Genomic DNA, 144,179 nt, shown 5'->3' with positions numbered 1-144,179 from the left:
TACAAATCGTATATTATCAACAAAGGTTGAAGAGGTGATTTATACTTTACCTATACCAACGATGTGACCTTGGCTATTATCTCCAAAGGTCACTGTACCTCCCTTTTTAGGCTCTAGGGTGAAGAATTACTCCTTGTCATCCGTCATGTGTCTTGAGCAGCCACTATCCAAGTACCAACAGTTTTTGTCGACCTTGGCTGCAAGACACTCCTACACAAGAAAATCATACAATTTTAGGTACCCAAGTTTTCTTAGGTCCTTCATGGTTAGTAAAGTTGGTTCCTTTTGGAACACAAATCTTTTTAATATTTCTCTTATCTTTTGTCTTTCTATGGTCACACACATTAACTTTATGTCCTACTTTTCCACAGCAAAAATAAGTTATATTTTTATTTTTATTTTTCTCAGCTTTTACAAAAAAGTTTTTAAGAAACTTTTGCTTATTCTTAGGCTTATATCCTAAACCAGCTCTATTAAACACAGCTCTTTGACTATTAAGAATCATCTCCAATTTTTCTGAACTATACGTAAACTTTTCTACAATAGGTTTGTATTTGTCAAGTGAAAGAGTAGATGCCCTACAAGCCAATCGCAATATGTATTGCGAAGGGTTTTTCTTTTGATTTGTCCAAATCATGTACATGATATTTAAATATGAATAAAGGCGTTATGTTTTATCATATGCTGTTGATTATATTTATGATAAACTCCTTAGATTAGGGCAATGGTTTTAAGACTATGATGAGATCATACTAGTGAGACTTAAAATCCTAAAATCCTAATCTTAAATATTCCCAGTCATTGGTACATTGAGTCGGGAATCAATGATTACCGGAAAGACTGGCATGTCTTATGTATGCTCGATGCAGAGGATGATTGATCTCACAATCATTTGTGTGGAGACACTAATACAAAGATATGGGTGCTCATTAGAAGAATGAGTTCACTGAATTGACCTACAAAGAGAAATCTTATGAAGTCTTACTTACATGTCAAAAGATGATTCTCTTAGTGGGAGTTGTACAACTGATCCTTTGACCTGAGATCACCATGGTATCTTGTGCACATGAACCTATATTTTGGTTTACACTCATTCATGACAATAAGTTATGTACGAGGTCTTCTGGATATGGTGGATTGTGTACGAAGATTATGAGTAGATCAACAAGGAATTAATCACTTCTAGTAAGAGAAGATAGCATCCTATTTATTCTAATCATATGATAATTCAGGAAGCCTTTGATCAAAGCAGAATGAAAATTAGAAAGAGTTTCTAATGTTTCATTATTTGAATTATCATTAAAAGATTGAAAAAAATATGAATATGAAATTGAGTTTGACATTTATTCATACTCATATACATATTTGGGATGCAGTTTGATTAAAGGATTGAATTGCATGGTAACTTGCCACTGAAGGGTATTTTTGGTATTTCCACCAAATTCCATATTTTTCGGGTAGACATGACACGTTGCTAGACGTCAATCTTGTCTTATAGGTTTGATCGAATTAAAGAGTTTAATTCGATCACCAATTAGAAAGGATTCTAATTGTTAAGTTCGGGTTCGCGCAGTTTGGACTTAAATCGATTAGAAGAGTTCTAATCAAGTTGGGTCAACTCGCACTCACACCTATTGCTGGCTAAGTATGGAACCCAATGGGTCACACACAAGAAAACTTATCAAGGGTCTAATTGGATTAGATCATGTTTGCAAGATAAACATCCTAGCAGGTGTTGCAAACCTTAGCTCCTGATTCGAACTGGATTCGAATCTGATTCGAACTGGATTCGAATCTGATTCGAATTGAATTCGAATCTGATTCTTAATTGATCTAATTTGATTAGATCATATTCTAATATGGGTTAGCCAAGAGTTGGCTCCTAATTGGCTTGGTTTGAGTCTAATTGGATTAGATTTGATAAATCATTCATTTTTGACCGTTGGATCAACATTTGGATGAAGAGATGGATCAAATGGATGGCACCATGAATTGGAGCCATTGGATTTTCATCATAGGATGATGGGAGATCATGATGACGTGATGGATATCATTGGGAGGCGTGGAGATGAAAAATAGGTGAAGGAAAGAGAGAGAATACGTGAAGATTAAATGGATAAGGATGAACCATTTATTTGATCTTATCCATTCTCTCTCTTCTCTCTTCATCACGCCTAAGGGATATATGGCGCCTTCTTTCATGGCCTTTGGATCATCATCAACCCTTGATGAATGGATAAGGTTGGTTCCTATTTTTCTTGCGTGAGAAGAAGTGAAAAAAGGGAAGAGTACGGCGCATTTTCATGAAGAGGTGTTTAGGGAATCAAGCGCCACATCATAAGCGCTTGATCTTATCATAACCACTTTTGATACGCCTCTCCCTATTTTTGTGGCGCCTTCTCTCCTCTTATCACGCCCCATCTGAAGGATGTGTGGATGGGATGCATCCTTTGGTGATGCATCCCCACGCCATCTATAAATAGGAATGCTCCCGGTGTTTTCTAGTCATCGAAAATCAATCCAACTCTCTCTCTCATATCCCTTCTTTCTTACATTAGTTTCTTTCTTTCTAACATTGCTTCTAGTGTGTCCTAAGCCAAGACAAGGTGGTCTTCCTTAGGACAAAAGGATTAGAAGTGATTTTAGAAGGCTAAAGAAAAATAGAAAGGAAGGAAAGCAAGCCATTAGAGTTCTTTAGAAGAATTCTGCATTAAGGATCAAAAGTCTTTGGAGCTAAAGTCTTGATCAAGTTTTCGTGTGGATCACCATTGGAGGGCGGACACTTGGACGCCTCGTGGAGATTGTACACTTTGGATTAGCGTTTGAGGTATTCTACTAATTCTGTATTTATTTTATATTATTTGATTGTAATCATTAAGGTGATCTAGGCTTAAAAGGGTTTCATGCATAGGGACTTTATTAAGAAAATTTTAAAATCCCTAGCTTCCGCTGCCCATTATGACATGCTAGAACCCTACAGTGGTATCAGAGCAAAGGTCCAAGAGTTGTGACTGATCTCCGGAAACTCTCACGCGTGATCGTGTGACGAAGCGTGGCTCTCCGTCCGGAGGCGTATAGAGATGCGTGCTCTGATAGGTATACATGGGTGTCACCCTATTTTTAATAGGACCGAACCCATGTAGGAGTGGAGACTCCCCCTAACAGTGGTATCAGAGCCATCCTTAATTGGTTCAATCAAATAATAATGCATGATGTATGATTATTAATTTACTATGAGATAGTAATGTCATATGCTTAATGAAATGCTAAAATATATGATTCATATATGATATGATATGTAATAAAATGTCATGATATGATATTTTCCATATGAAAATATGTTGAAGCATGTTAATTAGTTGCTTATGATTTATACATGCTATGAGATAGCTATGATGCATGATAGCTTATTTTAGATATGTTAAATATATGTTACAATTAAAGAATGTGCTAGAGACTAGTAAGCCCTCAATAAAAATTATATTAAGTCATAGTGTTAAAAAATTTTGAGCTAACCCATTCTAGAACAATTAATCTAATTGGTGTCTAAGGAAAGCACTAAAGGTGGTTACTTAATTAGGACCTTACTCTTTGAGTAAGGGGAGCCTCCCACCTGCTTACCTGGCCAATTGTTTGATTGTCTATTATGGAGAAGCTTAATATTGATATAACACTATTGATAGCCTTCCTTCATGCCTCGATATTATTATGTCAAGATCCATGCTAGTTTGTTGTGCTAACACAAAACTTGCAATGGGGACTGATGTTATACTGTCTTGGTGCATTAAGATGCTTATGGCATATTTTAATATATTGCCTTGTTGTGTAACCACAAGGGCAATATTATTCGAATATGACTATATGGAAATGAAGGGTTTGACTTAACTAAAATATTATTGTTTGTTGTGCTAACACAAGGCAATAAGTATTTTAAGAGGACAAGATAAAGTTGAGAATTGCATGAGATGCAATTGGAAAGAGTTTCCTACCTTTGAACTCATAAGAGTTTGTTGTGTAAACACAAGGCTTTTTATGATGAATTAGGATCTCAACCCTACTAAGAAAAATTATATTTTCACGTTTATCATAGGAGAGGGCTATGATATTCGATAAAAATAGTAGGAGACAAATTAGATTAAAGTCCTTATCTAGTTGCAAACATGACATCATGATTGGTCTGCTTATATTAGTTATGTTCTTGCATATGTAGAATTATTAAATGGCTTCACTTTCACTAAGAGGCATCTTAGATGCCAACAAGTTGACCGGACCAAATTATGTGGACTGGTTGAGGAATTTAAAGATAGTACTCACTCAGGAGAAAATTTCCTATATACTTGAAACCCCTGATCTTGGAGATCTAGGGGATGATGCTACAGAAGAGGAGGTTGCCACACATAAGATGTGGAAAAATGACAGTTTGACTGTCAAATGTATCATACTTGCCTCTATGAGTAATGAATTACAGAGGCAACATGAAGGCATGGACACTCAATCCATACTTCTCAATCTAAAAGAGTTGTATGGAGAACAAAGCAGGACTGCTAGGTATGAGATATCTAAGCAGTTGTTCCGTGCTAGAATGAATAAAGGAACTCCAGTGCAAAACCATGTTCTTATGGTTATAGACTTAATCACTAGATTAAGTCAATTAGGTTTTGCTATGGATAGTGAGCTCAGTCAGGATTTGATCCTGCAATCACTGCCTGATTCATTCTCTCAGTTTGTTGTGAACTTTCACATGAACAAGCTGAACACCTCCCTGCCCGAGCTGTTAAATATGCTCAAAACAGCTGAAGGCCATATTAAGAAGGATAAAGGTCCACTCCTTCTTATAGATGGCACCTCTAAGAGAAAATCGGGCAATAAGGGTTCTAAGAAACGATTGAACCCTAAGAGTAGCATCAAAAAGAAAAAAAGGAAAGAAAAACTCCGGATCAAGTACCTGTTTTCATTGCGGCAAAGCTGGCCACTGGAAAAGGAATTGCAAGAGTTTTCTTGCAAGTATGAAGACCGATGCAAGAGTTGCATCAAAAGGTATGTTTATGTTACATGCCAACTTGTCATTAAGTTCTTCAAATTCAAATTCATGGGTATTGGATACCGGCTGTGGTTTTCACATTTGCAAATCTTTGCATGGACTACAGAAAATTAAAATTTTGAAGAAAGGTGACTTCGAGCTGTATGGCGCTGGAGGAGAGTCCATCCAGGCTGAAGCTGTTGGAACCTACAACTTGGAGTTACCTTCGGGAGAGCTCCTACAATTAGAAGATTGTTATTATATGCCCAAAATTATTAGAAATGTAATTTTCATTCCTTTGTTGTTAAAGAAAGGATTTGAAATTAATGGAAAGGGCAATGGTTGCTCTATTTATTTTTCTAATAAGCATCTTTGCAATGGCATTATGGAAAATGGTCTTCTTGTTTTATTACTTAATGACAATGTCTTTCATATTAATAAAAGCAATAAAAGAAAGAGAGAGGAAGTAAATAACACCCTTCTTTGGCATTGCCGACTTGGTCACATAAGTGAATCAAGAATCAACAAGTTATACAAAGAAGAGTTCTTTGATCCTTATGATTATGAATCATTAGGAACTTGTGAATCTTGTCTTATGGGTAAAATGACTAAGTCTCCATTCACTGGACATGGAGAAAGGGCAAGTGAGTTATTAGGACTTATACACACAGATGTATGTGGTCCTATGACAACTCCAGCTAGAGGTGGATACTCTTACTTCATCACATTCACTGATGATTTATCAAGGTTCGGATATGTGTATCTTATGAAACATAAATCCGAAGCTTTTGATAAGTTTAAAGAGTATCAAAGTATGGTTGAAAAACAAACCGGAAAGTGTATTAAAATCCTTCGATCTGATCGAGGAGGTGAATACCTTTCTAGTGAGTTTTTAAATCATCTTAAAGAAAAGGGCATTCTCTCTGAATGGACACCTCCGTATACGCCACAATTAAATGGTGTAGCTGAACGGAGGAATCGTACTTTATTAGATATGGTACGGTCCATGATGTGCTTTACTGATCTTCCTATTTCCTTCTGGGGTTTTGCCCTAGAGACTGCTACACTAATATTAAACAGGGTACCTTCTAAGTCTGTACCTAGCACTCCATATGAGATATGGAGAGGAAAGAAGCCTAATCTTAAGTATCTTAAGATATGGGGTTGTCAAGCTTATGTCAAAAGAAATTTTGGACACAAGCTAAGTGCTAGATCAGATAAATGTATTTTTGTAGGTTATCCTAAAGATAGTATAGGATACATCTTCTATCATCCTACCGAACAAAAAGTTTTTGTAGGTAGGCATGCCATTTTCTTAGAAAAAGAGTTTATCTTAGAAAAGGGCAAGGATAGAAAAATTGAACTTGAAGAAGTTCAAAACCTACAAATAGAAACACAAGAAATTCTTCAACCAGATGTACCCATTGATGAGGAACAACCACAACACACATCTCCTCTCCGAAGGTCAGATAGAGTGCGAAGAGCACTTGAGAGGTATGGGTTCATCATTGAGAATGATGAAGCCCACATTGTTCAGAATAATGATCCTCTGACCTATTCGGAAGCTGTCATGAGTAGTGACTCTGACAAATGGCTAGAAGCCATGAAATCCGAAATAGATTCTATGTATACCAACCAAGTATGGACTTTGGTTGATGCACCAGAGGGTGTAAGCCCTATAGGTTGCAAATGGGTCTATAAGAAAAAGATTAGAGCAGATGGCCAAGTAGAAACCTACAAGGCTAGATTGGTGGCAAAAGGTTTCAGGCAAAAGCAAGGAATTGACTATGATGAAACTTTTTCGCCAGTAGCTATGCTCAAATCTATTCGGATTTTGCTTGCAATAGCTGCATACTATGATTATGAAATCTGGCAGATGGATGTCAAAACCGCCTTCCTTAATGGTTATCTTGAGGAAGAGGTTTACATGACACAGCCAGAAGGATTTGTCTCAAGTAAGAGAGCAAATCAAGTATGCAAGCTTAAGAGATCCATTTATGGATTAAAGCAAGCATCGAGGAGTTGGAACATCCGTTTTGATACAACAGTCAAAGAGTTTGGTTTTATCAAAAATGTGGATGAACCATGTGTGTACAAGAAGACTAGTGGGAGTGCCATTGTCTTCTTAATATTGTATGTAGATGACATACTGATCATTGGAAATGATATTCCAATGTTACAATCGGTCAAGACTTGGCTGTCAAAAAGCTTTTCCATGAAAGACTTGGGAGAAGCATCCTATATACTTGGTATAAAGATCTATAGGGATAGATCTAAAAGGATGCTAGGCTTGTCCCAGTCTAGGTACATAGATAATGTGCTGAAAAGATTCAGCATGGAAGAAAGTAAAAGAGGTTATTTGCCTATGAGTCATGGCATACGTCTCTCTAAGAAGATGTCTCCTAAGACATCTGAAGAGAGGAATAGAATGAATTCTATTCCCTATGCTTCGGCAGTAGGATCGATTATGTATGCTATGCTATGTACTAGGCCTGATGTTGCTTATGCCTTAGGCATAACAAGTAGATTTCAGGCTGATCCAGGAGAGGATCATTGGATAGCTGTGAAAAATATTCTTAAGTACTTGAGAAGGACTAAAGATATTTTTCTAGTTTATGGAGGATCTGAGTTGAAACTAGAAGGATTTTCTGATTCTAGTTTTCAATCAGACCCAGATGATAGCAAGTCCACTTCAGGGTATGTCTTTACCCTAAATGGTGGTGCAGTGAGCTGGAAGAGTTCCAAACAGCAAACTGTAGCTGACTCAACTACTGAGGCAGAATACATTGCTGTAAGTGAAGCCGCTAAGGAAGCTGTCTGGATGAAGAAGTTCATCTCTGAGTTAGGAGTAGTTCCCGAGATTGCTGGACCAGTCCCAGTTTATTGTGATAACACTGGAGCTGTTGCTCAAGCGAAGGAACCAAGGTCTCATCACAAATCCAAGCACATTCTAAGACGCTTCCATCTTGTTCGAGAGATTGTCGAGAGACAAGACATAGTCATTGAACGAGTAGACACCAAGAACAACCTAGCAGACCCGTTCACTAAAGCTCTACCACAACAGCAGTTCGATCGCCACCTCGATTGTATGGGGATAAAATATAAGAGCGATTGGCTTTAGTGCAAGTGGGAGATTGAAAGAGTAGATGCCCTACAAGCCAATCGCAATATGTATTGCGAAGGGTTTTTCTTTTGATTTGTCCAAATCATGTACATGATATTTAAATATGAATAAAGGCGTTATGTTTTATCATATGCTGTTGATTATATTTATGATAAACTCCTTAGATTAGGGCAATGGTTTTAAGACTATGATGAGATCATACTAGTGAGACTTAAAATCCTAAAATCCTAATCTTAAATATTCCCAGTCATTGGTACATTGAGTCGGGAATCAATGATTACCGGAAAGACTGGCATGTCTTATGTATGCTCGATGCAGAGGATGATTGATCTCACAATCATTTGTGTGGAGACACTAATACAAAGATATGGGTGCTCATTAGAAGAATGAGTTCACTGAATTGACCTACAAAGAGAAATCTTATGAAGTCTTACTTACATGTCAAAAGATGATTCTCTTAGTGGGAGTTGTACAACTGATCCTTTGACCTGAGATCACCATGGTATCTTGTGCACATGAACCTATATTTTGGTTTACACTCATTCATGACAATAAGTTATGTACGAGGTCTTCTGGATATGGTGGATTGTGTACGAAGATTATGAGTAGATCAACAAGGAATTAATCACTTCTAGTAAGAGAAGATAGCATCCTATTTATTCTAATCATATGATAATTCAGGAAGCCTTTGATCAAAGCAGAATGAAAATTAGAAAGAGTTTCTAATGTTTCATTATTTGAATTATCATTAAAAGATTGAAAAAAATATGAATATGAAATTGAGTTTGACATTTATTCATACTCATATACATATTTGGGATGCAGTTTGATTAAAGGATTGAATTGCATGGTAACTTGCCACTGAAGGGTATTTTTGGTATTTCCACCAAATTCCATATTTTTCGGGTAGACATGACACGTTGCTAGACGTCAATCTTGTCTTATAGGTTTGATCGAATTAAAGAGTTTAATTCGATCACCAATTAGAAAGGATTCTAATTGTTAAGTTCGGGTTCGCGCAGTTTGGACTTAAATCGATTAGAAGAGTTCTAATCAAGTTGGGTCAACTCGCACTCACACCTATTGCTGGCTAAGTATGGAACCCAATGGGTCACACACAAGAAAACTTATCAAGGGTCTAATTGGATTAGATCATGTTTGCAAGATAAACATCCTAGCAGGTGTTGCAAACCTTAGCTCCTGATTCGAACTGGATTCGAATCTGATTCGAACTGGATTCGAATCTGATTCGAATTGAATTCGAATCTGATTCTTAATTGATCTAATTTGATTAGATCATATTCTAATATGGGTTAGCCAAGAGTTGGCTCCTAATTGGCTTGGTTTGAGTCTAATTGGATTAGATTTGATAAATCATTCATTTTTGACCGTTGGATCAACATTTGGATGAAGAGATGGATCAAATGGATGGCACCATGAATTGGAGCCATTGGATTTTCATCATAGGATGATGGGAGATCATGATGACGTGATGGATATCATTGGGAGGCGTGGAGATGAAAAATAGGTGAAGGAAAGAGAGAGAATACGTGAAGATTAAATGGATAAGGATGAACCATTTATTTGATCTTATCCATTCTCTCTCTTCTCTCTTCATCACGCCTAAGGGATATATGGCGCCTTCTTTCATGGCCTTTGGATCATCATCAACCCTTGATGAATGGATAAGGTTGGTTCCTATTTTTCTTGCGTGAGAAGAAGTGAAAAAAGGGAAGAGTACGGCGCATTTTCATGAAGAGGTGTTTAGGGAATCAAGCGCCACATCATAAGCGCTTGATCTTATCATAACCACTTTTGATACGCCTCTCCCTATTTTTGTGGCGCCTTCTCTCCTCTTATCACGCCCCATCTGAAGGATGTGTGGATGGGATGCATCCTTTGGTGATGCATCCCCACGCCATCTATAAATAGGAATGCTCCCGGTGTTTTCTAGTCATCGAAAATCAATCCAACTCTCTCTCTCATATCCCTTCTTTCTTACATTAGTTTCTTTCTTTCTAACATTGCTTCTAGTGTGTCCTAAGCCAAGACAAGGTGGTCTTCCTTAGGACAAAAGGATTAGAAGTGATTTTAGAAGGCTAAAGAAAAATAGAAAGGAAGGAAAGCAAGCCATTAGAGTTCTTTAGAAGAATTCTGCATTAAGGATCAAAAGTCTTTGGAGCTAAAGTCTTGATCAAGTTTTCGTGTGGATCACCATTGGAGGGCGGACACTTGGACGCCTCGTGGAGATTGTACACTTTGGATTAGCGTTTGAGGTATTCTACTAATTCTGTATTTATTTTATATTATTTGATTGTAATCATTAAGGTGATCTAGGCTTAAAAGGGTTTCATGCATAGGGACTTTATTAAGAAAATTTTAAAATCCCTAGCTTCCGCTGCCCATTATGACATGCTAGAACCCTACATCAAGTTCTTTTGTTAAGTTCAATTTTTCTGTTTTTAGTAAGCTTAAGTCTTTTGTAAGATTATCTTTTATAGTTTGATTACTGTTTTTATATTCTGAAATCTCTTTAGTTAACCTTTTTTTGTCTTTAATTAAGGTACAGTTCTTTTGAGTTAATAGATGATTACTTGTTTTAAGTTCTAAGTTTTCTTTAATAATGGAGTCCTTTTCCTTAATTAGACTATCATTTTTATGACTATACGATTTATTAGTCACCCTCAAATCTTTGTTTTTAAGAGTTAAGGATTTATACTCATCCATTAGTTCATTGAAGGCATCATACATTCATCAAAAGTAAACTCTAACTGAGTTTCAGATGTTACCTCATTATCATTTACCATGAAGCAAAAATTAACTTTTTCTTCTTGTTCCTCATCCGATGATGATGATGATGAATCGGAGTCTGTCAAAGTGGAGACGAGGACTTTCTTTTTCTTGTATTTGCTGCCCTTCTTCAGCAAGGGACAGTCAACTCTGAAATGTCTCGGCTTCTTGCATTCATAGCATCTGATTCCCTCATTTTTCCTTTTCTTACCTTTATCCTTGTTGTAGGAACTTGAGGAACCTCTCTTCTGATGAAAGAACTTCTTCCGGTTGATGAATCTTCTGAACTTTCGTACGAGAAGAGCCTCTTCATCATATCTCTCATTATCTTCTTCTTCGCTGCTGCTACTACAAGATAGATCCTTGTTAGAAGAAGTAGATTTGAGGTCTATTACCTTTTTCTTATGAGAGGATTTTTCTTCGCTGTGTTGTTTCATTGTGAGCTCATGTGTCATCAGGAATCCAAGAAGCTCCTCAAGTGGCAGCTTGTTCAAGTCCTTAGCTTCTTGGATCGCTGTTACCTTAGCTTTCCATGACCTTGGCAAAGATTGAAGAATTTTCCTGACAAGGTCACTGTTAGTATAACTTTTGCCAAGGCTTTTTAGGCCATTGACAATATCAGTAAATCTAGTAAACATGCAAGTGATAGTTTCATTAGATTCCATCTTAAATAGTTCATACTTATATACTTGTATGTTTATCTTAGATTTCTTTACTTGATTCGTGCCCTCGTGGGTCACTTCAAGTTTGTCCCATATCTCTTTTGCAGAATTGCAAGTAGAGATTCTATTGAATTCATTATGGTCTAAGGCACAGTAAAGCATATTCATTGCTTTGGCATTTAGTTGTGCCTTCTATCATTGTCATCCCAATCTTTTTCAAGCTTAGGTATAGCAATGTTATCTACATAAATAGAAAAAATGTATGGTCCATTAACTATGATGCTCCAAACATCATAGTCTTGGGCTTGGATGAATATCCTCATCCTAGCCTTCCAATAGGTGTAGTTGGTTCCATTAAAGAATGGAGGCCTATTGGTGGATTGCCCCTCACTAAAAGAAGATCCAAAAGGGGTTGTCATTTTGATCTTTTACTCTTTTAATATAAGAGCTTCGGCTCTGATACCACTTATTGCCCAAGAAGAAAACCCAAGAGGGGGGGGTGAATTGGGTTTTAAGTAATAATTGCAAATTAAAACTTAATGAGTAACTAATTAAGATTATTGCAGGCAGATTAATTAGATTATTAGTTGTAGTGAGTGGAGAGGATGGAAGAGACAATGAACCAATTACAAACACAAGAGGTTTTATAGTGGTTCGGAGCTAACCCTTGCTCCTACGTCCACTCCCCAAGCTTCACTTGGGAGTTCACTATAATCCCTAGGATTACAGCTGGTTGTTTTACAAGTTCACAACCCAACTTGTTGTTTTCATGAGATCACAACGAACTCGGTCGGTTTTCACAGGCTCACCGACTAGAACCATCCGATTATTTTTCCGGGATCACAATCGAACCCTTACACCGTTGGTTTTAACTTCGGCTCACCAACAAACCTTACAACCCTTGATTCAATCCCCTGATTAAATCAAGTAAGAAAATAGTTTCGGAAAAGTTACAAGGAAAGTTTCTTAATAAGCAAATATTAAACAATATGAAAAGAGAAGAGTTAGAAGCTGATGCGATCCGATAGAATTTGATCCGTATCTTAAGATTCTTGAGTCTTCTTGATTTCTGAAAGGGTGGTTCTGACCTGATTGCAGACATAATTTTTGAAGATCCGTCCGTCAGATCGATCTCAATTTTGGATATGTTGTAGATCTCCGCGTTAGCTTTCCAGCGGTAGGTCGTGGGTCTAGAGATGATTTTGGGGTCTTGAGATATCAGCCTCCGACTGATGACTGCGTAGGGAAGGACGGGCTGAAAATCCGACGGGATGGAGTTTTTTGTAGAGGCTGGAAGGGATCAAGGAGGAGAGGAAGAAGAGGGAGAAGGTGGCTGGCCTCTCAGGACAGAGGTGGTGCAGCCGGATGAAGGAGGGGGCGGCGGCCTTGGACGGCGGCCTAGGGAGAGGGGGAAGGCGTCGCAAGAAGAGAAGAGAGAAGGGAAGAGAGCTAGGGCAAAAGCCTTTCAATTAATTTTTGCATACTGAAATAGGTGCTCACCACATCTATTTATAGGTGGCTACCTGACCCCTTAACTTGACTTGATCTAATTGAATTCAAGAAACAACTAAACCCAAAGCGACTCTAATAAAGGCCAAGTCGGCTAACCCGAGCAAGGCTATGCTGAAATAAAATTAACATCAAGGACTCAAAAGCAAAAATAACCAAATGATTAAGTCCGAGGCGGTCTAGTGGATCCAACCGCATCACTCCACCACGCTTCCCTTAACCTTGTCCTCAAGGTCGGAAGTCAGGGAAACGATCAAGTATCTCAGTCTCAAACTCCCATGTGGCCTGGTCTGATGCTCTCCCCAGCCACTCCACTAGTATCTGGGTTTCCAGTCGTCCTTTTACTCGTATTCTGCGTTTCGCCAGCACTCGAACTGGCTCCACTACCTCGTCCTCCGGTGGCTCATGTATGATTGGGCCGACAGATGTCTTGGGTCCAAGCCGGGCCCTCAGAAGCGACACGTGGAATACCGGATGAACTCTCGATGTAGTCGGCAAGTCCAAGTGATACGCCACGGGTCCAATGCGCTCCATTATCTGAAAGGGCCCATAGAAGCGATGAGAGAGCTTCTGGTTCGCCATGGGCCGCAGTGTCAACTGTCGATAAGGCTGCACCTTGACGTATACCCAGTCGCCCACCTCGTATACTGGATCTCTGTGCTTCCGATCATGCAGCTGCTTCATCCTGTTCTGCGCAGTCGTTATGTGGAACTTTAACCACCGTAAGGTAGCATCGCGGTCTAAGAGCTCAAAATCTGCCTCTGTCCGGTCCGCATGTGACAGTGGATCATAAACTCGCAGAGTCGGTGGTACTCGTCCATACACCGCCTCAAAGGGTGTCATCCCTATGGCTGAGTGGAAAGCGGTGTTGTACGAATACTCGGCCCAAGGTAAATAAGAAAGCCACTCTCGGGGCCGATCACCAATCATACAGCGCAAGTACTGCTCGATGCAGCGGTTTACCACCTCCATCTGCCCATCGGTCTGAGGGTGGTAAGCCGAGCTCATGGCAAGCTTCGTCCCTTGCTGTTTGAAGTAAGCCTGCCAGAATGCGCTAACAAAAATGCGGTCACGATCAGAAACAATAGTCCGAGGCATACCATGTAATCGAGCAATGTCCCGTATGTGGACCTCTGCCACCCGTCGAGCAGAAAATGGATGTGCGAGCGCCGAAAAGTGGGCATACTTGCTGAGGCGATCCAGAACGACCATGATCACTGAGTACCCTCGAACTAATGGCAGCCCCTCAATGAAGTCCATCGACACATCCTCCCAAACCTGATCAGGAATCGGTAAAGGCTGAAGTAGACCCGCAGGTCGCAGTGAATCCGCCTTCGCCCTTTGGCACACATCGCATTGCTGTACATAAGCTCTGACCGCTGCCTTCATGCCTACCCACGTACAGCTCTGGCTCAGCCACTTGTAAGTCCTGAAAAATCCCTCGTGTCCAGCAAAAGGAGTATCATGGAAGTGCTGGATCAATACCTGCCGCATGACTGAATCGGCGGGCACGCGGATCAACCCATGGTCCAGAATCAACCCATCTCGGTCCTCCATCTCGGGATGACTGCTCAGATCTGCTGCCAGCTCCCTCTGGATCTGTACTAGGTCCGGATCCCGGCATGTGGCGGTCCTCAAGTCAGAAATAAAAGGAAAAACCGGCGTAGTCAAAGCCGCCAACTCGCCGGGCTCGGGATGGCGCGATAGTGCATCCGCCACTCGATTTTCTACGCCCTTTTTGTACACCATCTCATAGTCGTAGCCGAGAAGCTTCGACACCCACCTCTGCTGGGCTGGAGTATGTATGCGCTGCTCAAGAAAAAATGGAAGGCTCTGCTGATCAGTCCGAACGATGAATCGGCGGCCGATAAGGTACGGCCTCCACTTTGTGACTGCATGGATGACTGCCATCATCTTCCTCTCATATGTGGACAGCGAGCGGGTCCTAGGGGACAACGCCTTGCTCATGAAAGCAATTGGCCGTCCCTCCTACATCAAAACAGCACCAATGCCGGCACCGGAAGCATCGCACTCGACTACAAATGGTTTGGCGAAATCGGGTAGTGCCAAAATCGGGGCCGTCGTCATGGCTTCCTTGAGCTTCTCGAATGCTTCCGTCGCTACCTCGGTCCATCTAAACTCGCCCTTTCGCAGCAACAGGGTCAGTGGCGCGGCGATCTTTCCATATTCCTCCACAAACTGGCGGTAATAACCGGTTAGGCCCAAAAATTCTCGCAGCTCCTTTTGGTTCTTGGGTAGCGGCCACTCGGTCATGCAATGTATCTTTGCTTGGTCCGGCTCCACACCTGCAGCAGAGATGACATGGCCTAGGTACTCGACCTTCGGCACGGCCCATAGGCACTTGGATCGCTTAACCTTCAATTGATTTCTGCGCAGAATTTTCAGCACTTCCTCTAAGTGCTCTAGGTGCTCCTGCCATGAACGACTGTAAACCAGTATGTCATCGAAGAATACAAGGACATACCGTCGTAGTAATGGTCTGAATATGTCATTCATGAGCCCCTGGAATGTCGCTGGTGCATTGGTGAGGCCGAACGGCATCACCCAGAACTCATAATGGCCATCGTGTGTCCGAAACGCCGTCTTGTGCACATCTTCGGGCCTGACACGGATCTGGTGGTATCCGGCACGAAGATCAAGTTTGCTGAAGTATTCCACACCAGCAAGCTCATCCAACAGCTCCTCGATGACTGGAATCGGATACCGGTCCTTAACGGTGATCGCGTTAAGTGCCTGGTAGTCAACGTAGAATCGCCACGTCCCGTCCTTCTTATGTACCAGCAGCACCGGCGATGAATATGAGCTTCTACTGGGCTGAATGATGCCGCTCTCCAACATCTCTCGTACCATCTTTGAGATCTCCTCCTTCTGAACGTGCGGGTAGCGGTAAGGCCTCACATTCGCCGGTTCTGCTCCCGGTACAATCTCTATGTGATGATCGTGCTCCCTTTCGGGTGGAAGACCATGAGGATCCTCAAATAAATCTGCGAACCCCTATAAGAGAGCAGCCAAATTAGTAGGTATACCTGCCTCCGTCGTGGTCTCCGTCGACAGAGGTAAGAGCTGCATCAAGTAGCTGTGCGCGTCGGGTCCGGGCAAGCCGACTAGGGGCTGAAGTGCAGCCCTTGGGCTAGGCCGAATGCCATCCAATCTAACTCGCCGTCCGCTCCGTCTGAAAGTCACCCACATCTCGGCAAAATCGAATGTAACCGGGCCAAGACTCTGCAGCCACTGCGTACCAAGGACCAAATCAGCTCCTCGTAATGCCAACGGATAGAGATCGAGCTTGAATTGGCTGCCCTGGATCGTCAAAGTGATGCCTCGGCATATCCCCTCCGCCCTCAACGTGGCTCCATCACCCAATGCCACGTCGAAGCCCAATATCGGCTCTGCTATGAGACCGATCTGTTTGACGAGCCTCTCATCCAAAAAATTGTGGGTGCTGCCCGTATCTATGAGGATACGCACCACACGTCTTTTGATCATGCCGTCCACGCGTAGCGTTTTCGGTGTCGCCGATCCAGAGTAGGCATGCAATGAAATCTGAGGTGGCACGTCCTCTTCCTTGGCCTCTAAATCTTGGGGCTCATCCTCAGCAACCTCATCACCATCTTCAGCCACGGCCTCGTCCTCCAATCCGTCGATCAACATCACCGCTCCGACGGGCCGCGCACACCGGTGTCCCGGTGTAAATTTCTCGTCGTAGCAAAAACATAGGCCTTTTGCTCGACGTTCCTCCACTTGTGCTGGTGTCAAGGTCCTCCCGGATGGACGCTCAACCCTCTTGACGTCACCTGACAAGCGAAGAGGGGTCCTCGACCCTGTGTTGGCTGCTGCAACCGTCGGCGCTCTCGGCTGGCCGATGGAGCCCCCTGCGGTTTGGCCGGCCCGGGGGTTGGTCCAGCTGCCCCGTGCCGCTGATCGAGTGGTCTTGATCTTCTCTTCCACCATTAGGGCCAAGGCAAAGGCATCCTCCAGAGATTGTGGCCGCAAAGTCCTCACCTCGGCTTGAATGTCGACACGAAGTCCTCCGAGGTATACGCTTTTCAGCGCAGAGTCGCTCCACCCCACCACTCAGTTGCTGATCCTCTCAAACTCCTCTTGAAAGGCTCTAACAGTAGTCTTTTGGGTGACCCTTGATAGCATAGACTGGAAGTCATCGTACTCGGTAGCGCCAAAACGCCGACAAATTGCTGCAGAAAAATCCTCCCAACCGTTGAAAGGTCGGGCTCGGTCGGCGGTTTGAAACCATCGCAGGGCGGTCTCTTCTAGGTGAAAAGATGAGATCAATACCTTTTGGTCCTCCGTTGTGCCACGGTAGTGAAAGAATCGCTCAGCTCGATACACCCAATCGAGAGGATCGCCGTATTTAAACTTGGGAAATTTCACCCTAAGAGTCAGTCCACGATTTCCTCCCTCTCGATCTCCATTACGGTCCCGATCTCGTTCATATCCTCAGCGTAGGTACTCTCCCACACGCTGGTTCCTCATCTGAAAATTCTGGATGGGATCATCCTCCATATCCGACCCGTCGTCGATGCCAATCGGGCTCATCCCCCGAGCCCTAGCGCGTGCGCCAATCGGTATGAGCTCGGGTCGAGGTCTAGGTCGATCTTCTCCTTGGTCCAGCCGCATCTCCTCCGGTGGGTTGGGAAGGAGAGGCTCACGAGGAGGGGGTCCCCTCCATCCTGGTCGTCCATGGGTAGGGGCCGGAGATTCCACCCGGGTCCGACACGGAGCTCCCCCCGGTGGAGTTTCTTGCCGCTGATTTAGCAATAGTTGCAACATCATCTCGATATGGCGTTGCGTGGTATCCATCTTCTCCATCAATTGTTGTTGGCTTTGCTGCATAGTTGTTTGATTCCCACGCAAGAACTCCAAGAGACGGTCGGTGGAATCAAGATCGGGTCTCAGATCCGCCGAGGCCGCGGGTGATCGCGAGCCTTCTTGATGTGGGTCGATGCCCTTTGAAGATGCCGCTTCTTGCTGCTTCGAGGTTGTAGAACGGGTGTTCACCATCTTCCAAGGCCAAGGATTGAACTGCTCTGATACCAAATTGATGCGATCCGATAGAATTTGATCCGTATCTCAAGATTCTTGACTCTTCTTGATTTCTGAAAGGGTGGTTCCAACCTGATTGCAGACATAATTTTCGAAGATCCGTCCGTCAGATCGATCTCAATTTTGGATATGTTGTAGACCTCCGCGTTAGCTTTCCAGTGGTAGGTCGTGGGTCTAGAGATGATATCGGGATCTTGAGATATCATCCTCCGACTGATGACTGCGTAGGGAAGGACGGGCTGAAAATCCGACGGGATGGAGTTGTTTGTAGAGGCTGGAAGGGATCAAGGAGGAGAGGAAGAAGAGGGAGAAGGTGGCTGGTCTCTCGGGACAGAGGTGGTGCAGCCGAATGAAGGAGGGGGCGGCGGCCTTGGACGGCGGCCTAGGGAGAGGGGGAAGGCGTCGCAAGAAGAGAAGAGAGAAGGAAAGAGAGCTAGGGCAAAAGCCTTTCAATTAATTTTTGCATACTGAAATAGGTGCTCACCACATCTATTTATAGGTGGCTACCTGACCCCTTAACTTGACTTGATCTAATTGAATTCAAGAAACAACTAAACCCAAAGCGACTCTAATAAAGGCCAAGTCGGCTAACCCGAGCAAGGCTATGCTGAAATAAAATTAACATCAAGGACTCAAAAGCAAAAATAACCAAATGATTAAGTCCGAGGCGGTCTAGTAGATCCAACCGCATCAGAAGCCCTCAAACAGATTTTGGAAGAGGAAGAAGGGGCTTCTCGAACTCTGAGTCTCCTCTTTGAATGCGCTAAAGATTTGATGTCAGAAGGAGAGCCTTGAATGCGAAGGAAAGAGTTTGTTGGATGGAGTTCAATGCGCTTCTTCCTTGTTTCTCTTGTATTTACTCTTGAGAGCCTTTGGTAGGTGGAAATCTCTTTTTGTTTGAATGGAATAGCTCTATTTTTGTCTACTACTGTTCAATCTGACTATTTAAGCAGTCTCCATTGAAAACTAGCCGTTAGACACTAATTTGTGGCCGTTCTGCACAATCTGCAACTCCTGACAATGTATCCGTTGGGGTCGGAGTCGATTCGCTCGATCTGGAGTCGATTCGGCTGTTGCTGGAGTCGACTCATGCTTTACTGGAGACGACTCGTCCACTGTTCAGGATTTGAATTAAAGTGCTATCCCGTTCTGGAGTCGACTCGGCGCCAATACCCGGAGATGACTCGGCCCTTTGGAGACGACTCGTTCTTAGGGTTCCAGAGATCTATTTTTCTGCATTTCTTTTTCGAGTCGACTCGGATCATCTTGGAGTTGACTCGACTCTCAGAGCCCAAAAACTGATCCTCTGTCTTTGGAGTTGAACTGCCTCGGAGTCGACTCGGATCGTCATGGAGTCGACTCGGCTCTCAGAGCCCGAAAACTGATCCTCTGTCTTTGGAGTTGAACTGCCTCGGAGTCGACTCAGATCGTCTTGGAGTCGACTCGGCTGACTTGGGAGTCGACTCTAGAGCGCTTGGAGTCGACTCGGCTCTCAGAGTCCCCAAAGTTGGTTCTCTACCTTTTAGTCTTGCTTTCCTCTGAGAGTCGACTCGCACGTAACTAGGAGTCGACTCGCCAAACTTCGGAGTCGACTCGTAACCTTCTGGAGTCGACTCGGTTGCAGGGTCTGAAATACATCGTTCTGTCTTTCTTCTGTTACCCTTAGGAGTCGACTCGGAAACGTCGGAAGGCGACTCGGCAACCATCGGAGTCGACTCGAACTCTTCTGGAGTCGACTCGCTGACAGGGTCTGAAAATCAACTTTCTGTCCTTCTGTCAGTTCTCAGTCGGAGTCGACTCGAGCATGTGCCAGAACTTCTGAAACACTTGGAGTCGACTCGTAATCTTCCAAAGTCGACTCGAGCTTCAGACTTTGGTTTAAACTGAGTTCCATACTTAGCCAAAATATATTGAACCAAAGCTAGAGATACTTAAACATAAATTCACAAATATTTGCCTGATATACTAGATTGAATTCATTAGTATAATATAAGATATAATCAAATGCTTTGAGCTCATCAAAATCAAATAGGGTTATAATCAATCACTCCACAACCCTAGAACAATCTTAGAAGATAGTTAGAGAATAGAGAAAATATGTGCTTTCACGAGTTGACCCCTGGATCGATCCCACGAGTCAACTCCAGAGCAATCTCAAACAAAAGATAGAGAGCAGTCCAAAATCTACATGTTGGTGAGTCCACCCATTAAGATTATGAGTTGACTCATGTTGAACAAGAATTGACCCCAGAATGGCCACAAGCAGAAGATAGAAAGCAACCACATTTAGCATGTTAATGAGTCAACCCTAAAGGATAATGAGTCAACCTTTATCAATGGACAAGTCAACCCCAAAATATAGAAGAGTTGACCGCACAATAACTACATGCTAAAGATAGAGCGCAGCAAAAATAAGTGCAATCACGAGTTGACCAGTCTATGCCAAACAATAGTAACGACTTTTTTTTCTGTAAATCAAAATGGTCGTTTTTATTTTACAATGGCTCTTTCAGCCTATCTAACAGCTATAAATGTCTTCCAACCACTCCTTGATGATATAAACATATGGCAACACCAAAAAGGAAGACAAGAGGTTCAATAACAAAAAGAGGATTGAGGATAAAGAAAGGAGATAAGAAAAGGAAGAATATATTCAAGTGCATTCATTGATAGCTTAATGATCACATCTTTCATTGTTAAGAGAGAGTTGGTGAAGAGCATTCAAGATCATTCAAAGCCAACCAACTACTTCCAAAGCTCCATTAATTCTTTATTTATTTGTCTTTAAGGAACTGTAATTTTTTTTTGTTACATATCGTTCTAATACTCTATTGTAACAAGTTTTAGGAATTGAAACTTTGTAAAAGGTTCATCCAAACCTAGAATTGGACTGTATGAAGCCTAGGAAAGGCTTGGTGGTGGTTTTGGTTGATTTCCAATGAAAATCAACTAATTTGGTTGAGATTATAGTAGAAATTTTCAATAAGGATGTCCTGAAGAGTGGATGTAGGTATAGGGGTTGGCATTGAACCATTATAAATTTTTTTATTTGTGGTGATTGATTCGTGTGCTTTATTCTCTTGCATTCTTGCTTGCTTATAGCTCATATTGTCAATCATGCTCATTAAATATTCATTCTATTACACTTTAGTTTAAATTTTTGAAAAACTTAATTTACCACCCCTCTTGGTATGCATAGTTTGGCAACAAGTGATATCAGAGCTTCAGTACTCTAGCCCCTTTTGATCTAATAGTCAAGAGTTAAAGATATATAGCTGCCCTAATTGGAAACTCTCTTGCCAAGGGATAGTGTACTAATAGACCTCCTCTTTGTAATGGCACAAACTACAAATATTGGAAAGCACACATGCACATTTTCATACAATTATTAGATTATGATATGTGGAGTGTCATAACTAATGGTCCTCACACACCCACTAAAGTCATCGATGGTGTGTCTCTACCCAAGCCTGAAAGAAAATCAGATGATTTTGATAAAAAAATGACTCAGCTAAAAGCTAAAGCCATGAATATTTCATATTGCTCTTTCAATGCTAGTAAGATCAATCGTATTTCAACTTGTAATTCTACTAAAGAGTTTTGGAATAGGCTGAAGATAACTCATGAAGGTACTATCCTAGTTAAGAAATCTAAAATTAATATGCTAGGACATAAATAAGAACTGTTTAAAATAAAATAAAATAAATCTATTATTGATATGTTTACTCGCTTTACTAATATTATAAATAGTCTCAAAAGTCTTGGTAAATTTATACTAATAGAATTTGGTAAGAAAAGTTCCCAGGTCACTACTAAGATCATGAGAGGACAAGGTGACAACAATTCAGGAAGTAAAAGACCTCAACAACCTTCCTCTAGAAGAGCTACTGGGATCTCTGATGAATTATAAGCTTACCATGAAGCACAACAATGATGAAGAAGAGGAAAATTGCCCTTAAATCTATAGCTTAGGAGGAAAAGGAGAGTGAGAATACAGAAGATGCTGAGGATGATAAGGAGATGGCATTAATCACCAATAAGTTCAGGTAAGGAGAAAAAGACAAGGAACAAGAAAGAGGCCAATGGCTAAGAGAGATCCAAGCAAAGAAAGAGAAAAGGAGTAGCTGCTGATATGATATGAGTGTAAGAAATCAGGTTATTTCAGAGCAGGTTGCCCACTACTTAAGAAAGCCTCTAAGAAGCCAAGGAAGAAGGCCATGGTTGCGACTTGGAGTGAAACAACGAGTCGAATTCAGTGGAGGAAGATCAAGAAACAACAAATCTTTGCCTCATGGTGCATGAGGATGACATAAACTCTGAACACAAAGATGAGTTTACTTTTGATGAGCTTCAAGAAGCCTTTTATGAGTTGATAGATGAATTAAAGAAACTCGAATTAAAGAATAAAGAACTAAACCTGAAAAATCAACTTCTGATTGATGAAAGGTATAAAATTTTAAAAGAAAAACTATCATTAGTAGAAGAAAATCATAACTTAAGAAAAGAAGTAGAAAAACTAAACCCAATTGTAGAAAAATTCACCCTAAGTCTTGAAAAGTTAAAAATGATCTTAGATAGCCAATGTGTTGTTTATAATAAGGTAGGACTTGGCTATAATCCCTTAAAAATAGAAACTTCTAAAAAATATGTTTGTTAAACCATCAAGTAATCACTCTAGTAATACAACATATTACAACTATAGAAAAACAGGTCACAAATCCTTCAATTGTAATTCTAGGTTAAGTGGCAACATAAGTAAAGTTACATATAAACAGATATGGGTTCCTAAAGGAGCCATATTTTTTAACCATCATGGATCCAAAGAAAGCTTAGGTACATAAATCAAAAACTAGATTTTTTTTTATTATAGGTATGTCTAGTAGCCCGTGGCTCAAATAGAAGATGGTACTTGGATAGTGGCTGCTTAAGATACATAATAGGAGATGAATTGTAATTTATTTCTCTTACATCAAAAGATGGAGGGGTGGTCACCTTTGGCAATAACGGCAAAGGGAACATCATCAATTTGTCATTAATATATCATATTTTAGTGATTACATAATATATCATCACTATAGACATAAACTTTTAATGATCACTCTATAAGCTCGTCATTAACAATATATACCTATAGTGAATATTTTAATATATGGTCCCTAAAGATATATGTTTTAGTGATGAATCATAAAATTATTATTAGTGTATTGACCAACATCAGCTTTGGTGTCAAAAATTATGACAACATATTTTATTGTCACTAAAGATATAGACTTTTGATGACCACTCTATCAGCACGTTATTAAAAGGTATATACCTATAGTGACCATTTTGAAATAATATCATTAAAGATATAAGCTTTAGTGATGAATCATGAAATTGTCAACATTGAGCTGACCAACATCAATTTAGGCATCAAAATTGTGACAACATTATGTAAGTTAGAGACTTTAAGGACCACTCTATAAGCTTGTCATTAAAGGTATATACCTACAATAACTATTTTAAAATATCATCATTAAAGTCATAAGTTCTAGTGATGAAACATAACATCGTCATTAGTGAGTTGACCAAAATCAATTTTGGCACCAAAATAATTTTTTAGCCTAAAAAAAATCTATGTAGTGACGACTTTTGTGTGACAAAATGACAAATAGTTACAAAAGAGCTATTGTTTCTAACATTATTGCTTTTCATCATTAAAACATTTGATGAAAAGGTTTGTTGTGATCACTTTTAAGTTTCGTTGCTAAATTCTTATAGTGTTATTGTCCACCTCAATAGCCATACTGGTGTGATGCCCAACGTCATCCATTGTGGTGAACAAATTTTAAGTACCTAGATAAATCCAATCTTACGGAAACTACTCCATCAACATGCATAAACCCTTTAGAATACTAATAGACTTTTTTCCAGCTTTGTGGTCTATGTGTGGCATCCTTATATTCGCATAAGTATAAGAAAGGAAAAATCCATGCATTAATCCATTCAACATTTACAATTTTCATGCAAATTGCTGTTAAAGCATACAATAATCTAACAATTACAACTTCTTGCTAGCCTTCCTAGATGTGGCCATGGTTCATTGCATTTTTAAAATAACATGCTTATACAAACATAACCAACAAATCACTATGTTTATTTAGTTTTATGAATCTTTTGATGGATGTAATTTTATCTTAGAGAGCTTATTGTTAATAGTTCTAGAATTCAACCGACTGAATAAAGAAAACACTACATGGAAATCATGGCATGCCATGGTGACATATAAATTTCCCAAAAAACGTTTGAGGATGATAGTGTTATTTCGATGATTAACACAACAATTAAGAAAATATTAAATTAATAGTATGACTTAACTTGATACACCACTAATTAACACCACATTCTTTGATACGTTGAAAGAATGAGATCAAGACGACTCCCAGTGATTAACAACGAGATAAGAATATGAAAGAGAGTCTTTAAATCTAATTCAGCAAAGTTTCAAGTGAAATATACACTTAAGGGTAAAATAGTAATTTTCATTATTAAGATTATACACTCAAAATTACTTGAAATATGTCTCATTGATTATATGAATTAGTCTAACCTTAAGATGCAGAAAAGTATGAATTGAGTCGACCCCAGAGGAAGTGGAGTCGACTCTAGCACACCTTGGAACCATCTGGCACAGATGAACAGTGAGTGGAGCCGACCTTATATATCTTTGAGCCGACCCCAAAGAACCTTGAGCCAACCCCAGTTTGAAGCATCAAGAAAACAACTCTCTGAAATTTACTGAGAGGGCCGACTCCAAGTTTTCTTGAGCCGACCCTAGGAACACTTGAGCCGACCCCAACTGAACATGAGCCGACCCCAAGAATATGTGTTCAAAATCATGTCTCTGGAATCCCTGAGAGGGTCGACCCCAATAGAGCTTGAGTCGATCCCACTGTAGCATGGGTCGACCCCAAGAAAGGTTGAGTCGACCCCAGTGAAAACAACCGAAAATACAAGATTCTGTGGTTCCTGAGAAGGCCGACCCCACTGTAGCAGGGGTCGACCCCAGTGAAGTTTGAGTCGACCCCAGAGTAAGTTAAGTCGACCCCAAGTCTAATGAATAGTAAGTTGAGTCGACCACAGGAAAGTTTGGGTCGATCCCAGCACGGGCAAGGGCATAACGGCTAGTTTTGCAGGAGTACTTTTCGGCTAGTAACGGCTAGTTTTTCAAATCTAACGAATGAAAAGTAACCAATAGAGGTTGAAAAGTATTTAAGAGATACTATTCATCAGTGGATTAATACTTGGGCAAGAAATCAAAGAGTATTCAAGATTAAAGCAAGCCTTAGCTTTCTTCATCAAGTTGCTTCATTCAAATCTCAAAAGAAGGTGGTTGAGCAAATCTGAAAGTGCATTCAACAGCTCCACCAACTCATTGTGAAGTGAAGTAACCTGAGCAAAGAAGAGAAGAGCATCCTCAAAGCGATAACTACTTCTCATCTCTTTCCTTAGTTCATATTTGTTATATTTGCTCATTTAGGAGCTTTAAATTTCTTTCTTTTCAAACCTCTTGTAAGGTTAGTTGGTGAGCCCATAAAATCAACGGTGTAGGTTGTTGGTGAGCTCGCAAAACCAATGTAGGTTGTTGGTGAGCCCGCAAAACCAACGTAGGTTTTTGATGATCCCGAAAAACCAAAGTGTAAAAATTTTTGGATTGTGAGTCCGAAAAACAATCCAAATATAATCCGTAGGATTATAGTGAATTTCCAAAGGGATGCTTGGAAAGTGGACGTAGGTACTTAGGAGAGCACCGAACCACTATACTTCTTGTGTGTTTGCCTTGTGTGTTTTTCTATTTTCACTACACGCACTTAACTAGTATTAACTAAGCGATTCATTCATCCATCAATTTCATTAAGGAACTAAAAATTTAGAAAAACTAATTCACCCCCCCTTGGCTTGTCACTTCGGGCAACAAGTGGTATCAGAGCAAGATGCTCTCATAGTATTTGCTAATCTCACGATCAAGAGTTAAAGATCATGGCAACCCAAGTGGAATGTTCTATAAAAGAGGGGCAATCCTTAAATAGACCTCCCTTGTTTAATGGCACTAATTATACATATTGGAAAGCTAGGATGAGGGTATTCATTCAAGCTCTAGATTATAACTTGTGGAGTATCATAACTAGAGGACCACACACACCCACAATTAGTATAGAGGGCACAATCATTCCTAAACCTGAAATGGATTGGAATGATAGTGATAGAAGACTAGCACAACTAAATGCTAAAGCAATTAATGTACTTTACTGCTCACTAGATGTAAATGAATTCAACAGAATATCTACATGCTCCTCTGATGAGAGTACAAAAGTACGATCTACATACTACTTAAATTAGTATTATTGCCAATGGATAACGATATTATCGCTAATTTAATATTATATTTTTGATTGGGTGCAGGTGATCATAAATCAAAGTTATAATGTGCATTTAGTATAAATTGGGCCTAGACAAATGCATAACAGACCACGTTTGCTCAACCTCGTCATCGTCTGATCGAACCTACCATTCATCAAGCCAAAAAGAATCCCCCAGCTTCCTCTGTCATCCTAGCCATCCATAATCACAGCATGGTGGTCTCCTTCCTTCCGGATTCACGATCGTCCCATCAGCTATTCCATCTCCGCATCAACATTCTTCTTCAATTGATTCACCTATGATCATCTCCTTCCATTTGTGCGTCCCAGTTCCCATGCACAATCCCAGGATCCCACGCATCTAGCTCCCAGATCCTGTGATCAACCTTTCTTTCAAGCTTCCACTCAGCATCGTCGCGGCATCCCAGCCACCCGCCTATGGCGCAAGAGATCCATGGTGTCCGCGATCGTTTCCCGATCCATCCATGAGCCTCCCAGATTCTGCAGCGTTTGTGTCTCACGGCATCCCAGCATCCACGAGCCTCCTATATTCTGCCTCGTCCGCAATCAGCTTCCGCATCCATCCGCTTCTCCTGCACCATCCCATCATCTGTGAAGCATGCCAAGCCGTCCGCGATCATCCCCATTCCACGCGCCCAATTTCCTCCGTAATCCCATACTTCAACCCGTTATCACCCCCCAGCATCAGCGATCTTCCGGAGTCTCAGATCCACGCCGTTTGAGCATCCTCTCCCGCGAGCAATCTTCTGTGATCATCTCGTGATCATCTCCCGGCCGTCTGCCTCCTCTATCGCGTCCGTTCTCAGCGTCGGATTCGGCTGTGATCAGCTCCCGCAGGTCCTGCGTCCACTTTCCTCCTCCACTCCAACGTGATTTGCTTGGAAGATTATTCAATATTTAGGGAGGTTTTCATTGTACAAAAAGGGAAACAGGGCTCATTCGGGGGGAGCTCTCAGATTCAAAAGAAAAAGAAAAAAATAGAGGAGGGAGGAGAAGAGAGAAACAGGGCATCCCCTGTTTCCGAAAAGAAAAAAAAAAGAAAAGGAAAAATGAAAGAGGGACTAATGTATGAAATGAGTGGCTAACTCCTTTGGCAAAAGGTGATGGATGAACCCTTGTCATGTTGCTTTCATCAAGTACATTCTAAACTTGTATTCTAATTGTTTAATATCCATTGGTATGGTATGATTCTCGCATATTTATTTATTAGATAAATTAATTATGTTTTATATTTATTGATGCATGTATCGCTCTGATATTTGATTTGTCGTAGACATAACTAGCATGATGAATGCTTAGACATTGAGTTCATGTAATCAATCCATATAGTCCATGATTAAAACTATTTTATCTATTCGATCCTTAATCGAGAATTGTCGAGTTTATTTGTTGAAAGTAATATTGTCAAGGGGGGATTCCGGATCCCTAGCCATCTCCATATTATTGAACTTAATTTATTAATTAGTTTCTCTAAACTACTGAAATTAAATTTGAAATTAAACTGATACTTCATAGACCGTTTTCTGAGAAATCGACCTCGGACTTTCGAGTATACTACTGTGCGATTCTCCTGCACTTGGGAGAGCATTTTTGCGAGCGCACCAAGTTTTTGGCGCCGTTGCCGGAGAACGGCTGAGTTATTAGTATAATTTTAGATTTAATTAGTACCTTAATAGTTAGTCTTTTTCTTTCAAAAAAAAAATTAAATCTTTACTACTATTTTTATTCCCTGCACAGTCTGCAGCAAACTCTGATATTAGAGAATTCACCGTCTGATTGGACTCAAATTTGGTCAGCTGGTGCAAGACACATTTTTCAATAATCTGCACGGTCTGATTGACATTCGGAGACTTTTAAGACCATTAGATTAATATGAAACCTTACTGCTTTCTGTTTTGAATTTTTTGCATTTAATTTTTTTTTAGAATCAGAATTTTATTGTTATCATATCTCATTAACCCTTGTTGCTAATTGAAAATTGATAAAAAAAACTTAAGAAAAGATAAAGGGTGATCATTCAAAACAAAAAAAAAGAGGAAACAACTCAAAATTTCAAATTTTAAATTTCAAATTTTAGAATTCAAATTTCAAATTTAAACTAATAAAAAAATAAATAAATAATTTGCTTGATCAACTATTCAATATAATTTAATGTCATGTCATAAAACATTAAAAAAATCTTTTGATTGTTGCATATAGTATAAGGCATCAGCATAAAATATTCTAAGGGCTGAACCCATTAAAAAAGATAAGGTTGGGATTTCATCACTCGTCCTTAGCCCAAAAATCACCCCAGTACATAAATATCCTAAGCTTAACTAAAATCAATTAGACATTGGCCCCTAAGGATATTCGAGCTCAATAGGACGAAGACCACCGAAAGTTGCACCAATTTCGCTCTATGGCCCAGTCGATGTCTAGGCAAGCTTTGTCCCTTTAAGGGAGACAGTCTCTGTTCGAGGAAAGTGGATTTTAAGTAGGACCCTTGCTAAATGCATTGTGACCCCTCCACTTATTTGGAAGCTTACCTGGTCGACTAGGTTACTAGACCGGATTGGAGGCTTAGTTGTCCTCTTCAAACCAGTTAGGAGCTGTCTAGAAATTTAAGAAAAATATTAGGAATTGAGGTGTAATGTTTTGTTGCATGTTTGATTGTGAATAGATTTTCGTATTAGGGTATCTTTAGGTGGTACTTATACTTAAAAAAAAAAAGAAGAAAAATTTTGCATGCTAAAGTGGAATAGGGACGACACCGGTCGATTAAGTCGTACAACCTTAGATCATCCCTTAGGACACATCCCTAAAATTCCTTCGCAGTATCTCACACCTTGTGAGATGGCTGATTGAAATGAAGATGCGGGGAGTCACCACAATCGAGAACGAGAACCCCATGTTATGACTCTAAGACAATACCTACAACCGGCTAGGACTAGTCAGCCTTCATGCATATTTTTTCTGATAATGTAAGACATTTTGATATCAAACCAGGGATAATTCAATTGCTGCCCAAGTTTCACGGGTTAGAGTCTGAGAGTCCGTATCTTCATTTAAAGAATTTTGAAGAATTGAGCATTACATTTAGAGTGCGGAACATCACCGAGGATGTCCTCAAGCTGACATTGTTTCCTTTCTCTCTAAAAGATAAGGCCAAAACATGGCCAAACTCGTTGCGACCTAGATCAATAAGAACTTGGCAAGATATGCAGAGAGAATTTTTGAAGAAGTTCTTTTCCACACAAAGGACCAACTTTTTAAAAAGACATATTAGCAATTTCCAACAAAAAGATAATGAATATTTTATGAATGTCGAAAAAGATTTAAAGACCTTCTTCTCTTATGCCCTCATCACGGGTTCGAAACTTGGAGAACTATTAGCTTCTTTTATGAAGGTCTATCTCCACAGTTGAAACAGTTTGTAGAGACCATGTGCAATGGTAGATTTTAGAAAAACAACCTGATGAGGCATGGGAGTATTTGGATTTTCTTGCTGAGACTGCCCAACTTTGGGATAACGGGGATAGAAACAATAAGTCTTTGCCTAAGCCTACTTGCTCTATACAGGGAGGCCTTTACAACCTCAGAATTGAGGATGATCTTCATGCTAAAATGGCAGCCCTTACTAGGAAGGTAGAAGAAATTGAGCTTAGGAAGGTTGAGCCTCTCAAGACTATAGAGCTTAGAAACGAGTGTTGTGGTATCTGTGATATGTCGGGTCATACCACTACAAATTGCCCCACCATACTGGCATTCAAAGAAGTCTTGTACGATCAAGCAAATACTATGAACTCCTACCAAAAGCCTTATAGCGATCCATACTCGAATACCTATAACCCTGGTTGGAAGAATCATCCAAATTTTAGGTGGAGAAACGATCATCCTCAACAGTCACACCATTCAGCTCCTCCACCTATACATTCAGCTTATGCACCACCACCTCCTCAAAAGCCAACTATTGAGGGTACCATGCAATTTATACAATCTTTTCTGCAGAGTCAAGCTGATATCAATGCCCAAAATACTCGAAATTTTGAAGATATAAGGAACCAATTGTCAATGTTGACTACCGTCCTAAGTACTTAGGAGAAGGGTAAGCTTCCAGCTCAACCCCAACCTAACCCACAAGTGCACGGTAGTAATAATACGGCTCCTTCTAGTTCGCATACAGATCATGCAAAGAGCATCATGACTTTGCGTAATGGGAAAGTCATTAATCAGACCATCCCATTGAGACCGCAGGTCACTTCTAATTCTGATGCTCCCAAAGCCGATGAAAGGGACAAAGAAGAAGTTGAGGTCCCAACTTCTACCGAGAAAGTTGAATGTGCTTTTCCTCCACCTTTTCCACAACGGTTAAAGCCGTTGCAAAAGCTCGAACCTAATTATGAAATTCTTGAGCTTTTTAAGCAAGTAAAGATCAACATACCTCTTCTTGATGCAATCAAACAAGTACCCTCATATGCTAAATTTTTGAAGGACTTGTGTACTGTCAAGCGCAAATTAAATGTTAAGAAGAAGGCATTTTTAACTGAAAATATGAGTGTTATTTTGCAACACAATATTCTCCCTAAATATAAGGATCCAGGTTGCCCAACCATCTCATGCATCATAGGCGACTTTAGGATAGAGCGAGCATTGTTAGATATAGGGGCGAGTGTGAATTTGTTGCCATATTCTGTATATGAGCATGTGGAGTGATTGATTATACCCCTATTTGATTTTGATGAGCTCAAAGCATTTGAGTATATTTCATGTGGTACTAATGAATTCAATCTAGTGTTTCAGACGAATATATGTAAATTTATGTTTAAGTGCCTCGAGCTTTAGTTCAAAGTATTTTGGCTAAGTGTTGAACTCAGTTTGAACCAAAGTCTGAAGCTCGAGTCAACTCTGGAAGATTACGAGTCGACTCCAAGTGTTTCAGAGGTTCTGACACAAGCTCGAGTCGACTCCGGTACACTGCGAGTCGACTCCGACTGAGAACAGACAGAAGGACAGAAAGATGAATTTCAGACCCTGTCACCGAGTCGACTCCGAAGATTTCGAGTCGACTCTGATGCTTGTCGAGAGTCGACTCCCGACGGTTCCAAGTCGACTCCAAAGGGTAACAGACAGAAAAACAGAGAAGTGTTTTCTAGACCCTGTTACAGAGTCGACTCCAGAAGGATGTGAGTCAACTCTAACATTTGGCGAGTCGACTTCTAAACATGCCAGAGTCGACTCTCAGAGGAAAGCGGACTGAAAGGCAGAAAACCAAACTCAGTGACCCTGTGAACGAGTCGACTCCAAGAGTTCCAGAGTCAACCCCCCCAAGTCAGCCGAGTCGACTCCAACATGGTGCGAGTCGACTCCGAGGCAGTTCAACTCTAAATACAGAAGATCAGCTTTCGGTCTCTGAGAGCCGAGTCGACTCTAAGAGGATCCGAGTTGACTCGAGAGAGAAAAGTAGAGAAATGGATTTCTGGAACCCTGAGAACGAGCCGTCTCCAAAAGTGCCAAGTCATCTCCGGATATTGGCGAGTCGACTCCAGGACGGGACAGCACTTTAATTCAAATTCTGAACGGTGGGCGAGTCGTCTCCAGTAAAGCATGAGTCGACTCCAGCAACAGCCGAGTCGACTCCAGATCGCGTGAGTCGACTCCGACCCCAACGGATACATTATCAGGATGTGCAGACTGTACAGAACAGCTACAAATCAGTGTCTAACGGCTATTTTTCAAAAGGGACTGTTTAAATAGCCAGAGTAAACAATAGTAAAAGAGAAGAGAGTTACTCCATCTGTGTATGAAGTGTTTTTCCAACTACCAAGAGTACATTGTGAGAAAAGACAAGCAAAAGAAGGAAGAAACGTATTCAATTCATTTCCAAAAGTTTTTCCTTCGTATTCAAGGCTCTTCTTCTGACATCAAATCTTTACTGCACTCAAAGAGAAGACTCGGAGTTCGAGAAGCCCCTTCTTCCACTTCCGAAATCTGTTTGAGGGCTTCTAACTTTACTCTATTCATATTGATTTATATTTGCTTTTTAAGAAGCTTTTCTTGTATCTTTTCCCAAACTGTTTATCTTACTTGATTCAATCAGGGGATTGAATCAAGGGTTGTAAGATTTGTTGGTGAGCCAAGTATAAAACCAACGGTGTAAGGTTGTGGTTGGTGAACCGGAAAAAACCAACTTGGTTTGATTGTGAATCCGGAAAAATAATTGGGTGGTTCAAGTTGGTGAGCCTGTGAAAACCGACCGAGTTCGTTGTGATCTCGCGAAAACAACAAGTTGGGTTATGAATTTGTAAAACAATCGGCTGTAATCCTAAGAATTATAGTGAACTCCCAAGTGCGGCTTGGGGAGTGGACGTAGGAGCAAGAGTTGGCTCCGAACCACTATAAACTCTCTTGTGTTTGTATTGATTAATTGTCTCTTCGACCTCTCCATTCACTACAACTAGTAATCTAATTAATCTGCTTGCAATAATCTTAATTAATTACTCATTAAGTTTTTATTTGCCAATAATTACTTAAAACCCAATTCACCCCCCCTCTTGGGTTGTCTCCTTGGGCAACAAGTGGTATCAGAGCATGTGCTCTTATATTTAAAAGAGTAAAAGACAAAAAAAATGACAACCCCTTTTGGATCTTCTCTAAGTGAGGGGCAATCCACCAATAGGCCTCCATTCTTCAATGGAACCAACTATACCTATTGGAAGGCTAGGATGAGGATATTTATCCAAGCCCAAGACTATGATGTTTGGAGCATCATAGTTAATGGACCATACATTCCTTCTATTTATGTAGATAACATTACTATACCCAAGCTTGAAAAAGATTGGGATGACAATGATAGAAGGAAGGCCCAACTAAATGCCAAAGCAATGAATGTACTTTATTGTGCCTTAGACCATAATGAATTCAATAGAATCTATACTTGCAATTCTGCAAAAGAGATATGGGACAGACTTGAAGTGACCCACGAGGGCACGAATCAAGTCAAGAAATCCAAAATAAACATGCTAGTTCACAAGTATGGACTATTTAAAATGGAATCTAATGAAACTATCACTTGCATGTTTACTAGATTTACTGATATTGTCAATGGCCTAAAAAGCCTTGGCAAAAGTTATACTAACAGTGATCTTGTCAGGAAAGTTCTTCGATCTTTACCAAGGTCATGGGAAGCCAAGGTAACGGTGATCCAAGAAGCCAAAGACTTGAACAAGCTGGCACTTGAGGAGCTCCTTGGATCTTTGATGACACATGAGCTCACAATGAAGCAACACAGTGAAGAAGAGTCTTCCCACAAGAAAAAGGTAATTGCCCTTAAATCTACTTCTTCTAACAAGGATCTCTCTTACAGTAGCAACAGTGAAGAAGAAGACAATGAGAAAGATGATGAAGAAGCCCTTCTTGTGAGGAAATTCAGAAGATTCATCAACCGAAAGAAGTTCTTTCATCAGAAGAGAGGTTCCTCAAGTTCCTACAACAAGGATAATGGTAAGAAAAGGGAAAGTGAGGGAATCGGATGCTATGAGTGCAAGAAGCCGGGACATTTCAGAGTCGACTGTCCATTGCTGAAGAAGGGCAACAAATACAAAAAGAAGAAAGCTCTTGTCTCCACCTTGACAGACTCCGATCAATCATCATCATCATCGGATGAAGAACAAGAGGAAAAAGCAAATTTTTGCTTCATGGCAAATGATAATGAGGTAACATCTGAAACTCAGTTAGAGTTTACTTTTGATGAATTGCATGATGCCTTTAATGAACTAATGGATGAGTATAAATCCTTAACTCTCAAAAACAAAGAATTGAGGTTGACTAATAAATCTTATAGTCATAAAAATGATAGTCTGATTAAGGAAAAGGACTCCATTATTAAAGAAAATTTAGAACTTAAAACAAGCAACCTTTTATTAACTCAAAAGAATTGTACCTTGATTAATGACAAAGAAAGATTAACTAAAAAGATTTCAGGATATAAAAACAGTAATCAAACTATAAAAGATAATCTTACAAAAGACTTAAGCTTACTAAAAACAGAAAAACTAAACTTAATAAAAGAACTTGAAAAATACAAACCTAGTGTAGAAAAGTTTACTTATAGTTCTGAAAAATTGAAGATGATTCTCAATAGTCAACGAGCTGTGTTTAATAGAGCTGGTTTAGGGTATAAGCTTCAGAATAAGCAAAAGTTTCTTAAAAATGTTTTTGTAAAAGCTGGGGAAAGTAAAACTAATAATATAACCTGTTTTTGCTGTGGAAAAGTAGGACATAAAGCTAATGTGTGTGACCATAGAAAAATAGAAGCTAAAAAAAAAATTAAAAAGATTTGGGTTCCAAAAGGAACCAACATAGCTAACCTTGAAGGATCGAAGAAAACTTGGGTACCTAAAATTGTATGATTTCCTTGTGTAGGAGTGTCTTGCAGCCAAGGTCGACAAAAACTGTTGGTACTTGGATAGTGGCTGCTCAAGACACATGACGGGTGACAAGGAGCAATTATTCATCCTAGAGCCTAAAAAGGGAGGTGCTGTGACTTTTAGAGACGATAACCAAGGTCACATCGTTGGTATAGGTAAAGTACAAATTACCTATTCAACCTACGTTTGAGGATGATAGTGGTATTTTGATGATTAATACAATGATTAAGAGTATGTTACAAGTTAATTCGATACATCATTAATAAGTCTGTCACTCTCGATACATTAGTATAATGAGATTAAGATGTATTTCAATAATTATTAATGAGATAAAATTTGCGATAGGAAAGGGATAGTGAATTCTAAATTTTAATTCGGCAAAGTTTCAAGTGAAACATACTCTTAAGTGGACAATAGTAATTTTCATTGTTTGGAGTATGTAGCACTACCATGACATATATTTAAAATTGTTTAAAGTTTATTTCATTGATTATATGGATGAATCTAACCTTAAGTTGCAGCAAAGTGTGGATTGAGTCGACCCCAAGATTGATTGAGTCGACCCCGGCACATCAAGAAACCATCTGGCACACTTCTGCAAAAATGGCACGGATGAACAGTACTTGGGTCGACCCAAGCAAAGGATGAGTCGACCCAATCCTCAAACCTCAAGAAAACAGTTCTCTGGAAACCCTGAGAGGGTCGACCCAAATGAAACTTGAGTCGACCCAAACTTGAGTCGACCCCGAGTTAACATGAGTCGACCCAAAGGCAATGACATTCAAAAATAGGTTCTCTGTAAACCCTGAGAGGGTCAACCCAAATGAAACTTGAGTCGACCCAACTGAACCTTGAGTTGACCCAAAAAGTGTTGAGTCGACCCAAGTGAAGGAAGGCTGAAATACAAGGTTCTGTGGTTTCTAAGAGGGTCGACCCCAATGTTGCTTGAGTCGAGCCAAGTGAAAGTTGGGTCGACCCCAGTAAAAGCTGAGTCAACCCAAGCACGGGCAGAAGCACAATGGCTAGTTCTGCAGAAGTACTTTTTGTCCTTCCAACAGCAAGCAACGACTAGTTTTTGAATTCTAACCATTGGGGGTTGTCCAATGGGTGAGGAAAACTATTTAAAAGGACACTATTTATCAGAGAAAGACATCCTTTTGCAAAATATCAAAGCTTACACAAGAAAGACAAGTGCCCTAATCTTCTTCATCCAAGTGCTTCATTCAAGAGTCAAAAGGAAGTGGTTGAGCAGATTCTAAGAGATATTAAGAGCTCCATCCACCCTTGAAGAGTGAAGCATTCCTGACAAAGAAGAGAGAAGTTTCATCAAGCGATAACTATTCTCTAAACTCTTCTTTGTAGCTTATAAATGTTATATTTGCTCATCTAGGAGTTTCAACATTCTTCTTTCTTTTTAATCACCTTGTAAAGGTTTGTTGGTGAGCCCGTAAAACCAACGGTGTAGGTTTATTGGTGAACCCGTAAAACCAATTGTGAAGGTTCGTTGGTGAGCCCGTAAAACCAACATAGGTTCTTGGTGATCCCGAAAAACCAAAGTGTAAAGATTTTTGGATTGTGAGCCCGGAAAACAATCCAACTGTAATCCGCGGAATTATAGTGAATTCCTAAGGGGTCGCTTGGGGAGTGGACGTAGGTGCTTAGGAGAGCACCGAACCACTATACTTCTTGTGTGTTTGTATTGTGCATTGTTCTAATTTCACTCACTCATCAATTGACTAAAGTAAGATAGTAAAAATTAAGAGAAACCAATTCACCCCCCCCTCTTGGCTTGTCACCTTGGGCAACATCAAATGTTGTGATCAGTTGCCGAAATGGGATAATGAACTTAACATTTGGAAACTTAACCGTCCAACTCATTGTCTTTCATGGTAGTAATCAACCATCTGAGATGGACGATTTAGAAGAAATTCACATGATTGAAAACATAATCAGCAAGTCCTTCGAGGAATCAAGTTATTCTGATCCACTAGAAAGATGTTTGGCCCAATTCAGTCAAGATTGTGAGGAAGGAGAGTCGAATCAGGAAGTTAATGCATTGCTAGATTCCATTACTTTAATGGATACTAGCAGATGGGCTACTAAATTTGAATCATTACCTATATCTGAATCCCAGCTAGTACCTTCAAGTGTCAAACCTCCCCAGCTTGAACTTAAAGATCTGCCTGAAAACCTAAAATATGCATTTCTAGGGGACAACAACACCTTACCTGTTATTATTGCATCAAATTTAACTGAAGAATAGGAAGAGAAGTTGTTAAATATCCTTCAGAAAAATCAAGAAGTGATCGGCTGGTCTATAGCTGATATTAAAGGGATTAGCCCTTCTGTGGTCCAACATAAAATTCATCTAGAAGAGGATGGAAAAACCTCTAGGGAACCACAAAGGTGACTTAACCCAGTCATGAAGGATGTGGTTCTAGCTGAAATCATTAAACTCTTAGATTCAGGGATTATATATCCTCTTTCTGATAGCCAGTGGGTGAGCCCAGTTTAAGTCGTACCCAAGAAATTTGGAATTACTGTGATCAAGAATGACCAAAATGAGTTAGTCCCAACTCGAATCTAAACTGGATGGCGAGTGTGCATCGACTACAGAAAGCTGAACGCCATGACTAGAAAAGACCACTTCCCACTACCCTTCATTGACCAAATGTTAGAACGTCTAGCTGGCCACTCTCATTACTATTTCCTTGATGGTTATTCTGGATAAAACCAAGTTCCAATTGCACGTGAGGATCAAGAGAAAACCACATTCACCTATCCTTATGGCACTTTTGCCTATCGTCGCATGTCTTTTGGGTTATGCAATGCACCGGCTACAATCCAGCGGTGTATGATGAGCATTTTCTCCGACATGGTGGAGAAATTTTTAGAAGTTTTTATGGATGACTTTTCTGTATTCGGATCTAATTTTAATGAATGTCTCCATCACTTGACCCTTGTTGTAGAACAATGTAAAGAGAAAAATTTAGTTCTTAACTGGAAAAAATGTCATTTTTGTTGGATTGCCCCACAGCGGCGCGACGTTTGCGACGGAATCCGCATGCCGGGCCCGGTGCATCGCATACGCCGGAACAGGATCGGGTAGATTTCAAAATTTTTCTGAATCAAAACGATTCAGAACCCTTTTGAATTAAGATGGGGACTAAACTAAGATCTAATAATTAATTATGAATTGTTAAACTACTAGAAAATCAGAAATATAAAATTTCAAATGAAGATCTCATCTTCACCTTTGTGCGGGTAGAAGAACACCGCAACCGATGATCGTGGTTTGGTTTCTTGTAGCCGCACAAACGTCCGGCCTCTACAAGTATCCACACGAGGTTGCTGAAGATCAGAGATGGGGCTTCACCGGGGTGCTAGCTCCTTGCAAAAGCCTCTCTTGGATGTCGAAGAAGAAGGAAGAAGAAATCACAAGGATCCCACCTTGTGCAGCCTTCAAAAGGAAGAAGAAAACCCTTCACCTTTTTTATTCTTTTCTCTCCCTATTTGCTGATTTAAAAATCCCCAAAAATCCTTCTTGCTGCCCCACGGCTGGGAGAAGTTCTTATCATCAAAGCAGGGGACGTGGGGCTCCCATTTATAGGGTTCAAAACCCTAGGCGCCAAGGGTCCTAGTCCTACTAGGATTCCTTGGCGCCTCCTCTTTTTTTTGGCATTGGCGGGCCCCTTGATTCCTTGAATCAAGGGGCGCTGGCTCCCAGCAAAGAAGGAGAGGGGTCCACGCTCCTTCTTGCCCTCTTGGCTGCCCCTTGACTCCTCAAAATAGGGCATTAAAAGGGAGGCTCCATATAAAGAAAAAGGCTGAATTTAGGTAGGATTTTTGGGACTCGATCTAGCCAACTCTTGACTAGGATTTGAGTCAAATTTCTTTTGGATCAGACCCATCATAATTTGACTTAATTAATCAGCAATAAAAAACTTAATTATAATCTAATTATAATTATTTAATTCTTCCATTTAACTCACTAACTCTTAGTGGGTTATTTTGTACATCAATCTTATTGACAATTGACATTGTGATTCCAAATCACAAATCGACAATCCTAATAATCAGAACCTCTAATGTGTGTGACCTCATAGGTTCTAATCTGACTGGTAATGAGACATATTGAGATCTCCATCTCAGTATCATTGAAAACTCCTTTAAATGGGTTGGAACGATTCCAACTCAACTCATTAGGGTTTATCGATCATCAAGATAATCCCTATGAGTCCCACCATCCACCAGTGACACCTAGCAGCATGTAGTGGCTACCCAGCAGAATAGAATGATGAACCTCTAGGTGCAGTTGTCATGTGTTACAGTCCTTCTATCGTGGATCCCTACAAGACGGAGGTCATGGATAACTCGTCAAACCCCTTCGTCTGTCATATGTCAAAATTTATTCGACTTAAGTTCGAGAGTGGAAAACTCTTTCTCCACTGTGCATACTGCCCCGGCCGAGGTCTTACGAACTCAGTCTTATAAATCACATAGGATCTCTCCTTATCTATCAAGGTCGATAGATTCCATAAAGGTGCATACCCTACTCCTACAGTGAACTTACTGCAGCCAATCTACACTGCATGGACCCATATGACTAGAGACCATGTATGTGTGCAGTCAAACTACAATAACCTCACTGTGAGTAGCCGAAGCACCGCAGGTCAAAGGACCAGTCACACTACTGCAACATCAAATAAGTCACTGACGAGTGGATAGACATCCAAGTGACTTCTTGTCTTGGTCACGCTCAGTACCCTTGTTCTCTAACAAGCACCTGCACTATCACTTCAGTGTCCCTACACTGTGGACTCAAGTCTCGTCCATCCAGAAGGAAAGTGATCTGTGCACTGATCGGATCGATCACCGTCCTCGTGATGATCCATTGATCAGGAGCATTTAGAAACTGTTGCCCAGATAGACAACCCAAGAGGGGGGGGTGAATTGGGTTTTTAAATTAACTTAGCTAATTAAAACTTTGTGGATGATTAACGAAATACTATAGCCAGTTATTTAATTAAAGCTAAGTGCTGTGAGTAATGTGTGGGGAAGAAGATGAGAGACAATGCACTACAAACACAAAGTTTTATAGTGGTTCGGAGCTAACCCTTGCTCCTACGTCCACTCCCCAAGTCTCACTTGGGAATTTCACTATAACCCCCTTGGATTACAGCCGGTTGTTTTGCAAGCTCACAACCGAACTTGTTGTTTTACGAGCTCACAACGAACTCGGTCGGTTTTCCCAGGCTCACCGACTAGAACCAACCCCGATTGTTTTCCCGGGCTCACAATCAAACCCTTACACTCGTTGGTTTTAAACCGGCTCACCAACCAACCTTAATCCCCTTGATTCAATCCCCCGATTGAATCAAGTAAATACACGAGATAGAAGAAAACAGAAAATAGCTTCTCAAAAAGCAGATTTAAAACAATATAATCGTAAAGGAGTTAGAAGCCCTCAAACGCTTTTAAGATGGTGAAGAGGTGTGGCTTCCGGAACTCCGGTCTTCTCTTGAAAGAGTGATCGACTTGAAAGCAGGAGGAGGAAGCTTTGAATGCTGGGAAGATGTTGGTGGAGCAGTAAATGCAGATCTTCCCTTTTTCTCGTTGAAGAGCACTTAGAGAGCTTGAAGACTTGAATGCTAGGAGTGGAATATGTGTTCTCTACCTTGCTACAGTCTTCTGTGGCTATTTAAGTCAACCCCCACGGAAACTAGCCGTTACTCTGCTTTTTCTGGCCGTTCTGCACACTCTGCGCAGCCTGACAATGTGACCGTTGGTGGGTTGGAGTCGACTCGCGCGATCAGGAGTCGACTCGGCTGTAGCAGGAGTCGACTCGAGCTTTTCCGGAGTCGACTCGGCAACTGTTCCCAGTTTGAATTAAAGTTGCTGTCTTGACTGGGAGTCGACTCGTCTTGACCCGGAGTCGACTCGCCAACTTCTGGCGCTGACCTGGCAATTTTGGAGTCGGCTCATCCTCTGTAGTCCGTGGATCCAAATTTGAATTTTGTCCACTCGAGTCGACTCGACTGTCCTGGGAGTCGACTCGAATCTCAGAGCCCGAACTCCCGATTCTCTGTCTTTTGGCTCATCCAGTCTTGGAGTCGACTCGAACTTCCTTGGAGTCGACTCGGCTCTCAGTTTCCGAAAGTTGGTCTTCTGCCTTTTGACGTGAAGCTTGTCTTGGAGTCGACTCGAGCTGTCTGGGAGTCGACTCGAATCTCAGAGGCAGTAACATGGTCTTCTGTCTGTCGATGGTCGCACAGTCTCGGAGTCGACTCGCGTACTGCGGGAGTCGACTCGAATCTCAGAGTCCATAAAACGCTCTCTGACTTTTTCTGTGTGTACCGCTGGGAGTCGACTCGCATTCCACTGGAGTCGACTCGAATCTCAGACCTGAAAAACTGCTCTTCTATCCTTCTGTCTGTTTTCAGTCGGAGTCGACTCGTACTGATCAGGAGTCGACTCGAGCTCGTGCCAGTGACCTTGATACGCTTGGAGTCGACTCGTGAAACTCGGGAGTCGACTCGTATCTCAGACATTGGTTCATGCAGACTTCTTAACTTATCCAAAATGCTATGAACCAAGTCTAGAGACACTTGGACAGGATTTTCACTGAAACACTCAATTGAATTCATTAGTAATCACAAGATATACTCAAATGCTTTGAGCTCATCAAAATCAAGCGGGGTTTTAATCGATCACTCCACAATCTCCCCCTTTTTGATGATGACAAAACTTTGAGTATATGTAAAATGAGTTGCTCAGTAAATAATGAATTAAACTCCATAAATGAATTCAAATGTCTTGATAATTTAATTTATCCAAGTTTGAAAGGAGTGAAACATTAAATTTCGGAGTTAAAGTTTCCCCTTTCATTTGGAATTATATAAGCCTTCATATTCTGCAATCAATTGTTTGGCTTATATGACATTAATGATTTAGCTTGATTAAAATTCAGATTCTCCCCCTCAATATATGCATTCAACTATGTTTTGATTTTCTGAATTTCCTTTTAATGCTTTGAAATTTTTGAACTAAAAATTTTGTTTTTAGAGGGAAAATCTGTCAATTTGTTCTTGAGTAGGATTCAGCTAATCTCCGAATATCCCTTGAATAGATTCTGGAGATTACTCCATTAGGAGCCCCAAAAGAGAGATAATGAGCCTCGAGGTGCCGAATCCACTTAGAACAAATTTATGTGTGTTTTTAAGAGTTTATCGTTTTATTTATTTCTTTTTAATATTTCTCCCTTTTTACATATTTTACACATTTCTCCCCCTTTTTGTCATCATACCAAAAAGGAGGTAATCACACACAATCAATGGCACAAATGGCACAGTCAATCATCAAATGGCACAGAAATGAAGATAAGATGTCTACTCATTGTATTGATATGAAGGTGAATACATTTGAGCATACAATAGGTAAAGCAAGAACAATACAAAAGAAGACAAAACACAACTCAAAATTATCTATGACCTCCTCGAGGATGTGCCTCCCCCTCTCGAGGATACATCTCCTCCTCTGGAGGATGTAGCTCCCCCTCTCGAGGATACATCTCCTCCTCTGGAGGATGTAGCTCCTCCTCTCGAGGATGTGACTCCTCCTCTCAATCGGCTCTGCTCCATGAGGAGGGCGACTGCCTCTGTAACATAGCCCAGCTGCGTGATAATAGACGTGGTGGCTCTGCTATGTGTAGTGGAGAGCTCAGTCACCGACGTCTGAAGCCCAGTCACCGAGGTCTGAAGTGCGTCCAGCTTGTCGATGAGCACATTCGACAAGCGCTCGGCCCCCTCGGTGGTGGTGTGCATGTCACGGCGGATGTCATCCCGCATCCTCCTCGTGGTGCTCGTGACCTCGCTCATGCTGTGGAACTGGGCCTGCACCAGGGTCCTAATGTTGTAGATCTCCTGCCGCACCTCAGCCGTCATGTCTGTCACGGCTGTCAAGGATGGGACCAGTGCTGAGGATGGAGTGGGTGCAGGAGTGGGAGCTGGCACGGAACCTCGGAGCTCCCGGAGTAGCTCGTCCCTCAAATCTCGGACGATCTCCTGCCGCAGCTCCCGGAGCTGCTCTGGATCAATACGGACCTCCATAGATGGTGGAGCTGAGGAGGAAGGTCCGGCAGAGGTGGTAGGAGCAGGAGGAGTGGATGGAAGGCCTGGATGGTCTGGGGACTCTGGGTAGTCAGAATCTGGCTCAGGACTGGGTGATGGTCTGGTGGTCTGAGCGGTGAGAGTGGACTTCCTAACCCAGATCCCTTCTCTCTTCCGAAATCCCATCCTGTGCATGGTCCCCGTACCCAAGCGATCAGTCCATCGCAAGGCACGAGAGGGTTCCTTCTCAGGAATGGAAATTTCGTACTGCCTAAAGAGAAGAGTGAATAACATTCCGTATGGGAGGGAGAGCCAAGGTCTATCCAGGGGCTCACACATATACCTATAAATGAGCTTGGGGAAGTTGACCGGGGTGTCCTGAAGAATGTAAGACATAATAGCTAGGTCCCTCTCATTCACAAAATCAAATCTCCCTGTCTTAGGGAAGACGGACCTGGACAAAATGCTCAAAAGGATTCTCACTTCAATAGGAAGTGAGCTAGCAGATACCTCATCTAGGGGAGACTGAGGTGGATGCCCTAAGACGATCGTAAGGGCCTCAAATCTATCCTCAGGATGTGCAGGAGCCACCCCTACTAATGGAAGGTGGAGGATATGGGCAATGAGGTCCTCTGTGACACGCAATGGGACACCTAATACCGTGCCCTCAATACCTCCATCTCCCCGATGGACGGTACTGTAGAACTCTTGAACTAGGCCAGGATAGGTGGGAAGGTCCAAGGTGAGGAAGTACTCTAGACCCTGGGCTCTAAGCCTATCCCCTATGGTGAATCCTTCCCGGGAGAGATAGTCGAAAGTGACATACCTCCCGGAGGTGACGGCCTTCCCGGCCAACGGCCTAACAAGAACCACCCTAGGCGGGGAACGATCCGGAGGAGGTTGCCTTGCGGGATCGTGCCGCGCCTTGGAGCGCCGCTCGGGACCGGCCACGGGACGGGACCTCTTTCTAACAACTCCCTTGCGAGGCATCTTGACCTAAACGAGATGAAAACCTAGAGAACGAAGAAGGATCGATAGAGGAAGCTCGGGACTGACCTGAAAAGACCTAGGAACGGACGGAAACTCAATGTCCGGCGAAGAATCGACGGGAAAAAGGGCTTGGAGACGATCGAGGATGACCTAGGAGTCGGCTCTAGGGCTTTGTGAACAGTGGCGGCTTGAGAAAAAGTGTTTGCAAAACGACAAACCTAGGGTTAAAAAGTCGGATCCCGACTGCGAGTCGACTCCCTTGAGTCGCGAGTCGACTCGACCTCGAGTCGACTCCAGAAAATGCGCGAGTCGACTCTCCTTATGCGCCTGTAGACTTCGAGTCGACTCCCGACAATGTGCGAGTCGACTCCCCCTCAGCTGCCAACTTTGCGAGTCGACTCCCCCAAATGCGCGAGTCGACTCCTCCTTAGGAGCCGGCTCTGAAACTTACTCGAGTCGTCTCTAACCTTGGCACGCACTTAAAAATCATGCTATAACCGTGCCAAATGAGGGAAAATCACCTAGTTGGGATCTGATTTGATGATCATTGAATAGAAACTCTATTTTAACCTCATTTTAACCATCAAAATCAATTAATCTAGTGGAAACTCCCACTAGGATGGGTCAATCACTCCTAATCCCCTCCTAAGTACACTGAACCTCTCTTCACTTAGGGGTTTTGTGAAAATATCTGCTAATTGATTATCAGTACAAACAAATTGGAGAGTCACATCACCATTCAATACATGATCTCTTATGAAGTGATATCTTATCTCAATGTGTTTAGTTCTTGAGTGTTGAATTGGATTTTTAGTTAGGTTTATGGCACTTGTATTATCACAATTAATGGGGATTTTATCTTGTTTAATGCCATAATCTTCTAATTGTTGTTTAATCCACAAGATTTGAGCACAACAACTCCCGGCTGCAACATATTCAGCTTCTGCAGTGGATAATGCAACCGAGTTTTGTTTCTTGCTAAACCATGAGATTAGGTTTTCTCCTAGAAATTGACAAGACCCGCTGGTACTTTTTCTATCAAGCTTACATCCAGCGAAGTCTGAATCTGTGTACCCTATTAAGTTTAGGCTAGATTCTTTAGAGTACCACAGCCCTATGTTCTTAGTTCCTATTAAGTATTTAAAGATTCTCTTAACTGCAGCTAGGTGTGATTCTTTAGGATTAGCCTGATATCTAGCACACATGCACACACTAAACATAATATCAGGCCTACTTACAGTAAGATACAGTAAAGAACCTATCATACCTCTATAAAGTTTTTGATCTACAGATTTACCTGATTCATCTTGGTCTAACTTACATGATGAGCTCATGGGGGTGCTGATTGACTTGTTTCCCTCCATATCGAACTTCTTGAGCATCTCCTTGATATATTTGGCTTGATTGATGAAGATGTCTCCTTCAGATTGTTTGATTTGAAGCCCGAGGAAGTAGTTCAGCTCTCCCATCATGCTCATCTCAAACTCACTCTGCATCAAATCAGCAAATTCCTCGCAGAGGCGATTGTTAGTAGCACCGAAAATGATATCATCAACATAAATCTGTACTAATAACATATCCTTATTTTTCTTTTTCAGAAATAATGTTGTATCTACATTTCCCCTAGAGAATTCATGTTCTAATAGGAATTTACTAAGTCTCTCATACCATGCTCTAGGTGCTTGTTTTAGACCATAAAGTGCTTTGTTCAGTTTATACACATGATTGGGGTATTGATGATTTTCAAAACCAGGAGGTTGTTCCACATATACCTCCTCATTAATAAACCCATTTAGAAAAGCACTTTTTACATCCATTTGATATAGCTTGAAGTCCTTAGAGCATGCATATGCTAATAATAGTCTAATAGCCTCAAGTCTAGCTACGGGAGCAAAGGTTTCATCAAAGTCTATACCTTCTTCTTGATTATAACCCTTTGCTACTAGTCTAGCCTTATTCCTTATAACAATTCCATTTTCTTCTAGCTTATTTTTATATATCCATTTTGTACCTATAATTGGATATTCAGAAGGTCTCTCTACTAGATCCCACACTTTGTTTCTAGTAAATTGGTTTAGTTCTTCTTGCATTGCATTTATCCAATTTACATCATTTTCGGCTTCTTCTATATGTTTGGGCTCAAAGTGTGAAACAAAAGCTAGATGGTTATTCAAATTTCTAAGGGATGCTCTAGTCCTAACGGGTTGGGATGGATCATCTAGAATTAGTTCCTTAGGATGCCCATGAGCATACCTCCAAGCTTTAGTCAGCCCATGATCCACTATAGGCTCTTGGTTTGATGATTCTCCTTCAATCAACTTTTGATTATCATCTTGTAATCCCATCTCATCTATCTTTTCTTCAAGTATTTCAATATCATCATCAAAATTAACCTTCTTACTAGATGAGATGTCACTAGAGTCATCAAAAACAACATGTATAGATTCTTCTATAACTAGGGTTCTTTTATTAAAGATTCTATAGGCTTTACTAGTTGTAGAATAACCTAGGAATATTCCTTCATCAGATTTTGGATCAAATTTTCCTAGATTATCTTTCCCATTATTATGTACAAAACACCTACATCCGAAAACATGAAAATAGTTAACCTTTGGTTTTCTGTTTTTCCACAGTTCATATGGTGTTTTCTTTATGATGGGTCTTAATAGAACTCTATTTAATACATGGCAAGAAGTATTAATGGCTTCTCCCCAAAAGTACTTAGGGAGGTTACTTTCACATAACATCGTTCTAGCCATTTCCTCTAGGGTTCTATTTTTCCTTTCCACAACTCCATTTTGTTGTGGTGTCCTTGGTGCTGAGAAATTATGGGTTATCCCCTTTTTACTACAAAATTCATCAAATAATTGATTTTCGAATTCGGTACCATGGTCACTTCTAATAGCTATAACTGAGGACTCTCTAGCATTTGTTACTTCCTTATGGAACTTCTTAAACATAGAAAATGCTTGATCCTTATGCGCTAGAAATATGACCCATGTGTACCTAGAGTAATCATCTATTATAACTAGACCATATTTATTTCCACCTAGGCTTGTTGTTCTAGTTGGACCAAATAGGTCCATGTGTAGTAATTCTAGAGGCCTAGAAGTAGAGACACATTTTATGGATTTAAAAGAGTTTCTAGATTGTTTGCCAAATTGACATGCTTCACATATTTTGTTCTTTTCAAATTTTAATTTTGGCAAACCTATCACGGAGTCTCTTTTAACTAGTTTAGTTATTGTGTCCATGCTTGCATGACCTAACTTACGGTGCCATAACCAACTAGCATCATTTTCTTTAGTTTCATTAACAACTAAACATTGGTTATGTTTTGTAAGGTCTTCTAGATCTACCACATATACATTTCCACGTCTCATCCCTTTAAAAACTAAACTATTATCATTAGGATTTGTTATAATACATAGTGATGGTTTAAACATAACATCATATCCTTTATCACATAATTGACTAATGCTTAACAAGTTATGCTTAAGACCATCAACATATCTAACATTATCTATAAAGGTAGAAGGGGTGATTTGAACTTTACCAATACCAATGATGTGACCTTGGTTGTTGTCTCCAAAAGTCACAGCACCTCCCTTCTTAGCTTCAAGGGTGAAAAATTGATCTTTATCACCCGTCATGTGCCTTGAACAGCCACTATCCAAATACCAGCAGTTTTTGTTGACCTTGGCTGCAAGACACTCCTACACAAGCAAATCATGTCATCTTAGGTACCCAAGTTTTCTTGGGTCCTTCATGGTTAGTCAAGTTGGTTCCTTTTGGAGCCCATACCCTTTTATTTTTTCTTTTAGTTTTACTTTTCCTAAAATTACATGCATTTGCTTTATGTCCTACTATTCCACAACAAAAGCAAGTTATTTTCTTAATTTTAGTTTCCCCAGCTTTAACAAAGAAGTTACTAAGAAGTTTTTGCTTATTCCTTGGTTTATACCCTAAACCCGCTTTATTAAATACGGCTCGTTGATTATTAAGTATCATGTTTAACTTTTCAGAGCTATATGTGAATTTTTCAACTAAGGGTTTGTATTTGTTTAGTTCTTTAGTTAATGTCTGATTTTCGGTTTTTAGATCATTTAGCTCTTTAGTTAGATCCTTGTTTAAGACTTGTTTATGGTTTTTGAGATCTGAAAATTCCTTTGTTAGTTTCTCAATATCTTTCGTTTAGGTGTTAGTCTTCTTAATTAGGAGTTGGTTGCTTGTCTTAAGTTCTAGATTTTCTTTGGTGAGATTATCTTTATCCTTAATTAATGAATCATGCTTATGAATATAACTTTGGTTAGTTACTTTTAGTTCTCTGTTTTTAACATTTATATTCTTATACTCAATCATTAATTCATTGAACGCATCATAAAGTTCATCAAATGTAAAATCAAAATGCGTATCGGAAATTACCTCATTTTCGTTGGCCATGAAACAGAAATTGGCCTTCTCTTCTTGTTCTTCATCCGATGATGAAGATGATGCGTCGGAGTCCGATAGGGTGGTGACAAGTGCCTTCTTCTTCTTGTACTTACTCCCCTTCTTCAATAAGGGGCACTCTGCTCTTATGTGTCCCGGCTTCTTGCACTCGTAACACCCAATCCCCTCATTTTCCCTTTCCTTACCTTTGTCTCTGCGGTAGGAATCTGAGGGACCTCTCCTTTGATGATACGTCTTCTTGTGGTTGATAAACTTCTTGAACTTGCGCACAAGAAGTGCCTCACCACCATCTTCCTCATCTTCTTCCTCTTCACTGCTGCTGCTGCAAGACAGGTCCTTGTTAGAAGAAGTAGATTTTAAAGCTATTACCTTTTTCTTATGGGAGGACTCTTCCTCGTTGTGTTGTTTCATGGTAAGCTCATGCGTCATCAGGGATCCAAGGAGCTCTTCAAGTTGAAGCTTGTTCAAGTCTTTAGCTTCTTGGATCGCCGTCACCTTGGCTTCCCACAACCTTGGTAGACACCGAAGAATTTTCCTGACAAGTTCACTGTTAGTATAGTTCTTGCCAAGGCTTTTTAGGCCATTGACAATATCAATAAACCTAGTGAACATGCTTGTGATTGTTTCATTTGAATCCATTTTAAATAGTTCATATTTATGAACCAAGATGTTTATTTTGGATTCCTTGACTTGATTCGTGCCCTCATGGGTCACTTCAAGTCTGTCCCAAATTTCTTTTGCAGAATTACAAGTTGAAACTCTATTGAATTCATTACGGTCTAAGGCACAATAAAACACATTCATTGCTTTAGAGTTTAGTTGTGCCTTCCTCATGTCATGTTCATCCCAATCCGTTTCTAGTTTGGGTACCTTAACACCCTCTACATATGTGGATGGGATGTATGGGCCATTCACTACAATGGTCCACATCTCATAGTCTTGGGCTTGGATGAATATTCTCATCCTAGCCTTCCAGTATGAGTAGTCGGATCCATTGAAGAAAGGAGGTCTTTGGGTGGACTGACCCTCAATGTGAGAAGATCCAAATGGGGTTGTCATTTTGATCTTTTAACTCTTGAGTGGAAGAGTTTTTGGCTCTGATACCACTTGTTGCCCAGATAGACAACCCAAGAGGGGGGGGGTGAATTGGGTTTTTAAATTAACTTAGCTAATTAAAACTTTGTGGATGATTAACGAAATACTATAGCCAGTTATTTAATTAAAGCTAAGTGCTGTGAGTAATGTGTGGGGAAGAAGATGAGAGACAATGCACTACAAACACAAAGTTTTATAGTGGTTCGGAGCTAACCCTTGCTCCTACGTCCACTCCCCAAGTCTCACTTGGGAATTTCACTATAACCCCCTTGGATTACAGCCGGTTGTTTTGCAAGCTCACAACCGAACTTGTTGTTTTACGAGCTCACAACGAACTCGGTCGGTTTTTCCAGGCTCACCGACTAGAACCAACCCCGATTGTTTTCCCGGGCTCACAATCAAACCCTTACACTCGTTGGTTTTAAACCGGCTCACCAACCAACCTTAATCCCCTTGATTCAATCCCCCGATTGAATCAAGTAAATACACGAGATAGAAGAAAACAGAAAATAGCTTCTCAAAAAGCAGATTTAAAACAATATAATCGTAAAGGAGTTAGAAGCCCTCAAACGCTTTTAAGATGGTGAAGAGGTGTGGCTTCCGGAACTCCGGTCTCCTCTTGAAAGAGTGATCGACTTGAAAGCAGGAGGAGGAAGCTTTGAATGCTGGGAAGATGTTGGTGGAGCAGTAAATGCAGATCTTCCCTTTTTCTCGTTGAAGAGCACTTAGAGAGCTTGAAGACTTGAATGCTAGGAGTGGAATATGTGTTCTCTACCTTGCTACAGTCTTCTGTGGCTATTTAAGTCAACCCCCACGGAAACTAGCCGTTACTCTGCTTTTTCTGGCCGTTCTGCACACTCTGCGCAGCCTGACAATGTGACCGTTGGTGGGTTGGAGTCGACTCGCGCGATCAGGAGTCGACTCGGCTGTAGCAGGAGTCGACTCGAGCTTTTCCGGAGTCGACTCGGCAACTGTTCCCAGTTTGAATTAAAGTTGCTGTCTTGACTGGGAGTCGACTCGTCTTGACCCGGAGTCGACTCGCCAACTTCTGGCGCTGACCTGGCAATTTTGGAGTCGGCTCATCCTCTGTAGTCCGTGGATCCAAATTTGAATTTTGTCCACTCGAGTCGACTCGACTGTCCTGGGAGTCGACTCGAATCTCAGAGCCCGAACTCCCGATTCTCTGTCTTTTGGCTCATCCAGTCTTGGAGTCGACTCGAACTTCCTTGGAGTCGACTCGGCTCTCAGTTTCCGAAAGTTGGTCTTCTGCCTTTTGACGTGAAGCTTGTCTTGGAGTCGACTCGAGCTGTCTGGGAGTCGACTCGAATCTCAGAGGCAGTAACATGGTCTTCTGTCTGTCGATGGTCGCACAGTCTCGGAGTCGACTCGCGTACTGCGGGAGTCGACTCGAATCTCAGAGTCCATAAAACGCTCTCTGACTTTTTCTGTGTGTACCGCTGGGAGTCGACTCGCATTCCACTGGAGTCGACTCAAATCTCAGACCTGAAAAACTGCTCTTCTGTCCTTCTGTCTGTTTTCAGTCGGAGTCGACTCGTACTGATCAGGAGTCGACTCGAGCTCGTGCCAGTGACCTTGATACGCTTGGAGTCGACTCGTGAAACTCGGGAGTCGACTCGTATCTCAGACATTGGTTCATGCAGACTTCTTAACTTATCCAAAATGCTATGAACCAAGTCTAGAGACACTTGGACAGGATTTTCACTGAAACACTCAATTGAATTCATTAGTAATCACAAGATATACTCAAATGCTTTGAGCTCATCAAAATCAAGCGGGGTTTTAATCGATCACTCCACAGAAACTAATCACCAATGATACATGGCTCAAATTCTCAACTCTTGAGAATATGTATCATCATCTTATTAATTTCTTGGACGATTCATAGACACATAAACAATATGAATGAAAAGATGCCTTTTATTTATTTAATAATAAATAGTCAAGTACAAAATTATGTCTCTAGAATTAATAATGTGTCAGCCAGATTGGCTTCTAGGGCATACATCTAACAATCTCCCACTTGCACTAAAGCCAATCAGTCATATATCTAAGCCCCATCTTCTCAAGGTGGGCTTCAGTCTTTTGCTGACTTAGCTGCTTAATGAACGGGTCTGCCACGTTATCCGCGGAGTCTACTCTCTGCACCTCGACATACTTCTTCTCAACATAGTCGCGTATGAGATGGAAGCGCCGCTCTATATGCTTGGACTTCTGATGAGACCTTGGTTCCTTAGCAAGAGCTATGGCGCCATTATTATCGCAGTAGAGTGTTATGGCATCTGATGTCATTACATCTAATTCTGCAATGAATTTCTTGAACCAGAAGCCTTCCTTAGCAGTTTCAGAGGCGGCGATGTATTCAGCTTCCATAGTAGAGTCAGCAATGATCGGTTGTTTAGAACTCTTCCAATTTACCGTACCACCATTGCACAAGAACACATATCCAGATGTTGACTTCCTATCATCGACATCAGTCATGAAGTCTGAATCTGTGTACCCTTCTATCTTTAACTCAGTTGATCCTCCAAAAACCAAGAATAAATCTTTAGTTCTTCTCAAGTACTTAAGAATATTCTTCACAGCTGTCTAGTGTTCTTCACCTGGATTCGACTGATATCTGCTTGTGACACTCACAGCAAGGGCTATATCAGGTCGTGTACATAGCATGGCATACATGAGGCTCCCTATTGCCGATGCATAGGGTATCTTGCTCATGCGTTGAATCTCTTCAGATGTGTTGGGGCATCTTCTTGGAGAGATGAATTCCATGCCTTAGGGGTAAGAGACCCCTCTTGGAGTTTTCCATGCTGAACCTCTTCAGCACCTCCTCAATGTACATCTTCTGTGAAAGGCCAAGCATCCTTTTAGATCTATCTCTATAGACCTTTATTCCCAAAATATAGGATGCTTCCCCAAGGTCTTTCATGGAGAATTCTTTTGACAACCAGACCTTGACCGAGGTTAGCATGGGAATATCATTCCCTATCAGTAGGATGTCGTCCACGTACAGTACGAGAAATACGACAGCGCTCCCACTAACTTTTTTGTAAACACACGGTTCCTCTTCGTTTTTGATGAAATCAAACGTTTTGATTGCGTCATCGAAACGAGTGTTCCAACTCCGAGATGCTTGCTTTAGTCCATAGATGGACCTTTGCAGCTTGCAGACCTTGTGATCTCCATCACTGGAAGTGAAACCCAAAGGCTGTTCCATATAGATATCTTCATCAAGATATCCATTCAGGAAAGCAGTTTTCACATCCATCTGCCAGATTTCATAATCATGAAATGCTGCAATGGCAAGCAATGTTCGGATGGATTTTAACATGGCTACAGGTGAAAAGGTCTCCTGATAGTCAATGCCTTCGCGCTGACTATACCCTTTCGCCACAAGCCTTGCCTTATAGGTCTCTACCTCTCCATCCGAACCTATCTTCCTTTTGTAGATCCATTTGCATCCAATAGGTACAATACCTTCTGGTGGGTCTACTAAGGTCCAGACTTGGTTGGAATGCATGGAGTCTAACTCTGACTTCATAGCTTCCAACCATTTCTCAGAATCGACATCAGATATCGCCTCGTTGTAGGTTTTGAGATCCTGTATGTGATCCCTATCTTCCACTAGGAACATTTTCTCGGTATCCTCTTCTAGTATACCTAAGTATCTATCGGGAGGATGGGAGACCCTACTAGATCTACGAGGTGGTCGAGGGACATCGTGTACTGGCTCTGTATGAATGGGTTCAATAGGATTCATGACTCGTTGCTTTTCAGAGACTTTCTCTTCAAGCTCAATTTTCCTCCCACTGCCTCTATCAAGGATAAACTGGTTTTCCAAGAAGATGGCATGACGGCTCACAATCACATTGTGATCCTCTGAGAAGTAAAAATTGTATCCTAATGACTCTTTAGGATATCCTATAAAACGAGCACTTATGGTCCTAGCCTCTAGCTTGTCCGCCTGTAGTCTTTTGACGTGGGCCGGACATCCCCAAATCTTGAGATGACCAAGACTTGGTTTCTTACCATGCCATATCTCATATGGTGTGGTAGGAACGGATTTAGAGGGAACTCTATTCAGTAGATATACTGCGGTAAGTAAGGCATCTCCCCAAAGAAATATTGGTAAATTAGTGAAGCTCATCATGGACCTGACCATATCCAATAGGGTCCGATTCCTCCTCTCTGACACCCCGTTGAGTTGAGGTGTACCCGGAGGTGTCCATTGTGAGACTATGCCGTTTTTCTTGAGATAGTCCCGAAATTCCCCACTAAGGTATTCTCCTCCTCGATCTGATCGAAGAGCCTTAAGAGGTTTTCCAGTTTGTTTTTCTACTTCATTCTTGAACTCTTTGAACTTTTCAAAAGATTCAGACTTGTGTCTCATAAGATACACATACCCATACCGTGAATAATCATCGGTAAAGGTAATGAAGTACGAATAACGTCCCCTGGCTAGCACATCGAATGGGCCACATACATCTGTATGTACTAGGGTAAGTATTTCAGTGGTCCTCTCCCCTTGTCCTACAAAGGGTAATCTAGCCATTTTTTCTTGAAGACAGGATTCGCAAACTGGATATGACTCGGAAGTCAATGAGCCGAGAAGCCCATCTTTATCCATTTTGTTCATTCTGTCCTCTCCAATATGGCCAAGCCTGAGGTGCCACAAATATCTTTGGTTTATCTCATCTCTGGATCTCTTGGATCCTTTGGCACTCACTTCTTGCTCTGACACATTTATAGATACATCCATATGTAAATGATAGAGACTGTCAATCATAAAACCACGTGCAACTATTTTATTTCTGAAATAAATAGAACAGCAGTCTTTGTCAAGTTATTGGTCCCATTTCTTAGTTAAGTCAGACCCACCGTATAACCGTAGGAATAAAGTCGTCATTGGGTCCTCACCTAACAGTTATTGGTGCCCAACCCCACCTTTACCCTACAACATCTCATGTCTATAGAGAGGTTCAGCCCCCCGATGCAACTTGACCACTGTGTCCAGCCGAGACAAATCAACATCAGAAAGGCCTTAGCAGCTCTACTACAGTGGAAGACCTATTGACTTAATATTGGTTAATCAGGTCTTAGTGTTTCCAACTTGAGCTCTTCATAAGAGGTAATCGAACAATTGGCCAGGTAAGCAGGTGGGAGGCTCCCCTTACTCAGAGAGTAAGGTCCTAATTAAGTAACCACCTTTAATACTTTCCTAGACACCAATTAGATCAATTAATCTAATATGACTTGCTCATGTCGGTTCACTCTCGACTTGATTGAGGAGGTTTTAATTTAGGTCTCAATTGGGTTTGCTACATCACATGTAAACCTATCTACCCGACTCTCATTCACATCACATGCAAACGGCACATTGCAGGCAGTTATGATCGCAGCAATAATTAAAGCTAAAATTTAAATAGGTGATGATCATGGATTCTAATTAGGTCGTATTACAAGCACATGCACGTCAATCGATCTGTTGGGAACCCGCCCATGCCGCTGATATTTCAAAAATTTTTCAGATGGCAGCGGAATCGGCATGCACGGGTTCGACGTTCATCGCATGAACGCTTGTTTCGAGACCTTTCGTAATTAGGTAAGAATTAAAGCTTTTAAAACAATAGGAAGATCAAATCTTCACCTTGCGCGGGTAGACGATCACCGCGAATCTGAATTCGTGGTTATGGGAGAGGGTTCGCTTGAAGCCGTTCAAACGTCCGGCCTCTACGGGTATCCACACGAAGTAGAGAACCGATCAAAGCTTTCTTGTCTTCCCGGGGTGCTAGCTCCCTTGCAAAGACTCCTTTGATGGTTGATCTCTTCTCTTTCTTTCAACTCTTGAAAGTGCTTGAGAGGAGGAAGAAGAAGGTTGAAGAAGAGGAAGAAGAAGAATCCCCATGCAGCCTTCTTTCTTTTCCCTGCGTTGGAAGGAAGAAGGGAGGAAGAGGATGCCGCCAACCTTTGGCCTTGGTCTTCCTTGCTTGCGGCTGATCACAAGAAGAGAGGAGAGGGAGGCTCACGGCAAGGAGAAGGAGGAGTTCTTCTATGCTTAGGGCGCCGGCCTCACACCTCCTTTTATAGCCATCTAGGGTTCCTACTAAGTAGGAGCCCTAGACATCTTTCCAAAGAGGGGGCGCCGGCCCCCTCTCTTGTGCCGCACCAATGGATCAAGGGGGAGGGGCTTGCGCCCCTCCCTCTTGGTAAACCCTAGTCCACATTAGGGTTTGCATTGCCCTAATGTGGTCAAGCCCTAATCCTATTAGGTTTAGCCCAAGGGTGAACCAATGGATCCAATCTAGGTAAGTCTTAATCCAATTAGAACTTGAATCAATTTTGACTCAATTGAACTCTTCAATCCTAATCCAATTAGGAGTCTTATTGATTCATTAGATTAATAATTAATTGTGACTTAAGAAACCCTAATCCATATTAGGATGTATTTAGTCCTAATCCAATTAGGATTAGATTTGAATCCGAAGTCCTAATCCAATTAGGATTCCTAGGAATCCTACTCCAAGTAGGAATCCGATTTAGATTCAAAATTCCTAATCTCATTAGGATTGAGGAATCCTATTCCAAGTAGGAATCCCAGTCCTAATCCAATTAGAACTCTAGGTATCCTACCCGAAGTAGGATTCTTGTTTCAAGTCCAATTAATTAATTCCTTTTTCCTTCTTCAACCTTTTATCAATCAAATTGATTTCTTGTGATTCCTAATCACGATTTCAACCATCGGATCGGTCAATACTTCTAGTGTGTGTGACCCCATAGGTTCTATTCTGACTGGTAGTGAGATATATTGTGATCTCTATCACTATATCATTGAAAACTCCTTTCAATGGGTTGGAACGATTCCAACTCAACTCATTGGGGTTTATCGATCATCAAGATAATCCCTATGAGTCCCACCATCCACCAGTGACACCTAGCAGCATGTAGTGGCTACCCAGCAGAATGGAATGATGAACCTCTAGGTGCAGTTAACATGTGATATAGTCCTACTATCGTGGATCCCTACAGGACGGAGGTCATGGACAACTCGTCAAACCCCATCGTCTGTCATATGTCAAGATTTATTCGACTCGAGTTCGATAGTGAAAAACTCTTTCTCCACTGTGCATACTGCCCCGGCCGAGGTCTTACGAACTCAGTCTTATAAATCACATAGGATCTCTCCTTATCTATCAAGGTCGATAGATTCCATATAGGTGCATACCCTACTCCTGCAGTGAACTTACTGCAGCCAATCTACACTGCATGGACCCATATGGCTAGAGACCATGTATGTGTGCAGTCAAACTACAATAACCTCACTGTGAGTAGCCGAAGCACCGCAGGTCAAAGGACCAGTCACACTACTGCAACATCAAGCAAGTCACTGACGAGTGGATAGACATCCAAGTGACTTCTTGTATTGGTCACGCTCAGTACCCTTGTTCTCTAACAAGCACCTGCACTATCACTTCAGTGTCCCTACACTGTGGACTCAAGTCTCGTCCATCCAGAAGGAGAGTGATCTGTGCACTGATCGGATCGATCACCGTCCTCGTGATGATCCTTTGATCAGGAGCATTTAGAAATTAATCACCAATGATACATGGCTCAAATTCTCAACTCTTGAGAATATGTATCATCATCTTATTAATTTCTTGGACGATTCATAGACACATAAACAATATGAATGAAAAAGATGCCTTTTATTTATTCAATAATAAATAGTCAAGTACAAAATTATGTCCCTAGAATCAACAATGTGTCAGCCAAATTGGCTTCTAGGGCATACATCTAACAATCTCCCACTTGTACTAAAGCCAATTGGTCATATATCTTAGGCCCATCTTCTCAAGGTGGGCTTCAGTCTTTTGCTGACTCAGCTGCTTAGTGAACGGGTCTGCCACGTTATCCGCGGAGTCTACTCTCTGCACCTCTACATATTTCTTCTCCACATAGTCGCGTATGAGGTGAAAGCGCCGCTCTATATGCTTAGACTTCTGATGAGACCTTGGCTCCTTAGCAAGGGCTATGGCGCCATTGTTATCGCAGTAGAGTGTTATGGCATCTGATGTCATCACATCCAGCTCTGCAATGAATTTCTTGAACCAGAAGCCTTCCTTAGCAGCTTCAGAGGCGGCGATGTATTCGGCTTCCATAGTCGAATCAGCAATGATCGGTTGTTTAGAACTCTTCCAATTCACCGTACCACCATTGCACAAGAACACGTATCCAGATGTTGACTTCCTGTCATCGACATCAGTCATGAAGTCTGAATCTGTGTACCCTTCTACCTTTAACTCTGATGATCCTCCAAAAACCAAGAATAAATCTTTAGTTCTTCTCAAGTACTTAAGAATATTCTTCACAGCTGTCCAGTGTTCTTCACCTGGATTCGACTGATATCTGCTTGTGACACTCACAGCAAGAGCTATATCAGGTCGTGTACATAGCATGGCATACATGAGGCTTCCTATTGCCGATGCATAAGGAATCTTGCTCATGCGTTGAATTTCCTCAGATGTGTTGGGGCACATCTTCTTGGAGAGATGAATTCCATGCCTTAGGGGTAAGAGACCCCTCTTGGAGTTTTCCATGCTGAACCTCTTCAGCACCTCCTCTATGTACATTTTCTGTGACAGGCCAAGCATCCTTTTAGATCTATCTCTATAGACCTTTATTCCCAAAATATAGGATGCTTCCCCAAGGTCTTTCATGGAGAATTCTTTTGACAACCAGACCTTGACCGAGGTTAGCATGGGAATATCATTCCCAATCAGGAGAATGTCATCTACGTACAGTACGAGAAAAACGACAGCACTCCCACTAACCTTTTTATAAACACATAGTTCCTCCTCGTTTTTGATGAAATCAAACGTTTTGATTGTATCATCGAAACGAGTGTTCCAACTCCGAGATGCTTGCTTTAGTCCATAGATGGACCTTTGCAGCTTGCAGACCTTGTGATCTCCATCACTGGAAGTAAAACCCAAAGGCTGTTCCATATAGATATCTTCATCAAGATATCCATTCAGGAAAGCAGTTTTCACATCCATCTGCCAGATTTCATAATCATGAAATGCTGCAATGGCAAGCAATGTTCGGATGGATTTTAGCATGGCTACAGGTGAAAAGGTCTCCTGATAGTCAATGCCTTCGCGCTGACTATACCCTTTCGCCACAAGCCTTGCCTTATAGGTCTCTACCTCTCCATCCGAACCTATCTTCCTTTTGTAGATCCATTTGCATCCAATAGGTACAATACCTTCTGGTGGATCTACTAAGGTCCAGACTTGGTTGGAATGCATGGAGTCTATCTCTGACTTCATAGCTTCCAGCCATTTCTCGGAATCGATATCAGATATCGCCTCGTTGTAGGTTTTGGGATCCTGTATGTGATCCCTATCCCCCATTAGGAACATTTCCTCTGTATCCTCTTCTAGTATACCTAAGTATCTATCGGAAGGATGGGAGACCCTACTAGATCTACGAGGTGGTTGAGGGACATCGTGTACTGGCTCCTTATGAATAGGTTCTATAGGATCCATGACTCGTTGCTTTTCAGAGACTTTCTCTTCAAGCTCAATTTTCCTCCCACTGCCTCTATCAAGGATAAACTGATTTTCCAAGAAGATGGCATGACGGCTCACAAACACATTGTGATCCTCTGAGACGTAAAAATTGTATCCTAATGACTCTTTAGGATATCCTATAAAACGAGCACTTATGGTCCTAGCCTCTAACTTGTTCGCCTGTAGTCGCTTGACGTGGGCCGGACATCCCCAAATCTTGAGATGACCCAGACTTGGTTTCTTACCATGCCATATCTCATACGGCGTGGTAGGAACGGATTTAGAGGGAACTCTATTCAATAAATAAATCGTTGTGAGTAAGGCATCTCCCCAAAGGAACATAGGTAAATCAGTGAAGCTCATCATGGACCTGACCATATCCAATAGGGTCCGATTTCTCCTCTCTGACACCCCGTTGAGTTGAGGTGTACCCGGAGGTGTCCATTGTGAGACTATGCCGTTTTCTTTGAGATAGTCCCGGAATTCCCCACTAAGGTATTCTCCTACCCGATCTGATCGAAGAGCCTTAAGAGGTTTTCCAGTTTGTTTTTCTACTTCATTTTTGAACTCTTTGAACTTTTCAAAGGATTCAGACTTGTGTCTCATAAGATACACATACCCATACCGTGAATAATCATCGGTAAAGGTAATGAAGTAAGAATAACGTCCCCTGGCTAGCACATCGAATGGGCCACATACATCTGTATGTACTAGGGTAAGTATTTCAGTGGTCCTCTTCCCATGTCCTACAAAGGGTAGTCTGGCCATCTTTCCTTGAAGACAGGACTCGCAAACTGGATATGACTCGGAAGTCAATGAGCCTAAGAGCCCATCTTTATCCATTTTGTTCATTCTATCTTCTCCAATATGGCCAAGTCTGAGGTGCCACAAATATCTTTGGTTTATCTCATCTCTGGATCTTTTGGATCCTTTGGCACTCACATCTTGCTCGGTAACATTCACAGATACATCCATATGTAAATGGTAGAGACTGTCAATCATAAAACCACGTGCGACTATTTTATTTCTCAAATAAATAGAACAGCAGTCTTTGTCAAATGTAAAAACATGACCTTCCTGTGCTAGACATGAAACAGAAATCAAATTTCTGCTAGCAACAGGTACATAATAGCAGTCTCTAAGTATTAAACTAAATCCAGACGGTAGTCGCAGATGGTAGGTGCCCACAGCCACAGCAGCAACTTTTGCCCCGTTGCCAACCCGAAGGGTTACCGCACCTTCCGCCAGCCTTCTACTTTCCTTTAGACCCTGCATGGTAGTGCACAAATGAGCACTTAGAACCAAAATCTATAACCCAACTAGAAGTAGAAGAAACCGTTAGATTAGTTTCAATAATGAGCAAGTCTATACCTTCTGAAGGTGTGTCACCTTTCTTGTTCTTCAGGCTCTCGAGGTATGAAGGACAGTTTCTCTTCCAGTGGCCTTCGACATTGCAGTGGAAACATTTTCCTTTGTCGTTAGCCCTTTTCTTTTGAACTTCCTTCTTTGGCTTCTTGTCTTTCTTCTGCTTCTTTGCAGGCTTCTTTTTCTTCCAAGTAGACTTTCTCTTGGAACCAGAAGTCAACTCAGCAGCGAGGACATTGCCCCTTGAACCTTTCAAGGCTCCCTCAGCAGTTACCAACATGTTGATTAGTTCAGTCTTAGTGCATTCAATCTTATTCATGTGGTAGTTTACTATAAACTGACCAAATGAATCAGGAAGTGACTGTAGGATCAAATCCACTTGCAATTCCTTGTGCATGTCCATACCGAGCTTCTCAAGCTCCTCTAGGTCCTTGATCATGGTCAGACCGTGATCATGAACAGACTGCCCTTCGCGCATCTTCGCTTTGAAAAGCCTCTTGGACACTTCAAAACGAGCTGTGCGACTCTGCTCACCATACAACTCTTGTAGGTGTGCCAGTATGTCCCTAGCAGTCTTTATATTTTCATGCTGGCATTGGAGTTCATTAGACATAGATGCCATCATATAGCATTTTACTCTAATGTCATCGTCCAACCACTTTTTATGCATCTCACGCTGAACATCAGTGGGACGTGCTGGTAATGTGGGGATATCTGAATCGAGTATATAACCTATCTTCTCACAGTCCAAAACTATTTTGAGATTTCTAAGCCAGTCCTTGTAATTGGTTCCGGTCAGTCGGTTGGTCTCAAGAATACGGGTCAAAGGGTTTGAACCCGACATTGTATCTGCAGAGAGTAAAGATTCTAGTTAGACATTTGTACTTGATCCTAATCTGTCCTAAGGTCTTTTAGAACAAATGTGACTCCCACTATTTTCTCAAATTCCTCACACTCTCCTGGTAGGAAAACGGAAATCCCACACGACTAGGGTTTCTAGTGGGTACTGCGGTCCCACCAATTTACATGCCACCTCACCTAACAGTTATTGGTGACACATAGATGGATGAGTGTACAACTCTTGTACAATGCTTCTCAAGCATGTTGCAGTGCAACTTGGTCTCTAAGCCATGAAGACCTCACCTAACAGTTATTGGTCCCATTTCTTAGTTAAGTCAGACCCACTGTATAACCGTAGGAATAAAGTCGTCATTGGGTCCTCACCTAACAGTTATTGGTGCCCAACCCCACCTTTACCCTACAACATCTCATGTCTATAGAGAGGTCCAGCCCCCCAATGCAACTTGACCACTGTATCCAGCCGAGACAAGTCAACATCAGAAAGGCCTTAGCAGCTCTACTACAGTGGAAGACCTATTGACTTAATATTGGTTAATCAGGTCTTAGTGTTTGCAACTTGAGCATTTCATAAGAGGTAATCGAACAATTGGCCAGGTAAGCAGGTGGGAGGCTCCCCTTACTCAGAGAGTAAGGTCCTAATTAAGTAACCACCTTTCATGCTTTCCTAGACACCAATTAGATCAATTAATCTAATATGACTTGCTCATGTCGGTTCACTCTCGACTTGATTGAGGAGGTTTTGATTTAGGTCTCAATTGGGTTTGCTACATCACATGTAGACCTATCTACCCGACTCTCATTCACATCACATGCAAACGGCGCATTGCAGGCAGTTATAATCGCGGCAATAATTAAAGCTAAACTTTAACTAGGTGATGATCATGGATTCTAATTAGGTCGTATTACAAGCACATGCACATCAATTGATCAAGTGGTCTTCAACTCTTGAATTGGTTCCAAGCCTCCTTGATTCGATCCTTGATCAACCCTTGATCCCATCGCCATCAACCGCTTGGATCACCTTTCATCTCATGCCTTTGCTTCAACTTGATCGTTGATGTACATCACATCACAGAAATACAACCAGATGTAAAATATAAATAAAAATAATTTACATCTCCTTTTAGGAGGCACGCAGGCCTCTCAAAACATCAAATAAGATGCATGCAAGCATCTGAAAAATTACATGACATCGCAGATCACATCGCAGGTCATTACATTTGATACCAAAAGGGGTTGAATCCTATGATCATCACTGTATGCTACAATTATAATTTTCAGATCTGAAACTTAACTGATTATATCATGACATAGGTCGCTGATCATGCTAATCATTATTCTAAACTTTGTAATCCCATTAACAATGCAATTAGAATCATCTTTTTATCACATAAAAATCAGCATGTAAAAATCAGCACCCCTGAAAAAATCTGCATGCAGAATTTTTCAGCATGCACGATCATTTAATTTTCAGATCTAATATGCCTTTAGATATTTAATTCTTACCTTAATCTACGAAACCTAGGCTCTGATACCACTGTTGGGAACCCGCCCATGCCGCTGATATTTCAAAAATTTTTCAGATGGCAGCGGAATCGGCATGCACGGGTTCGACGTTCATCGCATGAACGCTTGTTTCGAGACCTTTCGTAATTAGGTAAGAATTAAAGCTTTTAAAACAATAGGAAGATCAAATCTTCACCTTGTGCGGGTAGACGATCACCGCGAATCTGAATTCGTGGTTATGGGAGAGGGTTCGCTTGAAGCCGTTCAAACGTCCGGCCTCTACGGGTATCCACACGAAGTAGAGAACCGATCAAAGCTTTCTTGTCTTCCCGGGGTGCTAGCTCCCTTGCAAAGACTCCTTTGATGGCTGATCTCTTCTCTTTCTTTCAACTCTTGAAAGTGCTTGAGAGGAGGAAGAAGAAGGTTGAAGAAGAGGAAGAAGAAGAATCCCCACGCAGCCTTCTTTCTTTTCCCTGCGTTGGAAGGAAGAAGGGAGGAAGAGGATGCCGCCAACCTTTGGCCTTGGTCTTCCTTGCTTGCGGCTGATCACAAGAAGAGAGGAGAGGGAGGCTCACGGCAAGGAGAAGGAGGAGTTCTTCTATGCTTAGGGCGCCGGCCTCACACCTCCTTTTATAGCCATCTAGGGTTCCTACTAAGTAGGAGCCCTAGACATCTTTCCAAAGAGGGGGCGCCGGCCCCCTCTCTTGTGCCGCACCAATGGATCAAGGGGGAGGGGCTTGCGCCCCTCCCTCTTGGTAAACCCTAGTCCACATTAGGGTTTGCATTGCCCTAATGTGGTCAAGCCCTAATCCTATTAGGTTTAGCCCAAGGGTGAACCAATGGATCCAATCTAGGTAAGTCTTAATCCAATTAGAACTTGAATCAATTTTGACTCAATTGAACTCTTCAATCCTAATCCAATTAGGAGTCTTATTGATTCATTAGATTAATAATTAATTGTGACTTAAGAAACCCTAATCCATATTAGGATGTATTTAGTCCTAATCCAATTAGGATTAGATTTGAATCCGAAGTCCTAATCCAATTAGGATTCCTAGGAATCCTACTCCAAGTAGGAATCCGATTTAGATTCAAAATTCCTAATCTCATTAGGATTGAGGAATCCTATTCCAAGTAGGAATCCCAGTCCTAATCCAATTAGAACTCTAGGTATCCTACCCGAAGTAGGATTCTTGTTTCAAGTCCAATTAATTAATTCCTTTTTCCTTCTTCAACCTTTTATCAATCAAATTGATTTCTTGTGATTCCTAATCACGATTTCAACCATCGGATCGGTCAATACTTCTAGTGTGTGTGACCCCATAGGTTCTATTCTGACTGGTAGTGAGATATATTGTGATCTCTATCACTATATCATTGAAAACTCCTTTCAATGGGTTGGAACGATTCCAACTCAACTCATTGGGGTTTATCGATCATCAAGATAATCCCTATGAGTCCCACCATCCACCAGTGACACCTAGCAGCATGTAGTGGCTACCCAGCAGAATGGAATGATGAACCTCTAGGTGCAGTTAACATGTGATATAGTCCTACTATCGTGGATCCCTACAGGACGGAGGTCATGGATAACTCGTCAAACCCCATCGTCTGTCATATGTCAAGATTTATTCGACTCGAGTTCGATAGTGAAAAACTCTTTCTCCACTGTGCATACTGCCCCGGCCGAGGTCTTACGAACTCAGTCTTATAAATCACATAGGATCTCTCCTTATCTATCAAGGTCGATAGATTCCATATAGGTGCATACCCTACTCCTACAGTGAACTTACTGCAGCCAATCTACACTGCATGGACCCATATGGCTAGAGACCATGTATGTGTGCAGTCAAACTACAATAACCTCACTGTGAGTAGCCGAAGCACCGCAGGTCAAAGGACCAGTCACACTACTGCAACATCAAGCAAGTCACTGACGAGTGGATAGACATCCAAGTGACTTCTTGTATTGGTCACGCTCAGTACCCTTGTTCTCTAACAAGCACCTGCACTATCACTTCAGTGTCCCTACACTGTGGACTCAAGTCTCGTCCATCCAGAAGGAGAGTGATCTGTGCACTGATCGGATCGATCACCGTCCTCGTGATGATCCTTTGATTAGGAGCATTTAGAAATTAATCACCAATGATACATGGCTCAAATTCTCAACTCTTGAGAATATGTATCATCATCTTATTAATTTTTTGGACGATTCATAGACACATAAACAATATGAATGAAAAAGATGCCTTTTATTTATTCAATAATAAATAGTCAAGTACAAAATTATGTCCCTAGAATCAACAATGTGTCAGCCAAATTGGCTTCTAGGGCATACATCTAACACGATCAACTGGTCTTCAACTCTTGAATTGGTTCCAAGCCACCTTGATTCGATCCTTAACCAACTCTTGATCCAATCGCCATCAGCCGCTTAGACCCCTGCTCATCTCATGCATCATCTTTGATTTGATCGTTGACGTACATCACATCACAGAAATACAACCAGATATAAAATAAAAATAAAAATAAATTACATCTCCCTTTTAGGAGGCACGCAGGCCTCTCAAAATATTAAATAAGATGCATGCAAGCATTTGCAAAATTACATGACATTACAGATCACATCGCAGGTCATTACATTCGATACCAAAAGGGTTTGAATCCTATGATCATCACCACATGCATCTCATGCATGATTTTATCCAATCTGATTTTAATTTTATTATGCAACCATCTGAGATCCAGATCATGCAATACCTTAATTTTAAACATCATAATCATATCATAATTTTAAAACTAACATCGCATGATCGATCTAACAAAATCAGCGTGCTGAAAATTTTCAGCAACACGAAATTTCAGCACGCAGAATTTTTCAGCATGCATAATAATTAAAAATCAGAACTAATTCATAATTAATTAACTATTATCTTAATTGGATATCCAAAACCATGGCTCTGATACCACTGTTGGATTGCCCCACAGCGGCGCGACGTTCGCGGCGGAATCCGCATGCCGGGCCCGGTGCATCGCATATGCCGGAACAGGATCGGGTAGATTTCAAAATTTTTCTGAATCAAAACGATTCAGAACCCTTTTGAATTAAGATGGGGACTAAACTAAGATCTAATAATTAATTATGAATTGTTAAACTACTAGAAAATCAGAAATATAAAATTTCAAATGAAGATCTCATCTTCACCTTTGTGCGGGTAGAAGAACACCGCAACCGATGATCGTGGTTTGGTTCCTTGTAGCCGCACAAACGTCCGGCCTCTACAAGTATCCACACGAGGTTGCTGAAGATCAGAGATGGGGCTTCACCGGGGTGCTAGCTCCTTGCAAAAGCCTCTCTTGGATGTCGAAGAAGAAGGAAGAAGAAATCACAAGGATCCCACCTTGTGCAGCCTTCAAAAGGAAGAAGAAAACCCTTCACCTTTTTTATTCTTTTCTCTCCCTATTTGCTGATTTAAAAATCCCCAAAAATCCTTCTTGCTGCCCCACGGCTGGGAGAAGTTCTTATCATCAAAGCAGAGGACGTGGGGCTCCCATTTATAGGGTTCAAAACCCTAGGTGCCAAGGGTCCTAGTCCTACTAGGATTCCTTGGCGCCTCCTCTTTTTTTTGGCATTGGCGGGCCCCTTGATTCCTTGAATCAAGGGGCGCTGGCTCCCAGCAAAGAAGGAGAGGGGTCCACGCTCCTTCTTGCCCTCTTGGCTGCCCCTTGACTCCTCAAAATAGGGCATTAAAAGGGAGGCTCCATATAAAGAAAAAGGCTGAATTTAGGTAGGATTTTTGGGACTCGATCTAGCCAACTCTTGACTAGGATTTGAGTCAAATTTCTTTTGGATCAGACCCATCATAATTTGACTTAATTAATCAGCAATAAAAAACTTAATTATAATCTAATTATAATTATTTAATTCTTTCATTTAACTCACTAACTCTTAGTGGGTTATTTTGTACATCAATCTTATTGACAATTGACATTGTGATTCCAAATCACAAATCGACAATCCTAATAATCAGAACCTCTAATGTGTGTGACCTCATAGGTTCTAATCTGACTGGTAATGAGACATATTGAGATCTCCATCTCAGTATCATTGAAAACTCCTTTCAATGGGTTGGAACGATTCCAACTCAACTCATTAGGGTTTATCGATCATCAAGATAATCCCTATGAGTCCCACCATCCACCAGTGACACCTAGCAGCATGTAGTGGCTACCCAGCAGAATAGAATGATGAACCTCTAGGTGTAGTTGTCATGTGTTACAGTCCTTCTATCGTGGATCCCTACAAGACGGAGGTCATGGATAACTCGTCAAACCCCTTCGTCTGTCATATGTCAAAATTTATTCGACTTAAGTTCGAGAGTGGAAAACTCTTTCTCCACTGTGCATACTGCCTCGGCCGAGGTCTTACGAACTCAGTCTTATAAATCACATAGGATCTCTCCTTATCTATCAAGGTCGATAGATTCCATATAGGTGCATACCCTACTCCTACAGTGAACTTACTGCAGCCAATCTACACTGCATGAACCCATATGGCTAGAGACCATGTATGTGTGCAGTCAAACTACAATAACCTCACTGTGCGTAGCCGAAGCACCGCAGGTCAAAGGACCAGTCACACTACTGCAACATCAAGCAAGTCACTGACGAGTGGATAGACATCCAAGTGACTTCTTGTCTTGGTCAGTACCCTTGTTCTCTAACAAGCACCTGCACTATCACTTCAGTGTCCCTACACTGTGGACTCAAGTCTCGTCCATCCAGAAGGAAAGTGATCTGTGCACTGATCGGATCGATCACCGTCCTCGTGATAATCCATTGATCAGGAGCATTTAGAAACTAATCACCAATGATACATGGCTCAAATTCTCAACTCTTGAGAATATGTATCATCATCTTATTAATTTCTTGGACGATTCATAGACACATAAACAATATGAATGAAAAGATGCCTTTTATTTATTTAATAATAAATAGTCAAGTACAAAATTATGTCTCTAGAATTAATAATGTGTCAGCCAGATTGGCTTCTAGGGCATACATCTAACAATTTTATGGTCCAATCAGGTATTGTTTTGGGGCACATCGTGTCACAAAGGGGAATCGAGGTGGATAAAGCCAAAGTATAATTAATTGCCAAGTTACCATCTCCCAAAACTATTAGAAAAGTCAGATCCTTTTTAGGGCATGCGGGTTTTTACCGCCGCTTTATCAAGGATTTCAGTAAATTGTCGAAACCCTTATGCGATCTGTTGGCGAAAGATGCTATTTTTAATTTTTCACCGATTTGTATAACTGCTTTCGAAAGACTGAAGTCTGAACTAACCTCAGCACCCATCATAAGGTCCTTTGATTGGAATCTGCCATTTGAAATCATGTGTGATGCATCTGATTATGCAATAGGTGTCGTCCTAGGTCAGCGAGTGGGGAAGCTTGCCCATGTGATTCATTATGCGAGCAAAACTCTGAATGACGCCAAACTTAACTATTCTACAACTGAAAAAGAGTTGATGGCTGTTGTCTTTGCTCTTGACAAATTTCGTCCCTATCTTATAGGATCCAAGGTCCTTATTTATTCTGATCATGCCGCCCTTAAGTACCTTCTCACAAAGAAGGATGCCAAGGCAAGACTCATTCATTGGATCCTATTTCTTCAAGAATTTGATCTTGAAATACGAGATAAAAAGGGATCTGAAAATGTTGTAGCTGACCACTTGTCCAGATTAATTGTTGAATCATCTGGAGAATCCATGCCTGTGTCCGAGACCTTCCCTGATGAACAATTAATGATGATTTCCCATACCAATGTTCCATGGTATGCTGATGTAGTCAACTATCTAGTTACTGAACGAATGCCCAGTTCATGGACCAAACAAGAGAAATTTTGCTTCCTAGCTCGTGTAAAATGGTATTTTTGGGATGAACCATACTTGTTCAAATACTGTCCTGATCAAATCATCAGACGATGCATACCTGAACATGATCAAAGGAATGTCCTTTTCTTTTGTCATGACCATGCTTGTGGTGGTCATTTTAGTGGGAAGAAAACTGCTGCAAAAGCTTTGCAGTGCGGATTTTATTGGCCCACACTTTTTCGAGATGCGCATGACTATTGTAAATCTTGCGATCGATGTCAACGATTAGAAAAACTTTCGAGAAAGAATGAGATGCCCCTGAATCCTATCTTAATTATAGAAATCTTCGATGTTTGGGGTATTGATTTTATGGGTCCTTTTCCTATGTCGTTTGGGCATCAGTACATTCTTGTGGCAGTTGACTATGTATCAAAATGGATTGAGGCTATCGCGTGTAAGACCAATGATCACAAAGTGGTGATCAAGTTTCTTAAAGAATCTATCTTTGCTCGTTTTGGCACCCCTCGTGCTATCATTAGTGATGGAGGGAAATATTTTTGTAATAAAATATTTAAAACCCTTATAAAAAAGTACAACATTAATCACAAGGTCAGTACACCATATCATCCACAAACAAGTGGACAAGTCAAAATTTCCAATCGAGAAATCAAGACCGTCCTTGAAAAAACTGTTAATACATCTCGGAAGAATTGGTCTCTTAGGCTAACAGATGCACTGTGGGCATATCGGACGGCTTACAAAACACCAATTTGAATGTCTCCATATAGAACTGTCTATGGCAAGGCCTGCCATTTACCTGTCGAGTTAGAGCACAAGGCCTATTGGGCGATTAAAAATTTAAATTTCAATCTTGACAAAGCGGGAGAACATAGGAAGCTTCAACTCGATGAGCTTGAAGAAATTAGAAACGATGCTAACGAGTGTGCCAAGAAGTATAAAGATCGCATGAAGATCATGCATGATAAAATGATCATTGGTAAGGAATTTCACCAAGGACAAAAAATTCTTCTATATGATTCTCGATTACATCTATTCCCTGAAAAACTTAAATCTCGCTGGACTGGCCCATACACAGTAGAGAAAGTGCACCCGCATGGTGCAGTAGTAATATGCAATACCAAGGATGGTAGTTCCTTTCAAGTCAATGGACATCGTTTAAAACCATACCTTGAGTATCTGAGTCCAGAAGTCGAGGAGACACTTCTGACGGACCCTATCTATCATGAATGAATTAGAATTGTCTGGCTGAAGACATAAAACTTAGCGCTCGTGGGAGGCAACCCAACATATAGATATTATTAAAAAAAATCAATAAATTACTAACATGCAGGTTTGGGGAATTTTGCCCCAATTTTCAATTTACCCACCCATATCAGGTAACTTCTCCTCTGTCCTCTTACTGCTTTAAATTTTCTTTAACATTGAGGATAATGTTAGATTTAGATTTGGGGGTATTTTTAAGCATTTGAAATTTAAAAAAAAAAGTTTTTAGTTAAAATTTTTGGAATTAAAAAAAATCTAAAAATAATAATAATTTATTTACAACACACAAGGTATATAAAATCTAAGAGCCCAATGACTAGTAGGAAGTAGCGCAAAGTGAGTTCTTTTTATTAAGTTCCTTTTAGTGAGTTGTAAGCTAATTAGTGCTTTGAATTTCACAACACATCTGGCCTGCATTTTCTAAGGTATAGGTTCGACATTGTGTTGAGAATATGGTAGCAACCTCGAATCCTGATGAACCATCTTTTTCTGATCCAAAAAATCAAAAAAATACTATTTGGTGGATTTAGTCAGGTACATCGAAAAGGGCTACCTATTGTCAAAGGTCAGCGGGCTTGTGATGAGGAACCCGAGCATAGGTCCATAGGGGAGTCTTGATGCCCGACACCTCATGCCAACTGGTGTGAGAATTGTCGACTAATTGCTCGCTACATGGAGGAATCATCACAGGAGTAAAAGTGCACAATATAAATATTTTCATGTTTCTTAAAAAAAAAAGAGTTAAAAAAAATTTGAAAAATAATATTTTGACCTTAAGAAAGACAATAGTGTGAAAGCCATCGTTGCAAAAATTCGAGTAAACTGGAATATTACAGATAAAACCCATGAGGTATTAAAGTAAACATCCACAACTCTCGAAACCCTGCAGATAAGATGATTTTGAATCAGTAAATAGGTCTTGTCCGACCAATTCTTGGAAACTACTAGCATTAGCGATATTTTGGAGATCCAAAACCTTAGCTGGTGCATGGTCCAGACTTCACTAAGCACTCAAGTATAAATTAGTATTACAACTCCTTAACAGAAAACTTAATGACTTCAACTTAATTGCATACTAACCTAGAATTTGGGCTACTTAGTAATTAAAACCTTGTGTGCTTTTGAAATTTTTATAAGTTATGTACTTGAAATTAGACTTTTATTTCATAAAACAAATTTTATTTTGGGATTGAAGTTTGTGGATAACTTCACTACAAACCCTCACGAGACAACACTCGTCCACTAGGATAACCTAGGGGTTTAATGGCTTGTTACACGTGCTAAGTATAATCGTAATGCTCTACGAAAGTGAGTATTTATCTTAGTTCATGTATTTATATAATAATAATTAAAACTTTTGCACTCTTATTTTCTCATTTTCGCACTAAATTGCTAGATACTAGCAATAAGCTGGTTGGGGGATGTGATGAGAGCACAAAAGTGCAATCGTCAGATCATCTTAATTAGTACTTTAGCTAATCATTAATAATAAAATTAACTAATTAATATTTTATTTGTGCAAGTAGCCTAATCAGCTCGTTCCCCACATTTCAAACGATCAGCCCCCATCGTATCACCTAATCAAGCCACCGTGCCACAGCACGCCTCAGCATGCCGGTCCAAATGCATCCCAACCGTGTCGTCAGCGCGGCAGCCCGCGCCCAACTATGTTTCGTCATGTATCAGACATGTCACTAGCTACGCTCCACCAGGCTTTCCATCCGCGTCGTAGCCAGCTCATCCCCAACGCGGCTCCAGCTCCTCAACCGCGATCACAGCAGCATCCCAGCTCTTCCATGATTCCGCATCCTTCCCAGATCAGCATCATCCAAGCCATCCTCCGCAGCACCCATCCACGATCTTCCGCCCATGATGTGGAAGCTAATCCTGGCATTTCAGCCTATCCCGTGATGCAAGCCGTGGTCGGCTCCTCCAGTTTCAGCCCCTCCTCCGCGCTCATCATCCATGGATCCATCTTCCGTGATCCCAGCGCCTCACAGCCACTCCAGCCGTCCACGTTTCCTCCCTTCCGCTTCAGCTCCCAGCATCGCGTCCGAGCCGGATTCAAAATCCCATTCCCCTCTTCCGTGATCCTGGCGATCCCGCATCCGTGCCAGCCACCGTGCCAGCAACGTCCACACCTCCAACCGTGGCATCCGTCCCAGATCCCAGGTGCCCATTTCGAACGCATCCCCAGCTCCTTCCAATCCCGCAATCAGTCCGCATCTTCAGCATCCCCACCGCATGCCAGCAACGCCCATCTCCAAATCCTTCGCAATCACTGGCGATCCCAGCCCCTCTTCCGTGATCCGGCGATCCCGCACCGCGTCCAGCCCCTTCTCCGTGATCCCAGCATGGCCCAAAGAAGGAAGTCCACGTCCTCCTCTGCGATCCGCCCAGCCGATCCCTGCATCCGCACCGGATCTTCACCCATGATTAGCTCCCATCGATCACGATCCTCTCCACGTGCTTGCTGATGGGATCTATATAAGAGGAGAACGGAGGAGAGAAGGGGGGTGCTCGGTTGGGGGTGGAGGCCAAGAAACAAAGAAGAGGGTGGCCGGCTGGTCCAAGGAAGAAGAAGAAACTGGGGAAGGGTGTGTTCGGTTTGGGAGAGAAGAAAGAATAGAAAAAAAAGAAATAGAGCCATGCTCTATTTTGTTTGAAAAGAAGATTAAAAAATTAGGGAAAAAAAGAAAGGAGAGATTTCTATTTGATTTTCTTTTAGTCCTTGTTTTCTTTTTTTTTATTTGTAGAAGAAAAGAAGCATTAGGCTTCATCTTCATTTTTTTTTACTTCTGTAATCATTTCTTGTTATGAAATTTTTAATTGTTATTTTATGAAATCCATGTCTAAGTTTCAGTTCAATTTCTGCAATTTATTTTATGCATTTTGGAATTCTTAGTTTTAAGATAACTCTAAAATTTTTCTTTGCCATTCGATCTACAGTTTTTATTTATATTATGTTTTCAGGAATCGATCCCTACTCTGCATTAGAATTCAATTGCAAGTTTTCTTTCTCTCCTTTGTTTATTTTCAAATAGAAAACATTCTCTGATAGACTAGAGAATTATTCCACATCCCCTAAGTAATGTTTTTTTTTTCTTTTATCATTCAAAAATTGATTTCAAATCCGAGTGAACGTTTTTATTTTTAAGCAACTCCAATCATCTTTCTGTGGATCGACCTCTTCCAACCACTATTCTTTGAGTAGAATAGGTAAGAGTAAAATTAATTTAAACTTTGTTTGTCGGTTCTAACAACGATCTGTTTAGCATATTTTTAGGTAAACAGAAATTGGACAACAATAATAAATAAAACTTTTGCAGTCTCATTTTATCATTTCCGCACTAAATTGCTTGAGACTAGCAATAAGCTGGTTGAGAGGTGTGACGAGAGCACAAAAGTGCAATCGTCATACCATCTTAATTAGTATTTTAGCTAATCATTAATAATAAAATTTACTAATTAACGTTGTATTTGTGTTTGAGTGCAAGACACAGAATCGAGCCCGATTTGAAGACATAGAGTAGGGGAGCTAACAGTGGAGTCCGACCAACTGTCCACATCCTTCCGTTGCAACCTCCACGTCTCTCACCCATGGGATCACGCGTGAGCCCAAGCATCCAAGTCCAGCCGGTCCGTGCGTTCCTCCCATCGACCACGGGAGACCCCAGCTCCATTCCAAATCAGCTCCCGCTCCCTCTTCCATGATCAATGTTCCCATCACAGCCGTCCATCTTTGCAGCTCCAAGCCGTGATCGGATTCACAGCAGACTCCTCTGCCTCAGTCCGTGTCTCCTTTCATCCCAGTGATCCCAGCACCGGATCAACCTCCCATGCCCGTCCGACTGCAGCGTGATCCAAGCACAGCGCCCAGCCATCCCACCGTCCATGACACCTCCAAGCCTTCCTCCGCGGCAGATCAGCCATTGCCCCAGCTCATCCCACAACGTCCCAGCATCAGCCATGATCCAAGCAGCAAATCCCAGCCATCCCGCCTCACAGATCGCGTCCAAACCTCGGATCGCGCCATCATCCCAAGATCCAGCCGTCTCCGCATCCAGCTTCCCGATTCACTCCATCCATAGATCCGCTCCTCCCATCATCGCGCCCAGCCGCTCGCTTGCATCCATCTCCTCCAGCGATCCCGCGTGCATCAGCTCCCGATCCTGCCATCTCAGCCATCCGTGAATCACCCCCTCCACGGATCAAGCTTCCGCGTCCAAGGATTCCATCATCATTCCGTGATCCCAGTGCCTCACAGCCGATCCAGCCTCCTCCGCCTCTGCTTCCACCGTGATGCAGCCGAGATCCCGCGTCTGTTCTGAAGAGGTGATCCCACACACGACTGCAGCGATCCCGCGCCCTCCTCCTCTCCCGGGATCCACCGCTGGCTTCAAGGTCTTCGGCGATCTATAAGAGGAGGACGGGAGGAGAAGAGAAGGGGAGCTCGGTTGGGGCTAAGGGATAGAGGAGGGAGGTGGTCGGCTGGCCCAAAGAGGAGAGAAGAAGAAACAGAGCATTCCTCTATTCTTGGGAAGAAAAAAGAAAAAAAAATATATATTTTATGTTGAAGTTCCACCGTGGGAGAGAGAGGGAGAAGAGAAGTGATTTGTTTTTCTTCCTTTATTTTCTTTTTGTTTTATTTTGTGGAAGGAGGAAGCATTAGGCTTCCAATCTTCATTTTACTTTTGTAATTGTTCTTTTATGCAATCCATTAATTTTTCTTTTATGCAATTCATGTTTAGGTTAAGTTTAATTTCTGCAATTTATTTTATGCATTCTAGAATTCTTGTTTTAGTTGCAATATATGAAATTTTCTTTTATTCAGTCTATGTTCCAAGCTTCAATCTTCCTAAGCACTGTTTTCATCCATGCCAAAGTTTTCCTTTGAATAGTTAAATATTTTATTAAATTTATAACTGCTCTTCGATTCTAAGTATCTGTCTTTTCGTTATTTTCAAATGGAAAACATTCTTTGATAGACTAGAGAATCATTCAACATCCCCGAAGTAATGTTTTTCTTTTGTTATTCAAAAATTGATTTTGAATCCGGGTGAACGTTTTTATTTTTAAGCAACTCCAATCGCCTCCCTGTGGATCGACCTCTTACGATCACTATTCTTCGAGTAGAAAAGGTAAGAGTAAAATTAATTTAAACTTTATTTGTCGGTTCTAACAACGATCTATTTAACATATTTTTAGGTAAACAGGAATTTGACAATATGGAGCAGAGGGAGAAGCATCATGGTCTATGGATCTCCTAATCCAGTCACCCTCTACTCGATGAAATCCCATTTTATGAAGGATTCCCTCATCTACGAAATTAGTAAAATGGAGTAGGCGAGAGGGCTCCCCCTCAGAAATAGGTACCCTAAACTCCCTAAAAATTAAAGTGAAGACCAACTCATATGGGAGATTGGTTCTAGCTTTGTTAAGGGCTTCACAAATATGAAGAAAGACGAGTTGAGAGAGGTTTAGAGGAAGCTCCTTAATGATATAATACATAACAACAAGGTCTCTTTCAGGGATGAAATCGAAACGACCAGTTTTTGGAAAATTGACTCTATTAATGATGCTTAGAAGGAGCCGCATCTCAGCATTCAACTAATTGGCGGACACCTTCTTTAGAGGACTCTCAGGTTCTCTACCTAGAATGGTTCTAAGGGCCTCAGCCCTATCAGAATGTGATGAAGGAGAGGCACCTACATTAGGAAGGTTCAAGAGTCTAGAGAGTAGAGATTCGATGATGACCATCTTGACATTTGCTACCCATCCGGTGATGCCACTACCACCCCTACTAGCAGTGCTAAAGAACTCTCTTACTAGACCAGGGTAGGTGGGAAGGTTTAGTGAACAAAGGAATTCTAGACCTTGTGCCCTAAGATAATGCCCTAGGGTGAATCCTTCCCAGAAGAGGAAGTTGATATGAAACTCCTTTCATAGATTATGCGTTTACATCTTATGTAAATGACATATTCGTTTAGATTTATACCTTATGTAAATATGAAACCCTTTCATATGTTATATGTTTACATTTTATGTAAATGACCTAACCTATTTGGATTTTTATTTACATCTAATGTAAAGATTGCTTAACATATTTATACATCTCATGTATGTTAGATGTATGCCCTAGAAGCCAACTTTGGCTGACACATTATTAATTCTGGGACATAATTTGTACTTGACTTTATTATTATTGAATAAATGAAAGGCATCTTTTTCATTCATATTGTTATTGTGTCTATGAATCGTCCAAGGAATTAACAAGATGATGATGCATATTCTCAAGAGTTGAGAATTTGAGCCATGTATCATTAGTAATTAATTTCTAAACGCTCTTGATCGATGGATCATCACGAGGATGGTGATCGATCCGATGAGATCAGTGCACACATTACTTTTCCTATGAATGGACGAGACTCGAGTCCATGGTGTGGAGACACTGAAGTAATAGTGCAGGTGCTTGTTAGAGAACAAGGGTACTGAGCATGACCAAGACAAGAAGTCACTTGGATGTCTATCCACTCGTCAGTGACTTGCTTGATATTGCAGTAGTGTGACTGGTCCTTTGATCTGCGGTGCTTCGGCCACTCACAGTAAGGTTATTGTAGTTTGACTGCACACATGCATGGTCTCTAGCCATATGGGTCCATGCAGTGTAGATTGGTTGCAGTAGGTTCACTGTAGGAGTAGGGTATGCACCTATAAGGAATCTATTGACCTTGATAGATAAGGAGAGATCCTATGTGATTTTTAAGATTGAGTTCGTAAGACCTCGGCCGGAGCAGTATGCACAGTGGAGAAAGAGTTTTCCACTCTCGAACTTAAGTCGAATAAATCTTCACATACGACAGACGATGGGGTTTGACGAGTTGTCCATGACCTCCATCCTGTAGGAATCCACGATAGTAGGACTGTATCACATATTAACTGCACTTAGAGGTTCATCATTCTATTCTACTGGGTAGTCACTACATGCTGCTAGGTGTCCTGGTGGATGGTGAGACTCACAAGGAATATCTTGATGATCGATAAACCCTAATGAGTTGAGTTGGAATCGTTCCAATCCATTGAAAGGAGTTTTCAATGATATTGAGATAGAGATCACAATATATCTCACTACCAGTCAAAATAGAACCTATGGGGTCACATACACTAGAAGTATTGACCGATCCGATGGTTGAAATGTGATTATGACTCACGAGTAATCAGTTCGATTGATAATCAGTTGAAGAAGGAACAATGGAATTAATTAAATGGACTTAAACACAAATTCTACTTCGAGTAGGATTCCTAGAGTCCTAATTGGATTAGGATTGGAAATCCTATTTAGAGTAGGACTGGGATTCCTACTTGGAGTAGGATTCCTACAAATTCTAATTAGATTAGGAGTTTTGAATTAAATTTGAATTCCTACTTAGAGTAGGATTCCCAGAGTCCTAATCGGATTAGGACTTCGGATTCAAATTAGAGTCCTAATTAGATTAGGACTAAAATTAAATAAGTCCTAATTGAATTAGGGTTTCTTAAGTCCTAATTAATCATTAATCTAATGGATCAACATGACTCCTAATTGGATTAGGATTGAAGGGTTCAATTGAGTCATGGTTCATTCAAGTCCTAATTGGATTAGGACTAGCATTGATTGAACCCAATTGATTCAAGCCTAATTAGATTAGGACTAAACCATGAGAGGGACACCTAATCCTCCTTGGAGGAGGATTAGGTTAACCAAGTAAGAGGGGCATGAGCCCCTCTCCTTTTCTTGGTGCGGCATGAAGAGAGGGTGCCGGCGCCCCCTCTTAGGAAATTAGTCTAGGGCTCCTAAATTGTAGGAGCCCTAGATGGCTTTATAAAGGGAGCAAGGGCCGGCGCCCTAGTTCATGTGAAAGCCCTCTTCCTCCTCCAACCGTGAGCCCCCTCTCCTCCCTTTGTTTCAGCCGCAAGCAAGGTGAAAGAAAAGAAGAGGCTTGGCGGCATCCTTTCTTCCCTCTCTTGGGTACCAACGTGAGCAAGGGAAAAGGCTGCAAGCAAGCATTGGATCTTCATCCATCTTCATCCTTCTTCTTCCTCCTACCAAGCACAATCAAGGGTTGATCAAAAGGAAGGAGATCAGCCAGCTAAAGTTGTCTCTGCAAGGGAGCTAGCACCCTCGGGAGACAAAGGAACTAGGATTAGTTTCTGCTTCGTGTGGATACCCGTAGAGACCGGACACTTGAACGGCTTCAAGCGAACCTTCATCCTAAAACCATGAACTCCAGTTTGCGGTGATCATCTACCCGCACAAGGTGAAGATCTGATCTTCTAATTAGTTTAAAATTTTTTAATCCTTATCTAACTACGAACGGTTTTTGAACAACGTTCATGTGATGAACGGTTGATCCCGCGCATGCCTCTTCCGCTGCCATCTGAATTTTTGAAATTTTTCTGTGGCATGGGCGGGTTCTAACAGTGGTATCAGAGCCTAGGCATCATAGATTAAGGTAAGGATTAATTATCTAAAGGCATCTTAGATCTGAAATTTAAAAGGTTATGCATGCTGAAAATTTTCTGCATGCAGATTTTTCAATGATGCTGATTTTTGCATGCTGATTTTTATGTGATAAAATGATGATTCTAATTGCATTGTTAATGAGATTACAAAGTTTATAATCATGATTAGCATGATCAGCAATCTATGTCATAACATAATCAATTAAGTTTCAGATCTGAAAAGTATAATTATTGCATGCGGTGATGATCATAGGATTCAAACCCTTTTGGTATCAAATGTAATGACCTGCGATGTGATCTGTAATGTCATATAATTTTTCAGATGCTTGCATGCGTCTTATTTGATGTTTTGAGAGACCTGTGTGCCTCCTAAAAGGGATGTAATATATATTTTTTTTATTTTATATATATATCTGGTTGTATTTCTATGATGTGATGTACGTCAACGATCAAATTGAAGACAGTGCATGAGATGGACGGCAATCTAAGCGGTTGATGGCGATTGGATCAAGAGTTGATCAAGGGTCGAATCAAGGAGGCTTGGAACCAATTCAAGAGTTGAAGACCAGTTGATCGATTGACGTGCATGTGCTTGTAATATGACCTAATTAGAATCCATGATCATCACTTATTTAAAGTTTAGCTTTACTTAATGTTGCGATTATAATTGCCTGCAATATGCCGTTTGCATGTGATGTGAATGAGAATCGGGTAGATAGGTTTACATGTGATGTAGCAAACCCAATGAGACCTAAACTAAAACCTCCTCAATCAAGTCGAGAGTGAACCAACATGAGCAAGTCATATTAGATTAATTGATCTAATTGGTGTCTAGGAAAGCATGAAAGATGGTTACTTAATTAGGACCTTACTCTCTGAGTAAGGAGAGCCTCCCACCTGCTGACCTGGCCAATTGTTCGATTACCTCTTATGAAGAGCTCAAGGTTGCAAACACTAAGACCTGATTAACCAATATTAAGTCCATAGGTCTTCCACTGTAGTAGAGTTGCTAAGGTCTTTCTGATGTTGATTTATCTCGGCTGGATACAGTGGGCAAGTTGCATCGGAGGGCTGGACCTCTCTATAGACATGAGATGTTGTAGGGTAAAGGTGAGGTTGGGCACCAATAACTGTTAGGTGAGGACCCAATGACGATTTTATTTCTACGGTTATATTATGGGTCTGACTTAACTAAGAAATGGGACCAATAACTATTAGGTGAGGTCTTCATGGCTTAGAAACCAAGTAGCACTGCAACATGCTTGAGAAGCATTGTACAAGAGTTGTACATTCATCAATTTATGTGTCACCAATAGCTGTTAGGTGAGATGGCATGTAAATCGGTGGGACCGCAGTACCCACTAGAAACCCTAGTCGTGTAGGATTCCCGTTTTCCTACTAGGGGAGTGTGAGGAATTCGAGAAAATAGTGGGAGATACATTTGTTCTAAAAGACCCTAGAACGGATTAAGATCAAGTACAAAAGTCTAACTAGAATCTTTACTCTCTGCAGATCATAATGTCAGCCTCAAACCCTTTGACCCGTATTCTTGAGACCAACCGATTGACCGGTACCAATTACAGAGACTAGCTTAGAAATCTCAAAATTATTCTGAGTTGCGAAAAAATAGGCTATGTGCTCGAAAATGATATCCTCACATTACCAGCACGTCCGACTACTGATCAGCGTGCGATGCATGAAAAGTGGACAGACGAGGACATTAGGGTCAAGTGCTATATCATGGCATCCATGTCCAATGAACTCCAATGCCAGCATGAAAATATGAAGACTGCTAGGGACATACTGGCACACCTGCAAGAGTTGTATGGTGAGCAGAGTCGCACAACTCATTTTGAAGTGTCCAAGAGGCTCTTCAAAGCAAAGATGCGAGAGGGGCAGTCCGTCCATGATCATGGTCTGACTATGATCAAGGATCTAGAGGAGCTTGAGGCTCGGTATGAACATGCACAAGGAATTGCAAGTAGATCTGATCCTTCAATCCCTTTCTGATTCATTTGGACAGTTTATAGTAAACTACCACATGAATAAGATTGAATGCACTAAGACTGAACTGATAAATATGTTGGTAATACTGAGGGAGTCTTGAAAGGTTCAAGGGGTAATGTCCTTGCTGCTGAGTTGACTTCTGGTTCCAAGAGAAAGTCTACTTGGAAGAAAAAGAAGCATGCTAAGAAGTAGAAGAAAGATAAGAAGCCAAAGAAGGAAGTTCAAAAGAAAAAGACTAATGACAAAGGAAAATGTTTCCACTGCAATGTCGACGGCCACTGGAAGAGGAACTCTCCTTCATATCTCGAGAGCCTGAAGAACAAGAAAGGTGACACACCTTCAGAAGGTATAGACTTGCTCATAATTGAAACTAATCTAACGGTTTCTTTTACTTCTAGTTGGGTTATAGATTTTCGTTCTAGTGCTCATTTGTGCACTACCATGCAGGGTCTAAAAAAAAGTAGAAGGCTGGTGGAAGGTGCGGTAACCCTTCGGGTTGGCAACGGGGCAAAAGTTGCTGCTGTGGCTGTGGGCACCTACCATCTGCGACTACCGTCTAGTTTTAGTTTATTACTTAGAGACTGCTATTATGTACCTGCTGCTAGCAGAAATTTGATTTCTGTTTCATGTCTAGCACAGGAAGGTCATGTTTTTACATTTGACAAAGATTGCTGTTCTATTTATTTCAGAAATAAAATAGTCACACGTGGTTTTATAATTGACAGTCTCTATCATTTGCATATGGATGTATCTATAAATGTGTCTGAGCAAGAAGTGAATGCCAAAGGATCCAAAAGATCCAGGGATGAGATAAATGAAAAATATTTGTGGCATCTCAGGCTTGGCCATATTGGAGAGGACAGAATGAACAAAATGGATAAAGATGGGCTTCTCGGCTCATTGACTTCCGAGTCATATCCAGTTTGCGAGTTCTGTCTTCAAGGAAAAATGGCTAGATTGCCCTTTGTAGGACATGGGGAGAGGACCACTGAAATAATTACCCTGATACACACAGATGTGTGTGGCCCATTCGATATGCAAGCCAGGGGACGTTATTCGTACTTCATTACCTTTACCGATGATTATTCACGGTATGGGTATGTGTACTTATGAGACACAAATCTGAATCTTTTGAAAAGTTCAAAGAGTTTAGAAATGAAGTAGAAAAACAAACTGGAAAACCCCATAAGGCTCTTCGATCAGATCGAGGAGGAGAATATCTTAGTGGAGAATTCCAGAACTATCTCAAGGATAATGGCATAGTCTCACAATGGACTCCTCTGGGTACACCTCAACTCAACGGGGTGTCAGAGAGGAGAAATCAGACTCTATTGGATATAGTCCGGTCCATGATGAGCTTCACTGATTTACCTATGTTTCTTTGGGGAGATGCTTTACTTACCGCAGTATATCTACTGAATAGAGTTCCCTCTAAATCTGTTCCTACCACACCGTATGAGATATGACATGGTAAGAAACCAAGTCTTGGTCATCTCAAGATTTGGGGATGTCCAGCCCACGTCAAAAGACTATAGGCGGACAAACTAGAGGCTAGGACGATAAGTGTTCGTTTTATAGGATATCCTAAAGAGTCATTAGGATACAATTTTTACGTCTCAGAGGATCACAATGTATTTTTGAGCCATCTTGTCATCTTCTTGGAAAACCAGTTTATCCTTGATAAAGGCAGTGGGAGGAAAATTGAGCTTGAAGAGAAAGTCTCTGAAAAGCAACGAGTCATGGATCCTATCGAATCCATTAATACAGAGCCAGTATACGATGTCCCTCAACCACCTCGCCGATCTAGTAGGGTCTCCCATCCTTCCGATAGATACTTGGGTATACTAGAAGAGGATACCGATGAAATGTTCCTAGTGGAAGATAGGGATCACATACAGGATTCCAAAACCTACGACGAGGCGATATCTGATATCGATTCCGAGAAATGGTTGGAAGCTATGAAGTCAGAGTTAGACTCCATGCATTCCAACCAAGTCTGGACCTTAGTAGATCCACCAGAAGGTATTGTACCTATTGGATGTAAATGGATCTACAAAAGGAAGATAGGTTCGGATGGAAAGGTAGAGACCTATAAAGAAAGGCTAGTGGCGAAAGGGTATAGTCAACGCGAAGGCATTGACTATCAGGAGACCTTTTTACCTGTAGCCATGCTAAAATCCATCCGAACATTGCTTGCCATTGCAGCATTTCATGATTATGAAATCTGGCAGATGGATGTGAAAACTGCTTTCCTGAATGGATATCTTGATGAAGATATCTATATGGAATAGCCTTTGGGTTTCACTTTCAGTGATGGAGATCACAAGATCTGCAAGCTGCAAAGGTCCATCTATGGACTAAAACAAGCATCTCGGAGTTGGAACACTCGTTTCGATGACGCAATCAAAACGTTTGATTTCATCAAAAATGAAGAGGAACCGTGTGTTTACAAAAAGGTTAGTGGGAGTGCTGTCGTATTTCTCATACTGTACGTGGACGACATCCTCCTGATAGGAAATGATATTCCCATGCTAACCTCGGTCAAGGTCTAGTTGTCAAAAGAGTTCTCCATGAAAGATCTTGGGGAAGCATCCTATATTTTGGAAATAAAGGTCTATAGAGATAGATCTAAAAGGATGCTTGGCCTATCACAGAAGATGTACATAGAGGAAGTGCTGAAAAGATTCAGCATGGAAAACTCTAAAAGGGGTCTTTTACCCCTAAGGCATGGAATTCATCTCTCAAAGAAGATGTGCCCCAACACATCTGAAGAGATACAACGCATGAGCAAGATCCCTTATGCATCGGCAATAGGGAGCCTCATGTATGCCATGCTATGTACACGACCTGACATAGCCCTTGCTGTGAGTGTCACAAGCAGATATCAGTCGAATTCAGGTGAAGAACACTGGACAGCTGTGAAGAATATTCTTAAGTACTTGAGAAGAACTAAAGATTTATTCTTGGTTTTTGGAGGATCATCAGAGTTGAAGATAGAAGGGTACACAGATTCAGACTCATGACTGATGTCGATGATAGGAAGTCAACATCTGGATATGTGTTCTTGTGCAATGGTGGTACGGTAAATTGGAAGAGTTATAAACAACCGATCATTGCTGACTCTACTATGGAAGCTGAATACATCGCCGCATCTGAAGCTGCTAAGGAAGGCTTCTAGTACAAGAAATTTATTGCAGAATTGGATGTGATGACATCAGATGCTATAACACTCTACTGCGATAATAATGGCGCCATAGCTCTTGCTAAGGAACCAAGGTCTCATCAGAAGTCCAAGCATATAGAGCGGCGCTTCCACCTCATACGCGACTATGTTAAGAAAAAGTATGTCGAGGTGCAGAGAGTAGACTCCACGGACAATGTGGCAGACCCGTTCACTAAGCAGCTAAGTCAACAAAAGACTGAAGCCCACCTTGAGAAGATGGGACTAAGATATATGACTGATTGGCTTTAGTGCAAGTGGGAGATTGTTAGATGTATGCCCTAGAAGCCAATTTTGGCGAACACATTATTAATTCTGGAACATAATTTGTACTTGACTTTATTATTATTGAATAAATGAAAGGCATCTTTTTCATTCATATTGTTATTGTGTCTATGAATCGTCCTAGGAATTAATAAGATGATGATGCATATTCTCAAGAGTTGAGAATTTGAGCCATGTATCATTAGTAATTAATTTCTAAACGCTCCTGATCGATGGATCATCACGAGGACGGTGATCGATCCGATGAGATCAGTGCACACATTACTTTCCCTATGAATGGACGAGACTCGAGTCCACGGTGTGGAGACACTGAAGTAATAGTGCAGGTGCTTGTTAGAGAACAAGGGTACTGAGCGTGACCAAGACAAGAAGTCACTTGGATGTCTATCCACTCGTCAGTGACTTGCTTGATGTTACAGTAGTGTGACAGGTCCTTTGACCTGCGGTGCTTCGGCAACTCACAGTAAGGTTATTGTAGTTTGACTGCACACATGCATGGTCTCTAGCCATATGGGTCCATGCAATGTAGATTGGCTGCAGTAGGTTCACTGTAAGAGTAGGGTATGCACCTATAAGGAATCTATCGACCTTGATAGATAAGGAGAGATCCTATGTGATTTATAAGACTGAGTTCGAAAGACCTCGGCCGGAGCAGTATGCACAGTGGAGAAAGAGTTTTCCACTCTCGAACTTAAGTCGAATAAATCTTCACATACGACAGACGATGGGGTTTGACGAGTTGTCCATGACCTCCGTCCTGTAGGGATCCACGATAGTAAGACTGTATCACATATTAACTGCACCTAGAGGTTTATTATTCTATTCTGCTGGGTAGCCACTACATGCTGCTAGGTGTCCTGGTGGATGGTGAGACTCACAGGGAATATCTCGATGATCGATAAACCCTAATGAGTTGAGTTGGAATCGTTCCAACCCATTGAAAGGAGTTTTCAATGATATTGAGATAGAGATCACAATATATCTCACTACCAGTCAGAATAGAACCTATGGGGTCACACACACTAGAAGTATTGACCGATCCGATGGTTGAAATGTGATTATGAATCACGAGTAATCAATTCGATTTATAATCAGTTGAAGAAGGAACAATGGAATTAATTAAATAGACTTAAACACAAATTCTACTTCGAGTAGGATTTCTAGAGTCCTAATTGGATTAGAACTGGGAATCCTATTTAGAGTAGGACTGAAATTTCTACTTGGAGTAGGATTCCTACCAATCTTAATTAGATTAGGAGTTTTGAATTAAATTTGAATTCCTACTTAGAGTAGGATTCCCAGAGTCCTAATCAGATTAGGACTTCGGATTCAAATTAGAGTCCTAATTAGATTAGGACTAAAATTAAATAAGTCCTAATTGGATTAGGGTTTCTTAAGTCCTAATTAATCATTAATCTAATGGATCAACATGACTCCTAATTGGATTAGGATTGAAGGGTTCAATTGGGTCATGGTTCATTCGAGTCCTAATTGGATTAAGACTAGCATTGATTGAACCCAATTGATTCAAGCCTAATTAGATTATGACTAAACCATGAGAGGGACACCTAATCCTCCTTGGAGGAGGATTAGGTTTGAAAGAGTAGATGCCCTATAAGCCAATCATTTGATGGGTTTCTCTTTGTAATCCTCCAAATCATGTACTTTGACACTCGATATATATCAATAAAGGCATTGTGTTTCATCATTTGCTGCTTATCTGTTTTATTATTGGATGATAAACCCCATAAATTAGGATATTGGTTTTAAGGTTATGATGAGATCATACCAGTGAGACCTAAAATCCTAAAATCCTAATTTAGAATATTCTCAGTCAAATTGGTATATTGAGTCGGGGATCAATATTATCGAAAAGACTGGCACATCTTATGTATGCTCGATGTAGAGGGTGATTGATCTCACAATCACTTGTGTGAGACCCTAATACAAAGACGTGGGTGCTCATTAGAGGAATGAGTTCACTGAAATGACCAGCCATGAGAACATCTTATGGATTCTTACTTAATTATCAAAAGATGGTTCTCATAGTGGGAGTTGTGCAAGTGATCCTTAGACCTGAGATCACCATGGTATCTTGTGCACTTGAACCTATATTTTGGTTTACCCTCATTCACGATATTGCGTTGTGTATGAGGTATTCTGGATATGGTGGATTTTGTACGAAGGTTGTGAGTAGGTCAACAAGGAATCAGTCACTTCTAGTAAGAGAAGGTAACATCCTACTTACTCTAATCTTATGATGATTCAAGAAGCCTTTGATTAAAACAAAATGAATATTAGAAAGAGTTTCTAATGTTTCATTGTTTGAATTATCATATAAAAGATTGAGAGAGACATGAATAAGTGATTGAGTTTGATATTGATCCATACTCATGCACTTATTCAGGATGTAGTATGACTGAGGGATTGAATTGCACGGTTACTTGGCACTGAAGGGTATGTTTGGATTTATCCAATACATTCCTCATCTTCCGGGTAGACATGATACGTTGCTAGACGTCAATCATGTCTTGTGGGTTGATCGGATCAAAGAGTTTGATTAGATCAAAGCATCAGAAAGGTTCTGATTGCTAAGTCAGGTTTAACACTAAATTGAACCTAAATTGGATTAGAGGTATTCTAATCAGGTTAGGTCAACTTGCACCTCCACCTACTGCTGGCTAAGATAAGGAACCCAATGGGTCACACACAAGGAAATTGATCAAGGGTCTAATTGGATTAGATCATGTTTGCAAGATGAACATGCTAGCACGTGTTGCAAACCCTAGCTCCTGATTCAAATTAAATTCGAATCTGATTCTTAGGTTAGGTTGATCTAATATGATTAGATCATGACCTAATATGGGTTAGCCAAGAGTTGGAACCCATTTGGCTTTAATTAGACCTGATTTGATTAGGTTTAATGTTTTCTTTAAGTTGGTTAAACCCAATTGGATTGGGCTTGATAGGGCCTTCACTTCTGGACCATTGGATGGCTTCCTGGATGAAGGATCTGGACCATTGGTCAGCGCCGAAATCTGGACCACTGGATGGCTCTCTGGATGAAAGATCTGGACCGTTGCTCAGCGCCTGAATCTGGACCATCGGTGATGGCATCTTGCTTCTGGACCATTGGATGGCACCCTGGATGATGATGCCTTGATCTGGACCATTAGATGGTGCCTAGATCTGGACCATTGGCTTTGGTTCACTGCATTTGGGCCCTTGGATCATCAGGATTTAAGAGAGAGACATGAGAAAGAAGTTGATACACCCTTCTCCTTAGCACCCCATCATGATGGGATGCCTCTCTTGGCACATGCCTCATCATGATGAGGTGTGTGGATGGGATGCATCCCTTTATGATGCATCCCTCCATCCCTTATAAATAAGGAGGTGCCTTGGGGTTCTAAAGATCATCAAAGAAAAAGTCTCTCCTTCTCTCTCCCTTATCCCTTCTTTCTTACAAGCCTCTCTTTTGTCCTAACCCAAGACAAGAGGGTCTTCTTTAGGACAAAAAGGCTAGTGAATGTTTTAGAGGTAGAAAGGAAGAAGGAAGTGAAGAAAAATCAGCCAATTAAATCCTTTGGAAGGATTGAACAATTAGAATCAAGTTTTGGTGAAGCTAGAGTCTTGAACCCATTCCTGTGTGGATCAACATCGGAGGGTGAATATTTGGGCACCTTAGGACATCTTCAGACATATTGGATATAGCATGATAGGTATTCTTCTATACCAAGATTATATTTTCTACATTATTTGGTTATACTATTAAGGTGATCTTGGCTTATTAGGGTTTCATAAAATGGGTTTCATAAGAAAATTTTATAATCCTGTATCTTCCGCTGCGCCCTAGGGCACTGGGAAACCCAACAAGGTTAACCAAGTAAAAGGGGCATGAGCCCCTCTCCTTTTCTTGGTGCGGCATGAAGAGAGGGGGCCGGCGCCCCCTCTTAGGAAATTAGTCTAGGGCTCCTAAATTGTAGGAGCCCTAGATGGCTTTATAAAGGGAGCAAGGGCTGGCACCCTAGTTCATGTGAAAGCCCTCTTCCTCCTCCAGCCGTGAGCCGCCTCTCCTCCCTTTGTTTCAGCCGCAAGCAAGGTGAAAGAAAAGAAGAGGCTTGGCGGCATCCTTTCTTCCCTCTCTTGGTTACCAACGTGAGCAAGGGAAAAGGCTGCAAGCAAGCATTGGATCTTCATCCATCTTCATCCTTCTTCTTCCTCCTCCCAAGCACAATCAAGGGTTGATCAAAAGGAAGGAGATCAGCCAGCTAAAGTTGTCTCTGCAAGGGAGCTAGCACCCCGGGGAGACAAAGGAACTAGGATCAGTTTCTGCTTCGTGTGGATACCCGTAGAGGCCAGACATTTGAACGGCTTCAAGCGAACTTTCATCCTAAAACCACGAACTCCAGTTTGCGGTGATCATCTACCCGCACAAGGTGAAGATGTGATCTTTCAATTAGTTTAAAAGTTTTTAATCCTTATCTAACTACGAACGGTTTTTGAACAACGTTCATGTGATGAACGGTTGATCCCGCGCATGCCTCTTCCGCTGCCATCTGAATTTTTGAAATTTTTCTGCGGCATAGGCGGGTTCTAACAATGTATATATTAATTTTCTTTTAAGCATAAGCCTAAACAAAATTATCCTTTAATGAATATGAATCCATGATTTGATCATACCTTATGCATCTCATGCATATATCAATTTTCTTTTAAGCATAGGCATAAATAGAAAATTGTCTTTTTATGATCATGAATCTTTGATTGAATCTTATCACATGCATCTTATGCATATAATTTCAGATCTAAAAATTTTAATTAAAACATGCTATCAACTGAAATTCTGATCATGCAAGACATGTTTTTAATTATTACAATCTCATTGTTAATTAAAAACAACCTGCAAGATTGGGAAAGAAAATAAAAATCTGCATGCTGAAATCTGAAATTTCAGCATGCAGAAATTTTAGCAAGCATATTTTAAATTCAGATCTAATTTAATCCTAATCAAGCCTATCAATTTTAATCTTAATCCCTTAAACGCGGCTCTGATACCACTATCAGGTTACCCCTGCACGTGTTGCGATGATCGCAGCGGAAAGATACGCGCGGGGTCGTTCATCTTATGAACGTCTTAGGAAACGTGGATTTCAAAAAAATTCTTGAGTTCTCTAACTTAGATTTATGAAATCTAAAGAGAATATTAAAATTAAAATTAAAGACTAGATTAATTTTTACATCTATTATAATTCTTAATTGTAAAAAATTTATAAAGATCTAATCTTTACCTTTAAGCGGGTAGAACTTCACCACTATCTGATGATCATTGGATTTGGTTCGCTTGAAGCTGCACAAGCGTCCAGCCTCTACAGATATCCATATGAGGTAGATCGTTCCAAGCTCCTTGATCTCACTGGGGTGCTAGCTTCCTTGCATAGATCGTTTGATAGTTGATTTTCTCTCTCTTTAATCAACTCCTTGATTACTTTGAGAGGAAGAAGAAGGAGGACGAAGAAGGACGAAGAGGAAGAAGAAGAAGACACCTCTTCTCTTCTTTCTATTGCTCACACCCGGGAGGAGAAGGAGGAAGGGGTGGGCAGCTGATTCAAGAGGATTTCCAATGCTTCTATGCCTCATGCCTGGCCCCCTTTTATAGGCATCTCATGCCCATACAAATAAGGAATAATCTCAATGATAAATCACTTCTTGATTCATCCCTCCAAAATCTGCCATACCCCCGTGTGGCAATCCGCGTAAACGAGGAGGAGGAGGAAGGGCTTGGTGTGTGGACCAAAAAAGAAAGGAGGGGCGGACGCCCCTCCTTCTTTTGGGTGTGTGAGAAGGAGGAGGGGCAGACGCCCCTCTCTCTTCCTTCTTTGCCTCACACGCATGAAGGAAGGGATCATTTCCTTCCTTCCATGCATGGGTCTCCTAATCCAATTAGGAATTACATGGTTCCACTTGATCAATTGAATTATAAACCAATTAGAACCCAATGTGTCCTCCAATTTGATTCATATGAATCCTAATCCAATTAGGATTCAAATTGAACTTCATGAATTAAGTTCCTTATCTAATAAGAAGTTCTAATTAATTAGACCTTTTCATCCTTATCCAATAAGGTTAAGGCTAATTTAATTAGGTCCAATTGAATCAATTAAATTTGTGGAGTGATTGATTATACCCCTATTTGATTTTGATGAGCTCAAAGCATTTGAGTATATTTAATGTTGTACTAATGAATTCAATGTAGTATTTTAGATAAATATATGTGAATTTATCTTTAAGAGCATCGAGCTTTGGTTCAAAGAATTTTGGCTAAGTATTGAAATCAATTAAGCCAAAGTCTGAAGCTCGAGTCAACTCCAGAAGACTGCGAGTCGACTCTAAGTGTTTCAGAGGTTCTGGCACAAACTCGAGTCGACTCCAGTACACTACGAGTCGACTCCGACTGAGAATAGACAGAAGGACAAAAGATGAATTTCAGACCCTGTCACCGAGTCAACTCCTAAGATTCGAGTCGACTCCGATGCTTGCCGAGTCGACTCCCGACGGTTCCGAGTCGACTCCAAGGAGTAACAGACAGAAAGACAGCAAAGTGTTTTCTAGACCCTGTTACCGAGTCGACTCCAGAAGGATGCGAGTCGACTCCAACATTTGGCGAGTCAACTTCTAAACATGACAGAGTCGACGCTCAGAGGAAAGCAGACTGACAGGCAGAAAACCAAACATAGTGACCCTGTGAACGAGTCGACTCCGAGAATACGAGAGTCGACCCCAAGTCAGCCGAGTCGACCCCAACAAAGTGCGAGTCGACTCCGAGGCAGTTCAACTCGAAAGATAGAGGATCAGTTTTACGGTCTCTGAGAGACGAGTCGACTCCAAGAGGATTCGAGTCGACTCGAGAGAGAAATGCAGAAAGATAGATCTTTGGAATCCTGAGAACGAGCCGTCTCCAAAATGCCGAGTCATCTCCAGATCTTGGAGAGTCGACTCCAGGGTAAGCCCGAGTCGACTTCAGGTCGGGACAGCACTTTAATTCAAATCCTGAACAGTGGGCGAGTCGTCTCCAGTAAAGCATGAGTCGACTCCAGATCGAGAGAGTCGATTCCGACCCCAACGGATATATTGTCGGAAGATGCAGACTATGCAAAACGACCACAAATCAGTGTCTAACGGCTATTTTTCAAAAGGGACTGTTTAAATAGCCAGAGTGAACAGTAGTAGACAAGAAGAGAGCTATTCCATTCAAGTAAAAAGGATTCTCCACCTACCAAGAGTTCTCAAGAGTAAATACAAGCAAAAGAAGGAAGAGGTGCATTCAACTCCATCCGACAAGCACTTCCTTCGCTTTTAAGGCTCTCCTACTGTCCTCAAATCTCTAGTACTTTCCAGAGGAGACCCAAAAATCGAGAAGTCCCAACTTTCCATTCCAGAATCTATGAATGCAAGAAGCCGGGACATTTCAGAATCGACGGTCCCTTGCTGAAGAAGGGTAGCAAATACAAGAAGAAGAAAGCTCTTGTCTCCACTTTGACAGACTCCGATCAATCATCAACATCATCAGATGAGGAACAAGAGAAAAAAGCAAATTTTTGTTTTATGGCAAACAAAAATGAGGTAATATCTGAAACACATTTAGATTTTACCTTTGATGAATTGTATGATGCTTTTAATGAACTAATGGATGAATATAAGACAATAAATCTTAAAAATAAAGAATTGAAACTAACTAATCAATCTTACACTCATAAGTACGATAAGTTAATTAAGGACAAGGACCCTATCATCAAAGAAAACTTAGAACTTAAAACAAGCAACCAATTGCTAACTCAAAAAACTAATACTTTAATTAAAGATAACGAAAGACTAACTAAAGAAGTTTCAGAATTTAAAAATAGTAACCGAACTCTAAAAGATAACTTTACAAAAGATCTAAATTTACTGAAAACAGAAAAATTGAACTTAACAAAAGAACTTGAAAAATATAAACCCATAGTTGAGATTTTTTCCTTTAGTTCTAAAAAACTAGAAATGATTCTTAATAGTCAAAGAGCTATATTTAATAAAGCTGGTTTAGGGTATAAGCCTAACAACAAGCAAAAATTTCTTAAATTTTTTTTTGTAAAAGCCGGGGAAAGTAAAACCAAAAATGTAACTTGTTGTTGTTGTGGTAAAGTAGGACATATAGCAAATATATGTAACCACAAGAAAACTGAAGTTAAAAAAATGATTAAAAAGATATGGGTTCCAAAAGGAACCAACATTACTAACCTTGAAGGATCCAAGAAAATTTGGGTACCTAAAACTGTATGATTTTTTCTTGTGTAGGAGTGTCTTGCAGCCAAGGTCAACAAACACTGTTGGTACTTGGATAGTGGCTGCTCAAGACATATGACGGGTGACAAGGAGCAATTCTTCACCCTAGAGCCTAAAGAGGAAGGTGCGATGACTTTTGGAGACAACAACCAAGGTCACATCATTGGTATAGGTAAAATACAAATCACTCCTTCAACCTTCGTTGATAATGTACGGTTTGTAGATGGTCTTAAGCACAACTTGCTTAGCGTTAGTCAATTATGTGATAGAGGTTTTGATGTTCTGTTTAAGCCATCTTTATGCATCATAACCAACTCAATTGACAATAGCTTAGTATTCAAAGGAATAAGACGTGGCAATGTTTATGTAGTAGATCTTGAAGATCTCGCCAATAATAGCCGTTGCCTAGTAGCTAGTGATTCTAAAGTCAATGATGCAAGTTGGTTATGGCACCGTAAATTAGGTCATGCAAGTATGGATACAATATCAAAATTAGTTAAAAGAGATTCGGTGATTGGTTTGCCAAAGTTAAAATTTGAGAAAAATAAAATTTGTGAAGCATGTCAATATGGCAAACAATCTAGAAGTTTCTTTAAATCCATAAATTGTGTATCTACTACTAGAACCCTTGAACTAATTCACATGGATCTTTTTGGACCAACTAGAACCACAAACCTTGGTGGAAACAAGTATGGCCTTGTCATTATAGATGATTTTTCTAGATACGCATGGGTCATGTTTTTAGCTCATAAAGATGAAGCATTTTCTGTATTTAAGAAATTTCATAAGGAAGTAACTAACGCAAGAAATGCTTCAGTTATAGCTATTAGGAGTGATCATGGAACGAAATTTGAAAATCATCTTTTTGAAAAATTTTATAATAAAAAGGGGATAACTCATATTTTCTCTGCACCTAGGACTCTACAACAAAATGGAGTGGTAGAAAGAAAGAATAGAACTCTAGAGGAAATGGCTAGGACCATGTTATGTGAAAGTAATCTCCCAAAGTATTTTTGGGGTGAAGCAATTAACACGTCCTGCCATATACTAAATAGAGTTATATTGAGACCAATTATAAAGAAAACACCTTATAAACTTTGGAGAGGTAGAAAGCCCAAAGTAAACTATTTTCATGTTTTTGGGTGTAGGTGTTTCATTCATAATAATGGCAAAGATAACTTAGGTAAATTTGATTTCAATCTGATGAAGGTATCTTTTTGGGATATTCTACATCAAGTAAAGCTTATAGAGTCTTCAACAAAAGAACCCTTGTTATTGAAGAGTCTATACATGTTGTCTTTGATGATACTAATGATGCCTCTTCTAGCAAGAGAGTAGCTCTTGATGATGATGCAGGGATACTTGAGGAAAAGATGGATGACATGACATTACAAGAAAATGAACCAAAGCAAATTGGAGATACATCAACAAACCAAGAGGTAATTGCTGATCATGGGCTTACAAAGGCTTGGAGGCATGCATACGGACATCCTAAAGAATTAATTTTAGATGATCCATGTCAACCTATTAGAACTAGAGCTTCTCTTAGGAACTTAAATAATCATCTAGCATTTGTTTCACATCTAGAACCTAAAAATATTGGAGAAGCTGAAAATGATGTAAATTGGATGAATGCTATGCAAGAGGAACTAAACCAATTTACAAGAAACAAAGTATGGAATTCCACTAAATACCCGATAATTGGAACTAAATGGATATACAAAAGTAAACTTGATGAAAATGGAATTGTAGTTAGGAACAAGGCTAGACTAGTAGCAAAGGATTATAATTAAGAAGAAGGTATAGATTTTGATGAGATCTTTGCTCCTGTGGCTAGATATGAGGCAATTAGATTGTTACTAGCATTTGCTTGTTTTAAAAACTTCAAATTATTTCAAATGGATGTAAAAAGTGCCTTCTTGAATGGATATATTAATGAGGAGGTTTATGTAGAACAACTCCCTGGTTTTGAAAATCATCAACACCCCAATCATGTTTACAAACTAGATAAAGCACTTTACGGTCTAAAACAAGCCCCTAAAGCATGGTATGAAAGACTTAGCAAATTTCTGTTAGACCATGAATTTTTCAGAGGGAACATTGATACAACACTGTTTTTAAAAAGAAAAAACAAAGATATGTTAGTAGTGTAGATTTATGTAGATGATATTATTTTCGGTGCTACTAACAATCACCTCTGCGAAGAATTTGCCGATTTAATGCAGAGTGAATTTGAAATGAGCATGATGGGAGAGCTGAATTGTGGAGTGATTGATTATACCCCTATTTGATTTTGATAAGCTCAAAGCATTTGAATATATTTCATGTTGTACTAATGAATTCAATCTAGTGTCTCAAGCAAATATATGCGAATTTATCTTTAAGAGCATCAAGCTTTTGTTCAAGGTCTTTTGGCTAAGTGTTGAACTCAATTAAGCCAAAGTCTAAAGCTCGAGTCGACTCCGGAAGATTGCGAGTCGACTCTAAGTGTTTCAGAGGTTCTAGCACAAGCTCGAGTCGACTCCGGTACACTACGAATCGACTCCGACTGAGAACAGACAGAAGAACAGAAAGATGAATTTCAGACCCTGTCACCGAGTCGACTCCGACGATTTCGAGTCGACTCCGATGCTTGCCGAGTCGACTTCCGACGGTTCCGAGTCGACTCCAAGGAGTAACAGACAGAAAGACAGAGAAGTATTTTCTAGACCCTTCTACTGAGTCGACTCCAGAAGGATTCGAGTCGACTCCAACGTTTGGTGAGTCGACTCCTAAATATGCCAAAGTCGACTCTCAGAGGAAAGCAGACTGAAAGACAGAGGATCAACTCTAGGACGGGACAGCACTTTAATTCAAATCCTGAACAGTGGGCGAGTCATCTCCAGTAAAGCATGAGTCGACTCCAGCTACAGCCGAGTTGACTCCAGATCGAGTGAGTCGGCTCCGACCCCAATGGATACATTGTCAGAAAGTGCAGACTGTGCAGAACGGCCACAAATCAGTGTCTAACGGCTATTTTTCAAAGAAGACTGCTTAAATAGCCAGAGTGAATAGTAGTAGACATCAAGAGAGTTACTCCATCTGTGCATTAAGTGTTTTCCAAGTTCCAAGAGTCCATTGAAAGAAAAGTCAAGCAAAAGAAGGAAGAACCACATTCAATACATTCCTAGAAGTCTTTCCTTCGCATTCAAGGCTCTTCCTCTGACATCAAATCTTCAGTGCACTCAAAGAGGAGACTTAGAGTTCGAGAAGCCCCTTCTTCCTCTTCCAAAATCTGTTTGAGGGCTTCTAACTATACTCTATTCATATTGATTAATATTTGCTTATTAAGAAGCTTTTCTTGTAACTTTTCCCAAACTGTTGTCTTACTTGATTCAATCACGGGATTGAATCAAGGGTTGTAAGGTTTGTTGGTGAGCCAAAGTTAAAACCAACGGTGTAAGGGTTCGATTGTGATCCCGGAAAAACAATCGGATGGTTCTAGTCGGTAAGCCTATGAAAACCGACTGAGTTCGTCGTGATCTCGCAAAAACAATAAGTTAGGTTGTGAACTTGTAAAACAACCGGCTATAATCCAAGAGATTATAGTGAACTCCCAAGTGAAGCTTGGGGAGTGGACGTAGGAGCAAGGGTTAGCTCCGAACCACTATAAATTGGTTTGAGTTTGTATTGGCTGCTAATCTTTCTCTCTCTCTTCATTCACATCATCTAGTAACTTCATCTAGTAACTTAACTAATTTGCTTGCAATAGAATTAGTTAATTACTAATCATAGTTTTTAATTGGTTGAGAATTAATCCAAACCCAATTCACCCCCCTTCTTGGGTTGTCTTCTTGGGCAACAAGTAGTATCAGAGCCGGAGCTCTTATATTAAAAGAGTAAAAGATCAAAATGACAACCCCTTTTGGATCTTCTCTTAGTAAGGGGCAATCCTCCAATAGGCCTCCATTCTTTAATGGAACCAACTACACCTATTGGAAGACTAGGATGAGGATATTTATCCAAGCTCAAGACTATGAAGTGTGGAGCATCATAGCTAATGGACCATACATTCTTTCTATTTATATAGATAACATTACTATACCCAAGCTTGAAAAAGATTGGGATGACAATGATAAAAGGAAGGCACAACTAAATGCCAAAACAATGAATGTACTCTATTGTGCCTTAGACCATAATGAATTCAATAGAATCTCTACTTGCAATTCTGCAAAAGAGATATGGGACAAACTTGAAGTGACCCACGAGGGCACGAATCAAGTCAAGGAATCCAAAATAAACAATGCTAGTTCACAAGTATGAACTATTTAAAATGGAATCTAATGAAACTATCACTTGCATGTTTACTAGATTTACTGATATTGTCAATGGCCTAAAAAACCTTGGCAAAAGTTATACTAACAGTGACCTTGTCAGGAAAGTTCTTCGATCTTTACCAAGGTCATGGAAAGCCAAGGTAACGGCGATCCAAGAAGCCAAAGACTTGAACAAGCTGGCACTCGAGGAGCTCCTTGGATCCTTGATGACACATGAGCTCACAATGAAGCAATACAGTGAAGAAGAGTCCTTCCACAAGAAAAAGGTAATTGCCCTTAAGTCTACTTCTTCTAACAAGGATCCCTCTTGCAGTAGCTGCAGTGAAGAAGAAGACAATGAGGGAGATGAAGATGAGGCTCTTCTCATGCAAAAGTTCAGAAAATTCATCAACCGGAAGAAGTCCTTTCATCAGAGGAGAGGTTCCTCAAGTTCCTATAACAAGGATAAAGGTAAGGAAAGAGAAAGTGAGGGAATCGGTTGCTATGAATGCAAGAAGCTGGGACATTTCAGAATCGACTGTCCCTTGCTGAAGAAAGGCAGCAAATACAAGAAGAAGAAAGCTCTTGTCTCCACCTTCATAGACTCCGATCAATCATCATCATCATCGGATGAGGAACAAGAGGAAAAAAGCAAATTTTTGCTTCATGGCAAATGATAATGAGGTGATATCTGAAACACATTTAGATTTTACCTTTGATGAACTATATGATGCTTTTAATGAACTAATGGATGATTATAAGACAATAAACCTTAAAAATAAAGAATTGAAACTAACTAATCAATCTTACACTCATAAGTACGATAAATTAATTAAGGACAAGGACTCTATTATCAAAGAAAACTTAGAACTTAAAACAAGCAACCAATTTCTAACTCAAAAACTAATACCTTAATTAAAGATAACAAAAGACTAACTAAGAAAGTTTCAGAACTTAAAAACAGTAACCAAACTATAAAAGATAATCTGACAAAAGACTTAAACTTACTAAAAACAGAGAGACTGAAGTTAACAAAAGAACTTGAAAAATACAAACCTATTTGTTGACCCCCTAATGGATTTTGATGAATACAAAATACTAGAGTATAATTTCATTTATCTTAACAATTTACTTGAGAATTTTAGGTGATTAATTAAGAATATTGTTAAGAAAAGTCTAGGCAAGTTTCCATAATTTTTATGAATTTATTGAAGAATTTTTTGAGTTGAAGAAAACAGATCAGGGACAGCCGAGACGTCTCCGGTTTGTCCCAGAGACGTCTCTGGCACAAACAGGAAGAACTGGCACGTTTGGAGACGTCTCCGGCACCTAGCGAGGCGTCTCGCAGGGTCGGAGTCGACTCTCTCAGTAGCGGAGTCGACTCTTTCAGTGGCGGCAGAAAGGCTGATTTCAAGAGATGCGCGCGAGCCGTCTCCACAGGACGCGGAGTCGTCCCCGCAAGTAAAAAGCAGACTTCCCGAGTCGTCCCCGAGGTAGCGGAGTCGACTCTCTCAGGGTTTTCCAGAGGATGTCTTTTTCGGTGATAAGGCAGCGGAGACGTCCCCTGAAAGAGCGGAGTCGACTCTCTCAGAGAATTCCAGAAGACTTGTTTCTCGGAGATATAACGGCGGAGTCGTCCCCAAGGCAGCGGAGTCGTCCCCATGCAAAAAGCGCAAACAAGCCGAGACGTCCCCGTAAAGTGCCGAGGCGACCCTCTCAGAAAAACAGAAAAATAAGTATTCAAACGGCTCATTTCCAGAGTCGTCCCCGTAAAGCGCCGAGTCGACCCCAAACATCGTCAAAAGTAAAATCTTACAGCCGAGACGTCTCGCGATGAAGCGGAGACGTCTCCGGAGCACCTGGGACGCGATTGACAACTTTTGCAGGTTTGGTTTGAATTTCAAATCTCTTTAAGTTTATCTCTAACGGCTATATTTGCTTTTTGGGCTATAAAAGGGAGCTCTTAAGTGCTTTCCAACAACTTCTAACCAACCCAACACAAGATCATTCAAGAGAGAAGAAAGAAAAAGAGGTTCAAGGGAGTCAGTGCATTCAAGTGAAGAAATCAAGTGCCTTCAAGTTTTCCAACTGATTTCGTGCTCAACTACTCTCTCCCGTTCGGCATTCAAAGCTCACATTCAAGCCAACGCGATCCACATCGGAAGAACCACCATTTCCCACGCTTCCAACGGCTAAAAGGGTTCTTCCGGGTTTCATTGTTTATCAATGTTATATTTGCTTATTTAGAGCTTTCAAATCTTTTGTAAAACTTTTTCAATATTGTGCTTGTTCCAGTCAAGGGACTTGGAACAAGGGAAAGGCGTCCCAAGCCTAGGTGAAATTGGGAGTTATAGGGTTCGTTGCTAGCCCGGTGTAAAACAACGAGTTGGGTAGTGAACTCGCAAAACTACCGTACTGTAATCTTGGATTATAGTGGAAATTCCCAAAGGTGCTTTGGGGAGTGGATGTAGGAGCAGTGGAAGCTCCGAACCACTATAAAAGCTTGTGTTTGCGATTGTCTGTTTTCATACCTTTATTTTTACTTTAGCTCATACATTTGTGTGTTTTATTTTTAATTAGACAAAAAGTTTTAAAACACCCAATTCACCCCTCTCTTGGGTGACCATCTCTGGGCAACAAGTGGTATCAGAGCGGGTGCTCTGTATATTTCTTGAAGACCTAACCGTCTTAGCTAAAGATCTAGATGGCAACACCCTTCAACAATGTTCCTGCTGAGGGGCAGGCAACTAATAGACCTCCACTCTTCAATGGGACAAATTATACCTATTGGAAGACTAGGATGAGGATCTTTATTCAAGCACAAGATTATGCCTTGTGGAGGGTTATAGTTAAGGGACCACAAGAACCATCACACATGGTGAATGGCATTCAAGTTCCCAAACCTGAGAAGGATTGGGATGAGAATGATAATAGGATAGTTCAACTCAACTCTAGAACCATGAACTCATTATTTTGTGCTCTAGATGTGAATGAGTTCAATAGAGTTTCAACCTGTACTTCCGCCAAGAAAATATGGGATAGACTTGAAGTTACCCACGAGGGTACAAATCAAGTCAAAGAATCTAAAGTGAACATTCTAGTTCACAAATATGAGCTATTTAAGATGGAACCTAATGAAACCATCACATGCATGTTTACACGCTTCACCGATATAATTAATGGTCTAAAGAGTTTGGGTAAATCTTATACTAATCCGGAACTTGTGAGTAAAATTCTCAGGTCTTTGCCGAAAGCATGGGAAGCAAAGGTCACGGCAATCGTAGAAGCCAAAGACCTCAACACTTTGGGACTAGAACAACTATTGGGCTCATTGATGACGCATGAGCTCACAATGAAGCAACATGAAGAAGAGTTGCCAAAGAAAAGGACAATCGCACTCAAGGCCACTTCGAGTGTGTGTGAAGAAGAAAGTAGTGAGAGCGAAGAAGAAAGCGAAGATGAGGATTTGGGTTTGATAGTGAGGAAGTTTAAGAAATTCATGAGAAGAAAGAAACCCTTCCCAAGGAAAAAGTTTGGAGGGAGAAATGATTGAAAAAAAGAAAAAGAAAAAGAAAGAGACCCAATCATATGCTATGATTGCAAGAGACCGGGACACATTCGTTCCGAATGCCCTCAACAAAAGAAGTACTTTGGGAAGAAGAAGAAGAAGGCATTAAAGGCAACTTGGGACGATAGTGACACATCCTCCTTCGAGGAAAAGAAGGAAGAGACCGCCAATTTGTGCTTCATGGCGTTCGAAGATGACGAGGTATGTCAAAACTCAACTATAAATTTTACTTTAGAAGAATTGTATGAAGCTTTTCAAGAACTTATGAGTGATTGTAGTATGTTAGGAGCAAAGAATAAAGAATTAAAAGCCTCCAATCTAAAACTAAAGGATGATATTAAAAATCTATTGATTGAGAAAGAGAGCGTTGAAAATGTTAACACCATTGATCTAGAAAATAAAAATTCAAAACTTAGCATTAAAAATGAAACGGCAAAAACACTAATTAAGGAATTAAATCTAAAAGTAAAATCCCTACTCGATAATAATACCTCACTTGCATAACATGTTGAATCCCTTAAAAAGGATAAGGAAGAACTAGTTAAAGAAAATTTGAATCTTAAGAATGAGGTACATAAGTACAAACCAATTGTTGAAAAATTTACACAAAGCTCTGAAAAATTAAGTCTTATTCTTTCAAATCAAAGAGCTGTTTTTAATAAAGCCGGATTAGGATATAAAACTAACAAGCAACAAAAGTATCTAAAGAATTTCTTTGTGAAAGCAAAAGATGTCAAAACTGAAAAACCTACATGCTTTCATTGTGGAAAAAGTGGACATAAAGCTTACTCTTGTATTCAAAGAAAGATTCAAACAAACAAGAGTACATTTGTAAAAGCTAAAAACATAACTAAAGTATGGGTGCCTAAGGGAACCAACTACACTAACCACGAAGGACCCAAGAAAACTTGGGTACCTAAGAGCTTCACATGATCATTTTGCAGGTATGCCTTGCAGCCGAGAATAAAAAGAGAATGTGGTATCTTGATAGTGGTTGCTCAAGGCATATGACCGGTGACAAGAGTCTCTTCGTCACCTTGAAATCAAAAGAAGGAGGAGTAGTCACGTTTGGAGACAATGCAAAAGGTCAAATCATTGGTGTTGGTAAAATCTCCATATCACCCTCCTCATTTATTGACAATGTATTGTTAGTTAATGGACTAAAACATAATTTATTAAGTATAAGTCAATTTTGTGACAAGGATTTTAAAGTGTCATTTGAATCTTCACTATGCATAATTAGTAGTCCAGTTGACAATGAGATCATACTTACGGGACATAGGCATGGAAATGTTTACATGGTAGATCTTGATGATCTCATCATGAAGGATGGCCAATGTCTTGTAGCCATGGATCCCAAAGTTAATGAGACTAGTTGGTTATGGCATCGTAGGTTAGGGCATGCTAGCATGGATTTAATTTCTAAATTGATTACAAAAGATCTAGTCAAAGGACTACCAAAAATAGACTTTGAAAAGAACAAAATTTGTGCTGCATGCCAATTAGGGAAACAAACAAGAAGTTCTTTCAAGTCTAAGAACATAGTCTCAACATCAAAACCCCTAGAACTAATTCACATGGATTTGTTTGGACCCACTAGAACTGCTAGTCTAGGGGGTAAGAAATTTGGTCTTGTAATTGTTGATGATTTTTTACGTTTTACATGGGTTTCATTTCTTGCACATAAAGATGAGTCCTTTCCCGCTTTTATCAAGTTTCATAATAGAGTTTTAAATGAACTCAATCTTAAACTAAAAGCAATTAGGAGTGATCATGGTACCGAGTTTGAAAATCAGTACTTTGAAAAGTTTTGTGACGAAAATGGTATCAATCACAATTTCTCGGCACCTAGGACACCTCAACAAAATGGGGTGGTAGAAAGGAAGAATCGCACACTAGCAGATATGGCTCGTACCATGTTGTGCGAATCGGATCTACCAAAGTACTTTTGGGCTGAAGCAATAAATACTTCATGTCATATTTTAAACCGTACTTTAGTTAGATCCATCTTAAAGAAAACACCTTATGAGTTGATAAAAAGTAAGAAACCAAACATAAGCTATTTTCATGTTTTCGGTTGTCGATGCTTTATTTTAAACAATGGAAAGGACAATCTAAGCAAATTTAGTGCTAAATCAGATGAGGGGATCTTCTTAGGTTATTCCTCATCTAATAGAGCATACAGGGTCTTCAACAAGAGAACTCTCGTTGTTGAAGAATCCATTCATGTTGTTTTTGATGAAACTAATGGAGATTCTTCTAGAAAAGAAGAAGATAGTGATGCAGGTATACTTGAAGACAGAATGAAGGAATTCTCCATACAAGACAAGCAACTTGAAGATGAAGTCAAAGAAGATACAATTCAGCAAGATGAAGAAGATCAACCCCAAGCAAGAAATCAAGATCTTCCTAAGGAATGGAGGTATGCACATGGTCATTCAAGGGATCTAATCCTTGGTGATCCTTCGCAAGGGGTAAGGACCCTCTCTAAGAAATACTAGTAATTATCTTGCTTTCGTTTCACAAATAGAGCCTAAATCACTAGAAGAAGCCGAAAAAGATGATAATTGGATGAATGCTATGCAAGAGGAATTAAACCAATTTGAAAAAAATGAAGTTTGGACTCTAATGAAAAGACCCCCTAATGTTTCAATTATAGGCACCAAATGGGTATATAGAAATAAACTAGATGAAGATGGAATAGTAATAAGAAACAAAGCTAGGCTAGTGGCCAAAGGATATAATTAGGAGGAAGGAATAGATTTTGATGAAACTTTTGCTCCTGTTGCTAGGTTAGAGGCTATTAGACTACTTTTGGCATATGCATGCTTCATGGATTTTAAACTCTATCAAATGGATGTAAAAAGTGCATTTTTAAATGGTTATATAATGGAGGAAGTTTATGTAGGACAACCTCCAGGGTTTGAAAACCACTTACATCCAGATTACGTTTATAAATTGCATAAAGCATTGTATGGACTTAAGCAAGCCCCTAGAGCATGGTATGAAAGATTAAGTAATTTCCTAATTGAAAATAAATTTAAGAGAGGAAATGTAGACAAAACCCTCTTCATTAAAAGAAAAGGAAATGACTTATTGCTTGTACAAATTTATGTGGATGATATAATTTTTGGTGCTACTAATGATAGCCTTTGTCAAGAGTTTGCCAAGCTTATGCAGGGAGAATTTGAATGAGCATGATGGGTGAGCTTAACTTCTTCCTTGGGCTACAAATAAAACAATCAGAGGAAGGCATCTTCATCAGTCAGTCCAAATATATCAAGGAAATGTTGGAAAAATTCAAGATGAAGAATGCAAAGGAAATCAGCACACCCATGGGCTCAAGTTGCAAGCTTGACAAAGATGAAAAAGGTAAAAGTATAGACTGCAAATTGTACAGAGGTATGATAGGCTCTTTACTTTACCTTACTGCTAGTAGACCAGATATATTATTCAGTGTTTGTATGTGTGCTAGATACCAAGCATGTCCTAAGGAATCACACCTGCAAGCTGTTAAAAGAATTTTTAGATATCTAGTAGGGACATCTAATGTAGGCTTATGGTATTCTAAACAATCTGACATAAATTTAATTGCTTATTCCGATGCTGATTTTGCCGGGTGCAAACTCGACAGAAAAAGCACAAGTGGCACATGTCAATTCTTGGGTGCTAATTTGGTTTCTTGGTTTAGCAAGAAACAAAATTCAGTTGCCTTGTCCACAGCTGGGGCTGAGTACATTGCAGCTGGAAGCTGTTGTGCCCAAGTTCTTTGGATTAAGCAACAACTTGAAGACTTCGGTATCAAAATGGATAATATACCAATTAAATGTGATAATACAAGTGCAATTAATTTAACAAAAAATCCTGTCCAACACTCTAAATCAAAGCACATAGAGATTAGGCATCACTTTATTAGGGATCATGTGCTGAAAAATGATGTGATGATTGAATATGTATGTACTGAAAATCAATTGGCCGATATCTTTACAAAGCCCCTTTGTAAAGATAGGTTCAACTTCTTAAGGAATGCTTTGAGCTTGTATGATCCTAGCAAATAAATTCAACTTGTATTGCAATGCTTGGCTACACAAACTAGTAATCCACCTCAAGGTCCATAAGTGAAAGCATGAATCCATCTAAGCTAAATGACGAACTGTTTGACTTTCCGGAGGATGGTTATCCTTCCTTGGACTCTTCATGGAGATATTTTCAGAGCCTATTTTATGGGTATTCGAAATTTGGTCAAACATTCCTCATTTCAATATTAATTATTCAAAAATCATTATCAAACTTTTATAGGATGTATTATTAAGGGGGAGGATCACAAACAAACTCACTCTGTATTCACCAAAAGAAATCATGTTGATTAATGTGGTTAAATAAAATAAATTGGGAAAAGGTTACAAATCAGTCTGAAATTTTTCAGTGCCGGAGACGTCTCTGGCAAATCGCAGAGACGTCCCCCCGGCGAGACGTCTCGCATCAGTCGCGGAGACGTCTCGGGGACCGAACGAGAGTTTTTAAAATAGGTCGAAACAGCTCGAGCCGACCCGAGCTATCCCTTTCATCCCCGACAAAAACAAAAACCCTAGCCTCCATTTTCTCTCCAACACAAACCCTAGCCTCTTTCTCCTCATTTTCCTAGGTTTTCCATTCAATGGCACCTAAAAGAGCTAGGAGGACTGGTGGGAGGCGTCCTAGGGCAGCGACCGACGGTGAGGAACGGAGGGAAGAGCCTTCCGCGCCGTCTCCTCCGGTTGCTCCGCCAACCGCGACCATTTCCTGTGCGAATCGCACAGTAACCACTGGAAGGTACATAGATTTTCATTTTCTAGATAGTGAGGGGTTCTCTATTGGAGAGAGACTCCGTGCCCAAGGTTGGGAACACCTTTGTACCCTCAATACATCGACCTACCCCGGCCTAGTTAGAGAACTATTTACCAATATGGCCTTAGGGGACTTAGGGTACACTGCACATGTCCGGGGGACGTTGGTAGAGATTAATGAAGATGTCCTATCTAGCGTTTTGCAAATCCCTAAGGACGGTGAGGCTCCTACCTCACATCCCCAAAGGGAAATAGCCCTAAACTTGCTTTTAGGACGAGAGGACTGCGGCCCTCTTGATGTAGTGAACTCACAAGACCTAAATGCCGAGATGAGACTACTTTTGAGTATTGTCAACCGGGTCTTGTTTCCAAAAATCGGTCACTTCGATTTTATTTCGGAGCGAGACCTAGTTATCATGCACCACATCCTACTAGGGATTCCCCTAAACCTCCCTAGACTTATGTTGAACTACATTGCTACATGTCATAGGTATTCTAGGTTTAGCATACCTTATGGGATGATCCTTACCCTACTCTTCAAACATTTCAAAGTACCCATTCCAGAAAATGAACCTGCAAAACCCTTGAGAAACACCGACTATTATAATGAGAGCACAATGCGAAGAATGGAGTTTCACAAGGTAGATGGGTCATGGGTCAAGGTACCAAAGAGAAAAGCTCAAACCCTAGAGCCTGAGATCCCACTTCAGGAGCCTGACCACCACTCTCCTCCACATAGCCACATGGACTTTCCTGATGTACCCTCCAGCTCAGCTGGACCTTCCACATACATGCCACCACCTCCTCCAGTCAGTGGGCCCTACTCCCTATCAGAAGACCAGATGCGCACTTTAGCATCTGTAATTTGCCAGCAGATGAGGGAGGAGATGAGATCGATGATCTCTACTGAGTTGGCCCCCATCAGAGCCTCACATGAAGGGATTCTACAAGAGCTGAAGGAAATTAGAGCTCAGATAGAAGCTACAGCGCAAGAACTAGTTAGTGTGAATGCCACCCAAGCCTTCAGATCAATTGAGCTACAAGACAGCTTGAGGACCATTTCAAATAGCCTTCAAGAACTGACAAGCCCTGGAGGTAATGTGGGCACTGTGGTTGCCCAACTTCGAGGAAGAATTGAAAGGGCAAGCATTGAATTTGAAGCACTAGTGGCAGCCTTTCATCAGTCCCAGGGAGAGCAGTTCAAAACATTATTAGATTCCATCAATGCATTTATAGATGCAGCTTGTAGGGCTTATGAGCAACGTCGCCGATGAGGGACATTTTATAGACATCTAGGGTTCTTCTTTTGTAAACCCTAGGCTCATTTTGAAACACTTTTTGTATTAGAGATGAATACTTGTAATGATCTCCTCTTTTAACTTTGTAATGACTTCAAAGGTTTACAATGATATATGAATGACATACAATTTCTTTTGAAACCTTGTGTACATTTCTGACTCTGTGTATGTGACTCTATGATGTGCCTTAAAGATCTCATAACATACCTTAAGTGCTCAAATTTGACACAATTTATGAATGCATACAAAACAGGGGGAACACAATTACTTTTACAAAGGTCTGAAATGAATTACTTTTATAGGGGAGCACAACCTGAATATCAAAGGGGGAGTGAAATGAATTCTGAATTCATTAATAAAACAATAGATAGTGGGAGCATAACTTGAATATCTTTGAGTGATTCATTGTAATATGCTGAATTCCCCTAGGAATTGTGTTTTAAGTACCTACGTATAATTTGTCCCCTTCATTGTTGATGACAAAAAGGGGGAGTAGATATATAGAACTTATATATGGAGTAGAACCAATAGGGAATGCAAAATTGAAGAATATTGGCTTTAAGATAATTGCCCTTCTGGAAAAGAAAGGGGGAGTCAAAAAGAACTTAGCTTTCAATTATCTTTAGCATCAATATCTCATTTTAACTTGATTCAAATTCAGTTGATATGCTAAAATTGCTTAAGAGCTATTAAGATCAATCTTATGCATAAGGATAGAACTGAAAATTGACTATTTTGAATTATGCACACTGTATGTAGCTCTAATCAAAACATTATACTTGTACATCTGATCAAATACTGTGTATATGTTTAAATTTCGAATTTTGCATATACTCAGTGTTTTGTCATCATCAAAAAGGAGGAGATTGTTGACCCCCTAATGGATTTTGATGAATACAAAACACTAGAGTATAATTTCATTTATCTTAACAATTTACTTGAGAATTTTAGGTGATTAATTAAGAATATTGTTAAGAAATGTCTAGGCAAGTTTCCATAATTTTTATGAATTTATTGAAGAATTTTTTGAGTTGAAGAAAACAGATCAGGGACAGCCGAGATGTCTCCGGTTTGTCCTAGAGACGTCTCTGGCACAAACAGGAAGAACTGGCACGTTTGGAGACGTCCCCGGCACCTGGCGAGGCGTCTCGCAGGGTCGGAGTCGACTCTCTCAGTAGCGGAGTCGACTCTCTCAGTGGCGGCAGAAAGGCTGATTTCAAGAGATGCGCGCGAGCCGTCTCCACAGGACGCGGAGTCGTCCCCGCAAGTAAAAAGCAGACTTCCCGAGTCGTCCCCGAGGTAGCGGAGTCGACTCTCTCAGGGTTTTCCAGAGGATGTCTTTTTCGGTGATAAGGCAGCGGAGACGTCCCCTGAAAGAGCGGAGTCGACTCTCTCAGAGAATTCCAGAAGACTTGTTTTTCGGAGATATAACGGCGGAGTCGTCCCCAAGGCAGCGGAGTCGTCCCCATGCAAAAAGTGCAAACAAGCCGAGACGTCCCCGTAAAGTGCCGAGGCGACCCTCTCAGAAAAACAGAAAAACAAGTATTCAAACGGCTCATTTCCAGAGTCGTCCCCGTAAAGCGCCGAGTCGACCCTAAACATCGTCAAAAGTAATATCTTACAGCCGAGACGTCTCGCGATGAAGCGGAGACGTCTCCGGAGCACCTGGGACGCGACTGACAACTTTTGCAGGTTTGGTTTGAATTTCAAATCTCTTTAACTTTATCTCTAATGGCTATATTTGCTTTTTGGGCTATAAAAGGGAGCTCTTAAGTGCTTTCCAACAACTTCTAACCAACCCAACACAAGATCATTCAAGAGAGAAGAAAGAAAAAGAGGTTCAAGGGAGTCAGTGCATTCAAGTGAAGAAATCAAGTGCCTTCAAGTTTTCCAACTGATTTCGTGCTCAACTACTCTCTTCCGTTCGGCATTCAAAGCTCACATTCAAGCCAACGCGATCCACATCGGAAGAACCACCATTTCCCACGCTTCCAACGGCTAAAAGGGTTCTTCCGGATTTCATTGTTTATCAATGTTATATTTGCTTATTTAGAGCTTTCAAATCTTTTGTAAAACTTTTTCAATATTGTGCTTGTTCCAGTCAAGGGACTTGGAACAAGGAAAAGGCGTCCCAAGCCTAGGTGAAATTGGGGGTTATAGGGTTCGTTGTTAGCCCGGTGTAAAACAACGAGTTGGGTAGTGAACTCGCAAAACTACCGTACTGTAATCTTGGATTATAGTGGAAATTCGCAAAGGTGCTTTGGGGAGTGGATGTAGGAGCAGTGGAAGCTCCGAACCACTATAAAAGCTTGTGTTTGCGATTGTCTGTTTTCATACCTTTATTTTTACTTTAGCTCATACATTTGTGTGTTTTATTTTTAATTAGACAAAAAGTTTTAAAACACCCAATTCACCCCCCTCTTGGGTGACCATCTCTGGGCAACACTATTGTAGAAAAGTTTACATATAGTTCTGAAAAATTGGAGATGATTCTTAATAGTTGATAGTCAATTTTAAAGACCATGCAATAGCAAAGAATCTGGTAGGATAGTGATTACGGATATCGATCCACAGGAATTGGGGTTTAGTTGTTTTCTTAAAAATAAAAATATTTAAAAGGATGAATTTGTGAAGAAAATTAAACTAAGAAATTTAATTAAAAAATGCAATTAAAATGATATCAGTTTGAGGGAACTTAGGGCAAGGAATTCACCACTAACATCGGAACAAGGGTTATTTGTATTTTTAATTTATTCTTGGATTAACATGCAAATTGGCTACAAGCCTAATAAGCATTCGGATAAAATTTTATAAAAGTAATTTAGGCATAATCCATCTTTAGTTAGCATGAAATGTCTACCCTAATCTAAGGTGGCAGCACATCGCATCTTCTTTAAGCATGAACTATCTTATATTTACTTAGTGATCATGAAGAACAATTGTATAAACCTCATATTTAAAATCACAGAATTCAAATATGGAATTAAAAAAATATTCATTAAAATCAAAGAAGTTTATACAATTCCAAGAACATAAATCAAAAATACAAAACCCTTGGCCCTTTGTTAGGGCTGCATCCGGCCCTAGAGAGGAGATCAAGCTTCCATACAGTGGTGGACGGCAGCAGTGGCACAGCAACGGGCTTCCATCATGATCAGCTTCCTCTGCCTCAGCACTTCATTTTTTTATATGGGAATTTCCGAAATGCCCAAACTATTATCTCTCTTATGCACTATACGGGAAGTCACCTAAGAAGCCATGGAACCGAACCCCTCCGCCTCCATGGGATCCGTCTCCTCCTCCTTTTATTTCCATGGGACTTGGCCTGTGAAGAGCTTAAGGATGGATCGGGTGAGAAGATTGGGATGATCTGTGGTCGATGGAAGCTGATCGCGAATGGGAGAGAGGCTGCAGACGTGGAGGGAAGGAAGATGAACTCATCCGTGGAGGGAAGAAACCTCGAATCACGGATGGTGGCTGGCTGTGATTCACGAACGTGAAGAATCCGGAAGAAGCTGATCGCGGATGCGGTTGAATGCTGGGATAAGGATTCGTGATAAGCTGTTGTTTTGATCCGTGATGAGCTGCATCTGCTGGGAGGATGCGGAGAAAATCTCGGACGCGGAAGGAGGATGAACTCTATTCTGTTTCCGAAACAGGGGAACAGGATGAATCTTTGATGGCTGGAATGAAGACGCGTGAAATAGGGGATGATTCATGGGATTCGGCAGCTCGGGCGTTGGGAGTGAAGGTGCTGGAAGCTTGATCTGCATTGCGGGATGGCTCGCGGATGAGGTTGAGATTAATCCGGGAGTTTGGATGAAGCTTACAGTTTGGAACGGATGTAAAGTGATCCGGAACAGGGGAGAATAAGCTTAGATGCCGTGTTTGCTGGTCCGTGAGGCTCGGGAGGATGGAGTCGCATTATAGGATGAATGCGGTTGATGGAATGAAGATGGATGCTAAACGAAATGAAGGGGAGATGAGCTGAGGCTTTGAATGCGGAAGGGATGGCGTGGATGGCATATCCGAACGCGAACAGGAGAAAATCTGGGAAGATGTTGGGATACGCGGATGTGGTTGAGGTGTGAAGAAGATCTCGGATGGCTGTAGGATGTTGCTGGATTTGCTAGATCTATGGATGTGAAGTGATCTCAAAGAGGTTATGGCTCTGATCAGTGATGACATTGAATCCTGGCTAGCCGTGGGATAAGGATGAAGAGCAAACGTGGAGATGCACGGGAGAAACGGACGGCCATGTGGGATGAGCGAAATGCTGGGAGGATCTGGATCTTATCCGTGGAAGATGGAGTCAATTCCGAACGGGAGGGAGAAACGGATTCATGAGGTGCATGCGATTTGGGTTCAGGGGTTATCCCAGATGAATTTGATTCGACCTGCATACATTAGATGGACCAATAAAATCAAGCAAAATCGAATTATTTTTAATAATGCAATGATGAAGGTAATTCAATTTTTTAGTTGAATTTAAATCCATAAATTGTGTCTCTACTCCTAGACCCCTTGAACTACTTCACATGGATCTTTTTGGACCAACTAGAACCACAAGCCTTGGTGGAAACAAGTATGGTCTTGTCATTGTAGATGATTTTTCGAGATACACATTGGTCATATTTTTAGCTCATAAAGATGAAGCATTATCAGTATTTAAGAAATTTCATAAGGAAGTAACTAACTCAAGAAATGCTTCAGTTATAGCTATTAGGAGTGATCATGGAACGGAATTTGAAAATCATCTATTTGATGAATTTTGTAGTAAAAAGGGAATAACTCATAACTTCTCTGCACCTAGGACACCACAACAAAATGGAGTGGTAGAAAGAAAGAATAGAACCCTAGAAAAAATGGCTAGGACAATGTTGTGTGAAAGTAACCTCCCAAAGTATTTTTGGGAAGAAGCCATTAACACATCATGTCATATATTAAATAGAGTTCTATTATGACCAATTATAAAGAAAACACCTTACGAACTTTGGAGAGATGGAAAGCCCAAAGTAAACTACTTTCATGTTTTTGGGTGTAGGTGTTTCATTCATAATAATGGCAAAGATAATTTAGGCAAATTTGACTCCAAATCTGATGAAGGTATCTTTTTGGGATATTCTACATCAAGTAAAGCTTATAGAGTCTTCAACAAAAGAATCCTTGTTATTGAAGAGTCTATACATGTTGTTTTTGATGATACTAATGATGTCTCTTCTAGCAAGAGAGTAGCTCTTGATGATGATGCAGGGATACTTGAGGAAAAGATGAATGACATGACATTACAAGAAAATGAACCGAAATAGATTGGAGACACATCAACAAACCAAGAGGTAATTGTTGATCATGGGCTTACTAAGGCTTGGAGGTATGCTCATGGTCACCCTAAAGAATTAATCTTAGAGGATCCATCTCAACCTGTCAGAACTAGAGCCTCTCTTAGGAACTTAAATAATCATCTTGCATTTGTTTCACACTTAGAACCTAAAAATATAGAAGAAGCTGAAAGTGATGTAAATTGGATAAATGCTATGCAAGAGAAACTTAACCAATTTACAAGAAATAAAGTATGGGACTTAGTTGAAAGACCCACTGAATACTTAATAATAGGAACTAAATGGATATACAAAAATAAACTTGATGAAAATAAAATTGTGATTAGGAACAAGGCTAGACTAGTAGCAAAGGGCTATAATCAAGAAGAAGGTATAGATTTTGATGAGACTTTTGCTCCTGTAGCTAGACTTGAGGCAATTAGATTGTTACTAGCATTTGCATGCAATAAAGATTTCAAATTATTCCAAATGGATGTAAAAAGTGCCTTCTTGAATGGGTACATTAATGAGGAGGTTTACGTAGAACAACCTCCTGGTTTTGAGAATCATTGTTGCCCAAGAAGACAACCCAAGAGGGGGGGTGAATTGGATTTTAAGTAATAATTGCAAATTAAAACTTAATGAGTAACTAATTAAAATTATTGCAGGCAGATTAATTAGATTACTAGTTGTAGTGAGTGGAGAAGATGGAAGAGACAATGAACCAATTACAAACACAAGAGGTTTTATAGTGGTTCGGAGCTAACTCTTGCTCCTACGTCCACTCTCCAAGCTTCACTTGGGAGTTCACTATAATTCCTAGGATTACAGCCGGTTGTTTTACAAGTTCACAACCCAACTTGTTGTTTTCACGAGATCACAACAAACTCGGTCGGTTTTCACAGGCTCACCGACTAGAACCACCCGATTATTTTTCCGGGATCACAATCGAACCCTTACACTGTTGGTTTTAACTTCGGCTCACCAACAAACCTCAACAACCTTGATTCAATCCCCTGATTGAATCAAGTAACAAGAAAACGGTTTGTAAAGAGTACAGGAAAAGCTTCTTAAAAAACAAATATGAACAATATAAATAATGTAGAGTTAGAAGCCCTCAAACAAATTTTGGAAGAGAAAGTAGGAGCTTCTCGAACTCTGAGTCTCCTCTTTGAATGCACTGAAGATCTGATGTCAGAGGAGAGACTTGAATGCGAAGGAAATGTTTGTTGGATGAGTTCAATACGCGTTTTCCTTCTTTCTCTTGTATTTACTCTTGAGAGCCTTTGGTATGTTTGAATGAAATAGCTCCCCTTGGTTTCTACTACTATTCACTCTAGCTATTTAAGCATTCCACTTTGAAAACTAGCCGTTAGACACCACTTTATGGCCGTTCTGCACAATCTGCAACCCCTGACAGTGTATCCGTTGGGATCGGAGTCGACTCGCTCGATCTGGAGTCGACGCGGCTGTTGCTGGAGTCGACTCATGCTTTACTGGAAACGACTCGCCCACTGGTCAGGATTTGAATTAAAGTGCTGTCCCGTTCTGGAGTCGACTTGGAGTCGACTCGGCCAACCCTGGAGTCGAGTCGCCAATGTTCGGAGATGACTCGGCCCTCTGGAGACGACTCGTTCTCAGGGTTCCAGAGATCTATTTTTCTGCATTTCTTTCTCGAGTCGACTCGGATCATCTTGGAGTCGACTCGGCTCTCAGAGTCCGAAAACTGTTTCTCTGTGTTTTGAGTTGAACTGCCTTGGAGTCGACTCGCACTCTGTTGGAGTCGACTCGGCTCTCAGAGTCCGAAAACTGTTTCTCTGTGTTTTGAGTTGAACTGCCTTGGAGTCGACTCGCACTCTGTTGGAGTCGACTCGGCTCTCAGAGTTCGAAATTGGTTCTCTGCCTTCTAATCTTGCTTACCTCTGAGAGTCGACTCGTACTTAACTAGGAGTCGACTCGCCAAACTTCGGAGTCGACTCGTAACCTTCTGGAGTCGACTCGGTTGCAGGATCTGAAATACATTATTCTGTCTTTCTTCTGTTACCCTTTGGAGTCGACTCGGAAACATCGAGAGTCGACTCGGCAAGCATCGGAGTCGACTCGAATTCTTCAGGAGTCGACTCGGTGACAGAGTCTGAGATTCATCTTTCTGTCCTGCAGTCTGTTCTTAGTCGGAGTCGACTCGCAGTGTGCCGGAGTCGACTCGAGCATGTGCCAGAACTTCTGAAACACTTGGAGTCGACTCGTAATCTTCCGGAGTCGACTCGAGCTTCAGACTTTGGTTCAAATGGAGTTCCAAACGTAGCCAAAATGTATTGAACCAATGCTAGAGACACTTAAGCATAAATTCACAAATATTTAGCTGAAACACTAGATTGAATTCATTAGTATAACATCAGATATACTCAATTGCTTTGAGCTCATCAAAATCAAATAGGGTTATAATCAATCACTCCACAATCTCCCCCTTTTTGATGATGACAAAACATTGAGTATTTGTAAAGTGAATTGCTCAACCAAAAGGAGATTTATAATAAAGTTTTGAAATGAATTCAAGTGTCTAGTCATTTAATTTATCCAAAATTGAAAGGTGTGAAACATTAAATCCTGAAGTTAAAGCTCCCCCTTTCATCTGGAATTATATAAGCCTTCATGTCATTCAATCAATTGTTTGGCTTATATATATTTAATGAATTTGCTTTCTTAAGATTTCAGATTCTCCCCCTCAACATATGCATTCAATTTTGTTTAGATTCTCTGAGTTTTCTTTTAATGTTTTGAAGCTTTTGAGCTTAAATTTTTGGTTTTAGAGAAAAAATCTGTCAATTTGTTCTTGAGTATGATTCAACTAATCTCCGAATATTCCTTGAATAGATTCTGGAGATTACTCCTTTAGGAGCCCCAACAGAGAGATAATTAGCCTCGAGGTATCGAATCCACTTAGAACAAATTACATTTTGCTTTAAGAATTTTTTCTCTTTTTTTTGTGATTCCCTTTATATTCAATTCAACATATTTTCTTCTCCTTTTTGTCATCATAGAAAAAAGAAGCGCAGAACACAGAAAAGTATTGCACAGTTTTGTAAGAAAGTGTCTACTCATTGTATTGATGCTAATTTGAGTACAATTGTAGAGAAAAAATACAAGTATAGAGCAAATACATCATAAGATGGAAAACAAAGCTACTCTAGGGTTTCTTTGTAGTGGAGGATGTGGCTCCTGATCTAAGTCTATTCATTTGCATGACTAAGCGTATCCCCTCAGATACGTTCCCTAGCTGTGCCATGATCTCCGGGGTGAGTCTAGACTGTCTCGAGGAAATCTCGTTCACTTTTTCCTGGATGGTGTCAAGCTTGAAGATCAACGCATTAGCTAGCCGCTCTGCACCCTGACTCTGGTTGCCTAACTCATGTCTGATGCTGTCTCGCATCTTTCTTGTGTCGTCCTTGACGTCACTTATGTTCCAGTATTAAGCTTGAACTAGGCTTCAAATATTGAATATTTTCTCCTTTAGGTTTGCAACCATCTCTGTCACGGCTGCTAAGGAGGGAACTAGCTCGGTGGAGGGAGCGCTCTGAGGACCTCGGAGCTCCCTCAGTAGATCATCTCTCAGTTCCCTCACTATCTCCTGCCGCAACTCTCGGAGTTGCTCAGAAGATATCCGAACCTCCAGGGGCTGCTGCTGAGAAGGTGGGGCAGTGGAGGTGGAGGGCTCAGTATAGGTAGGAGCAGAGGTGGAAGGAAAGGTGGGAGGAGCTATGTCATGGTCCTGATCATGATCGGGACTAGGTGAGTGATGAGTGGTAGGGTCAGAAGGTGTGGATGTGGATGTGGATGGTTTCTGTACCCAGACTCCCCCAACTCTATGGAAACCTGTTGCCCAAGGTGACAACCCAAGAGGGGGGGGTGAATTGGGTTTTTCTAAATGTTTGGTGTTTTAAAAGTTTTCTTAGTTAAGTGCGGTGGATGCTTTCTTAAATTATTTGAATGAATTAAACTAGAGCAAAGATGAAAGATAATGCAAGAATAAGTATAAGAACGAGCGCAACACAAACACAACGATATATAGTGGTTCGGTGCACCCCAAGGCACCTACGTCCACTCCCCAAGCGTTTCCTTGGAAATTTTACTATAACCCCTCGGATTACAGTAGGATTGTTTTCTGGGCTCACAATCCAAAACCTTTATAATTGGTTTTCCGGGATCACCAACAAACCTAACTATTGGTTTTATGGGCTCACCAACAACCTACGTTGGTTTTACGGGCTTACCAACAACCTACGTTGGTTTTACGGGCTTACCAACAACCTACAATGTTGGTTTTACGGGCTTACCAACAAACCTTACAACAAGAATAAAGAACAAGGAACTAAAGCTCCTAAATGAGCAAATAAAACAATTATGAGCTACAAAGAAGAGTTTAGAATATAGTTATCCCTTTAATAAGGCTCTTCTCTTCTTTGTCAAGATTGCTTCACTCTTCAAGGGTTGGTGGAGCTCTTAATGTCTCTTGGAATCTGCTCAACCACTTCCTTTTGGCTCTTTGAATGAAGCAATTGAATGAAGCTTGCCTTGCTAGGGTTTTCTCTTGAATGCACTTGATGTCTTTTCAAAAGCTTGCTTCCTCTGATGAATACTCCCTCTTAAATACTTCTCCAACCTCCAAATAGTCCAACCTGACCGTTGGATTGAAGAAACTAGCCGTTTATAGCCGTTGGGAGTCCAAAAAGCACTTCTGCACAACTAGCCGTTATGCTTCTGCCCGTGCTTGGGTCGACCCAAACTTTCCTGGGGTCGACCCAAACTACTGTTCATCAGACTTGGGTCAGCTCAAGCTTTTCTTGGGTCGGCCCTCTCAGAAAATACAGAACCTTGTATTTCAGCCTTTCTTCACTTGGGTCGACTCAACTCTTTTTGGGTCGACTCAAAATTGGGTCGACTCAAGGTGGGGTCGACTCAAGTTCCATTGGGGTCGACCCTCTCAGGGATTCCAGAGACTTATTTTCTTGAGGCTTGAAGATGGGGTCGACTCAACTTTCACTTAGGTCGACCCAAGTACTGTTCATCCATGCCATAAGTGCTAGAATGTGCCAGAATATTTCTAAAACATGCCAGGGTCGACTCCATCTCTTCTAGGGTCGACTCCTACTCTGTGCCAAGTATTCCAAAAGCGTGCCACTTCGTTTCAAGGCGTGCCAAATGTATCGGGGTCGACTCCAAACTAATTGGGGTCGACTCTAACCATATTTTTCTGTACTTTGAAGGTTAGTTATGCACATTGAAACAACAATATGATATTTCAAGCAAATTACGATGCAAGGCACAATAGAGTTTCATACCCTTAATAGTTGAAATTACCGAATTGCCCTTTTAGGTATTTTTAACATGAATGTTGACCCTCTAATGGATTTTGATGAATACAAAACACTAGAGCATAATTTCCTTTATCTTAACAAGTTGGTTAATTAAGAATATTGTTAAGAAATGTCTAGGCAAGTTCCCATGATTTTTAAGAACTTATTGAAGAATTTTTGAGATGAAAGAAAAAGTTCAGGGACAGCCGAGACGTCTCCGGGTTGTCTCCGAGACGTCTCTGGCACAAACAGGAAGAACTGGCACGTCTGGAGACGTCCCCGGTACCTGCGGAGTCGTCCCCGCAAGTAAAAAGCAGACCAGCGGAGTCGTCCCCTAGATAGCGGAGACGACTCTCTCAGAGAACTCCAGAAGACTTGTTTTTCGGAGATATAACGGCGGAGACGTCCCCGTAAAGCACGGAGACGTCCCCGGAGCGTGGAGTCGTCCCCGAAGAAGCGGAGTCGTCCCCATGCAAAAAGCACAAACAAGCGGAGACGTCCCCGTAAAGCGCGGAGACGTCCCCGGAGCGCCTAGGACGCGACTAACAACTTTTTCAGGTTTGATTTGAATTTCAAACGTCTCTTTTTTGTGTCTAACGGCTATATTTGCTTTTGGGGCTATAAAAGGAACCTCTTAAGTGCTTCTCAACATCTTCTTACTAACCCAATACAAGATCATTCAAGAGAGAAGAGAGAAAAAGAGGTTCAAGAGAGTTAGTGCATTCAAGTGAAGAAATCAAGCGCCTTCAAGTTTTCCAACAGATTTCGTGTTCAACTACTCTCTCCCGTTTGGCATTCAAAGCTCACATTCAAGCCAACGCGATCCACATCGGAAGAACCATCATCTCCCACGCTTCCAACGGCTAAAAGGGTTCTTGCAGGTTCTATTGTTTATATTGTTATATTTGCTTGTTTAAGAAGCTTTGATTTGTTTTAAACCTTTATTCTAATATCTTGTAACTTGATTCAATCAAGGGATTGAATCAAGGGGTTAAGGTTTGTTGGTGAGCCAAAGGGAAAAACCAACGTTGTAAGGTTGTGGTTGGTGAGCCTTTGGGAAAACCAACCGGGTTGGATTGTGAGCCCGTGAAAACAATCGGTTGGTTCGAGTCGGTGAGCCTGTGAAAACCGACCGAGTTCGTTGTGATCTCGTAAAACAACAAGTTGGGTTGTGAGCTTGTAAAACAACCGGCTGTAATCTGTAGGATTATAGTGAAATTCCCAAGAGGTCTTGGGGAGTGGATGTAGGTGCTGGGGTGCACCGAACCACTATATGTTTGTTGTGTTTGTGATGCTTTTTGTCATTGTCTAACTTGCTCACCTACTTACTTAGATAAATTGCTTGCTTAACTCTTATCCGTGCATCCTTTAGTTGCAAGCATATTCAATTTACGTAATCAAGTCTCATTCAATAAATCAAACTGTTGCTAAGTTTAAATTCTACTGTGCATCTATACAACTTAGCATAATTAATCAAAAAGTTTCAAAAGAAGCTTAAAAGTTTTAAAAGACCCAATTCACCCCCCCCTCTTGGGTTGTATTTACTGGGCAACAAGTGGTATCAGAGCGGGTGCTCAAATATTATTTGTAGTCTTAACCGACTAGAGCCAAAGATCATGACAACTCAAATAGATAGTTTTCTAGGAGAAGGACAATCAATTGATACACCTCCACTATTTAATGGCATAAACTATACACATTGAAAAATATGCATGCGCATTTTTATTCAATCACAAAACTATTATTTATGGAAATTCATAATAAATGACCTTCACACACTCTCTCAAACTTTTAATGAAAAGGACTTAGCACAATTGAATGCTAATGCTATGAACATATTATATTGTGCTATTCAAGAAACAAAGTTTAATGAAATTTCTGCATGCTTATCTGCTAAGGAGATCTGGGATACTTTAGAAAATATTTATGATAAATCTCAGACTAGCTCACATGTGCTTCAATTACATACTAACAATAAGACTGCAGAAAAAGGTGTTGAATCTCCCTCACTCGAGTCGACTCCAAGTATCTCAGAGTCGACTCTCAAGTTCACCGAGTCGACTCCAATAAGGTCCGAGTCGACTCCGAGGCAAATCAACTTCCTAAAGACAAAGAAGAAGAGGAAGCAAGAAGAAAGGAAGAAAGAGGTAAAGCACAAGAAAGCCTTGACCAAGAGAAAGTCAGACAAGGAATTGAAAGTTAGGAGCAACAATGAACTACAAGAGGTAACTAACTTATGTCTTATAGTACAAGAAGATAAAGTAGAATCTGAATCTAATCTTACACCAAATGACTTTCATGAAAAATATTCTTATGATGAACTTTTAAATGCTTTTCATGATTTGCATAGTGAATGTAGAAAATTAGCTAGGAAAAATAAAAATCTTAAAAAGCTAAATTTGGAAATTTCAAAAGAAAGAAATTCTATTACTGAAATACAAGACAAACTAAATTCTGAAAATAAAAGTTTAAGGTCATTTTCAGAAGAATTGATTCAGAAAAATCATAGCTTAATTAAAGAAAATCAAAACTTAAGTAAAGAAATTAATCAATTAAAATCTTTTATTAACAAATTCACCGTAAGTTCAGAACGATTAAAAATGATGTTTGAAAGCCAATATGTTGCTTGTGATAAATCAAAACTTGGCTTGATTCCTTTACTTAACAATAAATCTCTAGAGAAAAAGGTTATCAATTCATCAAGCAAACCATTAAATAAGATAAGTTATTTCAAAAATGAAAAGGATGGGAATAACAACTTTACCTATCATTCTAGTATAATTAAATCAAATGGTAAAGTTATTACTATTAAACAGATATGGGTTCCAAAAGGAACCATATGTCCTAACTCTCAAGGACTCAAGCAAGCTTGGGTACCCAAAATGAGAAAATGAGGATGTACACATAGGTGTACCAAGATACCCATGGAACAAAAGAAACTTAAAATATACTTATGAAAAGTTATTAACAAAAATCAGTAATCCTTGCATCTCATCATTATTTTTGCTTAGTATTTGATATGAATTGCTAGTAGTGATCAATTTTGTGATATAGAAAATACTTTTGGAAATATGATCAAATCACTTCATAGTATACTTTACTCACTATTGGATAAGTTGCAAAATTATTAATTTATTAAGAATAATTCTATGAATTCTCTATATGCTTGATTGAGAGTTTTTATCCATGGCATTATTGTTTATTGATCATGGATATGATAATGTGTACTTGGTATGTTTTTAAATATATGCACTATGAATACCAAGATTAAAGAAACCATCTTTAGCATACAAAATCAACTCATGCTAGTATATACTTAATCTCAAAAGACCTTGCCATTGGCTTACTTAAATTATCTTCTTAAAGGTCAAAGTTTTGCTATGCATTCTAACTTAGGAAACAACCAAAAATCATTTCTAAATCTAAAGATGTTGTTTCCATCTCTAAGTTTTCAAAAGCTTACATTGGATTTGTTCTTGAAAAATAAACTTGAAAATATTTTCTATATTTGCTGAATCTTGTAAAAGTGTTTCAAATGATAAAGGTTTCCTAACTGTGAAGATAAAGAGTATCATGGCACAGTGTTGAAAACCAAAATTCTGATAAAGTTTATGCAGAAATTAACTATTTCAGCACCAAGGACATCTTAAGTAAAATAGGGGTAATAGAATTCTTGAAGAAATGAAAAAGACAATTGTGTATGATAGTCATCTACTTAAATGATTTTTAAAAAAGCTATCATCACTGCTTGTCATACATATGATTTCTATTAGATCTATTTTTGATGAAAACTCCTTTTGATCTTCTGAAAAATGGAAAATGAACCATTGCATATCTTTCATATTTTTCAGTCGTACATGTTATGCTTGATATGTTCTTATGAAAAATAATGCCAAATCTGATAGAGATATGTCTATCCTTGGATATCATTCATCAAGCAATGCATATAGAATATTCAATGAAAAGATTTTAGTTGCAAAAATATCAAGTCGTCTTATTCTCTATGAGACTAATGATTTACTGTCAAGATACTAAGATCAAATTATATATGGTTAATCTTTTACATATAACAATCTGAAAACTTGTTAATAATTATAACAAAATTGAGTTTTTCAGAAATGCACTTAATGAAGAAAAATTGATAACTACTAAAAGACTGAATCAAGAAAAGATGAAATAGATCTTGATTCTTGCATGATTAAAAGTAAAGATCACCACTATCATTTGCTTGACTCATGAGCTTTATATTCTGTCAAATGAATGTGTAGAATACACTCCTATGTGGTTATTTCATTAAAAAGTAGATCTATGTTAAATAACCACCATATTTAAAATTACACATTACATATATGATAAAGCAATATGTGATTTAAAACAAGCATCAAAAGCTTGATATATAAAAGCTTAGGTAACCTTGTTGATAGAAAGTAATAGTGATAAATCTATGCATCAAAAAGAAGAATCTATGATATCTTGCTTGCTCATAGCACACATTGATGACATCATTTTTGGTTCTACTAATGAAGAGTTATATTGCAAAGTGAGTTTGAAATATGATGAATGAATTAACATCTTCTCTCAAACTCCAAATTAAGACAAACAGAAAAGGGGATCTTCATTGACCAACGTTAGTCCACAAGAAAACTCTTATAGAAGATTGGCGTGAAGAAGGTATATCTATGACCCCATCTTGTAGAAATTGTAAAGGATGAGCAAAGTAGATCTATTGTTTAAAGCTGTATTGAAGCATGATAGAATAATTATTTTATCATACAGCTAGTAGACCAGATTGTATGCTCATTATGTGACCTTGTGCAAGACTTCAATCTAACTTTAATTAATCATATTTTATTGATAACAAATACGTCATAATCTGAATTTTGATAGAAACAAACGTTTAAGATAAGTTGATTAAAACTTAGTTAACACATCTTATTGATAATTATCTTAAGCAAATAGAATCTAAACTAAATTGATTTGACCTTGATAAATCTGTCTATTGCCTCACATGCTTGTCCTTGAACTATCTTGGTTAATGAATCTATCTCTTTAGTTCAAGTGATATGTGCTTGCTTATATTTAGGCAATCTCTTGAATAAAGTGACTCAACATGCAACTATTGTCATATCTCATATTGAGTCATCTAATTAAAAAATATATATATGTTGGATGAATGCTTTGTATCTTAAAAAAACTAATGACCTTCCTTCAAGAAAGAAAAATGAGAAATTTCAACTTGAAGGATATCTTCATGTAAGATACACTAAACATTCACATGCAAACAAGAGAGAGGATCTTCTTCAGCCAAAAGTTCACACATAAGAAATCTAGTTTGGCCTGAAGAATATATAATGAATAGGTAATTTTAGATACCTTTCTCACAAATTAATTGAGCAAAGTCAATAACTTAAATCCTATTATGGCATGATTAAATTTTTTAATTGTTAATTTTTGATATCATGTCTATATGTGTATTGACTGACTTATACTTTTAGAAATTGTTTCATGGTTTGCCCAAACTAAAATATATCTTTGCCTATGTCATAACCATGAAATACACAAGTATATGCTTAAAATTTTGATGTAAAATAACTTGTGAGAAGTTATGAATCCTTGAGCACAATGAAAATATTGTTTGCATAATATACATCTATATGATACATAAGATCAATTCTTTATTCTGCTCTTTCATGTAAATTACTTGAGAATAACAAAAAGAGAGAGAGATAAAGAAAAGGAAGTGGACATTATTCAAGAGATAAAAAATCTAAGCAAGGCAAGTACTCCAATCTTAAGGAAAAGCAAAACAAACATAATATATTCGGCACACTTATGAGACTTGGGTGAGCATTCTTTTAGAAGGGATAAAATCCATAATTAATTACACTTAAACATGAAGAGTTTGGAGTGAACATTTTAACCTTTCTATATTGCTTATCATAGGGATGGTGCCAATAGGGAGGCTAGTGGTAGTACCCGGCACTATTTGACCCAACTATTCGGTGTAGGGCATATTAGGGACGGCACAAGAGGGAGGCTAGTGGTAGTACCTCGTGCCCCTTCCAACTCCACCGGATAGGGAGCAAATAGAGTATAGAGCATAAGAAAGTAAAAATGAAAGACAAAGTAAATGAAAATATATAAGAAGAATCAATTCAATTTCTTTGTCACTTGGAAACACACCTTAAGGATGAAATCAATGCAAGATTATATTTAAATAGGGAGAGTTTATTTGAAAAGAATTGATTTTGATCCTTGACATGCTTGTTCTTAATATCTTAATGCATGACTTAACACATAATATATGTTGCATGTGGAATGATGTTTTGAATTATGGGTTCTCAATATTTTGTAATGCTCCATGCTTAGATAATTTAATTGAATGTTTGAAATACTGCATAAATTTTTGGGTATTATTGAAAAGAAATTTCAGATTTGTCGTTCACAATCATCTTTAAAATCTGAAAGTTAAATAAATTTGTAAAAAGGAGAAGAGAAAGATATCTCTATTTAGGCAGAATGAATTAATCTTGATCTATCTTTCTACTTGCCTAACTTTGATACATAATATCCTAATACTTGTTAAAATATCCTCCATTTTGTATCAAAACTCAAAATTAAATACAAAGATTCTGAAAGTGCTCTAATGTTATTGAAATATGTGTTTTCAATCTTAATGATTTAAGATGAGCTATAATGTGGAAGATACATATCTCAAATTATGATTTTGAAAGCCTCAATTGAAAATCCTATGTAATTCAGAATCTGATTTTGTATACAAGCTTAGACTCAATATGATTTCTAAATAAAATCTTAATGTAAGAAAAACAGAATTAATTCTGATGCCTTTGGTTGATTGCTCCGATACGCATCCGAAACATATCATTTCTTATCTTCAAAGTGTACTAATATTGGTCCAAATGATGTGTCTTTCGATGATCTTGATTGCAAACAAAAATTTCTAAATATATGATCTTATTTTGATATTAAAAAGATTTATTGTGCTTCATGTATACATTGCTGAAAAACTATGATTAAGAAATTGAGTTCTAAAAATATATATATTTCAATAATCATCTATATGTTTTTTCTCTCCTACATTATCAAAGACTTCCATCAATAGAGTGAATGATCTTAAAACTAGAAATATTTCAGTTCACTCAAATGACTCTAAAAGAAAGAAAATGTAAATGCTTTTGAAAGAAATTGAGCTTCAATTGAATCATTTTCCGATTAATACTTTTATACATTTTCTCTAAGATTAGGAGAAAGCATAACTTGTTCTTAAAGGATTAGAAAGAGTGATTACTATAAATTCTGAATAATTCTAGATCACTCTACATTCTTAATATTACAGAATTTCAGTGTTATTCACGTTTATCACTAAAATCTGAAATTCAACAATTAAAATGATTAAAGAAGAATGCATCTTTTGAGGGGGAGCTTTAGATATTCAGTATCCTATCCCAAAGACACTTTATTTTGATGCATACTTTGAATTTTATGGATTGATTTTGATGAACCTCCTTATATTGCAAGACATGCTTTTATTTCCTTGAGATGAGTTCTATAAAGGTTGTCTTATCTCAAACCTTGAGTCTTATGAAAATAAGCTGAAATATATTTTTGAGATTGACAATCTTATTGAACATTATCTTAGGATTCTAAACTCTTAAATGGAATGATCAATTGAGGGGGAGAAAGAAAATTTTAGAAGGAGAGGTCTTATGGAACTTAATCGCATAAATCTATAACTAAAGGAGAGGGAAAGAATACTAAATGAAAAGTGATCTTAATACTCTCCAATATGTATCATCTGAAATTTAAATCTGAAAATCTTTATGATACACCTTGAGGCGTGTTATTTGGTTAGTATATCTCATGCATCACTCTTGAACCAAATTGCAAATTTTAAGAGCCTCTAATTTAATGAAAAAGGGGGAGAATAATGTGTTAAATTTTCTTGAGTATCTCTTAGAAAATCTATTTTTGAACTTCACTAATGAGTCCTAATTGGCTTGCTCTTTAGAACTTCAATTTTGTGCCAATTCATTATTTTATGTATCAAATTGTGCTTATTCTCTAAAGAAATAAAACAAAGTCTTTAAAAGAGCTCTAAGATGTATCAAAAATTGCATGAATTCATATTTTGGTATTTGTGCCCCAATGCTCTTATTATCATAAAAGAACTTTGAAGTCATTAAGAATTAATGATCCAACATGATGATATGTTTTTCCAAATATATAAGTTTTGATCTTTTACTCTGAAAATTAATTAAATTGCTCTCATGTTGATAAAATACTTAATAGATTGGGCAAAAGGTCTTAAATGAACAAGCTTTCATACTTAGTGAAGAGAGGTTAGATTTCCACTCATATTTTTCCTTGAATATCATTTGTGGTACTTCTTGAATTAACCTAAGGAAGATTCCACCTACACTTGATTAGAAAACTATCTGTGGTATCAAATTAAAAAACCTCTTGAATTCACACTCGATGTGTTCTGCTCTGATCTTTGTACTTAATGTTCCACTATCTTTTTGATGTTGTCAAAAAGGGGAAAAAATATCTAAGTATATGCTCATAATGCTTTGTATTTTATATTGAATACCAACTCAGCTTAAACTGAAATAGGTTGATTGTGTTAAGCTGATTAAATCTAAAGCATTATCATGAAGTATGTTTAAATATTTATGTTTTCTACTTCATGCAACTTAGCTATGCATTAGTCCTAGTACACAATATATTTTATATTGCACATACTCCAAGTTTTGTCATCATCAAAAAGGGGGAGATTGTTGACCCTCTAATGGATTTTGATGAATACAAAACACTAGAGCATAATTCCCTTTATCTTAACAAGTTGGTTAATTAAGAATATTGTTAAGAAATGTCTAGGCAAGTTCCCATGATTTTTAAGAACTTATTGAAGAATTTTTGAGATGAAAGAAAAAGTTCAGGGACAGCCGAGACGTCTCCGGGTTGTCTCCGAGACATCTCTGGCACAAACAGGAAGAACTGGCACGTCTGAAGACGTCCCCGGTACCTGCGGAGTCGTCCCCGCAAGTAAAAAGCAGACCAGCGGAGTCGTCCCCTAGATAGCGGAGACGACTCTCTCAGAGAACTCTAGAAAACTTGTTTTTCGGAGATATAACGGCGGAGACGTCCCCGTAAAGCGCGGAGACGTTCCCGGAGCGCGGAGTCGTCCCCGAAGAAGCGGAGTCGTCCCCATGCAAAAAGCGCAAACAAGCGGAGACGTCCCCGTAAAGCGCGGAGACGTCCCCGGAGCGCCTGGGACGCGACTAACAACTTTTTCAGGTTTGATTTGAATTTCAAACGTCTCTTTTTTGTGTCTAACGGCTATATTTGCTTTTGGGGCTATAAAAGGGACCTCTTAAGTGCTTCTCAACATCTTCTTACTAACCCAATACAAGATCATTCAAGAGAGAAGAGAGAAAAAGAGGTTCAAGAGAGTTAGTGCATTCAAGTGAAGAAATCAAGCGCCTTCAAGTTTTCCAATAGATTTCGTGTTCAACTACTCTCTCCCGTTTGGCATTCAAAGCTCACATTCAAGCCAACGCGATCCACATCGGAAGAACCATCATCTCCCACGCTTCCAACGGCTAAAAGGGTTCTTGCGGGTTCAATTGTTTATATTGTTATATTTGCTTGTTTAAGAAGCTTTGATTTGTTTTAAACCTTTATTCTAATATCTTGTAACTTGATTCAATCAAGGGATTGAATCAAGGGGTTAAGGTTTGTTGGTGAGCCAAAGGGAAAAACCAACGTTGTAAGGTTGTGGTTGGTGAGCCTTTGGGAAAACCAACCGGGTTGGATTGTGAGCCCGTGAAAACAATCGGTTGGTTCGAGTCGGTGAGCCTGTGAAAACCGACCGAGTTCGTTGTGATCTCGTAAAACAACAAGTTGGGTTGTGAGCTTGTAAAACAACCGGCTGTAATCTGTAGGATTATAGTGAAATTCCCAAGAGGTCTTGGGGAGTGGATGTAGGTGCTGGGGTGCACCGAACCACTATATGTTTGTTGTGTTTGTGATGCTTTTTGTCATTGTCTAACTTGCTCACCTACTTACTTAGATAAATTGCTTGCTTAACTCTTATCCGTGCATCCTTTAGTTGCAAGCATATTCAATTTACGTAATCAAGTCTCATTCAATAAATCAAACTGTTGCTAAGTTTAAATTCCACTGTGCATCTATACAACTTAGCATAATTAATCAAAAAGTTTCAAAAGAAGCTTAAAAGTTTTAAAAGACCCAATTCACCCCCCCCTCTTGGGTTGTATTTACTGGGCAACAGTGAAACTTTGCCAAAATGGATTCTTAAGCTTTCTACCATTCTCTATTACAAATTTTATCTCGTTTATCAATTCTTGAGAGTGGTTTTGTCCATATAGTCCTAATGTATCATGAGTGTATCAAGGGTGTGCCATTTATCAATGAGTATCGAGTTAATTTGCATTTCTAATTTGATATGGCCTCAATGGTTGTGTTAATCATCAAAATAACATTATCATCCTCAATCTTCCCCTTTTTGATGATTATAAAATATTGAGTGTAAGCAAATTGGCATTCATATGAAAAGTTAGATTTAACATTCATAAAGTACTTTTGGTTCAAGAGTTTCAAAGTAGTCTTATTTAGAGTTTGTATAAATGAACCAAGAACTCCCCCTATCCTATCCAAATGGATGCCAAATGAGTTTTAGCTTTGCTCCCCCTTACTCTTGTATTTCATTAAGACAAAATTTTCAAAAGTTTGTGTCAAAGCAAGAGTTTCAAGTCATGTATCGAGGCAAGAAAAATCTCTATGATTATGTGCTAGATTCAGATTTTTTTTCTTTGTCAAATGTCTCCCCCTTAAGTGTATAATACATGTCTTCCCCGTAAATATATAATATATACCTTTTATATTTTCTCCCCTATACTGTTTCTGTTTATAGAATTTGCTTCTAGTTTCTCTCTTATACTTTCTCCCCCTTTTTGTCCTCATCAAAAAGAATGAATAGCAATGGATAGTATTGTAATGACACAAAGATCATGAGTAAAGAAAAAATGTATTTCATCATCTTTGCCAAAAGTATAATATTCTAGAGAAGAAATGCAGACAATAACAAAGAGTAGATACTGGTCAAAACAAATACAAAATCTAGAAGACACTAGTCATAATGAACATGCTTCATTATGAGCATATACTCAGATATATATATATATATATATATATATATATATATATATATATTTGACAACATCAAAGATTGCAAAATAATGAAATATTAAGCACAAGACAATATTTCATTCATTGCATGCCAAATTATTGCAAGAATATGAATTATGTGACTCAAGGCAATACTGTTAGGGCAAGATAATGAGTATAGATCAGAGCCAATTGAGATAGTTTTAAAATTATGATTGGATCACATCAAAATCAAGGATGAAAAGTTTGGCTTTAAAAATGAGACATTTAAGATGTGAGCTAGAAGAGATCTCTAATTATAGATTCCAAAGACAGTTTTCAAATCAAGTGTAGATGGAATCTTTTTCAAGTTATTTCAAGGAGTATTAAGAATAATATTCAAAGAAGACACGAATGAAAATCCAATATTTTTTTTTAAATATATTAAGTATATAGCAAAATGAGAGCAATCTAATTAATTTTCAGAGTATAGTATAAAACCAGATAAAGATCAAAACTTATATACTCGAAAAATATAAGATTATGGTGAATCCTTAATTCTTAATGACTTCAAAGTTCTTTCATGATATAAAAGTATTGGGGCATAAATACCAAAACATGAATTTATGCAATGTAGGATACATAAAATTCAAGACTTTGAAAGTTCTTTTAGAGCTCTTTTAAAGACTTTATTTTACTCCTTTAAAGATCATAGCATCAAAATCAATTAAAATGAATTGGTTCAGGATTGAAACACTAAAGTGCAACCCAATAAGAACTCATAAGTAGATTCCAAGATAAATTTTTGATACTAAGACAAATGGAATCCTTTTCAATTAATTTTCAGAAATAAATGATTTACCGATGAATATAGATGGAAATCCAACTTTCAAAAGATATTCAATGAAGCACAAAGTTTAATACCACTTTACATTTAGTATTCTTTGTCTCATCTTTATATGCGAATTTATACGATTAAGTTCTATATGATCTCTCCCTCTAAAATTTTCTTTCTCCTCCTTAATTAATCATTCCATTTGAGAGTTTAGAGTTTGAAGATAATTTTTGTTGCCCAAGGTGACAAGCCAAGAGGGGGGGGTGAATTGGTTTCTTTTACTTTTAACTATCTTACTTGTGTTAAATGATGAGTTAGTAAACTTAAACAAATCACAATACAAACAACAAGAAGTATAGTGGTTCGGTGCTCTACTTAGCACCTACGTCCACTCCCCAAGCGACCCCTTGGGAATTCACTATAATCCCGCGGATTACAGTTGGATTGTTTTCCGGGCTCACAATCCAAAAATCTTTATACTTTGGTTTTCCGGGTTCACCAAAAACCTATGTTGGTTTTACGGGCTCACCAACGAACCTTTGTTGGTTTTACGGGCTCACCAACGAACCTTTACAATTGGTTTTCCGGGTTCACCAATCAACCTATTCCGTTGGTTTTGCGGGCTAACCAACCAACCTTTACAAGTAGTTTAACAAATAAAGAAAGAAGATTTAAACTCCTAGATGAGCAAATAAAACAATATAATCTACAAAGAAGAGTTTAGAAAGTATTTATCGCTTGTAGTGACTTCTCTCTTCTTTGTCAAGGATGCTTCACTCTTCAAGGGAGGATGGAGCTCTTGATGACTCTTTGAATCTGCTCAACCCCTTTCTTTGATTCTTGAATGAAGCACTTGGATGAAAAAGATTAGGGCACTTTCTCTTTCTTGTGTACTCTTTGATATTCTTTGGAAAGGATGTACTATCTGATGAATAGTGCCACTTTAAATAGTTTCCTACATCCATTGGACAAGCCCCAATGGTTAGAATTCAAAAACTAGCCGTTACTCACTATTGGAAGGACAAAAAGTACATCTGCAGAACTAGCCGTTATGCTTCTGCCCGTGTTTGGGTCGGCTCAACCTGTCCTTGGGTCGACCCAACTTTCACTTGGGTCGACTCAAACATTCCTTGGGTCGACCCTCTCAGAAACACAGAAACTTGCAATTCAGCCTTCCTTCACTTGGGTCGACCCAACCTTTCTTTGGGTCGACTCAAGGTTCAGTTGGGTCGACTCAACTTCTTCTTGGATCGACCCTAACAGGGTTTCTAGAGAACCTTTTCTGTCTTCTGTTCTGTCTTGCCTTTGGGTCGACCCACACAGGGTTTGGGTCGACTCAAGCTTGGGTCGACTCAACTATATCTTGGGTCGACCCTCTCAGTAAATCCAGAGAACCATTTTCTGAGTTGTTTGAGGATCTTGATGTTTGGGTCGACTCATGCTTTCCTTGGGTCGACTTAACTCACTGTTCATCTGTGCCATTTTTGCAGAAGTGTGCCAAATGCTTTCTTGATGTGCCGGGGTCGACCCAATCATCCTTTGGGTCGACTCAATCCACACTTTGCTGCATCTCAAGGTTAGATTCATTCAAATAAACAATGAAATGTATCTATATCAATTTATACAAATATACTGAGAGTAATAGACTTATAAATGAAGTATCGATTTAACTTATAACATACTCTAGATAATTGCTTGTTAATCATCAAAATAACACTATCATCCTCAATCTCCCCCTATTTGATGATTACAAAATAAAGAGTATGAGCCTATTGATACTTATCTTAAAATCAGTTTTTGAAAGGGCTTAACTTGCTGAATTTCAGCTTTTCATATATAAGAGTGAAGTTTCCCCCTATATCATTCAAATATTGCCAATTTGACTTTTTGAATTGCTCCCCCTTTCATTTATAATTCATTAAAGATGAAACTCCAAAAATTTGAGATAAAACATGAGTTTCAGGTTATGTATCGAGGTGTGAAAGGTGCGTGCCAAATTCTGAAATTCTATGTGTCAAATTCTGAAATTTGATAGAAATTTTTGACTTGATCATTTTCATTGTTGCAAATTGCTCCCCCTTGGATGTATATGCTTTCCTATATGATTTTCAATTTGTTTTACAAGTTATTTCGTTATTTCTCCTTCTTTCTTTACTTCTCCTCTTATCACTCTACCTTTACTTCTCCCCCTATTACTCTTTCTTTACTTCTCCCCCTTTTTGTTATCATCAAACAAATGCATGGGAAAAGACACAATAAATAACAAACATTCAAACTTCATTGATCAAAATAGAAACATTTTAGTACATTCATGCCCAAAAACAAAAACAAATACAATGTTCCTTAATCAAAGTTTAAAGATACATGATAAAAGCAAAATACATATGAGACTAGATATCGAGCCTAGGCTTTAAACAGAAATGCTAATATCAGCCTAGGAAGTATCTATTGGCTGGGATCTAGTCCTCATCCTCCTAGTACGTGGCGAGGGGAGGTCGAGCCTGGTGAGACTGTGTCTGGCGTGGAGCACGACGAGCTGGATGACTCTGTGCCGAAATCTCTGACTCAGCGGCCTGTGGCACAGATGGTCCATGGGTCTCTCTCTCTCTCCGGAGTGCTCCTATCTGCTGCCTCAGATCACTGATCTCAGCAGACATGATGTCCAGTCGGCTCGTCAGCCCATCAGTAATAGTCCTCGCCTGAGCTGACATACTATCTAATCTGCTCGTCAGCCCGTCAGTGATAGTCCTCGCCTGAGCTGACATGATCTCAGTCATCCTATTCCAGAACTCATCTGTATCTCTCGAAGGAACAGATGACGATGGTCCAGCCTCCGAAGGTGCAGTAGGATGATCCATATGCTCCTCATCCTCAAGGATAGGGTCTCCATGATCTGGTGCATCACCCTCTGGTGCCTCACCCTGAATCCCTACTCCAGTATTAATCCACTGCCCGTTCACTTTCTCATATCCCATGCGTATAAGTATCCATGCAGTATATGTGTCAGTATGAAGCAGACTCCTGGATGCCTCCCCCTCGACAGATATACCGTGCTGTCGAAAAATCAACGTGAGTATCATACCATAAGGTAGTGATACTCTGGAGTTGCAGATCACTTTCCTCATCTGCTTCAGTATCATGGCCGGGAGATTCAGGGGAATACCCTGAATAATATACTCCATCACTACTAGATCTCGCTCTGTGATGAGATCGAATCTCCCACTCTTCGGAAACAAAATCCTATTTATAATGCTGAGCAGTAATCTCATTTCAGTAGAAAGAGAGCTAGCTATTACCTTCTCCGAAAAGTCGAAGTCCTCATTTTCCATTATCAACTGAAGGGCTCTCATCTTATTTTCAGGCTTTTCCGGAGTGGCTCCTTCGCAGGGTAGATGAAGTAGCTCACTCAAACTCTCCTCGGAAACTCGAACCCTTACTCCTCGAACTTCCGAAACAAGCCCTCCCATTCCAGTTTTAAGGAAGGCATAGAACTCCCGAACTAATCCGGGGTAGATCATCACATCTAGGGAGCAAAGATACTCCCAACCTTGCGTTTGGATCTATTCCCTCAACCTAAACCCTTCTTGATCAAAGAACTCGGAATGGATCCTTCTCCCCGTTGTAATCGGTCTCCCCGCAAATCTTGCAAGTATAACTGAGGGGGAAGGAGGAGGAGGTGGCTCCGCACGTGCCTCACATTGTGGAGACACGGTAGATGGCTCCGTAGGTTGCCTTTCCTCACGTTAAATCCGTGAGACTCTTCCGGATCTCTTGGCTACGGCTCTTTTGGGTCCCATTTCTCCAAGATCTTAAGGTAATCTACTGTTTGGAGGAGTTTGGAGGAGTTTGGAGAGTGGGGATTAGAGTATTCAGAAGAGGACAAGGGCAAACAGTGTCCTAATAGTGCTCTCGGGTCCCCCTTTAACAGTGGGGTCCCGACGTTGGGTCGACTCAAGAAATTTCTTGGGTCGACTCAACGTTGGGTCGACCCTATTCTGGGTTGGGTCGACCCAAGTGCAGAATTTTTCTTTTCTCTTCCTTTTTGCTTCTAAAAATTTTTCTTGCTTCCAATCCTTATAAATTCTTTCTAGGACAATGATACATGAGTAAGGAATCTATAGATAACAAGTTTGACTCATGTTTCATGGGTTTTTAGAAATTGGAGGAATGTATCATGAGACTACTTGCTCCCTTTTATATTTCTTCAATAAAAAGGATCACATATGCCTAATTCCCTCCTTAGCGTGCAGAATCTATCTTCACTCAAGGGTTTTGTAAATATGTCGGCTAATTGTTTTTCAGTACATATATGTTCAATACATATGTTTCTATTTTGCACATGATCCCTAATAAAATGGTACCTTATTTCTATGTGTTTGGCTTTAGAGTGCTGAACTGGATTTTTAGTAAGATTGATGGCACTAGTATTATCACACTTAATAGGAATAAATTATTTCCTAAGAATTGACATGTGCCACTTGTGCTCTTCCTATCTAATTTGCATCCGGCAAAATCAGCATCTGAATATGCAAGCAAATCTAGACAGGAGTCTCTTGAGTACCATAATCCTATATTGGTAGTTCCTCTTAAATATCTAAGGATTCTTTTAACAGCACTTAAATGTGACTCCTTAGGATCCGATTGGTATCTAGCACATATTCCTACACTAAATACAATGTCGGGTCTACTAGCAGTAAGGTAGAGCAAGGATCCAATTAGTCCTCTATAAAGCTTAATATCAATACTCTTCCCTTTTTCATCTTTATCTAGCTTACTAGTAGGATTCATTGGAGTGTCTACTCCCTTATGATTTTCATTTCCAAACTTCTTTAGTATTTCCTTTGTATACTTAGTTTGATGAATGAAAATGCCTTCCTTAGTTTGTTTGATTTGTAATCCTAGAAAGAAGCTTAGTTCTCCCATCAAACTCATTTCGAATTCTCCATGAATTAAATCAGCAAATTCTTTGCAAAGAGTATCATTTGTGGCACCAAAGATTATGTCATCTACATATATTTGAACCACTAATAGATTTTTGTCCTTTCTTTTGAGAAATAGTGTTTTATCTACATTTTCTCTACTAAAGTCATTATTAAGTAGAAATTTGCTTAATCGATCATACCAAGCCCTAGGAGCTTGCTTTAATCCATATAATGCCTTATGTAGTTTAAACACATGATTTGGCAATTCATGATTCTCAAAACCAGGAGGTTGTTCTACATATACTTCCTCCTCAATAAAACCATTTAAGAATGCACTCTTCACATCCATTTGATACAATTTGAAATTCATGAAACATGCAAATGCTAGAAGTAATCTAATAGCCTCTAATCTAGCTACAGTAGCAAATGTTTCATCAAAATCTATTCCTTCTTCTTGATTGTATCCCTTAGCTACAAGTCTAGCCTTATTTCTTATAACTACTCCATTTTCATCTAATTTATTTCTAAATATCCATTTTGTTCCAATTACTGAGTTATGCTTTGGTCTTTCAATTAATGTCCATACATTACTTCTTTTAAATTGATTTAATTCTTCTTGCATGGTATTTATCCAATTAGTATCTTTTTCAGCTTCTTCATAAGTCTTAGGTTCTAATTGTGAAACAAAAGCAAGATAATCATTTAAATTTCTAAGTGATGATCAAGTTCTTACCCCTTGAGATGGATCACCAATGATTAAGTCTTTAGGGTGTCCATATGCATACCTCCATTCCTTTGGCAAGTTTTGAGATTGTGGTGGCATGCAATCATCTCCCTTATCTTGAATTGGCACGTCATCAATATTCAACTTTTCATAGTCGATAATTCCATATCATCATCAACAATATTTTCTTTCCTAGCAGACTCACTATCAGACTCATCAAATATAATATTGACTGACTCTTCCACTACTAGAGTTCTTTTATTGAATACTCTGTATGCCCTGCTAGATGTGGAGTATCCTAAGAAGATACCTTCATCTGACTTGGCATCAAATTTACTTAGATCCTCCTTGCCATTGTTTAAGATGAAACATCTACATCCAAATACTTTAAGATATTTAGCAGTTGGTTTCTTATTCTTCCAAAGTTCATAAGGAGTTTTCTTGGTTATTGGTCGTATTAAAACTCGATTTAGAATATGGCAAGCAGTGCTTATAGCTTCAGCCCAAAAGTACTTTAAAAGATTTGACTCACACAACATCGTGCGTGCCATTTCTGCCAATGTCCTATTTTTCCTTTCAACAACCCCATTTTGTTGAGGCGTTCTAGGTGCTGAAAATTGATGTGAAATACCATTTTTAGTGCAAAATTCTTCAAAGTGTTGATTTTCAAATTCAGTACCATGATCACTTCGAATTGCTACTAAGGTGAGTTTCTTTTCATTTATGATATTATTATATAGTTTCAAGAATTCTGAAAATGCTTCATTCTTATGTGCCAAAAATAAAACCCATGTATATCTTGAAAAATCATCAACAATAACTAGTCCATACTTCTTCCTTCCTAGACTCGCAGTTCTAGTGGGTCCAAATAAATCCATGTGTATAAGTTCAAAAGGCCTAGTTGCTGATACTATATTCTTTGATTTGAAAGATGATTTAGTTTGTCTTCCCAATGAACATGGTCCACAGATTTTGTCCTTTTCAAAAATCAATTTTGGCACATCCTTTATTAATTCCTTCTTGACTAGTTTTGAGATTAATTCCATACTAGCATGTCCTAGTCTACGATGCCAAAGCCAACTTGTTTCATTTTTCTTTTCTTCATTAGTAATTAAGCATAATCCATTTTTCTTGCCTAAATCATGAAGATCTACCAAGTATATATTTCTTTGCCTTGGTCCTACAAGTACAATGCTATTATCTTTAGGATTTGTGATTATGCATACAGATGCTTCAAATGTGACTTTAAACCCTTTATCACAAAATTGACTTATGCTAAGCAGATTATGTTTCAATCCCTTAACTAATAAGACATTTTCTATAAAAATAGATGGAGTAATAAAAATTTTACCCTTTCCAATGATATGCCCTTTACCATTGTCTCCATAGGTTACTACTCCACCCTTCTTTGATTCCAAGGTGACAAATTGATCTACGTCACCGGTCATGTGTCTTGAACAGCCGCTATCTAGATACCATCATTTTTCCACTTTATCAGCTGCAAGACACCCCTGCAATCAAGATCAAGAAAGAGCTTTAGGTACCCAAACTATGTTGGGTCCTTTAGGGTTAGTACTTGATGTTCCTTTTGGAACCCAAACTTTCTTGAATTCAATCTTTTGATTATTACTTAATTTATTTTGACTGGACTTTCTATAGTTACATTCATATGCTCTATGTCCTAATTTATTGCAGCAATGACAAGTAATATTTTCACTTTTAGCTTTTACAAAAATGTTCTTTAAGAATTTTTGTTTCCTATTTGTTTTATATCCTAATCCAGCCTTATCATATACAGCTTTTTGACTATCAAGAATCATATTTAATTTAGTAGAACTAAGTGTAAATTTATCTACCAAGGATTTATATTTTTCAGCATCTTCTTTTAACTTGATATTTTCAGCAATTAGATTCTTGGTTTCATTTGTAAGTTTCCTACTTAATGTTTCATAGTTATGAGACAGTTTTAACTTATCTTTGATAAGAGATTGATTTTCTTCTTTTAGAACTTTATTTTTATTGATTAGTTTCTTATGTTCTTCCATGAGTTCTAAGAATGCATCATGTAATTCATCAACAGTAAAATCACAGTCAAGTTCAGAATCTACCTCATCGTCATTGGCCATATGACACATTTGGGCCGTCTCTTGATGATCTTCCTCTTCAGAACTTGACTCCTCACTTTCACTCCATTCAGCCATGAAGTTCTTCTTTTTCAGTTTTCTTGTCATCCATTTCAAATCTGGGCAATCTATCTTATAATGCCCGGGTTTGTTACACTCATAGCAAATAGGAGTTTCTTTTTCCTTTTCTTTGTCCTTACCCTTTTCTTAGCTTGAGCTACCTTTGAGGAAAGGTTTCTTTCTATAAAATCTATTCTTACCACTCATAAATTTTCTAAATTTTCTTTCAAGCATAGCCATCCCTTCTTCATCAAATTCATCATCATCATCTGAATCTTCCGATTCAGTTTGTTGTTTAGGGGTGGTAGTCTTTAGGGCAATGGGCTTTCTTCTCTTAACCTCATCTTCCGAATTTTACCTCATTGTCAATTCATGGGTCATGAGTGATCCTAGAAGCTCCTCTAATTGCAGTGTGTTGAGGTCCTTAGCTTCTTGAATTGCGGTTACCTTGGCCTCCCAAATTTTTGGTAGAGATCTGAGATTTTTTCGCACCAATTCAGAGTTAGTATAAGACTTTCCTAAACTCTTAAGCCCATTTATAATTTCAGTAAAACGAGTAAACATATCAGTTATGGACTCAGTAGATTCCATTTTAAACAATTCATACTTGTGTACTCATATGTTTATCTTTGACTCCTTAACTTGATTGGTCCCTTCATGAGTGACCTCAAGTTTGTCCCAAATTTCTTTAGCAGAGATGCAAGTAGATATTCTATTAAATTCACTTACATCTAATGAGCAATAAAGTACATTAATAGCTTTTGCATTTAACTGTGCCAATCTTCTATCACTTTCATTCCAATCCATTTCTGGTTTGGGTATGATAGTGCCCTCTATATTAAGTGTGGGTGTGTGAGGTCCTCTAGTAATAATATACCATAATTCATAGTCTAAAGCTTGAATGAATATCCTCATCCTAGCTTTCCAATATGTGTAGTTTGTGCCATTAAATAGAGGTGGTCTATTTGTGGATTGCCCCTCACTCATAGAACATCCCACTTAGGTTGTCATGATCTTTAACTCTTGATTGTGAGATCAATGAGTACTATTGGAGCACCTTGCTCTGATACCACTTGTTGCCCAAGGTGACAAGCCAAGAGGGGGGGTGAATTGGTTTCTTTTACTTTTAACTATCTTACTTGTATTAAATGATGAGTTAGTAAACTTAAATAAATCACAATACAAACAACAAGAAGTATAGTGGTTCGGTGCTCTCCTTAGCACCTACGTCCACTCCCCAAGCGACCCCTTGGGAATTCACTATAATCCCGCGGATTACAGTTGGATTATTTTTCGGGCTCACAATCCAAAAACCTTTACACTTTGGTTTTCCGGGTTCACCAAAAACCTATGTTGGTTTTACGGGCTCACCAACGAACCTTTGTTGGTTTTACGGGCTCACCAACGAACCTTTACAATTGGTTTTCCGGGTTCACCAATCAACCTATTCCGTTGGTTTTGCGGGCTAACCAACCAACCTTTACAAGTAGTTTAACAAATAAAGAAAGAAGATTTAAACTCCTAGATGAGCAAATAAAATAATATAATCTACAAAGAAGAGTTTAGAAAGTATTTATCGCTTGTAGTGACTTCTCTCTTCTTTGTCAAGGATGCTTCACTCTTCAAGGGAGGATGGAGCTCTTGATGACTCTTTGAATCTGCTCAACCCCTTTCTTTGATTCTTGAATGAAGCACTTGGATGAAGAAGATTAGGGCACTTTCTCTTTCTTGTGTACTCTTTGATATTCTTTGGAAAGGATGTTCTATCTGATGAATAGTGCCACTTTAAATAGTTTCCTACATCGATTGGACAAGCCCCAATGGTTAGAATTCAAAAACTAGCCGTTACTCACTGTTGGAAGGACAAAAAGTACATCTGCAGAACTAGCCGTTATGCTTCTGCCCGTGTTTGGGACCTATCCTTGGGTCGACCCAACTTTCACTTGGGTCGACTCAAACATTCCTTGGGTCGACCCTCTCAGAAACACAGAAACTTGCAATTCAGCCTTCCTTCACTTGGGTCGACCCAACCTTTCTTTGGGTCGACTCAAGGTTTAGTTGGGTCGACTCAACTTCTTCTTGGGTCGACCCTAACAGGGTTTCCAGAGAACCTTTTCTGTCTTCTGTTCTGTCTTGCCTTTAGGTCAACCCACACAGGGTTTGGGTCGACTCAAGCTTGGGTCGACTCAACTATATCTTGGGTCGACCCTCTCAGTAAATCCAGAGAACCATTTTCTGAGTTGTTTGAGGATCTTGATGTTTGGGTCGACTCATGCTTTCCTTGGGTCGACCCAACTCACTGTTCATCTATGCCATTTTTGCAGAAGTGTGCCAAATACTTTCTTGATGTGCCGGGGTCGACCCAATCATCCTTTGGGTCGACTCAATCTACACTTTGCTGCATCTCAAGGTTAGATTCATTCAAATAAACAATGAAATGTATCTATATCAATTTATACAAATATACTGAGAGTAATAGACTTATAAATGAAGTATCGATTTAACTTATAACATACTCTAGATAATTGCTTGTTAATCATCAAAATAACACTATCATCCTCAATTTTCAATAAAGAGATTGAGTATTTAAAGCTCCCCCACAAAAGATGCATTTTCTTTCAAACTTTTTTTTTTGTTCTTCTATAATATCAAGAATGTAGAGTGATCCAGAATTTTTTAAAATTTATAGCAATCACTCTTTTTAATCTTTCAAGAATAAATTATATTTTCTCTTATTTTTTTTGAATATGTATGGAAATATTAATCAGAAAATAATTCTTTTGAAGCTCAAATTTCCTTAAAAAGTAATTACATTTTCTTTCCTATAAGAATTATTGAAGTGAGTTGAAATATTTTAAGCTTTAGGATCATTAACTCTCTTCTTAAAAATAGCTTTTATTTTTAATGATAGAAGCATTTAATTATGCAGGAGTGTATATTCAAAATATTAATTTCTTAGTCATAGTTTTTCAACAATGTATATATGAAGCACCATAAATCTTTTTAATATCAAAATAACATCATATGTTTAGAACCATTTGTTTGCAATCAAGATCATTGAAAAACACATCATTTAGACCAATTTCAGTACATTTATAAGATAAAAAATGATATGTTTCAGATGCGTATCGAAGCAAACAACCAAGGTATCAAAATTAATTCTATTTTTCTTAAGCTGTAGTTTTTATCTAAGAATCATTGTAAATTATTCTCCAGCATGATGCAATCTTTGAAGCATATAATGAAAATTACAAAAATGTAAAGATATAAGCATTTTATATGGAGTTTAAACTTTTTCACTAGGTCATATTCTGAATTTCATAAGAGTTTTCAAGGAGGCTTTCAAAATTTATAATTTGAGATATGTATCTTCTACATTGTAGCTCATCTTAAGTTATTAAGATTGAAAATACATATTTCAAGCACATCAGAGCACATTCAGAATCTTTGTAGTTAATATTGAATTTTGGTACAAATTGGAGCAATTTATTATGTACCAATGTTAGGCAAGATAAAGGATAACTCAGAAATAATTTATTCTGCCTAATTTGCAAATTTAGATTATTATTTTCTTTTATTTTTTAGAATATATTCACTAAAATAAAATGATTTTGTTGTTGATAACAACATATTTCAATCAAATTATCTAGGCATGAAGCATTACAAATTATATTTAGAAAAGATCTTTGTTATTTGAATATTGAAAACACATAATTCAAAACATCATGTCACATGCAAAACATAATATGCATTAAGTCATAACATCATATATTAAAACATTAAGAGCAAGCATGTCAAGGATTAAAATCAATTCTTTTCAATATAAAGTCCTCCCTATTTAAATACAATTTAGCACTGATTTTATCTTTTCCAAAAGAATGCTCACACAAGCCTCACAAATATGTCGAATATATTATCTTTGTTTTGCCTTTCCTTAAAATTAGAGTATTTGCTTTTACTTAGCTTATACTTTTCTTAAATAATCTTCATTTTCTTTTCTTTATCTCTCTTTCTTTTTATTATTTCAAGTAATTTATATGAAAGAGTAGAATAAGAAAAATAATCTAATTATGCTCAAGCATTCATAACTTCTCACAAGTTATTTTAAGTCAAAATTTTAAGCATAAACTTGTGTATTTCATGGTTATGACATAGGCAAAGATATATTTTAGTTTGGACAGATCATGAAACAATTTCTAAAAGCATAAGTCAATCAATATATATATAAACATGATATCAAGAAATTAATAATTAAATACTTTAATCATGCCACAATAAGATTTAAGTTATTGACTTTGCTCAGCTAATTTATGAGAGAGGTATTTAAAATTATCAATTCATTCTGCATTCTTCAAGTCAAATACCTACTAGATTTCTTATGTGTAAACTTTTGGCTGAAAAATATCCCCTTTTTTGTTTGCATATGAATGTTTATTGTATCTTATGTGAAGGTGTCCTTTAAGTTGACATCTCTCATTTTCTTACTCAAGGATCCTGCATTATTAATAAAATCCTTTTCTTTCTTGAAGAAAAATCATTAGTTTCTTCAAGATACAAAACATTCATACAACATATTTTTTAACTAGATGACTCAACATAAGATATGACGATAATTGAATATTGAGCCACTTTACTCAAGAGATTGCCTAAATATAAGTAAGCATATATCACTTGAACTAAAAAGATAGTTTTATGAACCAAAATGGTTCAAGGACAAGCATGTGAGGCAATAGGAAGATTCATCAAGATCAAAACAATTTTTTGTTTTCAGAATCAATTTAGTTTAGATTCTATTTGCTTAAGATAATTATCAATGAGACATGCTAGCTAAGTTTTAATCAAATTATCTTAAACAATTGTTTCTATCAAAATTCAGATTGTTACATAGAATCAAAATGATAAACTATATTCTCAATAAAAGATCTAGTTTTAATAAGAATAATATAAATTGATATTTCTACAACTAGTATCTTTTCATTGAATATTCTATATGCATTGCTTAAAGAGTAATATCCAAAGAAACACTTGTTTTATCAGATTTGGCATATATTTCATTCTTGAAACATAATATGTATAACTGAAAAACATGAAGGTATGCACCATTTGATTTTCTGTTTTTCAAGAGTTCACATGGGGTTTTCTTTAAAAATAGATTTAATAGAAACCTTATAATATGACAAGCTGTGATGATAGTATTAATCAACTGCTATCACAAAGCATTGTCCTTACACAACAAAGGTTCTATTTTTATATTTTTATAACCCCCATATGTAATAGTATTCTTGGTGCAAAAATAATTGTATTCAATACCATTTTCTGTGCAAACCTTATTGACAAATTGGTTTTCAAAACTGTGCCATGATACTTTCACAGTTTGCAAACCTTTTTTTTTCATTTGAAACCTTTTGTAAGTTTGTGCTAATGCAGAAAATATTTCAATTTAAGTGCTAAGAACCAAACCAATGTTAGCTTCGAGAAATTATCCATAATTACAACATCAAAAAGCTTATCTCCTAGGTTCACAATCCTAGAGATCCAAATAAGTTCTTATGAAGAATTTCCAAAGGCTAAAAGGTGAAAACAATATTTTCAGATTTAGAAATGATTCTAGTTTATTTTTCTAGATGACATACATAACAAACTTTGACCTTGCAAAAAATAATCTAAGTGAACCAATGACAAGGTCTTTTGAGATTAAGTCCATACTAGTATGAGTTGATTTTACATGCCAAAACTAGTCTCTTTAATCTTGGTATTCTTAATGCATATATTTAAAAATATACCAAGTAGACATTCTTATGTTTATAATTAATAGAAGATAATACCATGGATAAAAACTCTCAATCAAGCATATAGAGAATTCATAGAATTATTCTTAATAAATTGATTAATCATTTAGCAACTTATCCAACAGTAAGTAAAGCATACTATAAAATGAAGTGATTTGATTATATTTTTAAAAATATTACCTATATCACAAAACTGATTAATACCTGCAATTCATATTTTAATCAGATACTAAGGCAAAGAGAATGATGAGATGCAAAGATTACTAATTTTATTATTCTTTTGATTTTAATTACTTTTCTTAAGTATATTTTAAGTTTCATTCTTTAATATATGTCTAGAGCACCCAATGTCCAAATTAATATCTTTTGTTGGAGCCTTAAATGCTAGACACATCTGCAGAAAATATTCAGATTTTCAACTTAGGAATCCAAGCTCTTTTGGATCCTTGCAGGTTAGCTATTATTGTTTCTTTTGGAACCCATATTTTCTTAATAGCTATTTTGTCCATAGATTTGCAGATTTTAGGATTACAAGGAGTATATTTCTGCATCCTCTTGTTAAATTTAACAAACATAGATTTAACATGAGTAGTAGATAAACCTTCAGTTTTCTATTTTTGCCTTTTAGGTTTATCAAATTTGTAATGTACAGATTTAGGAACAACAGAAGAGATTTTGCTTAGCTTTTGTTCCTGTTTATCAGCATTATAAGAATCTGTTTTAAAATAATTAGAAATTATTTTAACAAACATATTCTTGAAAGATTTTTGGATGTACCAAGGTTGATATCCCAATCCAATTTTATCAAATTCAGCTCTTTGATTATTTATCATTAGGTTCAATTTTTTAGAGCTGAAAGTAAATCTTTCAACAACAGGTTTTAATTTGTCAACTTCTTTAGTTAATCTTCTATTATCTTCTGAAAACAATTCATTGTTTTTCTTAAGTTTATCATAGCTTTCAGTGAGAAGTTGGTTTTTCTGATTTAGTTCTTTATTTTTCTCAATTAAGATTTTAGTTTCATTAGTATGTTTCTTAATTAGTGTTTCATAATAATTAGTGTTGCCCAAGGTGACAAGCCAAGAGGGGGGGGGGATGAATTGGTTTCTTTTAAATTTAAACTATCTTACTCAAGTCAAATGGATGGTTAGTAAGCTAAAGCAAATCACAACACAAACAACACAAAGTATAGTGGTTCGGTGCTCTCCTTAGCACCTACGTCCACTCCCCAAGCGACCCCTTGGGAATTCACTATAATCTCGCGGATTATAGTTGGATTATTTTCCGGGCTCACAATCCAAAAACCTTTGTTGGTTTTACGGGCTCACCAACGAACCTTTACACTTTGGTTTTCCGGGTTCACCAAAAACCTTTGTTGGTTTTACGGGCTCACCAACGAACC

The sequence above is a fragment of the Phoenix dactylifera genome, chromosome 7 (assembly GCF_051530095.1).
Source record: "Phoenix dactylifera cultivar Ajwa chromosome 7, Ajwa_hap1_PhDact_Kaust_v1.1, whole genome shotgun sequence".
NCBI lineage: Eukaryota > Viridiplantae > Streptophyta > Magnoliopsida > Arecales > Arecaceae > Phoenix > Phoenix dactylifera.
Note: the sequence above shows the minus strand (reverse complement) of the source record.